This window comes from Pogona vitticeps, chromosome 6 (genome assembly GCF_051106095.1).
Source record: "Pogona vitticeps strain Pit_001003342236 chromosome 6, PviZW2.1, whole genome shotgun sequence".
NCBI classification, from domain to species: Eukaryota; Metazoa; Chordata; class Lepidosauria; order Squamata; family Agamidae; genus Pogona; species Pogona vitticeps.
The window spans coordinates 95,990,111-96,134,289 of NC_135788.1; the positions used below are offsets into that span (position 1 = coordinate 95,990,111).

The window sequence follows — 144,179 nt, forward strand, 5'->3', positions numbered from 1 at the left end:
GAGAGAAGAAGCTTCTGGTGTAGCTGAGGAACCTTCTGGGTCAGATCTTGCTCAAAAGTTACTCATTAATGGTTTATACACCACAGATCTGATGAGCATCTATTCTGCTCTACAACTCTAAGTCATTTATAAAGATTTTGAACAATATTGGGCCTAAGACAGAACTTCGTAAAACACCACAGTTCACCAAAGTGAAGTGAAGATGTCCAACTGAACCTCTTTTAGCTATGGATATCTATATTTCAAGGACAAAGTGCTTTAACAGTGATAATTATGGCTTTGGCTTCCTGTTCTGTTCTGACCTTCACAATAGCTACTTCATTACATATTTGTCAGCCAACTAATTTCCCATAATATTGTGCATGGAATGAGTCTAAATCAGATTATCATTTACACAGTAAACAATTGTAAATAGAAGGGACACCGCTGCACCTCCTAATGCAGGTGTAAAACAAATGCACATGTTGTAATAAAATTCATATATAAATAGAAAGAGAAGCTCTTTGCAAGTACTTGTGTTCAACAATACATTGTTATATTCAATAATGTGAAGATGGCTGGATAGCTCAGTGGTTTAGGTAGTTGGCTGCAGAACCAGAGGCTAGGACTTTGAGGAGCCAGCCTGTGCAGCCTTGGGCCAGCAGGATAGTCTCAAGATACCTCCAGAAGAAAGGAATGGTAAACTTCTGTGTATTCTCTACCTTAGAAAACTCTGGAAAGGGTTGCCATAAGTCAGAATGTACTTGATAATATGAAATTATTATTATTAATGTGAAGATACAAGAGTTGGAGGCAGGACAGCTAATTTGATGGTCTCTAGATGTTTTGGACTACAAGTTCTATAATTCCTGACCCTTGGCCATCCTTGTGGGCCCATATGGGAGTTATATTCAGACTATCCGGAGGGCACTCAATTGTCTATCTCAGACTTTGAGAATTAAGTTGACATCTCACTACTGGAATAGTACAAGGAGACTACTATGGAATAGGATTGGAACACATAATCACAACTGCAGTTGGTGCTGCATTTCAAATAATTTTTTAAACAGTTGTCTCTTGCACAAGTGTGGCTACCTCTTTTTTTGTGAGAGCAACAATAACAACAGCCCAAATAAAAGTGTTGTGGCTGGGTCTCACGTTTATTTATGTGTGCGTTTTCTTTTTTGGTATTTGTATCTTGCTTTTTACATGTTCTTCCACATGTAATATTTCTAGGTGGACACAAGAGATAATTTTAACCTGACTGCTGGTAAGATGCTGGATTTTAATTTCAAGGCAGGGATATGTTCAGGAGATGCAGCAACAATGCTAAGAATTGGATTGTCTTGCAGCCAGATGTTTGTATGCTGATTAGTGTGTACCACCTGGACCTCCAGATCATCTTTCCTTGAACGTAGCACATGTTGCCTTTGCTAAATAATGATTGCCTAGTGTGATCTATGCTTTTGATGTGAGCACACAAATTTATAGATGCACTGAGTAACAACGACTGCATAGAGTATCACTGAGAAGGGGGTATGGATGCTCAATACTGTATCTACAATTTTTAAAGGAGTTTTGCTTTCTAAAAATCTTCCAGTAGGGCTTATTTTCATTGGAGGATGAAGGAGACAAGCCGAGAACTATACTGTGTCACAATCTATCCATACACAGAAAATTAAGGAGTTTTTAAATTATTCTGAAAGCCTTACAGCAGTGACATGTGACACAGAGCTCAGAAAAAATAACTTCTTTTTGACTACAACTCTTTGAACCCTATAGATAGCTGTGCTATCTGGGAGATTCTTGGAGTTGTAGTCTAAAAAAGTAACTTTCTTGAACTCTATGTGTATGAGAAAGACATTTTTCCCAGCTTGCAAAGCTGCCGTTTAGGTTTACTGTAATTTGATTCTTCTGGTCACAGCATCAGGGGGAACATAAAATCTCTATCTATGTAGGTGGCTGAAGCTTGTTCTTACCTGGTTTCAACCATCTCACAAGCATGAAAGACCAGTCTTTCAGGTCAGCCACTTTATGGTTTCCCTGCAAGGTTTGAACTGAAATATCTGAAGGTGGTTTGGTTGTGAATGGCAGCTAAGAGTCATTAACTTTACAAAAGACCAGCTTCTCTCATTTGTTGAAAAGTCTAACTCCAGCTGTCTTTGGCCTCTCCTTGGTGGGGAGAGACTGGCTGTGAGGACTATCAGCATGCATTCCTGTACTTCAAATGTCTACTACATCACTTTTCAGTAAGAGGAACGTGATAGTATAGGACATTTTAGAGATAAATTAATTTATAAAGTTGTCATAGGTTGTAGACTCCCTGGAAAAGACCCTGATGTTAGGAAAGTGTGAAGGCAAGAGGAGAAGGGGACGACAGAGGATGAGATGGTTGGACAGTGTCATCGAAGCTGCCAACATGAATTTGATCCAACTCCAGGAGGCAGTAGAAGACAGGAGGGCCTGGTGTGCTCTGGACCATGGGGTCACGAAGAGTCGGACACGACTTAAGTGACTCAAGGGTTTATAACAACAAGAACATGGATAAGGCTTGCCTTTAATATGGTGTTTATCTCTTCCCTATCCTTTGTAAGTGACACTGGTATGGAGGAATATCTTCTGCATAAGAATACCTATATCACCTAGCTAGCATCTGTAGAATTAAGCTGTTAGTCCCTATTTCTTTTTGAGAGGGATAAATAATTTCAGTGGGTGCAGCAGAGCAAAACAGTTCTGCTTTACAGTGGCCAAACCCCACTGCTACCTCACTGCTGACATTTGGTGACAAACCACAATATAAAAAAAGCATGATGCTTATTTCACTTGGGTTTTTTTATAGTTTGTTGTTGAAGTTTGGTAGTTGATGCGGAGGAATTTAAGAGATGCAAGATGTTTTCCTAAGATTATCCATCCCATCAGAAAATTCAATATTTTACTGTGGTTAAGGTATCTGGCTATGGAGCCAGAGGCTGGGACTTCGATTGCCCACTGTACCTCCCTGACAGGGACTGGATTCGATGAGCCATAGGATCCCTTCCAGCTCTGCCATTTTAAGAATATTATTTAATTTGTACAACAAAGCAATGTTGTGGGGAGGGGGGGGGGAGAGACCAACTTTTTTTTCCTAGCAGATGAAAGAATTGTTCCAATTGACTTTTTGAAAAAAAAAATCATATTAGGAACTGGAATTCTACCTTCCTGATCCATTAGCTATTATCAAGTAATTGGTCACATCACTTTTTAAAATATGCACTTAAAAAAACAAACCCAGATATACATTGCTGCTTCCAGATTCTCTTGACTTCTGTTCTGTCCTGAACACATTACAACATCACAGTTACTTTTTAGTTTATTTATTTATTAAATCATGCTTGACATGCTGATTGCGTAGGTTACTCCTCAGAGAATATGAATGAATTGGTATTTCACATCCTGTGAGGTGCATAATCATACGTCATACAGAAGTTATTCCCAGTTTGGACAATCTCTGTAGTGCATCTAATTCCACCTTGCTTCAATCATGGAGTGGGTGGATTTCGTCAAACCCCTTTCTTTGCAGGTTTTCAGGAAAGCTCTGAAAATCTGCCCGGTTTTGCTAGCCTTTCCTTGGAGGCTGATTTATGTTGAAATAAGTGGCTTTTCCTGCAGTTTATTTTTTTTATTGTTTTGTACTGTTTCCTTTATATCCTACTCCACCTTGGGAGGGCTCCAGGCAACATGAAAATAATAAAAAAGGGAGATTATAAAAAATCCATTCTGTTGTCTGATCTAGTTATTCAACTTTTAAAACAAGGATTTCAACAGAAAAATTTGAGCAGTAACTTTACATTGGGCCTCTGTGCTTTTCAGCAGTTTAATGTGTGATAAATCAACAAGGCTTCACCTAGTACAGATTGATAGTCACAATTTGTGACCCAAAAGGTGCACCAGAACATTGACCTTTGAATTCATTTAAATTTTACATGGCGATACCCAAGGGTGCCAAAGCAGATGTAATCTCAGAGCTTCAGACTGAATTGTTTAAGGACACATGAAGAGAAAATTAGGTTCTTAAATCCTGTTGTTACCATTTTCAGAAAGAAGAAAGAGGATCCATGCAACTACCTCCTAGGCATTTTGACATCAATAGCATTAAACAGTTGATCTGTGAGCACCTAGAAAAGAATGCAGTGATTCCCAGAACCTAGCAAAGGTTTATCTAAAACAAATAATGGCAGAACTGATCTCTCTTTCTCACCCACACCCAACATTACAAATTTGTTAGATCAGAAAAATGCTGTGGATATTGTGTATCTTGATTTTAGGAAGACTTTATTGTGATTTTGTGGATAAAATGTGAACTAGATTATGCTACTGTTAGGTGAATCTGTAGTTGGTTGATGGACCATAGATAGAGTACTCGCCAATGGTTTCTTGTTATTCTGGAGAAAGGTGAACCGTGAGGTGTTACAAAGTTCTGTCTTCAGCCCAAAGTTGTTCAGCATATTTGTAAATGACTTAGATGGAAGAGTAGAGGGAGTGGATGCTCATCAAGTGGATTGCACAAATCTGAGAAGATCTCCTTCCTTTCTTTGGAACAATTGTTAAAGAAGCTGGGTATCTCTAGCCTGGAGAAGAAAAGACTGAAAGTTGATATGAGATGACATAGAAAGAGCTGCCATGTAGAAAATGTAGCAAGATTTTTTTTTGGTGGCTTCAGAGGATAAGACCCAAACCAAATAATCCAAATCACAGGAAGGAGATTTTGACTAACATTAAGAATAAATTTCTGATCATAAGAGGTTTTTAACAAGAATGTAAGATGGTGGAACCATCCTTTACTTGAGGTTTTAAGCCGACATTAGATAGCCCAGGAGTCTCCAAACTATAGCCCCCGGGCCATATCTGGCCTACTTTGCCTTTTAATCCGGCCTGGACATAGGGAGAGGAGGGAAGGGGGACACAAGAGATCCCCCCACCCCCACTTTGCAAGGTAGCGGGCATGGGGGATCACTTGGATCCCCCTTCCCTCCTGCAGCCCTCAAAAATGTGTAAAATATATGATGTGGCCCTTATACTGAAAAGTTTGGAGTCCTCTGGCATAGCCATTCTGTCAGGAATGCTTCAGCAATGGATTTCCTACAGACGGTAGAGAGATGAATTAAATCAAACAAGATGTCTTCCAGCTCTACAATTCCATGGTCAAAACCTTGTTGCTTATCATATTAAATCACACTAGAGTAGGCCCATTCAACCAATGGGGATTTGGTGAGTCAATTCCTCCGTTAGCTTCCATTTATTCAAATGGGCCTACATAGTGAATCACAGTTAAAGTAGGTCCACTTGAATCAATGGGATTTATGGAGGAGCTGACTCACAAAATCCCTGTTGATTAACGTGCCTATTCAAGTGCAATTTACTATACTAAGCAATAGGATTTCAGTGTATGATAGAAATTTGTCCAGGAAAGGATTGACTGCAACTCTTCTTTCCCAAATGCTGGCCTTCTGTAGACTACTTTTTTTTCTCTCTCTTCACATGGATTAAAATTCAAATGCCATTTCCCTAACCTGCATTCTGAAGTGGTCCTGCCCGGATGCAGCTTTGTCATCTCTGTGAAAAGTAGACCCAAGGAAAGTAGGATGACTTCCTTTGCTGCCTGCAAAAGAGAAAGTTGATTTCCTCATAACTCCAAGTGTTATATTTTACCTCTGAGTCACTTGTCTATTCTTGCACAATAAAGCCAGATAGACTGAAGAGCTGCAGGGTGTGTGTGTGTGTGTGTGAGAGAGAGAGAGAGAGAGAGAGAGAGATCTGTTCATTTTATTTATTTATTCTCCCCCCCCCCCCATCAACTCTAACATCAGAGCGGATGGCAAGACCTAATTTGTATTTCAAAGTACTCTACTGCAAATCGGAAGAGCAAAAAGAGAAAATAAAACAAATCCAGGAAAGAATGCCTTCCTCTCTTCTCCTTGTTCCTTTCAACTTCTATAGACCCATTTGCAGGCAAGGGATTTTATTTTTAAATCCAGGGTGCAAAAAGGATTCCTCCCTGTCCGTCCTCCTCCTCCTCCTCCATTATACTTGTAACATTATACTGTATTAAAGTTGTTAATTTATTTTAAAAAAATAACAGCACCTAGTATATATATAGTAAGATGGCCATCTGTCCTAATTTACAGAGAAGAGTATTCTATTTCAAGAGCTGTCCACTTTACAGGTGACTAAACCTATGAAGGGAGAGCGGGGCAGGGACTTTGAAGCACCTTAAGTCCTGTTAGTACTTTGGGGGTACTGCTGTGCTATCTCCAAGCTGCTTATGACTCATGGAGACACTATGTGCAATGTGCACAAATATGTGCACTGTGCAACGTTCAAGGAGCGTTTTATCTTTGCCCCCCCTCCTCCAGTGAGTTTCCTGGCGAAGATTTGAACCCAAATCTCCTGGGTCCCAAACCGAAACTCTGTCCACTACGACACAATGGCCGTTAGACAGAAGATTATAGATCCCAGCTCCAGAAAAGGACACCCCTCTTATGCGCCAATCACTGTGTTAGGAGTTGGCCTCCGAACCAAAAGACCCCAGCTCCCGAAATGAGGCAGGCGGGCCGGCCGGTCACCTCCCCCCACCCCTTTCCCGGTCATCTATCTGCTCACAGCCATGCACATTTCTAGAGAAGACTGTACTACTATGCACCTTTTTCTAATTACTTCTTAATTTTTATACATGCATACAAATGAGCCTATGAAAAATTTAACGCAGATTTGTATCCTTCTTTGTCTCCTTTTCTGGAGATGTTTTACAGACTGTCCTAATACACGGGGGCCATGCCAAGGAGCCGGGCTCCTCCTTCCAGAATGCAAGCCAATTAAAACTCTGTTGCTGTTATATGCTGTCAAGCCAAAATTGACTTATAGCAACTCTAACAGGGATTTTAAGGTAAATGAGATATTTAAAGAGTGATTTACCAAGTGAGCTTCCATGGTTGAACAGGGATTTGAACCCAGGACTCCTGAGTCCTAGTCTATCCATTAACACTGGCTATTTACCAATTAAAACTCTCCAGTTGAGAAATCTTAACTCTGCAGGTCTGGGTTGTGGCCCAAGAGCTGTTTTTGTCATTGGTATTGCAAAACACTGTTCTTTTTATCTCCAAGATTTCTGCTGCTATGGTAAGACCTATTATAACTCACTCTCTCTGTGTATAATGTTGAGCTGCTCCTCACTTTATAGTTATTCTCTGCATCTACATAAGGCATAGATGCAGAGAATAACTATATGTTAGATAAATAAATAAATAAATAAATACATAATAAAACAAATAAATGCTGAGTTCCTTTTGTAATTGTTCCTTGCATCCACATATAATGTGGGATATGAGATGCAGCCCAAAGTGTTATGTGTATAGAATCTGGTTTTGTTTTTTTGTTTTGCTAATGTTTGTCTGTGGTTTGTTAGGAAGTTTTCTTTGAATAGCAAGGTCTATTAATATTGTTTTGTCTTTTAATCTCTACAGCATATGGCTTGTCTTGCTTGCATGAACTATCTCAAGTGATTTGCTTATCAGGCCACAGAGTTGAAGTGTGTTACGTTTTAAAGACTACAGTCCTAGAATCCCCTAGCCAACATGAACTATGGCCAGGTTGTCTGGGGGATTCTGGGAGTTGTAGCCCACAGAAGTAAATGTTTCTAGCTCTATAAGCAGGGCAACAGACGATGGGAGCACATTGCAGAGATACCAGTAACCAGTTCATCTTCCATCTGGAAAATTCTGAACACATGGAAGGCAGGAACATTATGTTTTCTTCTGGACCCAGTTCCAACATGACAGATTGGCTTGTTCCCATTTCTACCCATTATACAAACAAACTATCTCATTAGGCTGATAAGCTTAGACATCTGAAGTCTATATGTTAGATAACTCAGGAATCCAAACTGGAATAGGCACCTTGAGACACTTCAAATGTTGCTGGACTATGACTTCAGTCTGCTCAAACAACATAAGAAATGGGCAGAGGTGATGTAAGAGCCAATAACATCTGTAAAACCATACATTCCTCATCCTTCAAAAAGTTAATTTTGGATATCAAGTCCCAGAATACTCCAGATACAACTGGCTCTGATTGGTAAGTTTGTCAAGAGATAAGATGGAGTGCCTGTCGTTCTTGGGGCCGAGTGGTGTGAAGAATTGAGTGTGGCTTTAAAATAAATTAAACTTTCCTCTAATTATGCAATGGATAAAAAGGTTCTGACAGGAACCTGCAGAGCAAATTGAGCTACAAGTCTCCCTCAATAGACCCATCCCTTATTCGTTAGTTTACCTCAAATGGCACTTAGTGTCTCAATTCATTCACTCAGTGACTCTGGGTATGAAAAAGAATAAAATGTTTCTGTATACTTATGACAGTTCTACATAGATAAAAACAAACATCATAAAATGCTAACTTGTTACATTACTGAGCTTAACTGGTTAACTAGCTTCACTATTAACTTCGCTATTAACTCTCACTGTCCATTTCTGACAGACTCCATTGCTAACACCAACAGAACCTGATTAAGTGTAAAAAGATGGGGAAAAAATCTGAGGTAGAGAGGGAAATAATTGGCTGCTACTGATTTGCTTAAGTCACTGAATTGAGTGATGTCACTGAATTGAGTGACATTCAGCCCCAGTCCAGAAAAGTCCCTTCAACAGCTAAAACCTGTTGAAGGCATCATGAGCACGCTGCAATATTTCCAACAGTTTTACCATTAGACAGTGAGGCAGCTGCTCAGATAGCAGGTTTTGGATGTCACAAAGCGACAAGGAATACTTTATTGTTTAAGTCTCTGTAAAGATACCCAAGTAACCTTATTCGCTGCTCTGCCTTAGGCAGCAAAATGTCTAAGTATCACATAGTCAAGGTGTTATTATTAGCAGCAGTGCTACTCAAGCTAATTTTACTTTTTTGATGCTCTTTAGTCTAAATCATAACCAGTAAGATGCCATATAATGGTTGTTTGTGGCTTATTCCTCTCCCCCAGCATCATCCATTATTATGTTCTTCCCCTTCATAGGGTTAGTTTGGACATGTTATACATAACATGTATAGCCCTAATTATAATTCTAAACCTATTAACTAGAAACATATATGAATGTGCATCTTGAAAATGTGTAATAGAATTTAAAACAAATATACATTCTGCATTAATTTCAAATGCAGTAACTTGCAATTGGATTTGAAATGTGAATACTTCGCAATTTAAAAACACATGCACCTTAGTAAATATTTTTAAGTATCGCCTTCGAAAAGTGACTTCCATGGATCCTTTTATAACTGAGGTCTTGCTGATGAGTTGAAATTGAGTTGCCAAATTCATAATTTCCACATTTGTTTTCCTATCCCAAGGAATCCAAATGTAGGGATATGCAACTGAGGTGGCTGAAGTGGATTTCCCTTCCTAGTTTTCCTTCTTCTGTCAGTTCAGCGCACCCCTTAAAGTATTATAAGAGTAAAAAAAAAAAAAAATGCAGAACCCTGAAGAAAGTAGCTGTTGCATTGAAACCAAGGACATGTGTTTTTTGCCTAAAATTGAGGGTGGGAATTAATGTATTAATTTCTTCACCACAGCTAATTTATAGAATGTGGGAGGAGCTTCCTGAATCCTCCTAGAGAAGTTGTTCCAATAGCAGAAATTAAAGATGTTGCTAAGAAATCACAGAAAAATGAAGTTGGAAGGGGCCTACAAGGCCATCAAGTCCAATGCCCTGCTTAGTGCAGGAATACAATCAAAGCATATCTACCAGGTGATTATCTAAGTTTTTATTTAATGCCTCCAGTTTTGGAGGACTCTCCAAGTCCTGAGGTAACTGGTTTCACTCTTGTACTGCTCTAACAGTTAGGTTGTATATTCCTGATATACAACCAAAATTTGTCTTCCTTTAATTTGAGCCCATTGTTGCATGTCCTGCACTCTGGGATGATTGAGAACAGATCTCACCCCTCCTCTGTATGACAGCCTTTCAAATATTTGAAAAGTGCTATCATATCACCTCTTAGTCTTTTTTCTCAATGCTAAACATGCCCAATTCTTTCAGCCTTTCCTCATAAAGCTTGGTTTCCAACCCCCTGATCATCCCTGTCTCCCTCCTCTGAACTTTTTCCAATTTGTTAGCATCCTTCTTGAAGTGTGGTGTCCAGGACACAATACTCAAGGTGAGGCCTAACCAGTGCTGAATAGAGGGGTACTAACACCTTGTGGGATTTGGAAACTATACTTCTATTAATGCAGCCTAGAATAGCATTAGACTATTTTGTAGCCACATCACACTGTTGGCTCATATTTAGTTTGTGATCTACGACAATTCCAAGATCCTTCTTGCTCATAGTTTTGCTGAGCCAGGTATCCCCCACCTTGTAACTGTGCAATTGGTTTCTATTTCCGAGGTGCGGTACTTTGCACTTATCCCTGTTGAATTTCATTATGTTGCTTTCGGCCCAGTGCTCCATCCTATCAAGGTCATTTTGAATGTTGTTTCTGTCTTCTAGGGTATGAGCTATTCCGCCCAATTTGGTATAATCTGCAAATCTGACAAGCACTCCCTGCATTCCCTCATCCAAGTCATTAATAAAAAGAGTTTACTGTTTGTCTAACACTGTCTTCCTGTAAATTATAACATGCTGTTTTCTACTGACTTTATCTTATTCTCTTTTGACACTCTAGTAATAACTTCAGACACTCAATGATTGTCCTTCATTCCCTGTTTCAGCTACCCACCAACTTTCTGTCAACAATAAAAGCAAAAATAGAATGTCTCTAAACATAAAGGTTTTTCCTGGAAAAACTAGTTTTTTTGCCCCACGGTGGGACACCTATGGTGTCCTCATGGTGCGGACATTAGGCACACAAAGACTGAGAACTACTGTGCCACCAACCTAATCTGAGGGTATACAACCATCCAATCAATCTTTTTTGTGTCCCTCTTTCCTCCACTCCTTACCCTGACAAAGCAAAAAAGATGCTGCCTTTGTACCTTCTGCAGGTCTCAAAAAGTCTGCATGCTGCTTAACCTGACAAAGTAATTAGCCCCAACAATGCATTTAATTACACAAAAAGGACACCCTGCCTCCTGCAATAATCCTCTCTTTAATGGAACAACTTTTTGGTTTCTGTTCGTTAATTAAAACAAAAAGATGGCCATGTTGGTCCCAGGAGTAAAAACCCAGTTCCACAGTTTATCAGTCCTTTTATGACTTAGGAGGACCGATCAAAAGAGAACACAAGTGTGTGCTTTTGTTGCTGGATTTGTTGTGATGCGCTCCGTTGACTGTGGAGGCAGATGGTTATTGTTGTTATTGCAGGTTCTCTTTAAGACGACGAATAAGGGACTTTTTTTTCCTGTGACTGTTTCCTGCTTCAGCCGTATGTGTGGATGTGTGTTATGAGGAGCAGGAAACGGGAGCTGGCGGAGCAAGTGGATGAGAGACGGAGGAAGAGTAGAGGCTACACCAGGCCGGTCAGACCCGAAGGCGGAGGAAGAAGAGGAACCTTTCCAAGCATTTCCTCCTCGAAGAAGATTGCGATCGCTTCCCCTGCTTTTTCTTTTGGGGAGGTGTGGCAGAGCCGCCTTAGGCCACAAAAGGTGAAGCCACCACGTGGGACACGTTGTGGTTTTGTCAGCCTGGTGATGGCACTCTTGGTGGTGTGAGCCTGAGGAGGGGGGGCAAAGAGTCGTTGGAGATCGAGGAGGGATAGGGGGCTGAAGAAGGGGGGAGAAAAGGGGGAGAACCGCTGCAAACAGCGCCCCCCCATCCTCAAGAAGCACCTCCCCAAAGCATCTACTTCTTCACAGTCTACAGCTGCTCTCAGGATGGATTATTGTTCTCTGCCGAGCTGGGAGGTGATGTAAGTGCAACCTTAAATCCCCCCCCCCGTTTTCCTTTTCTCTTTCCCCCCCCCCCTTTAAGAATCAGCCTGGCGAAGAAAACGGAGAAAGACAGGAGGGAGAGGAAGAGTAGAAGGTTGCCTGAGGGAAGAAGGAAACATTAGTGACGGGGGGGGGGGGAGGGAGAGAAGCGAGCGATGCCTCCCCAGGAATGCGCCCTAGTGAAGAGGATGGGGCTACTCGCAGGAGAGGGACGGTCCACCCCCATGCGCCCACCCCAACCCCTGTGGGATCACGGGGCAGCCAGATGTGCGCTCCGTGGCTTCGGCCCAGCGCCTCGCCGGGGAAACTGGGGGGGGGGAGGGGGACGAGTGCTTTTGGAGCACCCAGGCTTTCCATCCTGTTTATTTGTGCCTCCCTCTGAGCTAATTGCATGTTCACCCCCCCCCCCCATGCTTCCCTCGCTCTGTTGTTACTAGCACCTTGTCCCTCTCCCCGCCGTCAGTTTCGTTTTCTGCCTCCCCTATTGTACCTCCCCACCACCAGGACGAGCTATGAAGCCTTCTGCCCCTCCCTATGCACAGTTCATGCTGACCCCCTCCTTCTATAAGTCCCTCTTCAGGTCTGCTCACCTCTCTTCCCAGATTCCACAAAGCAGTAGGAAAACAACCCCCCACCCATGTTTTCTTCAGGTTCTCTGTCCATTTTATTTTGAATCAGTTGGCCCTCAGATCAACCCTCCCCCCTCACACACACCACCCATCATCTCTGGACTTTCCTACCCAGCCAGATCCCCTGCCCTTCCCCGGCCCATCACCCCCTTTAAATTTTAATTTTATTCCCCACATTGCTGTTTTTTTTTCTTTCTCCCTTCCCCCACTCCTACCCCTTCTAATTGCATTGTGCTGCCCCCCCCAACCTGTGCCCCCCTTCCTGGTTTATTGTTTTATCAACTCAGTTACTTCTATTTTTCCCAGAGTTCCCGTCCTATTTCTGCTTGTCCCCATCTAGTTAAAATACAAGTTGGGCCAGTCTCTCTATGACTTTCCCCCTTCTCTTACCACAGCTGACTCCTAGGAACTCTGCACCCACGTTCCTGCTGTTTTGTTGGCCTTTCCATCTGCATTCACTTCCTCTCCACGCCTGCCCACCCCTCCAGTCTCACACCATTTTGATTATGCCTCTTCCAGGAACCCTTCTCACCTCCTCCTGCGCTTTTCATAGGGTGCCCTCCCGCCTCCCATCGAACTCCTTTCTTTGGGCTGCCCTACATTTTTTATATGCTGATAGCCTTCCCACTCTGTCTTTGAAACTGCCTCACTCTGTGTTGCTCAGTGCTTCCCCACCCACTCCGTTGTTTGGGATTTACTCTTTGTCCCATAGATAGTTGATTATCCCAGAAATCCTAGGTATGCTTCCCTGAATTCTAGGATAGAGAGAAGGCAGTCTGTAAATATATTTAACAGGGGATTAATTAGAAACACACAATTGCACCCTAACCATTTTATCCCACAATCCCTCCCCCGAGCATAATTTCAGTCCTGTTGGATTCTAGGACTTCCTCCCACCCATTCCATCACTACCCAACCTGTAATCGCAGGATGTAGCCCTGTCTGATTTTTCCCCCCATCGTCCTAACCTATAATACTTTCCCCACCCTCAGCAACTTACATTAATCTTGCTTCGTTTGATTTTTCACGTTCCCTGTAAACGTCCGCTGTTGTGTTGTGTGCCACCAAGTCAATTCCGACTTATGGCAACCCCTTTCAGGGTTTTCTTGGTAGAAAATACACAGAAGTGGTTCACCATTCCCTTCTTCTGGGGGCATCCTGGGACTGTGCAGCGTGCCCAAGGCCACACAGGCTGGCTCGAGGCACAGCAGGCACAGTGAGGAAGTGAATTCCCGACCTCTGACTCTGCAGCCAGATACCTAAACCAATGAGCAATCCAGTCCCCAACCCTGCCATTTAGTTCTTTAATCAAATTATCCAAATCTGAATGAGAGTATTCACCCGTCAGCGTGATTTGTGAAACAGTTGTGGAGAAGAAGATCTCTGAGTATATGCAGAGTGCATTTCCCTGTGTCTGCTTGAAGCCACTGGATGTCCCCGTGCAACTGGGATTATGCAACGTGTGTCTCCCTTTCTACTTTGTTGGCCTGCTAGGAAGGAATATGATGCAGAGACTGACAGTTCCATTGCCTTTACAGATGTTCCTTTCCTTTATGTACTGATTCTTGGTTGTATACCTTGCATTTATATGTCTTGCAACAGACCATAGGAGCTGACACTGTGAAAGAAGCTTGGGTATTTTGAGTTTGAATCTTTGTTCACCATTTTCTTCTCTCTCTTCTACTTCTCTCTCTCTCTCTTTTTTGGGAGAAAAACAGGGTTGAAATAGAAGAGAATGAAATAAAGATATTGCCTCCTGTACTGGAAGCAGGATGTCTCCAAATACCAGATGCTAGGGTCTGTGAGTGTGCTGTTTCTGGGCTTCCCAGGGGCAATTGATTGACCGCTGTTGCACCAGAATACTGGTTTAGATACGCCTTTGGTTTGATCCAGCAGGTTTTGTTCTGATACTTTTTTTTCACGCTTGTCTAAACAGCTGCCGCCAGAGGCAAATTCTGAGTGCTTTCAGGGCATCTGACATGTCTGACCTTTTCTGCCCAATCCACAGGGAAACTTCTCGGAGAAAGCCCCATTGGACTGAATGGGAGCAATACAAGTACAGTACCAGAATTAGGAAAGGTTAATGGGGTGGGGCAAGAACCATTAGAATCCCCCACCCAGCATGGCCACTGGAGCTCTGGAACAAAAAAAAAGTAACTTTTCTAACTTCTGGCAAAATCATCCCGCAAGAATTTGTTTCCAGTTCTGTGTCTCTGGAACATTGTTGTTGTTGTTCTTATGTGCCGTCAAGTTGCCTCCAACTTGTGGCAACCCTATGAATGAATGCTCTCCAGAATGTCCTGGCCTCTGCTGCCCTGCTGAGCTCCTATCAACTCAAGCCTGTAGTTTCCTTTAGGAATAAGCTCATCTCAGATTGAGTTTTTCTCCTGCTGCCTTCCAACTTTCCCAGTGTTATTATTTTTTTCTAGAGAATCCTCCCTTCTCATGATGTGCCTGTAGGACAGCCTCAGTTTCAACACTTTTGACTCCAGAGGAAGTTCAGGGTTGATTTGATCTGCAAACATGCAGATTAATTAATGAGGATGCATCTGCACAGGTGCAGAGTACCTAAGGAGGTCTTACCATCAAAGGTAAAGGTTCCTCTTGACATTTAGTCCAGTCGTGTCCTACTCTAGGGGGCGGTGCTCATCCCCATCTCCAAGCCGTACAGCCAGTGTTTATTCGTAGACAGTTTCCATGGTCACGTGGCCAGCGCGACTAGACACAGAACGCTGTTACCTTCCCACCATAGTGGTACAGTACCTGTTTATCTACTCGCATTTACATGCTTGCAAACTGCTAGGTTGGCAGGAGCTGGGACAAGCGATGGTAGCTCATTCCGTCCTGTGGATTCGATCTTCTGACCTAGCAGCACAGAGGCTTCTGCAGTTTAACCTGCAGCGCCACCACGTCCCTTACACTCTTACCATCAAACAGAGGAATATATGTCTTGTACCTGCAGCTAGAGTACAGCAGTTTTAGATCTCTGTACCAAATGTCCTCTTTTTGTTTTCTTCTTATGTGCAAATGACTTCTTAGTTAGTTTGTGGTTCTCAGGCTGCGGTTTCTGGGGTCACTGGGGTCCTTGCAGACCATGATCAGTTGGCCCCTGAGACTGTGATCAAAACAGGAGAGGACCCTACTTAAGAATGAAAACTGTTAAATGTATTTACATTTTAACATGCTTGAAGAGGTAAGCTACTTTTCAATTTAACTGTGGTGATTTTAAGCTCGCATCTCTTGGCAGCACAGCAGGTTGTGCTAGAATTGTAAACAACAACAATGGCAATAATCCCTTAGCTTGTTGCATTGTTCTTTCTCATGCACATGACCTTCGTCATGCACATGACTTGCTGATCCCGGACACACAAGAAGAGTGGAATAGTGCCAATGTAATGGAGAACCCTTTCCCCTCAGTGGCTGTACGTGTGATGTGCAACGAAATACTGTGTATAGTAGACTCCTGCTTCTGGATTCCAGTCAGCCACTTCTGCTCTTACCTGAATGAGGTTTAAGCTAGCCACGTCCCTGTCCTCATAATCCTTTTCATGTTTATTTTCCAACTCCATGACCCCTGGAGGCCACAGAGCATGCCCCCCATTTTTGAGGGGATGATGAGGATGATGTGTGTGGGAGTACCTCTTTGAAATGTGCAAGTCTGCCAAATTTGGGGTTCCCTTTTGTGTACTGATTTTTTTGCTGTTACGTGCCATCAAGTTAAGTCTGACTTACGGTGACCGTAATAGGGTTTTGGAGATATGAGAGATGTTCAAGCAGTAGCTTACCACTTCCAGCCTCAGTGAGTGTCCCTGGTCAAGCGGCAATTTGAACACAAGCCTTCTGTGTCCTCGTCCAACCCTCTTTCCACGACATCACTCTGGTCCTCACTTCAGGGCTGATGTCTCCATCATACAATCAATAGTCTCACATTGTTGATCCACTCCTATTGGCACCAGTATTTTGGATTTGCTGTTACAGGGAGGGGCAGGAATCACAGAATTATGCAATTTGAAGGCATCCCCAAGACCTACCTAGTCCAACTCCCTGCTGGTGCAGGAAACCCTGAGCTAAGGAAGAAGCCAAGCCAAATGGTGGTTCTGAGTCCAGCAAAAATGAGCCTCAAGGCTAGTTTTTGCAAAGAGGCAGCTGTGCGGTGCCCTTCTGCCTTGACATTTTGCCTGCACCATCTGTATGCAGAGTCTGTAGAATAGTACGCAAAACAGGAATTCATATATATCTGGAATATGCGGCCAGCACATCTTGAGTGTTGGGTAACCCTCATCCTATCTGGCTTCCTGAGCATATGTATTTATGCATACTGGGTGGGCTTTCAAACACATATTTCTTCCATCCATCCATTGGATGAAATTCTCTTGCAAAATTACAGAGATTGTGTAACTTTTGGAAGCAAGTTGCCATTACATTATCTGTGGAATTCTGAGTTGTGTGACTCAGTGTGCAACAGATGAGTTCTATGGAGATTTCTTAAGTTATGGCATTTCACATTAAAAATTACGCTGTTTGTGTAAGTGCGCAAGAGGATTTCAGCCACCACAAATGTAATGTGTACACAAAGTGCATATACTTTGTACATAATGCTTGGAGCATGGTTGAGTACAAAGATAAATCTGTGTGGATGCTTCCATCACTTTGTACAAGCTCTAAGTTTGATATTGTCAACTAAAGTTGCAATTTGCTTTCCTTCTTACTCTCACTTACTTTTCAGTGACAAAATAAAATTTCCAGCTCTTATGAGTATAAAGATAAACTTGAATGAGCCTGCAATTAGAACTGTAGGCAGAACGCAGGGAGGATCACAAGAAGGAAGGAGGTTGTTGACAGTGACCACTATGGTTCTCTTTTTCTCTTTGTGACCTGTGGAGTAAATTGCGTTTGGGAGAGGGAGTGTAAAAATATGCATATGCATATTGGATTCTTTAGGATTGTTTTTCTTGGTGGAGAATGTTGCTGTGCCAAATTCCAAGGTACAGGAAATACTATCTAACCCTTCAGGGCCACAGGGTGAGTCTAAATGGCCCCATGGGATCCTTCCCAAATTGATGACTTTGTGCACCAGCTGCTGTCTAGAAAACAGCATCCTTTCAAGCTTTCTTTTCTTTCTAAAAGGACCACAGACAGCTTCTCTCTTCTGTTGTCAGTTAACTTGGCTGTGGCAAGAAGGAAGGTCTTTGCTTAATTGCTTTCAATTCCTTGGCCTCTTCCCCCCCCCCCCTTTGTCTTTGACTATATGATTGAAACAGTATTGGGCGGAAGGAGTGGTTTGGGTTCCATGGGGTGTGGAAGGCAACAGGGAAAGATTTCTCAACCTGTAGGTGCCTCTTTTAAATTTTTTTATGGACCAGCTTAGGAGAATTGAAAGACCAGCCAACAACCAAAGGATGCACTTGCCTTACAGTAGATAGAATGATGTCTCCATTTTGGGGCAGTGGCTAGCAGCAGATCTCCAGGGCTTCAGGCAGGTCCCTCACTATGTTGTCCTTCAAATTAGATGTGTGGGAGACTGTGCCTGGGCCCTTCTGTTCTGCCCTAGAGCTATGGTGTTTCTCTGACATTAAAATTGGGAATGGACTGGTCATCTTCCATGTCTGTTCCAGTTTTCGGCCCTGGGGTCACTGCTGCCCAGGACTATTTGCCTGACTAAGTATTAGGCACATGTTCTTTGGGTTAGGAGTGTTTCACCTTTGAAGATAGGGCCCTTGTTTACTTTTCAAAGCTGCTAATTCTTGTACAAAGAGGGTTCCATACGTAGGAGGCTGTTGAAGTCAAACAGACTTGAATTAGCCAAGATATACATCCCATTGATTTTTCAGTTAGTCCACTCTTAAGGATTACTAAATCTGGAACCCATCCATTGGGATACCAATGTACATATTAATCACACAACACTGAAGTGCTAATGCATATAGATTTGCATCTGCCTGTTGTTCTAGGCTTTAACTTATGGAAACTGAGAGCAATGATCTGAATCCTATATATCAGTAATATGGATGCACGTAATTAAAACATTTTTTTAAAAAGCATTCCCAGAAAAGCAGAATCAGGACAATGAGAACCAGAAGTTTTGGACTGTCTCTGGAAAAGAGTGATTATTGGAAAACAGGAAACAGTCTTATGCCAGACCAGTGTATCTACTGCGATATATTATCTACTTTTTTTTTTTTTGCTAGAATTTCAAGATCCACCAATCATAGCCTCCAGAACAGGAATGCAGAAAGGTAGAATGTAGCACATGCTAAGGGCTGGAAATTATGTTAACTACAACTGGAGTTCACAGCATAATCTACTCTTGTTTTCCACTACCCACCGCCAAATTTTCTTAATTTCAGCATGCTAATTTCAGAGGGAGAAAAGGCCTTTTGTTGTCACTATTGTCAAACCACTGGGAAACGGAAATCCTTGCTGATTTACTGCCAATTGCTTGGAGGTTTGCAGAACTGCAGAGTTTTCAATATTTTTATATCTTCTAGATTCCAACTGATTGATTGTTAGCTCCTAAATTATAGTTGGAGGCACTGAATATGATTTAAAAATGTGTATATGTTTTGAAAATTCTACTTTGTATCTTCACTGGAATACTTCTTTTGACTGCAGATGAACAAATCATAACTCATTGGGAGATTATGCTGAAACTCCCCTCCCCATTTAGTTGATTTTGCACAAATAGGAATGTTTTTCAGAATTGTGATACCCCTTTCCATCTCTGAAATTTGTTGCTTGTAGTTTGGACTCTGTTTTTGCTTCTCCAGTTAAACAGACTAGGGATAGTTTGAGAGACAGGAAATTTGGAATACTGAACAATTTCCAAACAAGCCAATTTTATTTCATTGATTTGATTTGATTTGTATCCTTTCTCCCCAGAATTTGGACCTGAAATTGCTTAACAGGATAATTAAAAGAACAAGTATAAAGAAAAACCCATTATGTTATAAGTATTAAAATATAATTAAAACAGTTGAAATATTAAGGTACAGTTGAGTTAAAGACAATTTGAAACATAATTAAAGTACTATTTCTTAAAAATAAACTTTTTGAAGTCTAGCACATCCATTAAAACTGATTTTAGCAATCTCTCAATTGCTGAATACCTTCAGTCTATCTAGTCTAGCACAGGCTGGAGGGATGACATTGTTAGACTTCTATCCCTAGAAGTCCCAGCCAGCATGGTCAGCGGTAAGGGATTTTGGAAGTTATAGCCCAAAAGATGCGGAGGGCCAAATATTTCTTTCTCTTAATCTGCTGCACCTGGTAGGCAGAGAATTATCCTTTAACTGCAACATCAAGATAAAAGCATATTTAAAATATTTTAATACAGTATATGCACATTAAAATGAATTACAATCAGTAGTACTAAGAATTGGAAATGATGATAAAGTTGCAAGCATATGAAATCAGCAACTTGTTGGGAAGCAGTTATTTTCCTCAGATCATTGCAGAGAGCTATTCTGACAACTTGGAAATGGTAAATAACAGCTCAGATTGCTGAACACATTTCACCCTTGTGTTTTAGATATAGAGAATTGTATTCCAGCTGCTCTCACTTTCAGTGAAACACTTCTGACTGTATTTATCTACAATTCAGCATTGGGGTGAGTTTCTTTTGTTGCTCTACATCAGGCTGATGCTAATAGTTGATGCAATGAATATCCAAGAAGAAGGGAGTGGTGAACCAGTTCTGAATACAGTATGGTACTTTAAGAATCCCTAAAAGGAATAACTTAATAGCATGTGCCTTTTATTCAAACTGACAGTGTAGAGTGATGATTATGGGAGGAAAAATATGGTTTTCTGACCCCTATTTGGGCCAGGCTGGCTTTTGGTACTATGTGCGGGTACGCAATACGGTGCTAGACTTGTCTCTTTAAGACGTAGGCTTAAGTAGCAACTTCCTCTGCTTTGTGAGTGGGTGGGGTTTTTGCAAGATCCAGCTAGACGTAGCTGGGAAATGTTGGTCTGCCTTCTAAATTAAAGTGAATTTTAATGTTGCAGTTGACAGTTGACTTTCTTAATTATACAGTGGCTTTTAAATTTTTTTTTCTCCTCTCAAGTTTTTCAGACAAGATAGGTTTTCTTTCTCTGGTCTTTCTTTCTCCTTTTCAAAAAGCAGGGGAATTCCAAAAGGGAAAAAAATGTTTCAGTTTAAAGCAGGAAGTTGGGGTTAAAGCTACACTCCAAAAAGTGAGGACATTCAGAATGCATATTAGCCTCTTCCTTGAAATACAGTGGTGCCTCACACAACGATGTTAATTGGTTCCAAAAAAATCAACGTTGTGTGAAACATCGTTCTGTGAAACACCATTTCTCATAGGAATGCATTGAAAACCAGTTAATCCGTTCCAATTGGAACGGATTGCCATCGTTCAGTGAAAATCCCCATAGGAAACATCGTTGAGTGAAACAATGTTTCCTATATTGGAATGTATTGAAGCCGACTCAATACATTTCAATGCCTTTGCGAAGTCCTTTTTCGCTCCTGTAAAAGTGTCTTACAATGTTTGGAGGCTGTTTTAAATGATTGCAATGGTTAGTCCACCTCCTGAAACCTATGCAAACTGATTTTGGTGTTGTTCTGACACTTCGTTAATTTATGATGATTTTTTGAATTTTCTCCATTGGAAACCATTGGATGGTCTGTCTAATGGTTTCCAATGGAAAAAACAAAAAATCATCATAAATTAACGAAGTGTCAGAACAACACCAAAATCAGTTTGCATAGGTTTCAGGAGGTGGGCTAACCATTGCAATCATTTAAAACAGCTTCCAAACATTGTGAGACACTTTTACAGGAGCGAAAAGGGAGATTGTTGTGTGAAAATCCCCCATAGGAAACATCGCTGTGTGAGGCAGCAAATTTAACAGAAAAAGGCATCGTTGTGTGAATTCATCATTGTGTGAGGCACTCCTTGTGCGAGGCACCACTGTATGGGCAAGATGATGCATCCTTTCTTTACTGTAATGTCCACACCAAGGAGAAACAAGAGGTGAACTCTACTCTTTGGTTCCCTAAAAAGAAACATCTCTGCTTATCTAGGACTAAGCCCACTGAACATAAGCAGATGTCATTCCCCCAAATATGGATCAAAAGCAGTTCACTAATAAAAGATTATGTACAGTGGTGCCTCACATTACGATGTTAATTCATTCCAGCGAAATCGCTGTAGAATGAAAACATCGTAAAGCAATTTTAAAAAGCCCATAGAAATGCATTAAAACCCCATGATCTGCCAAACCTGTACTCTCCTGCTCGAAGTGAACAGATTACAGTACTCCGTTTCTGAGCCAGGTCAATTTTATCCATAATCACTTATAAATCAAGTTTGTAAGTCCATTCTTCTAAGCATTCACCTATATTTTTCTTAACTTTTCGTGAAAATTGCAGTTAAATTTGTACTTAAATGCATATTTATGAAGAAATATTCCTTGAAAATATGCATTCTTAAATTGTGTTTTTCAAAATGCATTATGATACTTTTCTTAGCCAAGAACTGTCCCACAACTTTCAGAGAAGTGGGAAGTCTGACAATTAAATTCATATTCTCACATTAGTCTGGGAGCCACAAAAGCCATCAGTCTGCAGTAGAATTTGCATAAATCAAAATTCTAAAGCATTCCTATCATTGAGTTATGATTCCTTCCTTCCTGTGTAGATACATACTTCTTGTTCGGCTTCATTGCAAGAAATATTTTTAATGACACATTTCTCACAGATTTTGTGGGGGCCTTTATTTGATTGAATTCTTTACAATACTGTAATAATTCCAGTAGAAACCAAAATCCTTTCCCTAACAGAAATATTCTAGCAAAAAGGAATAGTGGAATGTAGAAGGAGACGATAAGTTTGTTATCTGCAGCAACAGATGACATTAGGGCAAGAGACCCCAATAGTTTAGGAAGTGTTTCTCTTGCTCATTGAAATTGCAGATTTCCTTGTCACTGGAAATAAACCAGGAGATGAAGCTCAATATTGCAGCTGAAGCTCAATATTGCAGCAACTACAGGTTGTTGTTAGATGAGAGCAAGCTATCTGACCATGGGCTCACAACTGATTTGTTTCAGTTTTTTTCATGAATTTCTAACAGTTCCCCTCTTCACCCCCAAAATGGAATTTTGCAAGAATATGTATGCAGTATTAAGAGTAAGCAACCTGTTGCTGGCCTGTAGTTCAGGCTGGGACTTAAAGGAAGCTGTGTTCCAAAACTTCTGGACAGCATCAAGTTGTTTGTTAGAGAGTCAGTCTGAGATCTGGGAGATGTATATTCAGGTCTACTGTGTTCCAGTTGGAGAGACTCTGACCTTTGTGGCCTCAATTGTTTCCATCTATAAAATGTTCAGAGAGTGTTTCCAGATAGGTCTTTTACTACGAGTGATACAATGAATTAAAAAAATGACTGTGTTGCAAATTTGGAATTATGCACCCAGGGTCCAAAAGTCATCACCGTGTTCCACCTGCAACCCTTTCATATTTTTCTTCTGCTTTTTCCACCTTTATTTCTAACGTTATGAAAAAAACACCACCAAAAAAAAAAAAAAACCCACCCAACAACATTAGGGATTGAAAGATTGTCTGGCTGCACAATGTCTTTTGATCTGCAGCATTAGGACTGATCTGTCTCTGGATGCATCTGTAACAACCAATCCTGGCAAGTGGTAATAAGAGATGTGGGCCATTAAATCATCCGACTTCAAATGGGTGAATCAATCAATTGGTCAGATTTAAATAAAAGTGCAGATAAAGATGTCTACGTGTAGGTGTCCTTTGAAATATTGGAAGAAGTGTATGATAATTTATGATTTAATAAAAAAAGACTGGCTTGATATTTTTCCTTTGTTCATACTCCATTATAATAATATTGTGGAACAAAGATGTTAAATGCATCTTTGAACCCTGTACTTGGCATTTCTTTATCTAATAGCAGCACAGAGGAAGATGGTCTTTCCTTTCTCTTGAGCTATTCCACCCCCACCCCCCAAATCCCCCTGAACCTTCTGTTTGCTCCCAAGAAGCTATTAGCAACATAGAAAACATGTGATTCTAATGCACAATCCCTGAAGAGGTGGAAAGAGAATTTGGGAATAGCTGGCTACCAATAAGTAGTTAGTTGTTATGTGCTGGCAGCTTAATTCTGACTCATGCCAGCTTTCATAGGGTATTCAAGATATATGAGAAGTTAGAGACGTTTAACAGTGCCACCCCTGGTGAATTCCTCCTAATCATAGTCTGGCACTCTATCCACTTGCACCACTGGCTCTAGTTATATACTGCTCTCTTCAGCAATGCTGGGGTTAGGGGCACCAGGCTCACGTGTAGTACCAAATCTGTTTATAACTCTTATGCCCTCCAAAAACATAACTACAAAGCACCAACAATTGATTAACACTGTCATATCCCCCCATCCCGCGCCCAACATTTCTCTCTACTGGGGTTCTTTTCCATAGCATTGGTAATCCTTTCCATACAGTACTGTGTGTAATGAGCCTTAAAGGTCCTTATGACCCCCTGATCTAGAGACTGAATTAAAGATGTTATTTTTAGGGACAAGTAGATCACTATGAAGACTTCAGTATTGAACTCATGGGGTTCTGGGTGGTGAGGAACCATAAATATTTATTTATTTTTTTAAAATCTCGGTGTAACTAAAAAAAGTGTGCTGATTATATAACACCCCATAATACTTAAAGCAGTCCCTGGGTACTCAAATTTACCAACTTGGAACCTCAACCTAGCTATCTGAGATTGAACTAAAACTGTGTTCTTCAGACCCATGCAATTCAACGAAGAAGTCTATTTTAATTATTGGGAAAAGGAATTCATTGCTGGCAATAAATAGTTTCCAGTAATTAATTTCTTGTATTACATAGTAGATTAGGCATCCTTCAGTCTCAAGAGAGTATGGTAACGTGCTCTGTGTGGAGGACTTGGAACAGCGTCTAGTGTGGCTGAGAAGGCCAGTTTGAGAGTGACAATCCCTTCCACACTGAAGACAAATACAATCTGTCCCCGGTCCAGCTCCCTGATTTTGCTGCTTCCATGACTGCCTCTTTGCCTCAGCCTGTTGGACAAGTGTTTCTTCAAATTGGGAGAGGCCGTGATGCACCACCTGCCTCCAGGCTGAATGCTCAGATGTCAAGGTTTCCCATCTGTTGAGGTCCATTCCTAAGGCCTTCAGATCCTGCTTGCAGTTGTCCTTGTATCGCAGCTATGGTCTCCCTTTGGGGCGATTTCCCTGCACTAATTCTCTATACAGGAGAATCCGACCATCAGCCATTCTCACGACATGCCCAAGCCAACGTGGACGTCGCTGTTTCAGTAAAGTATACATGCTAAAAATTCCAGCTCGATCTAGGACTACTCTATTTGAAACTTTGTCCTGTCAGGTGATCCCAAAAATGTGTCGGAGGCAACGCCTATGGAAGGTGTTCAGCTTCCTCTCCTGCCGTGCACAGAGGGTCCAGGACTCACTGCAGTACAGGAGTGTGCTCAGGACACAGGCTCTATAGACCTGGATCTTGGTATATGCCGTCAGCTTCTTATTAAGCCGTACTCTCTTTGTGAGTCTCGAGAACATGGTAGCTGCTTTCGTTTATCCAGCTCGGCATCTAGGCAGAGAGTGTCAGAGATTGTTGAGCCAAGGTACACAAAGTCATGAACAACCTCCAATTCTCATGTGGAGATAATAATAGAGGGAGGTGATGCCCTGGCCCATGACTTGTGTTTTCTTCAGGCTGATTGTTAGTTCAAAGTCTTGGCAGGCCTTGCTAAAACGATTCATGAGCTGTTGGAGGTCTTCAGCAGAGTGGGCAACAATGGCTGCATTATTGACGAAGAGAAAGTCCTGCATGCATTTCAGTTGGACTTTGGTCCTTGCTCTCAATCTAGAGAGATTAAAGAGTTTTCTGTCTGATCTAGTCTGGAGATAGACACCTTCTGTTGCAGTTCCAAAGGTGTGCTTCAGCATGACAGCAAAAAAGATCCCAAGAAGGGTTGGTGCAAGGACAAGCATAAACAACACATGGTGTGATTTTCACGTAAGGATAGCATCACTTTCTTTGTGGTGTAACTGTAATTTTAGTTATATTTGTAGTTAAAGGACAAAGGGCCTCTCTGAGTTGTAGTGCAGGAATGTCACATGATTCAAGTTGTGGGTGGGGCTGCTACTTTATGGTCTGTTATAGATGTTGTAGTGAGGACAGAGTCAGTGATATGTGTTTTGAACAGACTAACTATTGGTTTGTAATGTTCAGGAGTTTCTTTTACAGTACTTTAGTTGCACTTCAAATAACAACACCATCAGAGGAAAGGCATACAGTACATACTGCAGCAATATTTTAACAGATACTTAAGTTTTTTGTGAAAACATGTATCTGTTTTATAATGCCAGTCAGTATCTTTATAATCTTGATTGACTGTGCCTGGTATTTTTTTTAAATAATAATAATAAAAAAATGATGATGTAGATGTAATCCTAGAACTCGCATCCTTTGTCAAGGAGGAACAGTGAGGAATAGAGATGGAGGTGTTCGTATATGAATATCCCCGCACAGGAAATAACGAGGGTAACGAATAACCCTTGTTATTTCCACTCACTGTCCACTCACAATTCCGTGGTACCTTCCTGTTGCGCCATTGTCCGCAATCAGCTACCCAGTCCTAGCAGGAGGTGGGATGACAAGCCTCTCTGTTAGGTCAGAGAGTGGCTAATCCATTGTGGAGAATGGCGTGATAGGAAGCCGCCACAGAGCTGGCGGCAGCGGCGAAGTCGTGAGTGGAAATAACCCTCGTTATTTCCACCTGTGCAGGGATATTCGTATTCATATACGAATACCCCCATCTCTAGTGTGGAACCAAACTCCCAGCCTTTTGCTCCGCAGCGAGATGCCTAAACCAGGGAGCTATCCAGCAGTTCCTATAGGAAAGTAATGAATTGTTTTCAGTTTGAACAAATTTAAAAAGACATTGATTGCTTGGAAACATGTTGCTGTTGAAACTATGCCTGTAACTAACTGGGTAATTTTCTGTGCTTTGGTGGTAACCTGGAAACCGTGTACTTATCTTTAATCACACTGCCATAAAGTGGGGCAAGGGAGCTATTCTAGCCTGTTCCTCCTCTGGCCCTTTTGTCAGTGTCCTCCTCCTTTCTTATAGCAATGAGCAGGACCCCTTATTTGCCCTAGAACAAGTGAGATTGGGGAAAGTGGGCATAATGTCTGGGAAGGGGGTGAACAGAGCAGTTCTGCCTTTCTTACTTCCCACTTGATGGACACTGGAAGGGTTAGGGTGCAGGGTTCCTAGCGTGCAACCTGTCCACTCTAATCCAAAGATGTGAAAGATCATTTTTGCTAGACTATAACTGCCTGTTATCCACTCTGTCCACTGGACTATAATCACCTCTTATACTTCAGTGGGAGAGTGAACTGTAATTGCCTGTTAGGACCCAGTATGGTGTAGTGCAGTGGTCCCCAACCTTGGGCATCCAGATGGTCTTGGACTACAACTCCCAGAAGCCTTCACCACCACTTTTGCTGGCCAGGATTTCTGGGAGTTGAAGTCCAAGAACATCTGGAGGCCCAAAGTTGGGGACCACTGGTGTAGTGGATATAGTGATGGGCTAGACCAGCGATGGTGAACCTGTGGCACATGTGCCACCGCTGGCACGCACAGCCCTCTCTGTGGGCACGTGAGCCGTAAGTCGCCATCAAGAAATACTTACCCATCCTCTGATCCTGGGTTTTGGCACTCCCCTCGGCTGGTGCAGTGGTCCAGCGGAGGGGTGCAATGGCGGCCATTATCGGTCTAGCCTGACAGGGGATTGGAGGACCTGTAAGTATTTATCTGTTAATACTGCTCATAGAAAAAAAAAACATTTAACCCTTACAGTGCAGGAGCAGTTGTTTTTTTCTAAAACCCCAGTTTTGGGGTTTTAATTGCAGTGCTGGCACTTTGAAATAAATAAGTTGGTTTTGTGTTGCAGCTTGGGCACTCGGGCTCAAAAAGGTTCACCATCACTGGACTAGACTCTGGAGACCAGGGTTCAAATCCCCACTTGGCCATGGAAACTCACTGATTTAGTGGAACTGGTAATGCCACTCCTTAAATATCTCACCTTGAACATCCTATTAGGGTCACTGTAAGTGAATTCCAACTTGATGGCATTGAACAACAAAAACAATAATATAACTGCCTGTTACTCCCCCCCCCCCCCCCCGCTTACCTGTTGTTTGGGATATTCTGTGAGTTGTAGTCCAAAAAATGGTTTCCTGTCTCTTCTCTAAACCTTGCTGATTAATTTGTCTTCATTAATTTATACAAATGGACTCTTATCACTGAAGCAAGCAATGTTTTGAAATATGTTTATAGCAGTCATAGCAGCCTGTTATCAGCTGTGATGTGGCATTTCTGTTGTCCCATGAGACAAACAGAATTATATAAAATTGCAATGCTGGAATCCTATAGCCAGGCTATCATGTAAAAAATTGGGCTCACCAGGTGAAAATATACTAAGAGTTAAATGCATGGAGACTTTGACAACAGGCTTAGGCCAGGACAAATATCTCCCCTTATTTTTCTCCAAAGCTTTGTTTTAAAAGCCCGATTTCAAGTTTTGAAAACTTTTCATTGTTTCACTGTTGCCTTTAATTCAGGTTTTTGTTGTTGCTATTGGAGGATTGTAGATGGCAGAAAATTAGACAGTTTTGTCAAATCTGCTACAAAATACCCAAAAATCTAGCAACAGATCCTAGATCTACTCTCATTAGACCAGTTTTTCTCAACCTTTGGCCTGATAGATGTGTTGGATGTCAGCTTCCAGAATTCCTAACCATTAGCCATGCTGGTCGGGCATCCTGATAGCCAGAAGTCCAAAACTTCTGGTGATGCCAAAGGTTGACAACTGCTGCTGTGGGCAATAGATATATGAGCCAACAGTCTGATCAGGTTAAAGGCGACTTCCTTGTTGCTTCCTGTATTGATAATTGTTCATACCTGATAGTTACTCCAGATCTGGGTCTTTTAAATTGCAAATTACAAACACTGTTTCAGCGTTATCTTTTCACATTTTTGGAATGGTGTCTACAGTTTCATTTTGCAACAAATACACCCGCATCAACTACATTTTAAAAAAAACAACTGCAGTGTCCAAGTTGCAGCGACATAGTTTGGACTTCCACCTTTTCCTGTGTTTGATGCTTTTCCTTAAGACCAGATTTCCTCCTGTTTGCTGTCGAGGGTTTTTTTTTTCTTTTTCTGTCTCTCCTGGTTCCATTTTGTTTTAAATGTCTCCACCATTATGTTTTCATATTCTGTAGCCATAAGGGTTAAGTTCTACTGTTCCCTGAGCTTACCATCTGTGTGTTCGGTTGATTGATCTCTCAGCGACTGAGAACCGAGAATTCTCCCTCAGCAATGAAGCTCCAGATTTCCCTTTGGTTTTAGCATGGAGGCGTTTGAGACAGACGGTGAAGGGATGTGTGTGTGTGTACACAAGGAAGTATGCAGAGGCAGTTCCGTCAGGAAACAAGGCAGTGTAGCCATCTCAGGTGCCAGATTTGCGATACCATTAAGGAGAGTATACTAGGCACTATCCTCCAAGACATTGTCCTGCACAGGCCCCACTGAAATGAGGAAGGATGTGCAAGGGCATCCATATGGGAGTGTTGACAGCCCCCTTGCAGACTGAAATCAAGTCTGAGGGGGACACAAATATGTGCTACCTAATTCTGCTCTTAATTGTATGTAATGTAATAAAAATGTGCTATAAAGACAATTCTTATAACAACCCCTGTCAGAGCTTTCCAGGTACAGTAGAGAATACTTAGAAGTGGTTTTCAAGTCCCTTCTTCTGGGGCTACCCTAGGACTGTGCAGCTTGCCCAAGGCCACATAGGTTGGTTCAGCACACAGGAGGCGCAGTGAAGACTTGAACCCCCAACCTCTGGCTCTGCAATAGTAGTGCCTCGACTTACGACCATAATCCGTTCCAGATGATGAGTGTAACTCGAAATGTCCGTAAGTCGAAGCACCATTTCCCATAGGAATGCATTGAAACCTCATTCATCCCTTCTGCCTGGGGCGGGGGGGACACACAAACAAACCAAAACCAGTGCAAGCCCCATAGCAACGCACTGGGGCCGAAAAACAAACACGCCAAAGCAAAAAGAAAACACAGCCAGCCCCAGCAGAACACTATGGGGCTGAGAAAAAAATACTCAAAAAATCACACCACCCCACACAGCCAGCCCCAGTGTAATGTCATGGGGTTGGGAAAAAAGACACAACCCCCCCCCACAGAGTCCCAGTGGAACACCGTGGGGCTGGGGGGGGAAAGACAACCCCCCACCAGCCCGAGCAAGATGGGGCTGGGGGAAAAAAACCAAAACACACAAAACATCACAGCACAGAAACATAACCCCCCCCCCAAAAAAAACCTCAAACCCACCCTGCAAAACAAATGTACTTACTCAGGAGTAGAAAGCAGCACCAAACAGTCAGAAACCTTCTCCCATAGCACTCATTCTAACTGCTGGGGCAAAAGAACTACAAAGAAGCAGCCTCTTCACCTACCAACGGTTAGCAAATTTGAATTCCCCGCCTTTTCCCCCTGCCTTTTTCCTGTCGCAACTCGAAGCTCCGGCCGCAAGTCGAAGCAAAATTTTGCGACCGGAGCTGGTCACAGCTCAAAATGGTCGCTAGTCGGGACGTTCGTAAGTCGAGGCACCACTGTACCTGCACCACTGAGCTGTCGAGCCAGCCCTTAATTGTAAAAGAGTCTTCTATTTTTTTAATTTATATATTGAAATGGGCACAAAGGCATTATCTGCACAATTTTCTGATTAGCCCCTTCACATGGATGCCAAATATGAAGCAAGTGGGGTTTCTGACAGGCACAGGCTATGGGGAGCCAGCTGGCACAACCTCATATGTACTTTCAGTCCTGAAGGAGCAGCTTATGCGACACCCACCCTTCCATCTGTAGTAGCAACACAGCCCTACTGTTTACAGGGTGTGAGACAACCGCTTCATATGGCAGATTCTGGAGTGAAGTAGCAATGGCCGTCTCATAACTATTCCCTTCTGTTGAAAGGCTGAGCTTTTATTTTTAAAAATTCATTTTCATTATGCAAATCAAAAGAAGAAGAAAACTAAAGCATACCTCCAGACGAAAAACTGAGGCATAGAGTTAAAGCTAACAGAGGATAGATGGCCTAGCCTTCACCTTCTAACCTTGCCATCAAGTGCAGTAGAGGACACTGTCTTATTGTCAGTGTGAAAGTAAAATTCAGTTGGATTAATTCTGTATTGGAATGGGATATGTGTACTATTCTGTCATTTGACCCAGACAGCAAAATATTTTAGGTCAGCCTTCTGGAGAAGTGGAGGATTAGAAACCTGCAGTGTGCCCTGTAATGAGATTAAAGCCACAGGATCATGATTTCGACACAGTATGCCAGAAATTTTTATTGTATGCCATTCTTGATAGAGCTGCAGAAAATTCTCTTGTCTACTCATGATAATTTCTGTAGAGACCTGCTGGGCTAAACAGTATTTAATTTATATTTACTCTAATTTTAAAAGCAAACTCCGATTAATCCCAGTACATCCATTTGGTTTTAAATTAATTTTCATTTCTGTTCCATTAAAAAAATGGTTAGATGTTGTTATATTCAATGGAAATCAATAAAAAGTAATTAAAAAGGAAGTGTGCTCATAAACATAACAGTAGCTGAAATTCTTTTGCTTAGCATATAGATTTGTTCTAGAGTAGGCCCATTGAATCAGTGGGGATTTGGTGGGTCAACTGCTTCATGGGTTCCACTGATTCAGTGGGTCTATGCTAGTTGTGACTTACTGACAGATTTCACCTAATGTCTGTTTATGTGAGTAATTAAAAGGAAAGGTGATGTCACTATAGAAATGAATGACACAGGTGAATTTGTCAGTGAGGGGAAGGGACCAGATTTTGATGACTATTTTCAGAACGGTAACTATGCTTAGGCTGTAGTGGGAAAAAGAAGCAAAGAATTTATCAGCTTCTAAGATGCCACATGCATGAAACTTCTTTTTATATTTAAAATAATAATAATGACATGCCATCAAGTCAATGCTGACTTCTGGTAACCCTTGTCAGGATTTTCTAGGTACAGAGTACTCAGAAATGATTTACTGTTTGTTCTGGGGTGCCCAGGGATATGTATCTTGCCCAAAACTACACAGATTGGTTCTTCTCTCATAAGACTAAGTAGGGAATTGAACTCTCAACCTCTGGGCTCTGCAGCCAGGTGCTTAGCTCCCTCAGCTTTTACCAGATACGAATTACACCGCCTGCTTGTTTTCTTTGTTTTTATATATTACATTTTTTTTCCTGAATTCCAGATGCAAACTGTCTCTGAGGATGGCTCAGAGCAATTAAAAATCAGGTTCCCTTTCCACTGGCAGATGTTATTCTTTGATGACAATGAGGTCTTTCCTTTAGGCCCCCACCGTTCAAGTGAGGGGGGAGACACTGAAAAGAAGAAGGGGCAGGCGGGGTGTAGAAGAAGAAACAAAACTATTTCACTCATCACACCTGTTTCTTGTCATCTCCTACAGTCCAAGTTTGCCATGCCCTGGTGTTTCCTGCTAAATGCTCCCCTGTTCTGGATTGTGCCATGGACTCCATGTTTGAGGATGACATCAGCATCCTTGCCCAAGATGGCCTGGTCCAAGATGACGAATGGCTGGACAGCCCTAACACCGACCTCTCGAGTGACATGTGCTCAGCCTCTCATTTTGCTCTCATCACGGCCTATGACGACATCAAGAACCGCTTAACGGGACTGGAGAGGGAGAATGCCATACTCAAGCGGAAACTTAAGATGTATGAGATCAAAGTGAGTAATAGTGCTATACAGTGATTGATATATATGCTGTGGTCTGATGGTTCTCATCTTTCTGGTTTGCCGGTGTTTTGCCTACAGCTCCCTGAAGCTCCAGCCATTCTGAGGGTTGTAGCCCATAAATATTCTGCCTTTTGTGGATGTTCACCAGGATTGGTCTGGATTTTAAAAAAACTAAACAAAACTTGGGGTTTTGTATATGCCCAAGCCTGCATAGCGAATGTTAGAAACAGTGCAAGCTATAGTCCAACAGCCATTGGTTCACCATTCCTATTCTAACTCATCTGTGTTAAGGGCTGATTGACCCCAATACGTAGCACCAGTGATTATCTGGGTTGCTAGAATTCAAAATGTATTAGATTGCTGAATGTCATTGGAGGGGAATCTTACTAGTTGTGTCACATCCCAGAAGATGATAGTGGTGGGGCAGTGTAGAAATGTGTTTTTCCTGTGACATAACTTACCATCTGGGAGAGAGTCTCCTGATGTTTGGGAATGCCCTGGCAGTGCTGTCTGCTAGAGCAGTGGTCCTCAACCTTGGGCCTCCAGATGTTCATGAACTACAACTCTCAGAAACCTTCATCACCATCTCTGCTGGCCAGGATTTCTGGGAGCTGAAGTCCAAGAACATCTGGAGGCCCAAGGTTGGGGACCATTGTGCTAGAGTTTTAGCCCGATTCTTGTGTTTTATTAATTTGAGTATATTAATTTATGCTGCTCCTGTTTGGTTTTCATGGTTAATGTGATGTGTGTGTATATAATATTGTTTTTATTTATCGCTTACCATTGCCATTTTTTAAAAATTATGGAGTAATGTGCATGCAGTAAATAGATAAATACAGGGTGGGGTTTTATCCACTGGTGGCTTTCCATTAGCACAAGGGTGGATAAGTAGTGGCCCTCTAGGTTTTGTTGGACTGTTAGAACCAGAAAAGCTAATGGCGAATTTTCATGGGAACTGAAATTCCAGCAGTACCTGGAGAGCTGCATGTTCCCCATTCCTGCACTAAAAGAAAATTTAGACTCTTGTTTATCACCAGTTTCCACTACATACTGCTGTTCTCTGCATCACACTCCATACGAGTCTCCCAGTCCTCCAAAACACATTTTTAAGAGGCTGGGGAGGAGTTGCAGGAGCTCAGCCAAGAGTGGTTGCCCTGCAGTGTGGAATTGAAAGTGCCTTTCACTAATGCACAGCCCCATTGGATGTAAAACTCTTTGACAAAAATAAAACAGAAGAGGAAACCATAAAGCCGCACACAGTAATGTATATTTATTTACAGAGGCAGAATTGGAAAGCATTACACCTCACCATAGTGACCAGCTGACCTATGTGTCTGCTCAGGCTGGTGTCCAGGCGTTAGGCACCACTTCAAGGCACGGCTTTGTGTTCCCTTCTCAGGGAAGGGTCTGTTTCCTTAAACGAAGAATGGGCAAAATACAGGCCATGGACCGTATGTGGCCTCTCTGCGCCATTTTGTAGCACCCAGGCTGCCACCTGAGTCCCACACCAGTTCAAAACACCCGCAAAAATGTCTGTTCACCAAAAACTGTCTATTTTGGGGAGGAGGGAAGGCCTCTAGGAGCAAAAGGCGACTTTTTTCTGCCCTTAGGCCGTGGGGGCATCACCCTAAAGCCCCTAGCCCTCCAAAATGGATTTTTAAGAAATACCTGTTTTTGGCCATTTGTCTCTGTAGTGGAGACAGGGAGACTGAATTTGGCTCTCAGACTTTGGCCACCCTTATTTTTAGCACAACATGTACTGGGTAGTCCTTTTATTAGAGGGGTTGTAGCAGAAGAGGCATTCCCCTGCCCCAATCACATATGTTCAGGTACTCATACCACATCAGTTGTTGGATCAGGGGTGTACTTCAAGAGGTGCATATGACCCTCAAACCTCCCACCCACGCCTTCTAGGTTTAAAAATCCCAAGTCCTCTTTTTAAAAATTCTTCTCAAAAGTTGCCTATTTTAGAGCAGTGGTGTACACTTTGGGATCTGGGGAGGGCTGAGAATGCCCAGCCCCAATACCTGAAAAGAGAAACTAGAAGTGCCTGTTCAGTTTTCTTTTTCAATGGCAGTTTTTGATCTAAGCTCCTTTTTTTCTGACAGTTTTCAGCATTTCCAAAGCTGCTGAGGCCTGTGGGGGAGGATCTTGGGACATGAATTTGATCCCCAAGACTACTGAGATTACCCACCGTTGCTTTAGACTTGTCATAAATCTCGTTTTGGTGTCTGTAGCAAGAGACTAACAGAACTATCCCACTGATATTTAAGGCTTGTAGTTTTAACTTTTGCATACTCATTTCTTAATGCTTTCCCTTTGCACAAATATTTGGAGAAGAAAGCTATCCATAATTAAATACGCACAGAAAAATCAATGTTTACTCAGTTTTCTTCGTTGTGCTCCTGGCCCACAGTTCCCCCTGATCAGTGAATTTGGAGAGGAGCGCATCTTCCCTGCTTATGACTCCAAGGAGACCTCCCTTTTGAAGAGTGAGAAGGCGAACCTCCAGCAGCAACTGAATCAGTTCCAGCGGGAGGTGAGTGTGACTTTGCCTGATGTGCTTGGCTTGTATCTTCTTGCCGGTTGCAAGAGGCACTGTGCTCAGGAGGAAGGCATCTTGAGTTTGCTAGATGATTGCAGCCCACTCACCACAGGTGTCATGTCAAGTGATGTTGTCAGACTTGCTGAGGATTAACTTCAATCATGGAGACATTCTCCAGTTCCTTTACTACTTAGAGCCGATCCAAGACATTGAGTTGCCTAAAGGGAAGAACAGCATGGTTTCCTTCCTATTCCATCTGCAGAATCTGACTGGACTTGTGGTTGAATCTTATGTCAACCTTGTTATCCATCTGTCCTGCTCAGAAGACAGCAGGCTAGCTTAGGGGGCAAAAAGGTAGTGTGAAACACCCAGTTCTGTCCTTCAGCAGAGGAAAAAGGCCAAAGGCTGACATGGCCATCCCCTTCACATCACCCAGCACTTGCTGCTACCTGCATCAACCACCTTAACTCTGCCTTAAGGTAGAGAGATGTGGTTGCCTTAGGATGCAAATGCTGGATAGCCTGGGCAAGACAGTGGAGGAAATCATCCAACTGGTCCTTTCTGGCTCATGATAGGACCAGTCTTGCTGCTTCTGCTAGGGGGATTTAATCTGCCCCTTTCTTTTCTCCATTGTCCTCCTGCTGCTCTAGCACGAAGAATAGGAGTTTACTAGAGCTTGTGAGTGCATACAGTGCTGCAGCAGTGCGGGATACCTCCTACCTTTTTGAAGGTGACATTAACAAAGCTTTTCCAGCTACACCTCTATAGTTTTGCTACAGCTCTGAAGCAAAAAGCCAGGAGGAGAAGGACTCTAATCACTTTCGGTTCCAGAAATTCCATAGTACAATGCCCAGATGGCATTGTAGAACAGGTAATGGGAGTCAAGGCCAGGATTGGGTTACACATATTTCAAATTGCACCTTCAAACTAGGTGAGCCTAGTACAGTGCTGCTTTAGATCTGTTACTGCATTTGCATCCTGTTACTGCATTTGCATCTTAAATTCCAGGGTTGCTTTCATTAGAGAAGAACCAGATCTTTCTTTCTCTCTCATACATATCCGCAAATGCACAGATACACTCACAATAAATGCTGTTGGTTTAGTTAAAATCTGACTGAGATCTATGGGATCCATCTCCTGGTTCCCAGCGAGCTATGAAACTCATCTGGCAGCTTTGGGCTGGATTCTCTCTCTCTCTCTGTATCTTAGGAAATGTGCAGTTATTTTTTGTGATCTCTTTGTGTGTGTGGGCTTGGCCCAGACTTTGAAGTTGGCCTGACAGTGAATTCCCACATAATAATATATATTGCTCTTTGCAGATTTAGACACTGCTTAACAAGAAATGTCTTCCAGCGGTAACGATCACAAACACATGAAGATGAAACATGGTTCAGATATAATTAAAAAGTGCCTGCATTCATTCATTTGTTCATTCTCTCTGTCTGCTGCCTCTCATTCTCTCTCCCAGCCTCCTGGCATGATTTATCTACCTGACAGGGTTGTTGTGAATCATAGAAAAATTGAGTTGGAAGGGGAGCCATATGTTGTTATCCTATTCCCCCTGGTCCTTCAAAGTAAGCTTCAGCCATTTGTGATGATGAAATGCTTCATGTGGATCATGTCTGCTAAAGTCAGAGACTAGCCGGTAACTCAGTGCTTTCTGTTTTTGAACTAACGTTTTTACTTCCTTTGCTTTTCTCTCCTCTTGCCTTCTTTTAGTTGCAGAAAAGCAAGGAGAGGGAAGAACAGCTGGCTGAGATGATCCAAGCCTATGAGAAGCTGTGTGTGGAGAAGACCGACCTTGAATCAGAGCTGGAGCAGATGGTAGGTTTTGCCAGCATTGCAAAGCCCAAGTGCTCCTCTTTACATGCACCAGTTTGTCTATCAAGTGAGGTGGTGGATTGGCCTTTTTTGCAGCTACCCTGGCTGCAGCCAAGTGATCCTCATGAAGGGCGAGGAAAAAAGCCAACCTAAAACCCTGCAGACTCAGTACTCCCAGTCAGAATTGACAATACTGGGCTAGAGGGAGCAATGGCCTGATTCAGTATAAGGCTACATGTTATGTTCTTGGAAATGAACATGTGTAGAAAATTCATGCCATAGACAGAACATGCCAAAAGCCCCACCCACAAGGTCTTTCTGAATCAGATATATTTTTTTCCTTGGGTTGGTAAGATTAATACTTCATGTGGAAGTGAAGTGAAGTGCCTACATCACATGCTTTAATCTGTGTGTCATTCCACCCCAAAAGAACATTTCTGCCATAATGACCCCTAGGGTAGAATGACAGAAGCCAAAATTAACTATACAGCTGGGGCATAGGTCATATTAGCCAAATCCTGTTTTCACACAGTCAAGAAGATTTGTAGCTGAGTTTGGAACTGGAACTTGGAAGGGTCTAGTTCATTCCCCCCCCCCCAGTAATTAAGGTATAATGACATTATTTTATAGCAATAATTTTCACTCTTTTGAAAGTGTCATTGTATCTTTAAATAGTTAACATGGTTGGCTTCACACTGTCCTGTAATCTCTTCTGGATATTGAAATGAAAATGAGGTGGGAGTAATAAAAGTATTTTTACAGAACTAGAAGTCCAGTTCAATCTTGCCTTTCCTAAGTGAAGTACTTTCTAGCAAGTGGAGATTTGTAACTCTGATTTTGAAGAAATGGTGAATAGGTTTTAATTCAAACTTTGTCAGAACTAAGGTTCAGAACTTTATTCTCAAAACAAATTGAGCACTTTGAACAGCTCCTTTAAACTTTTTAAGACTAAAATCTGGAATGGATTCACTGTCCCACTGAAATGTTGGCCAATCTCCATTATCCTCCAGATGTGTTGGAGTACAATGTAGGGAGTCCACATGCCTTGCTTTACAGAGAACTGTGCTGTTTCAAGACATCCTGTGATTTAAAGGCTGTCCAATCCCAATGTGGTTTAAGAAAAAAATGAAGATGAGGAAAAATGGCAAGCGCTTAAAACAGAATACAGTGGTGCCTCGACTTATGACCATAATCCGTTCCAGAAGATGGATGTTAGTTGAAATGGTTGTAAGTTGAAGCATGCATTCCCATAGGAATGCATGGGAACACAATTAATCCGTTGAGGCACCCCCCCCCCCAAAATAAAATAGAAATAAAACACTGCAAGCCCCATAGGAACACTCTAGGGCTGGCCAAATATATATATATTTGGCCCCACACTGGGACTGAAAAAAAATCACCAAAAACCAAACAACAACACAGCATAGAAACATACCGGCCCCCAGCCTAAAACCATTCTGCAAAACCCACCTTGCCTTACCAGGCAGTCCCAAGCCACCTCTGATGGCCTCCATGGACCAATACCATTGCCACCGCTGCTGCCTGACGCACAGGCGGCTGCTTGCCAGGGTGACTGTGTCAGGCCTTGGCACTCCTCACCACCCTCCGTGGGCCGATGCCGCTGCTGCTGCTGGTGCCCGACTCTGGCTCCGGCACCAGTGGCTGCTCGCTGGGCCTGCCGCATCGGGCCTTGGCACTCCTCGCCACACTCCGTGGGCCGATGGTGGGAAATTCAAATGTACTGATGGCCCATGTAGGGCGGGGAGGAGCGTTGAGGGACGCCCCCACTGCCGCCTCCCCCCGCCACTGCATCCCTTTCTCTAACTGTTGGGGCGAAAGAGCTACAAGGAAGCAGCCTCTTCGCCACCAACTGTTAGAATTTCCCGCCCCTTTTCCCTGCCTATTTTTTGGTTGTAACTCGAAGCTCTGGCCACGAGTCAAAGCAAAATTTTGCAGCCTGAGCTGGTCATAAGTTGAAATGGTCGTAAATAGGGGCATTGGTAAGTCGAGGCACCACTGTATCCACAATGAGAAGGCACATGGTTTTCTTTTGTTGCAGTCTTCCTCACTATTGTGAGATGGGCTTTTTTCTGTTCAAATTACAGAACTTTTTCTAAATATGCAACTGTACATATGAACAAACATGGAGCTTTGTATCTCCTTTTATACTCTTTTCTGGTGAGGCATGCTGTCTTTCTTGGCGATGCGTATGTGACCACCTTACTTCATCTACAGCTAATGTAGCCTTGCCATGCTTGTTGGGGACGATGGGAATCACAATCCCAGCACATCTGGAGGGCACCAATTTAGGCAAGGTTGCTCTAGACCAAGAAATGGCTGATACCCATGAATGCAACTCTTTTTTCTAAATTTCCAGACTGCACAGCGTTACAATAAATACAATACAAAACCAAACCACCAGTGACTAGGATGGAGTAGAAACAAAACCAACAAATATTATTAAAGCCGTTGTTTCAAGTTTTATTTGCATCTCCAATAAGTCTTCTGTAATTTTTTAATGTTTGTAATCTATGCATCTATTCTGAGGAAGTCATTAAAGGCTACAGTTAAGTTCTGTGAAGTGGTATGAATCAAGAAGAACCTCCTGACTGTGTGTATGCCATTGAATGGGGCAGAAAAGAAGAGGAAAACGGTAGAGATCAGGAAAACTGAATCTCTCTCTCTCTATGTGTGTGTGTCTTAGAAGTAGATAAGAAGTAAAGGAGATTTGAAAGCAAGAATTGAAAAAAGAGAATCTGGTTAAACTGAATGAGTGCCAAGGAGAGAGATCCAGGAAAAAGAGAGTGTGAGAATGTGATGTGAAAGCAAGAGAAAAGATTTGGATGTTTGCTTTGATCTTGTTAGCAAAGCTCTTGGGATATCAATGACATTATTCAGGAAACCAAAATAAAGGAAGAAGCTGATCAGGATCAAAGGATCAAAGCAGGATGGAAAGTGGAAATTTCAGCAATGGGGAACAGAGGATTGGCATGAAAATTAGGGGCTTCCAATCCAGGCAAAGCTTTAAATGTTGTTTAGCATATTTGACTGTTAGGAAATATTTTGAAAAGTTACTTGATAATTTATGAGTAATGTATTGCCATTACTTTTTAAAAATGATACTAATGACTCTCCAAATCTCTTCCTGGTCATTGACTGTAACAACAACAACAACAACAACAACAACAACAACAACAACAACAACAACAACAACAACAACAACAACAACAACAACAACTCTCTAAATCAGCATTTAGGAAATAATAAATACATGTTACACATTACACTAAGAAGTGTTACCAATGGTTATGTTACTTCATATAAAGAATGCTGCTCTGCCCTTGATAACCTAGAAAATAATACAGTATAGGTAATGGCGTTACTTTTAACATCCAGCTTTCATGTTCTGGATTTAAGGGCCTTTCTTGCTAACAGTATTAATGGAAGCCAGTTGTCAAAAATAATGCACTGCAGTGAATTTAAATGTCTCTTCTCACTCAGCTCCCACTCTCATCTCTCTCTCCATCCACTCTGGACCTGTTCCCACTGCAGAGAGCACTGGTTGAGACGCATCTGAATCGGATCCGAAGTCTAGAGCAGCAGCTGAGACAGAGAGATGGCAACTCATTCCAGAACCTCAATTCTCAACTTCAAAACCAGGAAGTCCAGTACTTGTCGCTTCATGGTGGCCATGGTGAATCTTCTGAATACTGATCTGGGGAAAGTGTGGGTCCTCTGCCCCCCCCCCAAAAAAAACACTTGTTACTATAGTTGAAATTCATTAGACAAGGAATAAGTCTCACTGAGTACAGTGGGAGTGAACTTTGCACTATCATGCATGTGATTATCATGTGGGATAGTGGGTTAAATCCAGTTAGTCCCAGCAACAGCAGACCCACTGAATCAATGGGATATATAATTTTTGACTTTTAAAGCATCATTTATTTAGTGGGTTTAATCTGATGGAGAGTTACTACTGGATTTAAACTAATATATGCATGTGGTTTGAACCCTTGAAGTAGATTTAGATTTCCTAGCAGTACTCAGTCTTAAACCCCACTCCCATGCCAGTATGGGCAATCATGTGTACATAGAAGCTGGCTACCATTCAGGTATTGTAGATAATATGGGCAAATGGATGCTATGCATTTGTTTCTCCTCCTGGATTCAGGTGTTGGCACAGCCTAGTTTATACATTCAAGAAATAAGACAACATATCCACTGATTAGCAGCAAAGACAGTCCCTAATCAGGGGCATGGGCAGATGAAATATAGATTGTACTCACCATTTCCAGGTTATCAGGTGTATTTCAAGGGCCTGGAAAAGCAGTTGGTGCAGTCACATGGACAGGCAAGAGCCTAATTAATTAAATTGCACAATCTAGTTTGTTGATTTTCTGTGTGATAGGGGATAGTTTGAACTGACGCACAGTTTTTTCCAGCCAGTAGATGGCACCGTGGTCCCTTGCTATATAATTTTTGGTGCATGCAGTCAGGTTCTTTTAAAGATTGAAGACAAAAATGCTTCATGATTGCTAACAGAGAACATCTAAAAGAAATTGACACCCTAAAAGAGAGAGAGAGAGAAATGTGTTGGAGCAGGGAGGAAAATTGCCATGATGGGCCAATTCTCCTGCCTGATGCTTACACAGTTATTATGTACTGAAGGGACTTTGGATTGACTACTTTCATAAAGACAAATAGTTTTTCCTAAGGTATCATTTTACTAGTATCTGGAAAGTTTGAATTAATTCATGAGATATGGAGTCATGGACATGGCAGGGGCATGCTTAGCGTGTTACATGAAAGTGACAGGAGTGATCAAACATTTAGGTCCAAAGGCCCTACCCTGTAACCCAGGTCTAGGCAAAGAGTGGCCTGCAGTCCTTCAATGTTGTTGATGGCAGATCTTGCCAACCCTAGCCATCGTGGCTAAAGGGGGGGAAATTCCGTGAACAATGATGTTCAACAACATCTGGACTTTCTCCACCCCTTACTCCAGTCTCATGATGAGTGATTATCTTATGGCTGTACAAGGTCTGTGAATATTTTGTGGCTGTACTGCTGGGAAGAGTGAGGTAGATGCCTCAAGCGTAGATGCAGGGAGACAGAAGTGTCAATCAACAGGCTTTCTCTTCTGGGTCCTCATTCTTCTCTCTTAAAAGAGAGGCTTGCATGTGCCAAAAAGTTTATCCTGATCCCTTAAACTGACTTGCTGCTGACAGAGCTAATAGAGGATGGTATCCTATCATAGAATTGTTGTAAGATTTAATGACTAGTCCAAGCAACTTCACATTGTATGATGAGGTGGTGAGGCAGTCTTTTATTTAAGGCAGCAAAATGTCTTGGTCTTTTGGGAGACATAGGATGCTGGATGCCTTATAGAATCCATCTTCCATCTTCCATAATGCTACCAATCATTTCCACATGTAGGCTGCTCAGCACCTAGCATTCCTAAGTAACTGACCAGGGGTCCAGTACACTGTTATGACTCACTGATGGTGTGTAACCTGGCTCCCCTCCCCTCCCCCCTTTTTTCTGGGCAATTTATAATTTACAATTTCCCACAAAAACCCTGAACTAGCAGCTTTCTGATGCACTTTCAGAAATTTAAAAAAGTAGCTTCCTAGTGCTGTTTGGACAATCTGATATGCCTGTTGGGGCCTACTGACAGAGGGGAAAACCCACTAGAGAAGGCTTTACCCAGGGTCTCCTCAAATCTTGAAATGACCCTGTTCACACATTTCTTTATGTGACAGCACACTGTGTAAGTTACACATGTGAATTATACCAACCCCCATCATCTCACGATATATTAGCAGGTGTATGTCTATTATGATAGCTCGTGCTTGTAACTATTCCTAACCATACCACACCACCACTATTTCCAATTTCTTCTCCTCTTAATTCTGACAGCAGGCCTTGTCTAAACATCTGCTTAGTTCTTTAAAATTCTGGCCAGGTGGCAACCCTGTCTCTGTGAGTTTATTGTTTGACCGAGAATGCTGTATCACTCACTCACTCACTTACTTTCATGGAAAGTATTTCCAAATAGGATACCACACAGAGCATTTTAGCTTGTGGTGGTGGTTTTTAAATGCAGCGGAAAATACTGCTTGTAGCTTCACCTGTCAACAAAATGGCTGCCTCATTGTTTCCAAAATAGTAGCCAAGTTCTGCCATATGTTCTTCCATAACTGGAGTCACAGGTCACCCTACAGAGACTCTGATAAACCTTATACCCGTGATGATGGGCCCACAGCTAATGTTAAGACCTTCATGGCCTCTTGTTGTTACTCGTCTTCTCTTCCTTCTGTTCCTCTGTGCCATTACTACCATGCACCAGCCCTCTCTGAGTATATGCGAGAAGTAACACGAGACCTCTTTTGGACTACAGCTCCCACAATCTCTGTCAAGCTGGCTGGGGGATTCTGGGATTTATAATGCAGAAACCATTTCTCCAGTCTTTACAAGGAACTGCCTTCTTTTTTCTTGCACCTTTAATCTGGTTGTCCAAATCTGGTGAAGATTTGGCCCTGAGGAAGAGGGCATGTGAATATCAAGTGAGGGGAGGGAGCACCTGCTCAGGAAAGGGGCCAATTGAGGCCATCATATCCTACCCTCTGCATCCAGAACTGACACGGTATTTTGCATTTGCCTGTCAACCTCCTCCTCCTCTCTATTTTTTCCTTGTTTCTCTGTTGCTAGTCCTGGATCGCTCCATGAGCTGGCAGAGCCCCAGGGGCCTGGATCAAGTGGAAGGCTTGGAAGTGCAGAGACTGGAAGCAGAATTAGAAGAATCAAGGCAGGAAGCCCAGAGTTCTCAACACCGGGAAGAACAGCTGAAGGTCGAATGTGAAAGACTGCAAGCTGAATTGAAGCAGCTGCAGGAGACACGGGCTCAGGTAACTTCAAGCCAGTACAGTGGTGCCTTGCATAACGAGTGCACCGTTTAAAGACGAATCCACATAGCGACCCATTTTTTGTGATCGCTAATGCAAGCGCATTGCAGTGTTTAGATAGGCTGATTGGCGGTTCCAAAATGACCGCCGCATCAACAAAATGGCCGCCCGCAGTGTTTTCGCGCCCTGCCCTCACTTACCGGGCAGTGAAAATGGCGGCCGGATGGGGGAATCTTCGCTTACCGGTGAGTTTTTCCCCAATAGGAACGCATTAAACTCCGTTTATGGGTCCCCCCCCCACATAGCGACGAATTCGGATAGCGACGTTAATCCTGGAACGGATTAATGTCGCTATGCGGGGCACCACTGTATTATAGGGAGGCCCCAAAGCAATGGGTCAATGTTAGATGTTTTGTCTCACTTCCCAGAAAATCAGCCAAGGTGTTGTGTAGAAAAACAAATACAGATAGGGATCACTCTGTGATAAAATGTGATCCCTATTTTCCTAGTCAGTTGCTCAAAGCATGAGCAAGCATAGCAAAGTATGCAGCTGTAAATAATTTTGGAATGTATTCCTTGGTATTCCTTTGCTTCTGAGTTTGAAAAGTGTAGAATCTTGGGCTACATCTAGAGGTCTAGATGTAGACCTATTTTGGATTTACATATAACCGTAGAGAATCCTAGGGATTGTAAGTGAAAACAAAAGAAAACAACAACAACAACAAAAGAAATTTTAAAAAAGACAAAAACGTGGTGGCATGTTAAAGATTAACTTTTGTCTTTTTTTAATGTGAGTTTTTGTGGACAAGTCCACTTCACCAGACATAAAGAAAAGGAGATATCAAAAATGTTCTAGCCTGATAGAAGTATAAATCCCATCAGCCAAGGAATCCAATAGCATTAACAACTTGTGCTTGAGTTTTCTTTTTCCATTCTCACTCCATTTTATTTTGGAGTTGTTTCTTTTTTACAGCACATCCCTGTGGGCAAAGGCTTCTTGGTTGTCTTTCTTTTTATGTAGGTGGCTCAGAGAGTCTTTCCAGCTGTAGAGTGAGGTGTAAATGATTTTTTTTTAAAGGTAAAATGCATGAAAAACAAGGCCAACAATGTGGTTTAAGTTTTTAGTGTCAGTGTGGTTTTAGAGTGGACTGTGGGATCAGTAAAACTGAGAAGTGACTTTTGTATCTTTCAGTTACTGTATACTGTATATATATTGTTAGCCAGTTTATAGCTAGAAGGCTTAGTATATTGTACGTTGTATTTGTTGCATTTATACTTGAGTATATATTATTAAGAATCCAAGGTAATCAGTTATGTTTGCTGGAATGAACAGAGGAAAAAAAATTTAAACAAAACAGGAGCTCTGTGTTAATTAATAGATAGACTTTCATTTATAAATGTGAGAATTATTGTTGGGTTATATGGTCATGACAGAGATGTGTGAGTGTCAAGCTAAAAGTGGAAATTGGTAATTATGTGCAAATATTAATGCTTTGATTAATTTTGGATTAATTACACAATATTCAGGCAAACCAGTAAATCCGTAGGAATAAAGTTGTGTTTACTAGGTATGCGAGTCCACATTTAGTGAGGACAAATGGGCAACTCCATTTTGCATTTCGGAGTAAGACTCCATTTTGTGGAAGCAATACATATTATGTCTAATTCAAGACATCACTTGCCCCTGGCATCCAGATTTCAACAATGCATAACTAGCAAGAAGTTTTATCCTTGGATGCATCCTTCCAAAAATGTGGAAAATTTATGGAAGCAGCACTACACTAGGTTCCTGCTTATTCGACAGTGTAGTCTGGTTTCTGAGACTCGGTCATTCTAGTCCTGATATGGAGAAGTGCTGACTGAGGCCTTGAAGTTTGTTCTTGTGTAGAGAGGTAACCTGTGCCTGAGTTTTAGCAGGCAGATGTGAATGAATTGCATGAGATTGTCTTATATACCAGTGACATTTTTGTAACACTTCCATTGTGATAATCAGTCAAGGCCTTTCTTTGTGGGCCAGTTTGATCAGCTGGAACTGGAACCTTTTGGCAGCTACACCCAGCTCTTTACCTAAAGAGGCATAGTGGCCCTCCTCTCTGTTAGTTGTAGGCAGATTGGGGAAACTACTTTATTTTGCTAATCTGATTGCTTTCCTTCTCTGCTGTTGGACTAATTTTATTTGTGTTCTTTTCAGATTGCAGGTTTACTCTTACGTATGGTGGTTTTGTACTCTTAATTACTGTTGCACATAGGCTTATTAGAGACCCTGTAGCCCCCAAATCAGGGATAAATGGTTTTTAAATCAATTAATTTAATAAAATATTCAATGTACAAAAGAAACAACAGCTGCCAATAAAAGTGTTCCTACAGGATTCTGGGTTGTGCATGAAGCCACTTGACTTACATGCAACAAGGAATCACTTGAGGTATTGCAGTGAGGGCTCTAATTAGTGATTATCTGCCCCTGCAGTGATATCAGTTCCCTTGTGCTGGTGTAAATTGCACAAGGGATTTTGACCAACATTTGTCAAATACATTCTCGTTGTGGAAGAGATATTCCTTTTTATTGTTTGGCTCCCCCCCTCTTTCAAAATCGTGGGTTGTGGCAAGATATAATTAGCCCCTGCTTCTTTTTCTTACTGTTTTCTAGGATCTAGCAACCAGCCAGTCGGAGAGAGACATGGCATGGGTAAAGAAAGTTGGAGATGACCAGTAAGTGCCCAGTCTTATTAGTAGATGTTTATATTTGTTGCTGTTTAATACCTCATGGATGTGTGTGTGCAGAATCCATCCTATGAAATGAAATGGAGTGACGTTTTGTGGAAGTGTAGTTTATACCTAAGGGGAACAATTTCTCAGAAAGCAGGGTTGTTGAGTGTGTTCTCATCTGAGTTATAATTAATGAGAATGTGGCGACTTGGAACAACATATCCCAACAGGCCCTGGTGCAGCTCCTGTCTTTTAGAGTGAAGGAGAGGGGGAAAGAAGCGTAGAGTCTAAGAAAGATAGACTGAGAGAAAGGAATGCGGTCAGGATGGGGAACATGTGGGCTTCAATGCCCATTGTCTTGCACTATTGGGTGTCCTGGCTAATGCTGACAGGAGGTGAAACCAAATGACATTTGGAGGACCATATTTCTCCACCCCTGAACTACAGTTTGGAAGTAGTCTATAATGAACTGGTAAAGCACCAGCAGGGCTTCAGAGTCTCACCTGACAGCCCTGGGACATGAAGTCCTAACCCTCTGCTGAAGTTGTAAAGTACTACTGCTAAATGGCTAATCTGGGAGGCCTGAACTATTGCAGATTGCATCCGGTTCTTCTGCTGTGACAAAATGTCTGGAAAATCTTCTCTTCTTTCCCTGTCCCATATAAATCACATATTTGTTTACCATATGTTACCCACCTGAAGTGGGTAGCCTGGAAGTGTGTATCTTCAGCTCTTTCCTTTGGTGCTAGTTATACAGATATACTAGTGGTTTATATATGTGTTACAGTAAGCATGGAATGAGATTACCTATGTGCTGGGGGTGGGGAAGATAGAGTACTATGCTATGATAACTTGTCATGTAAATATGAGGTATATCTGAAGGATTTGTTTGCTTATTTCATTTTATACTGCTCATCTGGCTGAGGGCAATTCTAGGTGGTTTACAACAAACACAACAACAACATAAATAAAATGTCAATTTGACAGATATAAAAATAATTGCATTAGGGGGGTTGTATAATATAAAATAAGAATACATGGGCAGAATGGAATATGGTAAGAGCACATTTTGATGAAGTAAAGCTGCGTTGGATGGATGAACTATGAAGAGACCTGTGGTACCTTAAATGTCGACAGATGTAATGTTGCATGAGCTTCCATGGTCTAACCCACTCCACCAGATGCACGAAATGTTATCCAGAATTTCTGGTGTATATATACAGTATACATGGTTGGGACAGGAACTGTAGATTGAGCAGTAAGAGAGAAATTAGAGTACAGGAAGCTGCTTTATATTGAATCAAACTGTTGATCCACCTGATCCATTACTGTTGAATGTTGACACTGGCACTTGTTCTCTGGGGTTTAAGGCATTTTTCTCTTTCCAGCCCTATCTGAAAATGTTGAGAATTTGATCTGGGACTGTCTGCCTATAAAGCATGTACTCCACCACTGAGCTGTGGGAAAGTACTAACAGTGACAATTATGACTATCCCTTTGGAAATGGTTGCTTTGGGATGGTGGAATACGGCGGAAGGATGCCTCACTGATCAAACATCAAGTAATGTGCAACTTAAGGGATGTTTAGAAAAGCTGAATTTCTACGAGCAAGAGATAATTTAGGGCAAGAAATATTCTTTGGTAGCCATGGACACTCTTGAGACATGCACATAACAGTGTCATGCACTGTGATAATGGCTTAGCTTGGCTTCTCTTAAAGAGCTGCTTTTGCAGTGTCTGCCCTCCATGTGCTTTCTCATTGAACTGAAAATAAAGCAAAGTACCAGGGATGTTTGTATTTTGCCACCAAAGTCTTATATGGTCAGCCAGCAATTTTTGTGTATATCTAGAGTGTTTATATCCCACATCTTTCTGCCTGACCACATAGTTCTGAGGTGGCTTACAATACGCAAAAATGAATACTGTAGACAGTAATTTTTAAAAATGCAGTTGAAGGCTTTAGAGGCTGGGGCAGGCTTCGAAAACTTTCACTTTCTAGGCCTTTACTAGCGTTGTTGCTGTGTAGAAGTTCCAGGAACCACAGAATAGCTTTTCTCCAGGACTTGCTATGTAGCACCATTCCTGGATAACTCAAAATAAGTGGAAGAGATCTCTCCATGTAGATGGATAGTTTTTGTTTTTTTGTTTTCATCAGTCACTGGTGATAGTAAAACCCACTCCTGTACCATTATTTCATCAATTTTTTTCTTGTTTTCCCCCAATTGGAGAGTGGAAGCAAGTTTGGATCAGTTATGCAAAAAGCAAAAAAGGTCTCAGTTCACAGGGAGCAGAATGTACATGTGGTTATGCCTTTTTAAAGCTCCCACAAGGAGACATCTGATATTCACTGTATAAGTGGCTTTCTGGACGGTGCAACAGACCAGCTTGTGTGATGGTTGGGCAGACAGGCACAACTCTGCCTCCCATGAGCCAAGATGTCCACTGGTTGGCCCATTGGGTGGGTGGATGCCAGAAGCTTCCAGCCAGCTTTGCAAATACTGGAACAGTCTACCACCATATTGGACGCACTTCCTTCCTTCTCTGGGAGGCAAGACTTCCTATATACTGTACTGGGTGGTGTGGGTTTACTTGTTATTATTGTCAGAACTACTTCTCCCTAAAGAGATAGTGTCTTGGGCGAGGAGTCACTGTAGGCATAAGCGACCACCACTTTCTTACCTGAGACAGGTCCTTTAGCCTCAGAAGTGTGTAGTCCTTGCCCTATGCACAAGCTCGACCTCTTGCCTGCTTATGAGGCAACAAACCATTGACTGTGTGCTTCTTTAGACAGCACAACAGACTGACTAGGTAGACCTCTCTCTTCTAGTAGCAATTAGTGACCTTTCCGTTCCACACTGGATTTAGGTCCAGTCCTGCTGTTCAAGAGATAAGTCCTATGTTAGAATTCTAATTATTTTATTAGGAAAATAAGATAGTTCCATTAGAATACAGTTGTAATTTTAAAAGCTCAAAACATAATCATATCCAAACAGTTACTATGATGCAAATACGCTTACTAATTTGGGGTTAAAATAATAACAGCTAAAACTATGCTAAGTAATCATCATGACAAGCATTCTACCTAACAGCTCACTAGAGAGGCTGGGCAAATCTCTCTTCCCTTTTTTCTAGAAAAACAAAGACCTCTCTTACATGAAACAACCAGTTTTCTACTTGTCTCCAGACCTCTCTCTTTCTTACACTTCCAAGTTGTTAACCAATTAGGATTATGACGGCGTAACAAAGTTCACCGCCCCTGTTTCACATGAGATCGGCAGGTGTTTATCTGATTCCCAATTAGGAGGAATGTGGTGTTTGGTCCCCCTCTGTTCTTCTCTTGATCTTCTCAAACTCTGTTCGTAATCTTGGTGCAAGTCCAAAATAAACTCCAGAACAACAATCCCATGAGAACATTCAGTGGCTTAAATCCAAACTATACAGAAAACTTAACAGACTCCATCTTTGTATGGCTACAAGTCCCATATGCTTTCTAATTCCTCACAGTTATGTGCTGTCAAATCAGAATTGGCTTAACTCTAATAGTGTTTTCAAAGTAAGTGAGCTATTTAAGGAGTGGATTATCTGTTACACACACATACTCAGGGAATTTCCATGGCAGAGCCCAGGAATCAGACCCCGGTTTATTGAATCCTAGACGATGTGCCCTCTAATTTTCAGCCCTGCTAGGCAGGGCTCTGTGTCTCTTGTGCACGACTTCACCCTTGTGTGCGCAGGCGACTCCAAACCCCCCCCCCCCATGTGCAGAGTTCTATCGTGACTGAAACCAAAGGGGCTGAAAACAGTTGCTGCACAGAAGAGGAGGAAAGTGGTGGGGAGGGAGGCAGAGTCACACGCGCACCTTAGAAGGGAACCTTGGTTCTAGACCATCACTTTATCCACTACACCACACTGGTTACCCTGAGTTTACTTAGCCAGTGTTAAATTGGGTCTCAGCTACATGGTGTTAGGAAAAGGAGCATATGTTTTTGATGACTGAAGCAAATTCTAGTCCTCATACTTTTTTTGGTGTTTTTTTTTCTTCTTGAACGGATTAATTGCGATCCAGTGCATTCCTATGGGAAATGGTGCTTTGACTTACGACCATTTCGAGTTATGCCCATCTTCTGGAATGGATTATGGTCGTAAGTCAAGGCACCACTGTATTCAGAATTCTCTGCTGGAGAACTCCATTCAACTCTTAGCATCTAAAGAGTACCTCATGTGCAAGTACCTCATCAAAATACAAATTCTAGTATTCTGTAGCCGTAATGGTTAAGATGGTGTGAAACTGATATAACTGTGTAGTATAGGCACACTAGCCGTTTATATGATGAACCCTAGCACAGGAATTTCAGGGAAGGGAGGCTTGGAGTTTTAATTATTATTATTTTTCTAAATCTGGCATCTCAGTTTGCATGTTTTTTTTAATTAATTGAGTTTTGAAGAGTGAAAGGGAAGAGGGATTACAGAAAGGGGGTGTGAAGTGTGAATTTAAAATGTGTCAAAGGGAGCTGATGTGACACCTACCTCGCTCTTTAGTTGGGCTGAGTGAGAAACAAGGTCTCTGAGCTATAGAATCTTTGAATTCTGCGTGGAGACATGAAAGGAGAAAGAGGATCATGCTTTTGAATGAACAGTAAGTATATTGCTTACACTGATTGCCTGCTCTGTAAAATACAACCACTTAGTCATCACCCTGACTCAGCCAAAAATCCAGCTAAGAACTGAGTGTGCGGATGCAATACCAATTTGGTGCTGTCTTTTCCCCCTCATGTTTCCCTCCACTGGAGTGTTGTTCATTGTGTATGGTTCCCTTGGAGCATTCGAATATGTGACCTCTGGGTTGTTAAAAAGTGCATTAATGAGTTTTTTGGTTGATGGTGCTTCATTTGCAGTGTTATGAGCTTCTTGTGTCAGCTTTATAGCTCTGCCTTGATGCCTCACAATTAATGTAGCAGTTAAACGGTGTGTTCGAGTAATCTCTCCCAGTTGCTGGCAAAACCTGTGGTGTGAGGTTACTCCATGTTTTTCCAATTGTCCTCTTACTGCTATAGTTTCCTGTTTCTCTCAAAACAAAGCAGTAGAGATGTGGCAGGGTAGCCAGGATGGCAGCTTTTTTCACTTGAATATGGCATCATTTTGACACTGAGGGGAATTGCAAGGGGTAACTAATGACAGGAGAGAGCAAGATCATGTGAGTGAGGGAAAGGGGGGGGATAAGAAGAGTCATAAGTGTCTAGTGGAAAAGGCTAAAAAGTAGAAAGTTATATAAGGAAGGAAGGCATGAGGGAAAGATCCAGGCTGCTTACTATGTAATTAAGTAACAAGTACAATAAAAAAATCAGTACATTATAAATATTAAAACATGTTTAAATCAGTTATCGTATTAAAACAGAATGGCATTAGAAACACCAGTGTTAAAAATAACAGTTGCATCACCAGCAGACAAGGCCAATACTTCTTTTGAACCCCTGTCCTTAGTACTCAATCATTTATCAAAGATTGGCCTAAACAGGAAGGTTTTTGTGTGCTGGCAGAAGGAAATTACAATGGCTTCCATTGGTGGGGAGTCCTGTAGTTCGGAAGTGGCTGCTGAAAATACCATCTCTCATGACCTTATTGAATGTGCCTCTGGAGGTGCGGGGGGCTGAGAAGCACCAGTAGTTGTCATAGCTTGGACAGGCTTGTATTCTTTTGATAGTCTGAAACCAAATCTTATACAGTATTATAGGTCAAAACAAGCACTTTGCAATGTGCCCAGAACTGGACCAGTAACAGTGAAGTTGTTTTGACAGGGGAGTTGCACCTGATGGAAGTGTATATTCACAAGATGGAAAAAGTGAAGTGGCACTGAGCTGGTAGTTTTTGCAAGTTTCATTCTAGTATGTGAGTCAGGATTTAAGTAAATGAAATCATTTGTAAAAGATAATCTGCTTTTTTCTTTTTCTCTCTTTTCAGAATTTATTTTAGTCACTTTAAAAATAAATAGTTTTGATTCTCCATTTTCCAGTGCTTTGTTGAAATAATTTTGAGCAACTACTGCACATTCTTCAAAACCTATGAAACCTTTTAGATTCTAACCTCTAATCTAAGCCTGTTTAAAAATAGTAATGGTGTAGGGGTTCTTTCAAACATTACTCTGTTGCAATCAAATTGCTGTTCTGATTTGCTTGTTCTTTCAAGCTCCTTTTCTTTTCATTTATCTTAATGCAAGGCTTTTTTGTATGGCATCTGAATAACACCTCGATTATTTCCACAGTATGGTGCTGGTGTACCAAACTTGTTGGAGAAAGGAAAATGAAGGCCTTGCAAGGCAATGTGAAGATGTGAATATGTTCATGTACTCTCTGTATCATTGAAAATGGAGAAATATGTTGCTTTCCAGGAAGGGAGTCCTTTGAATGATAGACCTTTCAGTGACATGTCAAGTACACAGACCAAACAAAATTACTTCCCTTTTTCCATGTGCATTTAGTACAGCTGCAATAGAATAAAGAATCAGATGGAGAATGGGTTTTTTTTATGACCTTGGACCATTTAAAACCACAGTGCAGATCAGTGGCATTTATTTAATTACATTATTAGTTATGGGAGTTTATGGGCCGAGGCAAAGAGGCAGTCCCAAAACCAGCAAAATCAGGGAGATGGACAGGGGACAGATTGTGTTTGTTGTCTTCAATGTAGAAGGAATTGTCACTCTTGAATTGGCCTTCTCAGCCACACTAGATGCTGCTCCAAGTCCTCTATTCAGAGCACATTATCATAGTCTGTCGAGACTGAAGGATGACTAAAATTAGTTATGGGAGTTTATATCCTTGAAATTTGCAGGATACCATACAAAAATTGAAAATACAAATAAAATCATTTTAAAAATATTAAATAGCCATATTACATTGGATGAGGAGCAGCAGGATATAATATCTCCAAAGAACCATGCCATGAAGACTCACACAAAGTCAAAATGAAGTCAGGTAAAAGGGCTTGGGAAAATTAAACAAAAAACAAAGTCTGCAGTCCTGAAATAACATCACAGTGCCATCTGAACCTCAGAAGAAGATTCCACAGTATGAATTTTATGGAAGAATTGGCAAGAGCTACTCTAAATGATTTTAGCAAAGAATTGGGCATCTGAGAATCCACTGCCTATTTTTAATTTTTTTAAATAACTATTAGATTTTTTTCCTAATAACCAATCATTCTTTTGCACATCTGATGGCAGGGGAGATTGGAAACAGGCCTCTTATCCTATGGATCACAGCTAAAGTGTCACAGAGAACAACACATTTTTAAAGCTGATTTCTAGCAGTGATAAAGAATACATATCAGTTTCAATTCTGCATAACATGTAACAGGAGAATTGGATGCTGTGTATATGTTGTCTCTACCCCACTTTCGACTTGAAAACGTAGAGTCCTGCTGGGCCTAACTCAAGCAAAGTTATGTTCCACATCTTGTATCTTTATTTTTGTTTGTTCCTGGGATGTCGTGTTCAGCCTTGTCCAGATTACCCACGCCTCATGAGGTGTGAGAGGGACAATGTTGAGTTATTCAAAGAGAACACAATGACTTTTTCTTAACCTGGATAAAATGTGCCACTCTGTGTAGCCAAACAAAAATGAAGGAGACAAAGCTATCTCTTAACCTGTGGACAGATAGAGAATGACAGTGCGGAGGGGCTAATGCAGAAGTGTTGGCATGCAGATGGCGGAGAGGTGCTAGAGGGCTTAAGCGGGGGGGGGGGGGGAGTGGCCTCCCTTTGTTTTTGTTTTCACAATAAAAGAAAGAGCAATCTGTTTGAGGTTCCTTGGTTTAATGGAAGTTTGCAAAAGGAAGGTCGCTATATGGTTGTGTACATGTAAGTCTGAGTTAATTTGAACTTCAGAACTTAAAGAAAACAAGGCCAGTTACTGAATTTTGTATCGTTACGAGATAACCTTCCCTAACTGATGATCCTCAGGTATGCTGGACTATAGTTTCCATCATCCTGAGCCAGCATGATCATTGGTTGCTAACCCTTTTGAAAAAGCTAGTTAAGTTACTGCACATCTTGAGGCAGTGGATTTTGTAATTAAGAGATATTTTGGGCTGTCAATTACAGTTTTTCTCTTGTAGTCTTATATATGTCTAGTCAGAAGTAAGTCCCACTGACTTGCACAGGAAGAGTGTGTAGGGGTGTAGACCTAATCTGTTAATTGACAGAATATAAATAAATGAGAAGACTCCTGTTGTTTTTTTATGCACAGTTCTGAATGAAATGTGAAAATCATTTTTAATTAGTAAACAAAATAAAGAAATAATCCAGGGATATCTGCATTTTCTTTTCTATTCCTTAAGATCATACTGAAACTAAAAAACCAGAATGTAAAGAAAAAAAGAAAAAAAAAGATAATCATCTTGTAGCACTTGTGTAGCAGAGAGAGTTGTATTTCTCCAGATGTTGAACTGCAACTCTTGACAGCTCTAGTAGCTACCAAAACCAAAGGTATGGGGTCATGGCAGTCCAAAAATACATATAGGGCAACCTCTTGAAAATGACTTGCCAGTGAAGAAATACTGAGTTTGAATCTTGTCTCTGCTACAAATCCATGTATAGCCTTGGGCAAGCCATTCTTTCTTAGCTTCTATTTGCCATCTATAAAATGGGGGTAATAATACTGATCTAGAATTCTTGTAGGGATTTAACACGGTGTATTTTGAACACTTGCAACTTCAGCTTAAATGCTAAGTATTTCTATGATTAACTAAACCTCACTAATTAAAATAGTCTCCTCCTGATTGCCTATCTCCCTTAAATCCCAGCTGAAAATTTACATTTACTAATCTGAGTCCTGAATTAATGTACACTTGAAACAACAGAGATCTTTTTTGGCTGTTAGGTTCTACCAATAAAGGAGCCAGAGTGGATCATCCAGGGTAGATTTTAAGTGAAGGATTAAACCCCCCCCCATCTTTTTGCATCCACCATTACTCAAGTTATTCCTAAAATCATATCAACACTCAGAGTCTCATCCGAATGATTCCAGACCCTCTTCTCCCATTCTTTTCCAAGACATCAGGCAGATACTGTTAGTTCAATATCAAGACAGTTGCCCCTTCACCAGCATCTCATCTACCTCCTGATTTGAAAAGCTTCCAGATGTTTTTGTGCCTTTTGGGGTGACCTAATAAAATATTGTATACTCAGTGTGGTACAGTATACACTGGGCATACAGTCTACTGGATAGAGCGACAGACTACAACTCAGGAAACGTGGGCTTGGTTGTCTGCTTGGCCTTGGAAACATACAGGTGTATGTGTGTTTCTAGTAAAACCAGTTCTTAAATATCTCACTTACCTTGAAAGTCCTGCTAGAGTCACGTAGTTCCAACTTGACAGCACAAAAAGCACATACAATAAAGGTATTATACTACTGGATTTTGGAATTTTTCTTGTGGCCAATAAAGTTTCCTTTTTTTAAAGCCTAGCTTTGACATTTGTTTTTATTTTCGTTGTTCTCACTGTTTAGTTTGGATGAAGGCTTATGAGGCCTATTGGATTTCACAGTTTTTGAGGGCAGGGGTGTACTACAGTCTTTGATAACTGTTCACCATGACCAATGGAAGGCTACTGATCAAATGCCTCATTGAAAAGCAGATTTAAGCAGATAATTGGTACAGTAGGTTGCAGTACTTTCTTTCATGACTGTCATTGTATTTTCCATCTGTCTGTATTCTGAAGTTCTGCAGGTCAGCCAGAATACATCTTGGAAAAGTTACTTTTATAGGACCCCAAGTCCCAGAAACTCCTAGTTTACTTGCCTATTGACCATGCTGGCTGGGAGCTTCTGGGAGTTAAGCTCTGAAAGAATAATATTTTGAAACTCTCAGGGTCTTGTCATTATATGAAGTAGGTTCTGACTTAAGAGATCACAAAGTGTAGTGAAATTTCTGTGATGACATTGAATCACAGAATTTGAGGGGGTTTTTTTAACCTCTGTGCTTTATGCAGGTAATTCAGAGCTGTAGCAGCCCCCAAGAGATGTTCATCCTTTGCTAGAATACTTTCAAGCTCACATGCACACAGACAGAACTTGGAAAGTTACTTTTAAGACAAATTAATATAATGATATATTAAACCATTTGCAACTGAGCAATGGTAGAATGGTGTTGTAGGTCATCTTATGGGTAGAGGCTACATACCTTTATTTGGCTGTTATCCTATGTCACTTACATACAATGATCCTAGTCCAGTTCTGATACAATATACTTATTTATGTTTTTCATTGCTCAATTGGTTTAAGTAAATGTGCATGAATATTTCCAAAACTGTTAAGGGACGTGGTGGCGCTGTGGGCTAAACCGCAGAAGCCTGTGCTGCAGGGTCAGAAGACCAGCAGTCGTAAGATCGAATCCACGCGACGGAGTGAGCGCCCGTCGCTTGTCCCAGCTCCCGCCAACCTAGCGGTTCGAAAGCATGCAAATGCAAGTAGATACATAGGGACCACCTAGGTGGGAAGGTAACAGCGTTCCGTGTCCAAGTCGCACTGGCCATGTGACCACGGAAGATTGTCTTCGGACAAAACACTGGCTCTATGGCTTGGAAACGGGGATGAGCACCGCCCCTAGAGTCGAACACGACTGGACAAAAATTGTCAAGGGGAACCTTTACCTTTACCTTTATTTCCAAACCTGGCTACCAGTAGAGGGTATAAGCTGGTTCACATCACATTTGTTACCTGTTGCTTGATTCCTTCAAATGAGATGGCTGGGAATTGAACTGGCTTCCCACAAAAAATGATTGCATTTGTGGTTATTATTGGGTGCTATAAAAATTATAATTCTATGGTTTCTCTACAATGGGTCATTACCACTTGAAAGTCATTAGTTGATACAGTAATCATTAAGAAAAAAATTACTTTATGCTGATATTTTACTCTGCACTTTTATGAAAGTAAATTTAGGGCAAAAAAAATCAGCTTCAGTTCTGAAGAAAGGTTATTTTGGGAGAAGAAAGCTGGGCAAGAACAAGAACAAAAATGCCCAGTGTAAGCCATCAGCAGTTATGCCAGTCCTTGATATTAAAAAAAACCCTCAACACTTCTAACTTTTTTATAATTAGTTTTCTTGTAACAGCAGTTCTGTTTTTTGTAAACACTGCTTTTCCATTGCTTGGCAGTACCGATTGTGTGGTATATATACATATATACACATAAAGATGAATTTTCTTTCCTTTTGGTCTTAAACTTCCTGAACTAGTCACTTCTCCCCCAAACCTTACCCACAAAAAGGCGGAGGGAATTGTAGGTTTTAATCATATTCACCTCAATCGTTACTCCGACCCTTCATTTTTCTTTTATTGGAAAATGAAAGCAGAACATGAAGAGGGAGGGAGGTGGCTGATGCATACTTTTAAACAGATTGGTACGCTAACTATGTCATCCTTGAGCCAAAGCACAATAACTTCCTCCCATCTTGCTAGTGGAAGATGTTTGCAGACAATATTTGTTTTTAATTTTATTTGCTTTTATAGTATAAATCATAAAAGGCTTTTGTTAATATGGCGGAATACATATGCTCAGTCCTTTTCAGCCTGAGACTTAAATGGCATAGAGAGCAACAAAGCTGAAATGGCATAGAACAAAAACCAAATAAACTACTAAATACAACCATAGCTAATTAATAAATTTCTTTTTTTTTTAATTAACAAGGCATGGCTAAGCTCATAAGTTAGCTCTTTTTGAGAGGTAATGCTTTTCAACTGAGACATGTTTTCATCTCTTAGTGGAATGGTACCGAACAGAAAGCCAGACATGAGGAAATGTATTGCATAAACTTGTTTGTGGGGAATCCTCCAAGCATCATCTCCTAGTACCTGTCCAGCTCAGACGTAGAGAAGTTAATGGTCCTGTCTGTCATTTAAACCAGAGGTCGTCAACCCCCTGTCTGCGGCCCGGTGCTGGTCTGTGGCCTGAGCTGGACCGGGCCGCAAAGACAGAGCTCCCGCCCCTCCGCACACACTCCCCCTGAGCACCTGCATGAAGGGGTGGGGGGCGGGCACTCTGCCGCATGTGCGAAGGGGTGGGGGAGCGATCATGGGCGCTCCCCACCACTTTGCACGCGTGCCCGCGAGAAAGTTTGTGTGCTCCTTCATGCGTATGCATGAGGGCGGTAGGTGCCCTGCCTTCCTCAGCCAGTCTGTAGTCCCGAAAAGGTTGGGGACCGCTGATTTAAACTCTTTGACTTCAGCTTCCTCTTGAATCTTTCCTTAGACTGATATTCTCAGGGTCTGTCAGTATCACTTCATTTCTCTCCCCCCACCCCCCACTATGGAACAGAAGTGCTGTTATTTTTCTCCCATGAACCTTCTAAGGCATGTGTGCACCTGATTAGAATTAGGGTTTTGACTTTTCTATCTTGAATGTAGCTTTATTAATAAAGGTTATTTGTTTTAACTCCTTATGCCTGCTTATAACTGCTTTATTGTGGGACTATTAGTCCACATGTCTACTGGTGTAAATCTGAAAGCTTTTGAAGGTGGGACAAAAATCCCATCTTCTTTCTCTCGGTTGCAAAGAAGTGTGGTGTTTACTGGAGTTCACATCCAAACTGTATGAATCATGTTTCTAAAAATCACTTATTTTTCAGGAAAATGTTGGTTCTTTGAAATCATTTGGGCATGGGGAAAGATAGAAATAAGCTTTCTTGCCAAAGCATCTTTTCCTCATATACATGTGTATATGCATGTATTTGTTTATTAACTAAAAACTCAAAGCCAGGAGGTGCTTCATGGGAAATGTCATAGCTCTAAACTCCACCCCAACAAACTCTTGAATAAAAGAAAGTTAAAGCATGTGTTCAGGATGGACAAACAAACATGGAAAGGCATGAAAAATGACATTCAGTATTGTGGAACAAGCTTTATATTGTGTGGATAGTGGGAAAAATACCAAAACATCAATGTAGAATCTACTACTTTTACTAGAACAAATGCTCCATCTGGATATGTCCTGAGTGTGTCAAGGTTTGAAATGGCAAGAGTCAGCAGCAGCAACAGGATCATACCCAACTGATTTATTAAACTAACATACTGCTCCTTTAAACAAATGGTCTATAATAAAATAAAATACAACTTAATAAAAATACAACTAAAAGGAGCTCAAATTTTAAAAAGCAAGAATAAGCAACAGCAACTGGTTGCAAGGAAATCCAAAACATAAGCATGAACCCTCCAAAAAGCAGACTAAAACAAAAGTACTTTTACCTATTTGGGGAAGATTAGAAGTGCTGGATGTAGGTAATGTGTACTGAGTAATATCAGTGGGTCTCTTCACACCAGAAATTAACAGTAATATGTTAAAAGTAATGGTGTTAATTGTCAAGCATTTCCAGTGCTACCTATGTACCGTAGCTACTTTAAAAAAGCATAAATTGTTCGTGGCGTTAGTTTGAGGGGTCAGGATATAAAGGAACTTCTTCACTGTAATTTTAATTAATAATTTAAATCAAGTAATTAACCAAGTGTCATACTGGTATTGATTAATGTACTAAAATATTATTTTAATAATAAGCATTAGGAACATGTTCCTTTTTAAAGGTAGCAAATAATGCCCCCAGAACAGTAGCTCCCAAACTTGGGTCCCTAAGATGTTCTTAGTCTACAGTTCCCAGAAATCCTGGACACCACAGCTAGTGGTGAACGCTTTGGGGAGTGTTAGTCCAAGAACACCTGGAGACCCAAAGTTGGGAACCACTGTCCTAGAAGAAGAAAATGGTAAACTACTTCTGAGAATACTCTACATGGAAAACTTTTAAAAGGGTCTCCGTAAGTCAGAACTGACTTGATGGCATATGATTATTATTAATTAGTGTGGGTCAGAGGACCTGCTTTTACTCTTTTACTGGTCTTCATCTGCAAACCCATGAAGCAAGTAGGTTTGCCCTAAAGTATGACTGGCAAAATAATGGGATTGCTCCTGTGAGTAAAAACAGTGTGAACGTTTTACAGTATATAATGGAAGCCAATAATGTAAAGTGCAGTTTATAGAAAGTTAACAATCGTAATCATAAATTTTATTTTTGTATTTAATAATTCTGAAATTCCTAGCTTTCCATTTTTTTTTTTAAATTGCAAATTAAGTTGGACCTTCAGATTAACCCTTACTGAATCACTGGCTTAAACAAGTATACAGCTCAACAGAAGGGGCTTGTCCCACATTGGGAAGATGTTCTGAGCAAACTTGCACATTGATGAGAACCATGAGTGCATCATAATGTTGATTGATGATTTTATTTTACTTCATGTTGTTTCCTTCTATATTAGGGATTAATGTCACATGATGACTTTTTTCTGATTGTTCTGTTTTTCTTTTTTTTCTTTTCTTTTCTTTTTAATATTGTAAGCTGCCTCTCGAGTGAGGGCTTGCCGAAAAAGGAAGGGTAGGAAGAGATGAAGGAATAATGGTCAAAGTATAGAATGCAAATCTCTGGGAACATTCAAAGATACCGTACCTCAACTCAGAATCCAAATGACATCTCCACCAATTACATTGATGCTTCACCAGCTTGGTAAAAGACCCTCAGGGGACTGTATGAGAGACATCCGTGGGGGTTTTGCAAAAAAAATTTCCAGGTGGTTTACACATCATAAGTCTAAATGTAGCCTACTTTCTGAGTCTTGTGACAGTTTTCTCTGAAAATGTATATATTCCCACCCCCACCCAACATTACTGCAGAAATGCCCAAAAAAGAAGGCATGACTCATGTGTGCTTCCTCTGTTAATGCCTTCCTCTGTCTTGGGTTTTGAGTCCAAAAAGGCAATAATGGTCAGCAGTTGAAAGCCAACCACCAAAACGTCAAGGGGTGTACGTTTGGTTGTGATTCTTGTAGGTAGAACGGTCCCCTCAGGAGATGGAGTGGTGTGATAAAAGAGAGAGCTGTGTGGCGTGCAGCTTGCCCAGTGCTTCTTAAACTTAGCTCCTGCCACCTCAGGAGTGGTAGAGGCGGTGTGCACCCATTGCCAATGATGAAGGAAGACTTGGTTGCCCATCCAGCAAGTTTTTGAGCAGGGAATAGGAAGGGGGTGCCAATCTGCTCTTTGCCTCTGGGCAGGAAAATATCTTGGGAAGGCCTGAGCTTATGGTAGAACTAAGGAATGAAGATTTGAGCCCTCAGGGATGCACAGCAAGCTCAAAGATAGATAAGTGTATTGCTTAAAATTCTGCCCTGCTTCAGCCTGTGCTGTTTAAGGTTAAATTCTTGCACTGAAAGCAGCACCAGCTTATTTTACGGAATAGAACAAATTTGTTTTCTGACACGTTTAATGAGCAGCATTTACTGTAGCATAAACGTTTGTGGACTAGAGTCGTTTTTACTGGATGCATTAAGTGTTACACTCCAGTGGGCAAACACTGAAACTTAAGAAGGGATAGATGGTAAACTCTGTGGCCAGAAAGCCATGACATCTGGGTCTAGTCTAAGGAAGCTTGTGGCACAAGAAATCTATTAGTCATTAAGATGCTGTGGTGCTTTTCTGTGTGTGTATTGTTTCCTGTAGCAAACAAATACATCTACTCCTGTGGGATTTTTTTTTTTCATAGAATCATGTGTGAATTTTGCAAATGTGTTTTGTTGCTCAGCATGCTCACTGGTGCAGGCCTGTTTCTTGAAAAAAAAAACACATAGCAACTGCTGTTGGTATTTCTTGCTTGCCTTCATTTGCATTTAGGAGACACATCATATTTTGGTTAAAATTCCAGATGAGTTTGGTGGCTGAGATAAAATAAGAATAACACCTTGATAGAAGACAGACCTGGGCAAAGTGCGGCCCGCGGGCCAGCTACAGCCCGCGAGCCGCTCCTGTCTGGCCCACTGGTTGTTGCTCCAGTCCTAAAAAAGTTTGGGGAGTTAACTATGTCAGCCTTGTAGTTCATTCACTGCAGGGCCTCACCCAATGGGGGCCTATTACTACCCACAAATTGGGGGCCTATTTTTAAGTAAATTTGGTTCGGCCCCCGAACACAGTTCAGATTTTTCATGTGGCCCCCTATAGAAATTAATTGCCCACCCCTGATATAAGAGAAGGCTCACCAAATCTTCTTTCTGGTTTTAAGAGTTCAATCCTCTACCACGTAGAGTAATAATAAATAACAGTATGGTCCTGAGCATGGGTAGTGGGATGGATTCTTACCTACTTATAACTCAAGCAACCAGAGTCAGATTTCACATGTGTCAGCTTAGGAAAAAGATCAGTGATACACCGTAGTGGAGGCAGGGCTTGGAAGGATGAGGACTTGTAGTTTTGCAGGGATGAAAGCATCATCTGCCAGTCCTTCAGCTTTCTGTGTTTTCTCTGAACTTAGCTATATTGCTCACAGTAGCTGGGTGGGGTGAGGGGAGTGAATTTTCCCAGCAACAATATATTTATGAGATATTATGCAAAATATCTTGGCAACGCTTTTATCTTCAGGTGAAAGTTAAGACCCATTAGCTGCACAAAATATTTTCCCCTCCTAGAGTAGTTGCTTGTACTTTTTGGTCTTTCTTTGGAGTTGTGTATCTGCAGGGATTGTCTTCCTGTTAGCACCTTTCCTGCCGGAGCAATTCACTAGTTGACATTGCTTGCCTAGTATGGATGAATCGGTAAGAAAAGACTTTCTACCCCTGTGTAGGGGCATTCTCTTATTTTATTAGATATATATATGTTTCAGCACAGAGCCTTTGTTTTGGAAAAAGCTTCGGCTGAGCCCTCGTATTCAGATGTGTATTTCTTTTTTAAATTTACAACACATGGTGTGTTAGTTCTGCTTGGCCATTTCCTCTCCACAGACAACTCTGCTTTTCTGCCCACCCAGCCACACCAAGGTGGGAGATAAGGGCTGTGGTTTTCTGCTCTATTGTTTGCTTGTGTACCATCCTGTTGATAAAGCATGCTGTTCACCCCTTCCCCCTGCAGTTGGCTGTAGATTCAGACTTCCCTGAGCCACAAAGAAACCACATAGAGAAGCCTATGTTCCATTACTCAGCTGTGGAGCATAAAGGGGTGTTAGGAAGGAGGACGTTGTCATGGGGCCATGCTGGCTGCAGGGTTCTTAGAGTTGTTGCCCCCCCAAATAAATAAATAAATAATCCCAAGGATCAAAAATAAACCCCACTGAATTAAATAGAAGGTCCTTCTAAGTAGGCATTACAGAATTGGTCTATTTTTACTCCAAAGGGCCATTTAAAACATTTATTTCTAAACAAAGACGCTGTGCATGAAAGACCACTAATAACTTGTCAGCACCACAGGAAAGTGAAAGAGACAGAGGGTAAAAAGGCGAAGAGCAAGTGTATATAACATATTTTAAAAAATCTGTTAAAACTAGAGATGTGCATGAATTAAAAAATAAATTACCAAATCACTAATGCTTCAATTCATATTTGTACAGTCAATGCCCCTGACAAATATGAACCAATGAATTTTTAACGATTTTTTATTTGTCAGTTTGTTTCACATCTAGAGACATCAAAACTGCAGGGAAGCTTCCTCTGACTCTCCTCTACAATACTTCCAGGTTTGGTAAAGATTGGATTTCCCCAAGCCAGCTACTAAAGGACACCCTCCTGGGGGGACCCACTTTGTGGCTGTATAACCTAGATGTCTGAAACCCAATCTGTGGGGGTGGGGGTGAGGTATATAACTCAGATATATGAAACTCAGACTTCACCATACTTGCAGGCTTGTAAAGGAGGGTCAGGGGAAACTTCCCTTTGAATTTGTTGTCTCTAGATGCTGCAGAGGTGGGCGTTTCATAGCTTTTTAAAGTAAGAAATGTACTGACAAATCAATTTGTTGATTCATCAGAAAAAAAATGTAAGTTCATAATTCAAGATTTGCCAACCTTGACAAATCATGAATCAAAACAAATCACAATTGTTCTGATTTGTGCCCATCTCTAGTTAAAACCGGGACGTGGTGGCGCTGTGGGCTAAACCGCAGAAGCCTGTGCTGCAGGGTCAGAAGATCCGGCAGTCGTAAGATCGAATCCACGCAACGGAATGAGCACCCGTCGCTTGTCCCAGCTCCCACCAACCTAGCGGTTCGAAAGCATGCAAATGCGAGTAGATAAATAGGGACCACCTCGGTGGGAAGGTAAACAGCATTCTGTGTCTAAATCACACTGGCCATGTGACCACGGAAAGATTGTCTTCGGACAAAACGCTGGCTCTATGGCTTGAAGAGCGGGATGAGCGCCGCCCCCTAGAGTCGGACACGACTGGACAAAAATTGTCAAGGGGAACCTTTACCTTTACCTTACCTAGTTAAAACCACATACAAAGGGTTAATTACAATCGAATGGTGGTGGGCAACCTGTGGCCTTCCAAATATAATTGGATGACAGTTTCCATCCCCTCTAGACAGCACAGGCAAGGATGAGGGATGCTGGCTGTTCCAGTCCAATATCATCGGGGTGTGTGTGTCCAAATGACCTATCCCTGTAACAGAGTGTAGGAATTAGGGGATGTTGACAAAAGTTTACCATAAAGTTAAAGAACCCTAAGAAGGGAGAGGTGAAGAGAAGTTGAGCTAACAGTTAAAAGTTAGCACTTCTGCAGCAAACTATCCAGGCACACAGGTCCCTTGATTATAATCTCGCATTCTGTGGTAAGGTACCGTGTGTTACTGTCTATTTCAATCACAGCAATTATTTCTAAATTTGTTTCTGTGTGCAAATCTGTATCCTCTTTTATCCTTTTGGGAGGAGATATTTCCTCTTTTTTGTGAAGTGTAAGTAGTTGCCCTACATGGCAGGTGTTCTGTGATACTATTCTGAACATGGGGTGTGTGTGCAGCAGAAGGGAAGGAGTCTGCTATCTGAAGAGCTGGACATCTTGAATTAGAATTATTTCTTGCATCATGCATTGTGTTGCAGTGTGTTGTAACTGTGGATGCTTTTGTTTTGCTTAGTGGGTTACTCAGAAAAAAATGGCCTTGAGTAATTGGTCAGTGATAGATGGATTTTAAACTTTCTCCTAATCAATAATAACCTATTAGCATCTAAAATAAAGCATAATACAATAATATAGTTACAGATTTTTTTCTATTAACATAACTTAAGCTCAATTAAGTGTAAGAATAGTATAATAAATGCATTGCCCTATATTAATTTTGTTTTGGATATATTAAATTTTAAAATTAATTTTAAACAATATCATGGATATTTGTTTAATTTGGGATAGTGTGTTCACTTTGTCCTGAGGCAAGATATTGTGGAAATTGTCATAAAAATCTAATTTGCCTCATCCAAGGTTGATTCTTCCATTAAGGAATGTGGCAAATTCAGGTGACACATACTGGGAGTTGCCAGCAAGGTACTGGAGGTGATAGATAGTTACCAGATAGTCTGTGTTGTGCCCTTTAAGATAGCTTGTTACTTTTAGCAGTGGTCCCCAACCTTAGGCCTCCAGATGTTCTTGGACTACAACTCCCAGAAGCTTTCCCCATCACCTCTGCTGGCCAGGATTTCTGGGAGTTGAAGTCCAAGAACATCTGGAGGACCAAGGTTGGGGACCAATGAGTTAAAGTGTAGGATGCTTCCAGTCCAATCCAGTCAGCTTTACTACATAGAGAGGGGCACCATCTTGTTCTTTGTTTCACACAGCAAAATGTCTTGGGCCTGCCCAGAATTCCCTCCTTCTGATATTTCACAGGTATTACATAAACAGTGAAACCTCTTTTAGTGGATTTGAACAGACTAGCAAACAGTGTTTGTACATTGGGATTGGTAGGGCTAAGGTGCCAATGAACAAAAGTCAAAGACAGATCAGTGAGCATAACTAATTCTGGCTTTGTTCCCATCTTTCTCACTTTCAGTGACATCACTGTACAACTCCTTAACGTTTAACGTGTGACTGAATGGGAGGATAGTATTTTATGCTGATTGGCAAGACTTTCACATTGCCTACTTGATTCTCTGCTTGAGGAAAACTTAACTGTCTCTTCCATCTTTTCTAGTCACCAAATGGGCAGGCAGTGTCCTACTTGCCGTAATAGACCAGCCTAATTTGTTAGCCAAATCCCACTTTTTGAATTTTCATCTTCAAGTTCTCTTTTGAAACTTATAGAGAGTTGTAATAGTAGTATGCCATGCTTTCCAAAGCCATGGAGATTTGCAATGAAACTCTATTGTAAAAGGAAAGAAAAAGAAAAGTAAAGTTGGCTGAATAAATTCTGAAGTTACATAAGTTACATAATACAGTATGTGAGAATAGTTGCCTTTTGTTGGTTGTGCTGGTTCTGCTGTTTATATATGTTATTTCCTCTTGAGATTCAAATTCAAATAATTTATTGTCATTGTAAGTCTATACATAGTATATACATACAACGGAATTGTGCATAGTTTATATAACAGGTTAATGAAAATACTGGTACATAAGCAAAAAGATACTGCTTTGTGGAGTATTTGAAACAAAGCACTAAAAACAATCAGATGTTCTTTCTTTTGGTTAAAGAGAAAGAGGTCTACCTAAACTGTGGGAGCTTTTAGTTATAAAAAACATTGTACCATAATTTGTATTTTTATAAATTTTATAAATACAGTGCAGATAGTGAAGTGGAAGGAATTTGAGTAGATATTAATAGGTGCACAGTATTGAAAGTTCACTGACATACTGCAGTAAAAAGTAAGTGTATGTTGATTCAATGACCCAACCAGAGTGAGCTTGTTTCCTCAGGCAGCAGAAGCTAGGGAGTGTCTTCCTCAGCCCCCTAGCCATTACCTTTGCCAGAAGCAGAACCATGTACGCCATGTGAGCATCAGTCCTTTGACACACAACCCCCTTCAAGCTAGCATGCTGGATTCAGGTGGCATATATAGTTCTGTCCAGAATTGAATATATACTTGCCAGTTCTGTTGTGTTTTCTTTATGACAGGATTGTGGTGGGTGTCATGTTATACTTCCCCTCTGGCTTTGAGTATATTCAATAGAAGAAGGGTGTGGGTGTGTTTATGTTTGTAATTACTGCCATCAACACCCCACAACAATGTTTGGAGATGCTATTTTTGAACTACAGCTGCCAGAGTTTTAACAGCCATGGAAAGCAGGCTCATTGCCTTGTGAGAAGTAAACTTTCGAAGCTCTGATTTTCTAAATGCATTGTGCTCAGCTGTATGGCGTTTCCTTTTTTAAAAAAGAGGGAGAAATATACATACATAAGAATTGTCTTGTGGAAGGAGAATATATGAGCTGAAAAAGATTAAAACAAAAGAGAGAAAAGAGCTGTATAAGACATAGTACTCGTTAGGAGCATTACTCAATAATTAGAGGAAGCCTGAAAGAATACATTGGAAGATTGATCTAAAACAAAGTTGTGTAACTAATAACAGTAATGGAAAATGACAGTCTTAAAATTTTAAAATGCCTGTCAGTCTCACAAACAGTGCAGTTGTATCCATGTACTCAGAAATGCATCACATGGAATTCAGAGGGATTTAAGAAGTAATTGTAGATAGGACTGAAATCTTTTTTTTAAAAAGGATGAGATATTGCTGCAGCTGTAGGTGATTAAACATTCTCAAGGTCTGATTAACTCTGTAGCATGAGAGTCCTTCGGTTTCAGGAGTGCTTTGCCCACATGCATGTTCTCCATCAGTTGATAACTGCAGGGTCCAGAGATGAATAACATGTTTGAATGAGCCATAAGAGAGAGAACTTGCACATCACACAAGTTCCAGAGGCATCAGTTCATACATACACTTATGAGTCAATGAATGAAAATATATGTTTGATTTTGTCCCCAATCTGATCCTTACCCCCAGAGCAACACTGCCTCTGTCAGGTCTCATATCAGCTAAAATAAGGCCTTTGAAAATAACCACTGTTTGGTCATACATCAAGGCCAAAATCCTGTTGTATTTTTCCACGTGTTTAAGCTGTAAAATCTTCTGTTTCTCAGGCTGTATGTTGCTTGACTTGGGTGCATGATTAGTTGGACAATCAAAGAAGTACTGGGTGCATGTCAGACAGCCTTGGAATCAGGTCAGATTGTATACATATGAATGGTTGCCCTTACTCAGTCTTGTACAGTGGTGCCTTGCTAGATGTTAATTCGTTCCAGCAAAATCACTCTAGAGTGAAAACATCGTCAAACGAAGTAAAAAAACCCATTGAAACACATTGAAAACCATTCAATGCGTTCCAGTGGGCTGAATACCTGCTCGTCCAGTGAAGATCCTCCATACGACGGCCATTTTCGGTGCCTGTAAAGCGAGGAATCCGTCCTAGAAAACAGCGGAGGTCATTTTCTTCAGTTGGCAGCCATTTTGAAAACCAACGATCAGCTGTTTGCTGATTGTCGTAAAGCGAAAATCGGTTCCCGAAGCAGGGAACCGATCATCGTTAAACGAAAAAACCCATTTAAACCATTGTTTTACGATCGCAAAAACCTAATTGTATAGCGATTTCCTCGTTAAGCGAGGCAGTCGTTAAGCGAGTCACCACTGTAATACAGTGTGGCTCAGCAGAATTTTCTCTGAAGGAAGTGAAACCTCCCTTAGGCCTAATTCAGCTGTTCCCCTGAAAATTATTAATATCACCACCACCACCACCATCATTTAATTTTCTGCCTTTTAAACCTTTGCCCTACTCTGGAACACAACACCACCCCTTTTATGAAAGGTTCATGTTCTTTTTTAAAAAACGGATTACGAAGAGTTTATTTAGTTTGCTGTGGTTTCCTGCAGAAGTACAAATATGTGGGGTGTGAAAGACACAGTCTTCTGTCCTATCTGCCCATTTCAGGACTTGTCTACGTCAGATTCCTCTCCTGTTTTTGTTATCTAGCTTTCTATCACAACCCTATACTAATATGCAACTGTAATCATAAATCAATGAATCTTATCCAACTACTATATGTTTAGGAAAGGGAGTTCTACCTTAAGATGAATGGAAGCAATTGAATAATCTGAGTAGTCTTTACTTGCATCACATTTCATATATGAATTTCTGAGTGAACTTAAGCAAGTCTCAAGTTTTTATTTTAGAGCTATAGCAGCCTACCTTATAGGGCTGTATGGAAGGATTACTAACATTATGTGATATATGCAAACTGCTCTGGGTATTTGAACAGTGTGCACACAGTGTATCCAGATCTCTGGATTGGAGCCGTAAAATGCAAAGTTTGTGGTTTCATCTGTTTCTAGGTAAAATTAGCTTAACCAAGCATATAGCTAGAACATGCTGCTGTGTATTCAGTGCTGATTTGCTGATGGTTATTGTTGGAGGTATGAAACTACAGCTGCAGCAGTTCCACTCTCTTAAGTTCAGGAGAGCTTTGAAGCTCCCCCCCCCCCCAATTACCATGAGATCTAGAAACTTGCTCATTTCTTTCTCTCAAGATAAATAGATGAAAAGTGATATGTCCATATCTTTAAAATCAAGCAGCTATTACAGATGAATGTGTGTGAGAGAGAAGGGGAATCTGTCACTTCAGTAGATGAGAAGGTAACTTATATGCTGCCGTTACTGTTGTGTTTATTTATTTATTTATTTAATTTATATGTCGCCCACACTACCCGAAGGTCTCTGGGCGGCTTATGGAAAGGTTGCTGGTTCCACCAGTTCTCCATTATACAGAAGAGTTCAAACAAGTGTAGCTGTTCCTATCACTAAAGGTCCAGGATGGGGGGGGGGGAATACACTTATTGAAAATTTCCCCTGTTCTACAGTTGTAAAATTGTCAGGTGTATGGTCTACAAAAATCCTTGTGTCATCATATTAGGATATTTTTAGCATGCCTCCAAAAAAGGAAGACTTTAGTGCGGATTAGATTGGAGAGTGAGGAGTGGGGAGAGAGAACAGTAAATAGAGCCATCCTTGTAAACCTCTTCCTCTATAAAATACGTAAGAAACAAGCTTTTCTAAAACGTAACAGGAAATCTCCCAGATTAAAACAGATAATATGCAACCAATAAACTAAATGTTTGTCAGGGGAAAAAAAAGTTCAAGGCAGTGTTTGAATATTTGTTAAGTGAAGACAGACAAACCTCCTGGAAATAGGAGTATTTCCATATCCGGAGTGTCACCACAAGAAATGGGACCATCAGATCAAGATCTGAGGACAGATGTTTAAGGTCTCATAGTGAAGAGGGAGAGCCCCGAATACTGTTTTATAATGTTTTGCAATAAGGTAACATAAGGACTGACACATCTGACTCCAGGGTCTGCCACTGGAGGCAGCTACCTCCCTCTGTTTAATAGCAGGGCCAGCCTAATTCAGCTGGCATAGGAAGCAGAGACTTTTTGAATATAGCAATGACATTAATCAATCTGTATCAGCCAGAGTATGTGTGCTGATTACCAGGATGCAACACGAAGGGAAGGGACCTTTTACTCTTTTTCTTTCTGAAAAAGAAGGAGCCGACTGTGCAAAAGTTCTTCCTCTAAACCTGCTATTCAAAGTGGGCAGAAAACAGCCTTTGCTACCAGTCTTGTGGCTTTCAATGGGGCTTCCCAAGTTGTTACAATCATATCAACTCATAGAAACCAATGGGGATTCTCAATTCAAGTGTCCCTAAGGTTAAGGTGGTGTTACTCCTCACTATATTGTAGGGTTAGAAAAAAGGTGCTGGTTCTCCCTGATGGAAGAAAGTTAAATTTTTGGACAGCAACTTCAAGACTGTCCCAGCCAACTATGAGCAACAACTGAAAAAAGTAAACGTTTGCAAACTCTGATTATCAAAAAAATGTGCTTATCAGTGGTGCATGTAATGTTATTCATGAGCATGTAATGTTTTATTTTTTTAAAAAAATGTGATTGGTGTTTTATTTAGCTGTCTTGAGCTCCAGATGGGTTGAGTGGGAAGCTGTATTTGTACATTTTATAAAAAGGAAGACGTGAGATCAAGGCTAGAAGAAAAGCGTGATCAGTTTTAAAGTTGGCACTCTTGGCAAACTGCAGTAAAAGCACATCTTCTGTAGTTACAGAGGTGACTCTAGGTGGAACTCACTGTGATCTTAAACGCAGGCATGCCATCTGTGGCAACAGAATACATCCTACTCCCCAACTGGAAGCTGCACAATTTTTGTTTTGTGTTGTGCTGTGTTTGGTATGTGCTGCTACTTGACAGATTATGACAGTCATTCATAATCAGATATTTCAAAACGCTTCAACAAAAAGCTTCCAAATGTTGGGAGAAACAATCACGCCCTCTGAGGGGATTTTGTTGTCCTGTTTAACTCAAGAGTGAAAAAGAATACAATTTAATTTTCTTTTGGCATATGGAGTTATTCCGTTCCCCCCCTTAGGAACATTGAAGAGACAATTGGTGACATATCCATGGAAAAGGAATAGCTGTCTGGTAAAGTTAGGTACACCCCATCTCCTGTGTCTGTCTCCCCCCACTTGTCACAGCCATTCAGTTTAACTCGATGGCTTCCTTAGTGTAAGACATCCTCCTGGTGATATGCGTTTGGTAACCTCATCAGACAGGTTCTCCATTCTTATAAACGTACCCAATATGCTATTTGAAGGTGACGTGGGGGTTCAGGGCAAGGCTTGTGCAAGAGTTGATGATTTTGTCAGGCTGTTGATGGGCAGTGGGTCAGCCCCTCAAGGAAGAGTTTCCACATCATATATTTGCACTGATGTTAATGTGTTCATAAGGCCGGACTTCTATATCCTTCTCTTAGCAACTCTGTACCTGAACATGAGCAAGAAGCTCTGATTTATGGCCTCATTTTTGCTTACAATATAAATCAGGATTGGTGGTTGAGAGTTCTTTGAGAAGAGCACTGACCAGTTGGAAAATTTTAGGCAGCGTGCTGAAAATTTGAAAAAGGAACTTTTTTAATTTTTGGGCAGAGCTGAACAAAAAAGTCATTTGTTCAGCCAAGTGCAAGAGAAGGAAACCTACCAAATCTTGTCCTCTGTCCTTCTTGGTTGCAAGTTCATAGTTCTTTTCCTAAGAGATTTACTGTGATTTGGCTTTGCTTTACACCATGGCCTGCTGCAGATCATTCTTATAGTAGATTATTTTCAAGTTTCTGCCACTGATGGGTTTGGAGATGAAAGATCGTGAACTCTGGAAAGCTAGGATATTACTTTTTATAGTTGAGAAGTAGAAATGATTTTTGGAGTTGTAGCTATATTAGTCTGTGCAAGCATATCAACAAGAAACAGAAATGCAAGACCAAAGCAAGGGGGAAAAGACATTGTGGAATTTTAAAGACTACCTGCTATATTTTAATATAAGCTTCCATGGAACATTATCCACTTTTTCAGATGTACAAATTAGAATGACATGGACATTCCTCGAAGGCTTGCATTAAAATATAGCAGTTAGTCTTTAAAGTACTGCAGTGTCATTTTTTGCTTTTATTTTGTTTTGTGTTTCAAGTAGAAATGAGTTTGGCTTGCTTTACCTTGTGCTCTAGAAAAAGAGTGAACAGAAGATAAATCTTGTAATCTAATGAGAAATTTCTGGGAAATTTGCAGTAGATCAGCAAGAAACTCCTGTTTGTAATGGTTTTAAATGTTGACACCTAAATTAAGACAGAGTAGCTGTTATAGTCGGATCTATACATAGCTTTCTCCGATATGGTGCTACTAATATATCTCCAATGTCCCTTGCCTGCATATAGACTATGCTGCTTGATGATGGTGGGAGTTGTAGTCCAAAAAGCTGGAGGACATTAGGTTTAAGAAGAAGACTTGTTCATGGGATCAGGTCTCTGGACCATCACTGTATGTCTGCTTCTACTTGGTGGACTTCAGGCTTCTAGAAGAAAACCCAAAATAATCTACTGTACTACCTTGAACACACTTGATCTTGGGTGATTTTTAGCAAGATTGGGCATAGCTAGTTCTTGAATGGAAGACTGCCATGGAATATCAGGATTTCAAGATAGGACTACGAAAGAGACCTGCGAGAAACTCGTGTGTGAGAGAGAGAGAGGGAGAGAGACTGTGTTGCTTGGCAGGAACGTGAAATGAAATCAAAATAGGTTCTCCTAGTGCAAGCTGTTCTGGAAGCAAAAGCATGAGGACAGCATAAAACACTGCTATGTTCCTTTAAGTATATGATTCTCTGATTTGGATCCAAGAATTAGTAGGATTAACTATCCTATCAATGATGACCAAGATTCCTATGTTCAGATTAACCCGGTGAATACTGTGGTGGTGGGAATTTTGCACCACCTCCTTAGAATTCTTGCTAACCTAAATTGTGTAGAATGGTGTGCAGTGTCACTGCAGCAGTGTGGGAGCTGCTTCCTTTAAGCTTCTACCCTCAGTGATCCAGTGATAAATTGGTGGGAACCAAGTAGATGGGCCAAAACTCTATGGTTCTTTCCCCATAAAAGTTACCAGGTAATGCTTGTGTTGAAAGCAATAACAGAAGAATGTGCTTTACCCTTAAGAGCAAATGTGGTGCTTTGTCCTGGACTTTACACCATTGGTCCATTGAACTGCAATAACTAGCAGGAGAGTTTATAATCTCCATTGTCTTTCACTGACATAACTGGAGGGCTTCAGATTGAGGAAGGCTGTTCTAAGATCTCCATGCAAAAATGTTCCCCAATACCTGAGACTGTCTAAAATGGAGATATTGGTGATTGAACCCTGGAGCCTAGCTGAGGATTTCTGGGAGTTATATTTCAAAGAAGGAACTTTTCTCAATGCCAAGCAACCCTCCATCTAAAAAATACTTGAAGATTCAGCCATACCATTAGGAGATACTTTGCCATCATTTAGTTATGGTGTGTGTTAAAATTTTGGGGTACCATGAAAGAGTGAGTATAGCACTGACATTTGTGTGATTCAGAATGTTCTCGTGGCATGTTGCTTCATTTACAAGAAAGCCTATTTCACATGGTTTCTGCCCCTCCATTTCCCGGTGTTTCAGACATGTGAACTGGGTAGTTTGCCATTTCATGATGGTGCCCTTTCCCTCCAAAAAGTGCCATCCGTTGGACATGGTAGCTAGTGATAATGAAATCTGTAGTCCAGTACACTTGGAGGAGCAAGTTGAGCAAGGCTGCGTTATGGACATTACCATAAAGCATACCTGTTCCACAGGAGTGCATGTATTGCAGTTGCCTGGGGAAATGTCTGTGCCATGATGCGTCCTGATGGGACATCAGGTAGTGACATAGTCCATTTTTCTCACCAAACATGAAACACAAAAATAGTGCCAGAGCACAACACCATGAACTCAGATCCCATTTTGATGCATTATTGCAGGATTTTTTAGCATTCTTGTTTGGAAGCTAGTTCTGTATAGGATGGATCAGAATTATGGATTTCCCACTTAATTTTTACCACCAGTGACCCACAGTAAGCCACAAGTGGGAAAGATGCTCCCAAATAGTTGAGTTAAATCTCAGTTTTGCACCTTCAAAATTGGTTTGTCCCTTCTTGCAGAAGCTGCAACTTATATGCCTTTGGGGCTTTCTCCATTTCTCCTTTTCTGATAGGGTAAACCTGGCTCTGGCATACACAGAACTGACTGAGGAATTGTGCCGCCTAAGGAATCTGAGTTCTATCCAAAGCCAGATTCTCCGGACCCTTATGCAAGAACAGGCCATCAATGGTGGTAAGTGGCTGTTGAAGAGGGAGACCGCCAGGAATGCTGAAGATTGTATAGCAGTTCAGAAGAAGACAGAGCTTTAGGTCTTGAACTGTGGCCACAAATAATTGCATTTTTTAAAGTGAGGCTGTGTGTGTGTGTGTGTCCTTGCGTGCATGCAAGAGAACTTGAAATACTTCTGGAAGTTACCAGGGACATTCAGTAAAAGCAGTGTTTTTCATTTATTTTCTAAATTCTTAGTAACTTACTTACACTATAGTGCATTTGTCATTTTGTTGCCCACTCAGTTCAGTGATAGTCTAGAGCTTTCCTAACCTGCTTGTGTTTTCACCATCCTGCAAAGAGGTCTACAGAGCAGATAGCATAGGGCCACCCCTTTGCCTGCAGCTCTATCATACACAACTTTTCCTTCTAATTAGTTTTACTTGATGCTCATTTCTGTCCTGAGCATGAGCAGATCTGAAAATCATAGCATCCCTTCCTGTGCCTTGAAATGGGAATTCCACCATGAAGCTTGCATTCTGGGTATTAATATCAGCAAGCAGGCCCTTAATAGATCATTGATGACACTGTGACTGTGTCTACAAAATGCAGTTATAGCAGTCTGATACCACTTGAACTGCCATAATTCCCTCCTATGGCATCCTGGGATTTGTAGTTTGGTGAAGTACTTGAGATTCTCCGCAGTTGCTCTAGGAGCCTAGAGAATGCATTAGAGCTCCCCAGCAGAGAATTTTAAGTATCTTGCCAAACTTACGGGTCCCAGCATTCTATTAAGAGGGAGCCATCAAAAGCCATCAAATGGCATCAAACGTCCTTCTTTAATTGTGCAGTATTATACACTCTACATCAGTTGGTGTGAGAATGAATCGAACACATAAAATAAGGGTTTTTGTCACTGTGTTAAATATAGGGAACAACCAACCAGGGAATGGGTTTTCAAATCAGATGGCCTCTTACTATTAAGAAATTAGGTGGTGATTTTTGAATTCTTTGGGGTTTTCTTTCTTCTTCTTTTTTACATCAGTGGAGGGTTGCATGTATGTTTCTGAATGTGCGCATACCTACTCTGCATCCTCTTGGAACAGCTTCTCAAAAGCAGAATATGATACTTGTTTTACTTGTCCTTACTCCGTTTCCAGGTCAGCGACACTCTCCCCATTCCCAGCGACATTCTCCTGCCCAGCAGCGCCGCTCTCCAGCCCCTCAGTGCACTTCCCCAGCACAGCAAGGGAGACCTTCCCTTCCTCAATGCCCATCTCCAGCCCTACAAAGACGGTCCCCGGCACCACCGCCATGTCAGTCTCCTGCCCATCAGCGTCGTTCTCCAGCTCCACCTCCTTGCCAGTCTCCTGCTTCACAGCGCCGTTCCCCAGCCCCACCAGCCGGCCAGTCTCCTGCCCAGCAGCGCTGCTCACCAGCCCCCAACTGCTCATCCCCTATCACCATCACCTCACAGCACAGATCTCCCGGCGGTGAAAGAAGTGTGATGGATCTGGGCTATTCCAAACCCTCAAGCCACCACATCAAAGCAAGCTTCCAAGGCCGTCGGAGCTACTCGGAAGCGAGCAACGCAGCTCTGTACCAGCAGCAGAACCGCTCTCTCTGGCTACAGCCAGAAGCTTCTACCTTACCAAAGCACCGTCCTTATGGCGAGGTTTACGCCAGAGACGCCTTTGAGGACCATTTGCGCTTTGAGAAGCAGTCCTCAGATGAAGAAGACTGGGCCCTCCCAAGCCCCCCCAGCCCTGAAGCCGGGGGCATCCGTTGCGCCTCCTTCTGTGCAGGGTTCCCCATCCCCGACACCTCCACTCACCGGACTGATGCCTCATACTGCAGGGCGGAACATGCCCAGTCCTGGCCCTCAATCAATGTAAGCAACAGCTAGTGCTGTATATTTTCTGTGCCCTTCCCTCCTCACTTCAGTTGTACCATTCAGAATTAGTTCAGCATATCAAAAATAAAATTCTCCTGCTCTTATTTAATTGGAATTATTAAAATTCAGTATGAACAAGAAGTACTTCTGATAGTCCTAGAAGACTCTCAGAGTCTGAGAGGATTTCAATTTCCTTTCCCTTTATCTCCTTATGTGTGGATTGATCCAGAACTGTCATATCACCTGGTCGGTAGGTATCAGCTGGGAGGTGGGGAAAGTTTGCCCATAAGGAGTATACCATCAAATTTTAATGGTGACTATGCAGAGGGACATTGCAAGAGATTGAAAGGAAGTCAGTAACATCACACTGATAGATATGGGAACCAACAAGAGTAAAATCTGTGTTATGTCAGTATGGGAGAATACTGTACGACTGTATGATCACTGATGCTCTCATGCAGAAGCATCTTCTGAAACAATGAAACACTACATAACTGAAGTATTTTCATTATTTGTTCCTGATATAACTGCAGATACTCTTACATTCAAAGGTAATGTGTAAAAGTTAAAATTGAGACCTAATTTCACAAATATCTGCTGCTTTTGGAAACACATTAAAATACATGTTCTTTTGTATACCTGTACTGTACCTGTTGACACTATGACCTACTACATCTTTAAATTTTCTCTATGCGTTGCAGAGAACACTAAAAATCACCATTCATAGAACAGTGCATCCCCTGCAGGAGTTTCCCAGCAGCAGTCACATGATTTCACTGTTACTATAATCCCTTTTTGTAAGTCTATACTAATAGGCTTCTGTCATGGACAGGTTGGAGTGGAGTGGGGGGTTATAGCAGGGAAAGCACATTACTGGCTCTTGGAAACTTGTTTTAACAGCCAAGCAGTTTCACTTCCACTTTGTGATTATTATTTTTTGTTGTTGCTGGCCAACCCTTTGCCAAAAGGCAATGCTGATCAGCAGTATGCATGAAGTGTTTACTTTTCAGAACATGTAGAGATCTTAATTAGTAACAAGCTATTTCTCAGCTTTCATCTTTTTTTGTAAACAAATGACACTTTTCTCTAATTTCCATTCTTTCCCCAACCCTATTATCCCTTAGCTGCTGATGGAGACTGTGGACTCCGACATCCGAAGCTGCCCTCTCTGCCAGGTGGCCTTTCCCATTGGTTACCCAGACGATGCTTTGATAAAACATATTGATTCACACCTGGAGAACAGTAAGATCTGAGGTCTGCACCGCTGTCTGTCCTCTTCCAGCTTCCTTAATGAGACCTGTCCACCTCACCCCATCCACCTCACTCTTCTTGGATGCTGCATGAAAAGCGGTGGCGCAACAGGGGCTTCTCTCTAAAATACCTCTAAGTCTCCGGTAGACTGAACCGTGAAGAATTCTGCCTCTCCTTTGCCCTCTTCTCTTCGCCTTGGTTTTTAAAGTGTTTTCCCCCCTCTCCCTCCTGCTCTTTGGGAGTAGGATCTGCAATATTCCCCTAATGCTTGATCCAACTGTAGAGGTTGGAGAGGGAGGGTGAGAAATATACTTGCACCAGGCTCCACAGGGCGCAACAACGCACTCATCCATCTGAAGGCTCAGAACTGAGGTTTTCTTTGGGAGGGGGGACTTTGTTTACAGGGTTCAGCATTGGCGTCTGGAAGATCTCAGGGTAGGATGAGTGAAAAGTTACCCATGGTTGTGTGATTTGGGGTGGAATGGGTGAGTAGACATGGACTTTGGCCTACTGAGGGCACAGTCTGTTGCCCATGTAGTAAGAAATCAAAAGATTTTGTTTTGTGCCCACACGGTGCAGGAATACCCAGGTGGGTCACGTCTCCCCACTTTTTCAGCTATTAAGAAGGGCATATATTGGATTGCTTGTTTATTGGACATAGAAAGCCTTGGCCTCCAATCACTGGTTCAAGTGTCTTTGTCTTGGTCTTTTACATTAAAAGCCCACTTTTAACAATGCTGCTGAGAAATAGAGCCAACATCCAGAATTGTAGCATGGACGTTCTAAAGTTATTGCACTGGACACTGTAACCCACAATGCTTCCCCCCCCCACCAAAGGAGCTCCTCCTCTCCTCCCATGCTAAGTTCTTGTGAGTTGCACTGGAGGAACGGTGCACTGCAGACTTGGGTAGAGCTCCAGGAAGTGTCCCCCATGTGACTGTCTGTGTTCTCTTTGGCGACTGTTTTCCACCTTTCTCCCAACACACTTTCCACCTGGCTTTAGATAGTTCCTGTATAACAAGAATGGTACTTGCTGCATTCTGACTCATACCTAATTCTCCTGTAATGACAGCATGTTGACATTGTTTTTGACAACAGCATAAATGTAAAACATTTTCCATTTCTGACATCCACCCTTTCATTCTCTTTCTCTCTGGCCTTACTAAGCATATATTTTGCTTTACTGATCTAAACAGCAGGCATGTTCCGGTTGATTTCTTGCTTCCGGATTTGTGGTGCCTCCATATTGTGAAAATTGTCTCCTTGAAAACAGCCTGCTCATATATCAGGCTTTGGTGAAAAAGAAAAAAACGGGGGGAAAAGAGCTGCACGAACTTCTCCTTCTTAAGCAACTGTCTTCCTATCAGAAAGTTCTTAGCAATGTGTGTGTTGAGATTTATAGGCTGCCTTATCCCAAGGGCTGAGGAGGCCCAATGGTAAATAGTCTAATTTCTGTGGGCATTAAGGAGAATAGAATCTTAAAAATGAAACAGAATCAAAGGAGCTTTTTAAAAAAACATGTAGTTCAGGGGTAACGTATGGTATAAGCTGCATGCAGTTCCCCAGCCCATTTTTGCAGCCTCCCAGCACCCTTATCTCCCCCTCATTAAAGAAAATGTCTTGGAAAAACTTTATTTGCTCAAGAAGTCTCATTGTGTCCTCTAAGGCAGTGGTCCCCAACCTTGGGCCTCCAGATGTTCTTGGACTTCAACTCCCAGAAATCCTGGCTAGCAGAGGTGGTGGTGAAGGCTTCTGGGAGTTGTAGTCCAAGAATATCTGGAGGCCCAAGGTTGGGGACCACTGCTCTAAGGGGCATGATGAAGAATTCTGGTACATTATGAAGGATCTCTACACCCGTTTTTAGTTTTTTACAAAAAGGTGAGATGGCTTTTTCAGTTTGTTTTCGGTAATCCCATTTTAATAATTAAAAAGTTAAATAATTTTTATTTTAAAAATGTTTTTTATTTTAAAAATTATTTTAAATTAATTTTAAAATTACTGTATTTTTCCATGTATAAGATGATACTTTTGTCTAAAATCTTTAGACTAAAAATTGAGGGTCGTCTTATACACGAAACTAAGCTGAGGAGAGGACAAAAACGAGTGGAGGGGGGAAGGGATCAAAGCAATCCTGCCGTGCTTTGACCCCTGCTTTCCCCCTCCACTTGCTAAGCCCCGCTTAGCAAAAGGAGAGGGAAAGCAGAGATCAAAGGGCTGCAGGATCGCTTTGATTGCTGCTTTCCCCGCCACTTTGTAAGTCCCACGGAGCTTAGCAACTAGAAGGGGAAAGCAGTGATCAAAGTGATCCTGCAGCCCTTTGGTCCCTGCTTTCCCCCTCCACTTGCTAAGTCCTGGGCTTAGGAAGTGGCGCAGAAAGCAGCAATCAAATTTTCTAATTTGGGGTTAGAAAAGTGGGGGTCGTCTTATACATCAGGGCGTCTTATACACAGAAAAATACGGTAAAATTTTAAAAACCCAAAGAAGCATATATACAAATTACCTTCTTTGGCCATGGCCCTCCCCTTCAACTCACTCATCTGAGGCTGCTGGAAAATGAGTAAGGTCACCCACCCTTGTGTAGTTCCTTTATCCTCATTCTATAATGCCACAAAAACCAATAGTAGTCCAACTCAAGCTGTGTATTTGAAGACTTCAACCCATGTATTAATACATTCCTCTTCCCCATCTTTACTGTGATCGTTCTCCTGTAAAGGTTAGGAAATGGGTCATTTCTGCCCATCGCTCTCACTATTATGTGTATTATCATTATCTCATGGGTTTCAAAAAATTGAGTTGTTCCGATCCTAAGGGTAGAACTGGAGATATTAGCAGCCTGCCCTTTCCTTCAAATATGAATTGCTGCTAGACCATCACAAATTGAGTGATGGACACGTGATTCCAAATATGGAAGTCACTACTTCCAAATTCAACCCTTTTCAGATTACAGCTCCCCAAATCCTCAGTGGCCATGTGGAAAAGCAACTGTTCCAAGTTACTGCCTGTCAGCTGCCTGCAGCTTCTCTCCATAAGTTTAACAGTCTTCTCCCTGGCTTTTTCTTTTAGCTAAATTTATATTCAGTCTATGTGACCTTAGTAAAAAGATGGGAAATGTGCGATCTTCTCCAGATGTAATTGGATTCTAGCTCTCATTGCTCATCAAAATGCTGGCTTGAACTGAGAGAAGTTATCTGGAGATTGGAAATGCCATGCAGGGTGTAGGATTCTGCAAGTTGTCAAAAAAAAAAAAAGAGTTAACTTCCAAGCTCTGGTGAAGTTTTTAAGAACTTCACTAGGTTCAAATTAATTTGTACAGCCAATTTCAGAGTGAAACATTTGGAGTAAAATTCTCCAACCCCATAATGATTGGATAGTTGCTGTGGCCCCTGCTTGTTATGACAGGCTCTTCCAACTTGGATCCCAACAGTTGTGTTTCAGTACAGTTCCCACTGTCCCAACAACATGGTGGTTGGATGGAAGTTTTAGATTTCTTGGACTACAAACCCTACAATTTTCTATTCTCTGGGAGTGCTACCTCTCAGACACCCTACAGACACTTATATTTGGCTCAGCTGAGAGAAGAGCCTCAACTGGAAATACCTTGAGGTTGTGGCTAGACCTGACTCTGCCCCAGCTTCTTGTTTCTGCCCCAGTGTTAGGTGGGAGCTTTCTTTCTGAACAGGTAGTCAGGTGGAGCCAGGTCTAACTCAGCCTCAAAGTATTCCAGTTGAAGTCTTTCTCCCAGCCGAGCCACATTTAGGCACCTGTCTGTCAGGTAGAGAAAAAAAAAATCTCTAAGCAGGACTTGTAATTAATCCCCTTGCGTACAAGCTGCTTCTACTTTCCAAGAGCCTAAAATTACTCTTAATTTGTTCTTAGACCTCCAATTTGGCCACAGTGAAGCGAAGACACATTCAGTTTGTCTTAATGCACTGGGTATTCTAGGATATTATTTCAGATGATATAACTAATATCCCTGAGCTGTCCCATTTCTGCCTTCCCTTCTCAGGACAGTTGTGGATTCTCTTAGGCCAAACTGAGTGTGGGCCCTCAAAATTTGAGGACAGCCTTATGAACAGAAAGCTTGGATTAGTTTAGCGTCCATGGATATCCACTTTGCCTTGCAAGCCCAAGTTTTTGATCTGATTCTCAATATGTCTCTGCCTGCCTTCCCATGGGGAAAGTTCACAAGTCAGTGTGTGAAAGAGGAATGACTTGTTTGAAGCAAAGTCCTTGGTCAATTAATCAGAGTGTTTGTCCAGCTCTTTCCTTCAGCTGCCTTAGCATCTGAGTTCATCGCTGAGCACTTCCTCACTTTCATCTCTAGCAGGTAGCTGAAAATGGAATTGGAGGTAGTGAATCTCCCACTCATGAGAATGGTCATAAATTCCTGTTGGGTCAGGCTTGCATGTCTCCTCCTCTGTTTTAATCAGATTTTAATGGTGTCCCATACCAACCTGAGGCAACTCCTTCGCTTTACCTTGTGGCAGGGCTACCTCTGCTGCAACCAGATTAATATCTTTCCCCATATATTCTCCCATATTTTTGGAGTGACTGGATGTTACACGTCTTAGTTGCTACACAAAGTTGGCCACTGTAAATCTCACCTAACGAATTGTCAACAGAGTGTGGATTATTTGTGCATGGCAACTTGTTGGAAAGCTTGAGCGTTTCCCTTGACATCTCAGCAAATGGTCCCAAATCAGAAATATACGGGGCAAAGCTGTCGTGAATGCAGAGTCTCCGCACATACATGAAGGGAGCTATTTAGAGGAGCCTCCTCATGTGAATCTTCCCTCACATTGGCCCTGAAAATTAGCCAAGTAAACTTAAACCTGCAATCATCATATTTCTGTGATTATTAGGGAATTGTTTTTTAAGTGGGGAGAGCCATTGTTCTATGCTGAAAATGCATCTCTTCCAACTTGTCACCTTTCTTCTGTTTATCTATTGTGAAATCTACCTCAGAACTGATGAGAAGCAAGCATGATAACAAGCAAAAAATGAGGGGTGGGTGGGTGTTGAATGATGGGAAAGGGTTTTTTTTTAAAAAAAATCCATACCCTAATTTATCATAAGGGCTTGATTATTATGCAGATTTTCCCTTTTGCCCTGAATCCCCTCCCCCCCCCCCAAAAGCTGAAGGCTATGATGAGGAAGAAACAAGGGTCATGAAGAGGTACAGGTAATACTTTTCAAAGGTCCTTTGTATCTGTTTGAGCTAATATTGGATAGTGGCTAAACAACTGAATATATAACAAATATGTATCACATGGGAATTATGAAACCACCAGTAATTTGGAGTGTTTCCCACTGAGGCACTTGTTGTGTCATCACCTGCCTCATTCGGAAAAATTAACAAGGAGGTCCAGATACAAAACATGCTGAACTATTTGGCCTGGCTGAATTTCAGGGGACAGAAACATCCCTGAAGGGTAGGGCTAATCTTTTGTGAGAAAATTTAAAGAATTTTTGAGGGACTAACAGAAAGAATCTGGCAGAAAAGGGAGAAATCAAATTTTACCACTGCTTGTAGCAGTGGTAAAATAGTGGTGGTGAGGAGAGTTGCGTTACTTTGTTTTGTTTAAGAAGTTGTCCTTTTTAAAAGGCAAAATCCTTCCCTCCAAAATTCTTAAAATTCACTCACTCTCCTTAAAGTAATAGAATATCCTGACATTTTAGGAGAGAATGTATGGTTCCATATAAAAAGGAAGGGATATCTGTCACACTTTGAAAATGACATTTGTTGCATTATTTATTAGAAAATCAGCATGTCTGCTCTAACCCGCTTGCTTCTCTCTAGCTTGCTTGTCCCAAAAGTGAAAAAGCAAGGAAGGCCATTTTAGCTGTCTGGCTGAGGAAAACCCTTGGGAGAGAGACCAGTCTGTCTGTATTGTCTTGATTTTTTTTTCCTTTGGTGTATGTTTTTCTTCTGAAGAGATTCTGTGCTCTGTGAAAGAGAATAACTCTAATAAAAGTTGCCAATTGATGGATGTTTTCATTTATGGGTTTGTCTCCTGCATCAGCAGCGGTTTGCTTTGCGTTACAGTTCGAGCTTGGGAAAGTTACTTTTTTGGTCATACTGGCTGGCGGCGGGGGGTTTCCTTGGAGACACAGTCCATAATGTTTTCTAACTACTGGTTGTAGTTAGCAATGTTCTGAAGAACTGTGACACATTTCATTGAGGAAAAGCAGACGAGATGGCAGCACCGTCCTAGAGTCTTTGCGCAACTGCTGTGGCTCAGTTGCCACTGAACAGCGATAGTGGAGAGACTGCTTGGAAACCAAGAGTTTGGAATGCCCTTGGAGTGGTAGGCAGGGCATTGGGAAACAATTATATTGGCCGATGGCATGACAAGGGGAATGTCTAGCTGGAGCAGACCCTGAGGGTTTTGTTTTTGTTTTTGCATGCTGGCCACCCAACGTTACTGTCTTGGATTGCCTATCCCGCTGGCAGTTGTTGAGGCAGTACCATCTCTGGTCCAGAGGAATTGTATAAATACTTTCAGAAGATAGAATTGCTTTCTCAACTTTTGATCTCCTGAGGTAACCATGTCTGAAAACAAAATAGGACTCCACTAACAAGCAGTTAACTCTGAGGTTTAGGAGGTTAATATTCAGCATACCCACAAAACCTCCTTGTTAGTTTCAAGCTTTGTTTCTAAAAGTTCAGAAGAAGAGTGGAGGAAATTAGAAGAATGATGTGGAGAGTTGAAGTTAAGAGTAACCATAGTTCAGGGTCATGTAATGAAAGTTAATTGGCACCGGTTTCAAAACAAAAGGGAGGAGGAATTTCTTTACATGTTGTCAGATTAATTTATGGAATTACTTGCAGTTAAATACCTTTTAATATATTCTTTCTTTTCTTGGTCATGAATGGTGGTCTCTAAGCATGGAAAGACCACCTCTGGCCTGTAGAAATTGCACAAATAAAAGGGAAGGATCATTAGCCTCAGTGGTTGATATAAAAGGTAGTAAATGAAAATAAGAGAAATTTAGTTTCACAGCTCTACCTGATTGTATTTATATAGTGTCCTTTCTCCCAATTAATCTGAGATCCATTTTATATATGTTGATTGACTGATTATTCAGGAGTTATTCCCCCCCCCCGGTTGGGTGATTAGCTTAGGAGGGCAGATGACAAATGCACTCATGCTAACAAAAAGAAACCAACTTCAAACAGATATCACATTACAATATAAACCTAAGAACCCAAATTAATAAAAGCCTGTTTTCAGTGAAAAATGTCTTACAGACTGTTACGTGGTTGTCCACTTTTATTTTTCCTGGCATCAGTGGCTCTTCCTATGTACTGTACAGTGGGGTCTTGACTTGAGAACTTAATCCGTATTGGAAGGCGGTTCTCAAGTCAAAAAGTCTGTAAGTCAAGTCTCCATTGACCTACAGTGCATTGAAAGCCAATTAATCCCGTAACAGGCCATTTTTGTTCCATTTTGTTTTTTTTTCTGGTCTGTAAGTCAATTCTCAGGCTGCAAGTCAAACCTAAATTTTGCGGCCAGAGAAGTCTGTAACTCAAAAAGTCTGTAAGTCAAGCTGTCTGTAAATCAAGGGTCCACTGTATTGTAATTCCAGATTTAGACTTTCTTGATAAAAGGAACTGCCACCTCTACTCATAAAGGCATTCCATTATTCCTCTCTGTGATTTTAATGGAAACACGAAGTATCGGTTTTATCAAGCAATTAATTAATAATGTATTATCACATGATATTCCTATAATTTATTAAGCATTTCATTAATAGGTTGATTTATCTTGCCCTAAATTATAAATCCAATTCAGTTTGTAGTCTCCTAGATCACTACTTATCTAAACACCAATAATAAGACATTGCTGTCGTAAGCCTCCATTCATGTATTTCATGCATAGTTCTGCAAACGTCTTAACGATCTGTAAAATATAAAAATCAAGCCCATTTCCTACCTTCTTTACAGTTAGGATTTTTAAAACTGTACTGAAATATTTTTGGTTTCCCATTTTTACTGTCCTATTTTTATATTCAACCCCCATCATCCCCTACTAAAACTTTGTGTTCTAAGATTACTAGCGAGTGAAAATCACCACAGTAAACCTGAAACAAAGCTAGGATGAAAATGATTCATGGGTTTCCGGCTGCCAGGTTACTAGGTCGCTCTGAACACAGAAGGCTGACACGTCTGCAGGTCCACAATATCTGTCACTTCCCAAACGATACAGCCTTGAAGAAGAGCAACCCAAGGCATGTTGCTGCCTGAGGCAAAGTAGAAGAGATAGACCCATTCCCCCATCCCAGTACAGACTGCATTTACCTGTCAGTTATTTCGGATAACTCATGAATTAATTTTGCATGAAACTGCTTCTACAGAAACAAAAATGTAACCTCCATGCATAACACTTTACAGTTATTCAGCAGTTATACTGTATGAGTTGTTATTACAGCTTTTGGAGATGTCAGTTTTATTAGGACCATATTCCCACTGTATGGGCACACCCAAAAAATATCACAGGAGTAGTCTTGACACAACCGCCATCTCTTAATCTAAATATATTGCAGGACTGTTGGTTGCCTCTGCTATATAGGTGGAGATCCTCCTCTGCCATGGTTTCCAAACAGTCAAGACTTTCAGCATCTCTGGGACTGGACTTTTATTAAAGTAGGGATATGGGGTGCAGGTTAGGTGCCTGGCGCACCTTGTCCCTGCAGTTTGCAGGGAAGCTGAGCTAACTTCACTAGCCCCCGGTCAAATCCAGTCTGAGCCCCAGCCAAGGTCTGTCCACTGGCCTAGTGCAGTCTGTAGTCTGTGGCTGGGGTCTGCTCTTCCTGATGGACCCTAGCCAATTAATGCCTTTTGGAGAGGGCTTGTATTGCTGGGCACTCACAGGCTTGCACATACCCTCAAATCCTTCCTGGCTCTGTTACAGGCATGCCTCTTGACTCTCCTCTAGTGCCCTTGCTGGGGTGGGGCGGGGCCCTGGTGCCTTCCTGGTCTCCATAGTCTCCAAGGCGGTCAGTGGTGGTAGTGGGCTGGAAGAGTGCCTTGACTTCACTATGCACTTGTCCTTTATTGACTTTGCCCTAGACCTATGCCCCGGGTCCATGTGTTCTCCATGGTTAGCAAACAATCCTCTGTCATGGCACAAAATATGGAGTCCAGCTCCTTCTCCTCTTCCTTTAAGCCATGCCCTCACCAACTTTACACAACCTCTGCTACCTCCCCCAGTTGTGGTTCATCTCTTTCCAGCACTCTCCCACCTTCTGGGACTTCAGTCTCCCTTTCTGTACTCTCCTGATGCCACCAGGTCCAGCGGGGATGCAGGATGACAGCAGACAACACACCAAGGATGGCCAATGCGTCCACCTCACAATTTCACATACACAACAGTCCTAACAGCAAAGCAAGTCAATATCGTCACACACACCATATGCCAGTTCAGGAGACTAAGGCTGAAATCATGTTCTTAGCAAATCAGAAATAGACCTGTTGAATGAACTAAAATTTATGGAAGAGGTGGCTCACCAAATCCCCACTGAATCAATGGTCTTACCCTAGTTCTGACTTCTAACACTGAGCAGTAGGATTTCAGCTGGTGGTTGCAAGAGGGAATGGCTTGTAGGAGGCTATTTGGCAGGTGAGTTCATGACAGAGGTGCAATTGAAACTAATGACTTACAGATTCATAGCTTAGTCTTAGCTGTCATTGTCCATCCATTAAAACTTTAAAATTACTTACAGGGACATGTTACTCAGTGAACGCAATAGGATTCACTTCTTGCTAAGCACTGTCCAGAATTCTGCTGATTTGTTCCACTCATGAATGGTCATTGCACAAGTGTTTTGTCAATCTATAGTGCTTCTGCTAGGAGCTATCTATTACTTCATTATACAAGCAGAAATCCCTTTAGCATTAACAGGTGCTTTCTTCAATCTCTTCTGGCACCACAGAGATCTATGGGAGCTTCACTGGAGCTGAAGAGGCTTTTGGCACATAGGCCCTTTAAATCTTACAGCCACTGGCCATACTGGCTGTGGGACCTCAGGAGTTGTTGCTTAAAAAAACAAAGACAAAACACCCACTCATTTCCCAACCTCTACACCACCATAATCCAAGCATTACCTATGAGAGTGAACTCATTAGGAGTACTAGTGAGTTTGTCCCTCCACCTGCAGTTTACATGGAGAATGATGAGTCTGAAAAGGAAGAAGTCTGCTCTCTGTGGGAACTCTCCATGTGAGTCAGGACACTGGAAAAACCAAGGTTCTGACACCTGTAGAACCTCGAGAGGCAGTACTTTTCCAGACCATTGTTCTCCCTGCATAGGGAGGCAACAGAAATGATGAAAAGAGGTGGCAAGGTTGGATTGCTCCCCTCCCCTTATGTGAGTTTCCTCTAATAGATGTAGCCTGAATAAGGCTTTTGTTGCACAACATGCCATAAAGATGCATAAACACATAAATATAAACAGGAAGATCTGTTCGTGTCTCAGAGACAGTACATCCTGTTAAGTTCAGCATCAGTTGTGTTTCTGGATTGCCCCTTCTGCAGAATATCACACTCTTTCTCAGGGTTAAGTCAAGCATGTCATTTTCTACTGTTGATCTATACCTCTGGGGAATTTCTGGCCTCTATGGTTGAGAAGCAGAAGCCAGTATTTTGGATAGCCACTAAATTTGCAAGGTTATTTGAGTATCTGTGATTCCAAGATATTAAAAGGCTTTGGTAGATAGGCTGAATCTTCTTGCAAATAAACCAGTTCTTGATGCACTTCATGCCAATCCAGCAGATGATGAACAAAAGCAGTTGGGTGCTTTACGGCCTTTGTGACTGAATTAGTGAGATGATTCCTCTAACTAGAAGATTCCGGAAACAGATGTAGAGTAGTGCTAATGAACTCTTCTTTAGACTTCAGCATCATACACGTGCTTGTAAATCAGATGTGTTAATGGAAATCAACTTGCCTGGGATAATTAGAACTTAATTAGTGGTTGATACTTCGTGTTCTTTGTGGGAGAGAAACATACCACCCTAACCCACACAGTGCAGAGGTCTGTTTCATTATTAAGAATGTGGGGAAGGTGTTAATAAGCTCTTTCTTCTTTGAAGTAGAGGTGACACCTCTTCTTCACTCTTCTTTTTAAAGACATGGCGGTTTGACTTCTTTTATTGTTGCTGAGTGTGGCTGACCCAATTTGACTCAAATAAGAACAGCTTTTCAAGGAGTTGAAGCAGTTCAGGGAGGGTGACGTGAAGCAAGTAAATGACTCATTTGGTACTTAGTCCAGCGGCAATGGATTTCCAGCTGGAACAAGACTGCATGGAGTTACTGCTTGGCCCGCTTCATTTCATGTGCTTTTAAAAAAATTTATTGTTGCTACAGCTTGCGCAAACTACTTGCTCTTTTGGGGCCATGCATTCTAATGATATAGGGTTCTTTAAAACTGTAAGCCTGTTTGTATTTCCTGGAAACTGGATTTCTAACTTCTGCCAGCATTATATCACTTCACTGTCATCCCACTCATAGGAATTGTAAAAAAAAAAACATGCTTGGGTGAGGTGTTGAGAATTCTCTGTTAGAGATCTCCACTCTCGCCTCACAAAACTTCAGTTCCCACAGTTTGTTGGGATGATTGGTGATGAGTGTTAGTGACATATCTGCAGTGTAAATATTCCCATGAAGAGCTTCAGTTTCTGGGGGGGGGGGACTTAGCAAATAAGTTGAATGATAAGAGATTCCGATAAAAGGAAATATTTCTTTACACTGCACAGAGTTAAACTGGTTACTGTCAATATAGTTGATAATCCCATAACTTCTTTTGCCTCTGAAATCAGGTAGACAGTAGTGAGTTGGAAAGATTCCCCTCCCCAACAAATAACACGAGCAGCTAACTAGTTATGGGGAAATTATAAGTCTGCTACAGATTTTAAAAATGAATTTAAAAACTAAGCATTTAGTTTTGCAGATTAAGGGGCCTGAGTGAAAGGGGTGCCCCCAATAACGATCGGCCAGCCCATCGCAGAATTCCAGGACATCGATAAATGCACCACCTTGGGGCCCTCAGGTAGCATGTGAAGGACTATGATAGCATTGGAAAAAGCCAAGACATTGGGAAATTGAATGTAGAGCTTGCCAGTGTGCAGCTGCATGCCAGGATGGAAACCCACATCAGTTGCTACTTCCTTCCTAAGATGTTTTAGTTCTACCAAATCTTTTTTCACCTGTCCCCGCACCCCCAGCAAGCGATTTCTCAAGTAATTGCTCAGCAAGCAACGTCTCAATCTAATCAATAGCAATTGTAACAGAACCAGTGGTAGGAATTCCTTCAGACTATGTCAAACACAGACTAAGCTAGAAAGTGTCACTATTACTCTGCACTTCTGACTCTTTTTTTCTTCTTCAATTCTTTATGGTTTCCACTGAAATTAATGGGCGTTAGGTACAATTTCTGGTGGATACAAGTGTACGGAGGTCTGCTTTAAATTCCCTAAAGTTTCCTCTATCTCCATGAAGCCAATCTGCCCTGGCTGTTGGGGATGAAGGAAGCCCTATATCTCATTCACCTTCTGACAACTATTTCCATTAGATCTTTAACAGAAAAGAATGCTTTTATTTTGGGAAGGGTGGGAACACCCCATGAGCCTGTCCGGGTGCCTTACCTTTTTTGGGACACACATTCTAATGATGTTGAGCTTCTTTAAAACTGCAAGTCTGTTTGTATTGCTTGGAGAAAACATTTACCTTTCCTTCAGATACCCCATTACCCTCTCTCGAAAGAGACAAAAGCAGGCACAGTTCCAGTTATTCTTTGCTCAAGGCATAATTGGACCATATCTTTTCCCTTGCAATATGCCTACTCTACCAATTAACAAGGCTGGAAATTTGATGTATAGGTGGTTTGTTCAGGAGCTCTGTCCAATTTAAAACTTAATTTTTAGATTTCCAGTGGTACCAAACCCTGCTACTATTCTTCCTTCCATTTTGCCAACTAGAAGCAGAAATGAGAAATCTGCTGCTGGCATTTAGGCAGAGATTTATAAAGTAACATCACAAGTTAAAGATGAGGTAAAACATTTAATTTGAAAGTCAAAAAGATATATAAGGGTCAGAATGAACACTAGGCAGATATATGAAGCTAAACTTAAGAAATTGACAAAAACCTGATCGATAGAGGGCAGAAGGCAGAGGAAAAATGAAAAGCTTTGTAATTTTTCAGAGCACAGTCCTGAAGACAAGGTGGAGCTTAGAGTTGAAATTTTACAGTGGATTAATACTGTGGCACTGAGGCTTGGTTGTATGACAGAGCATTTGGAGAGGCTGCACAGATTGGGTTCAAAATGTACTGGAAGAATGGATCCCAGAGATACCACAGGCTGTTTTGCTAATTTTCACAAGAAATAAATGTTCATGAAAGCAAGTCAGAGAGAAATCTGGCCAGTTGTCTTACAATGGAGCACTGGTCCAGGCGTGTGCTGATCTCTGCTATTTAACAGTGGTTTGGCAAAAATATATGAAACTGGAAACTGCCATTCTTGTGAAGCCCAATATGAAATATTTCTGGGGATACCCAATGTTTCTGAGAGTTTTCTTCACGGGGAAAAATGCATAAGATGACAGCAGTTGAGGAAGGTTTAAAAGGTTTCCATGAATGGGGCTCGGTGGACGAACAACAATGGGAATAGGAATGAACCCAACTGGAGGATCAACCACTCAATCCGTCTACTGTGTCAGATGAAGAAATATGAGAAGTTCAATGGAGAGATGAACTAGAAGGAGTATTGCCTGGTCCTTCAGCTGCAGAGGGAGAAACGACTGGATTGTAAAGGTGCTTAGGTAGTTTGAAACCACCTGAAAAAAAGAAAATGGTCTGAGATTTTGGGAAGAAGTGATTTGAATATTGTTATGATGCACTAGCTAAGAAGATTTAATGTGGACATAATCGAGCTTGGTTAACATTTTAATAGATAAACATGGTGGAAGTATAAGAGCGAAGAGCTGATGGATGATAATTAGAGGAACATACAGTAATGTAAATTTGGAAGTATCTCCTAAAGCTAGCTAAGCGGGGAGGGGAAATAGTTAAATAGTTGTAGTAGGTTGAGATAAGCTTGAAAAATAAAGGGTTAGTTAGAGGATACAGTATAGGGTAGGTAACTAAGCTGAAATAGCTGGAGAGTTACCCTTCAAGCTTTATTGTTTTTATATATTTAGTTGACTTAGTAACTAGATTTGGATAGATTGGAAGGGTAAGCAGATTAAGAAGGAGTAGGGATAAGAGGGGACCTCATTTGGATAGGTATGGGGTAGAACAATGTTTCCATGCCTTGAGTAACATATGAGTCTATACAATTCTTGAAAAGGAAGGGGCCCCCATAAGGACAAATGGTTTAAGCAGACTGTTCCCTAATGGTCCCGGTGGAGAGTTGCACTGGGTGGGGTGGTGACTTATTAAACTGCTATGCTTCCCCAGGTGGGATGCAAATCTCAGGGTGAGTGGTGGTGGAAGAGGAGGAGAAAGTTGCATTCCATCCTGCAAGCATTTCCCAGAAGAGAAGTTGCCTACTTAAAGCCCTGTTTATGAAAATATTGATTCATAATAGAAAACAGGCCTGCTCAACAGTAACACATAACCACATATCAGAACCCAACTTTGGAGAGGTAATTTTTGATTACAAAAAGATAGGACAGGATGGGGTGGTGGTAAGGAGGTGATTAAGCAACCAATCCCTATGCTTCATCATCTCAAATGTGTTTTGATTCAAATCATTGGAGTGCTTGCTTTGTGCTCTATGTAAATGTTCAAAAAAGTCCTTATTGCACTACAGCTACCAGAATCTCTGAGCCAGCAAAATTTGAGGGGGAGGGGGAATTGGTTAGGGGATTCTGGATTTTGTAATCCAAAAAGGGAACTTCCCCAATCTGGTAGTGTTGTTTGCCTCTGAAGTTGCCTTCTTGTATGTTCTTATGACCCCTTCGTTATGTTTCTTCTTCCTCCTCTTCACCTTTACTCAACTTGATTCTGAAGAGCTGTTGTGGCTTGGATTGAGAAAAAATGTACCCTCACAAAACCCTGGCTAGATGGTGTGAAAGAGATATGGGAGATCTTTAGAGGTTGTGGCAAAGCAGCCTCGCCAGCAACTAGTATCTGTATTTTGAAAAGAAAGAGAAAACAACCCACAATGAGAAATGGTTCAGAACCATTTGCCTGGGGCTTTGCGTGTTTGGGTTGTGCAGGTGTATATTTCAGCAAGTGAGGCTTCCTGATACAAAGTGTGTGTGAATGAACAAGAGACACAATATGTGTCTTGTAGTGAGTGTGGGAAAAATAGGCATCTGCTCTAGGACTGCGAAGTTGTGATATCAGTATGCCCTTAAGAATTAAAAAAATAAAACATAAGACTGTAAAGGCATCAAGAATGCATTCCTATGGAGGTGGGCTCCAAATTCTGTGATATTTGAACCCAGAACATGCATATTAGAGGAAAATGTTCACAAAAATTAGTACAACCAGGAAAACTGAATTCAAAAAGGCATATACTAAAGCCAAGTGCTTGCAGAAAAGGTACATATGTTAGGAGAAATTACTCACAAAAATGTATGTCATCTTTTGTGCACATATAAATGTTTTCAGTGCATACTTGTAAAGAAATGGCAGATTTGCAGAATAAGCTGAAGGAAGGTTGTTCTTGAAAAAAGGTGTATTTTACATAAAGCAAAACAAAGATTACTACATCCCATTGACAAATCTGTGGGTTCATGCTGAGTGGGACTAAGTCTGGATCCAACTGGGTTCCGTCCTCACACTAATATTCCCGTATGATATTTCACGTTCTGCAATATCTTATGACAACGCTACCCAAGAGTTCCCTCTGTTTAAAGGTGTTTTGTCCCACTTGCAAAGGAGTTGTAAACCAGTCATAATCTTAATGGTGTTGAGGAGTTGCTACCCTTCCTGCAAGTTCATGGTTGACAACAGTTTCCATGAATAAGCCTTCTGTTTTCCCATCCAACCTACGGTCCTCATCTGTATTTCCCGCTCTTTTCCTTCCTCAGGAATCCCTGCTCTGATCTCAGATTAGTGACTGGTGATAAGAGATGGCATTTCCCTGTTCAGCACTGAAGAAACCCTGCTCTCATTTGTGATCAGTCACTAGAGATAAGAAGGAATTTACTACGGTAACAAAATGTGATCTCTTTGCTGGCATACAGTGTAGTTACAGTATTTATGGGTCATGAAAATGGCAGGTGAAAGGCCCCAAGCAAGCCAATGATGGGATATCAACATAGGGGGGAGTCTTTGCCAAGGGACCTCTGAAATGTGGAACCATGTTTGGTCTTTGTCAAGTGCCAGAAGGCCACACAATATGTGGAGTTGACCTCCCTTTGCCTTGGTGGCCAGAAGCTGCATAGCTTTGTTTAATCAGAGCTTGGAAAGGTATTGTTTAAAATTAATTGTAGTTATAGCACCAAGCCAACGAAATACAATTAGCTGAATTATAAATTTAAAAGTAAAGTATACTTTATTTTTTAAAAAATATATATATACTTTATATTTTTTAAAAAAAAATTATTTATTTTAAATGATTTTAAACACACACAAAGCTGAACCCTACAATCCATTGGCTTAGGGTGCAAAATACATTGTCTTGCTGTTTAGCTTGTCAGCACCTCAACACGCACAGGAAAGCGGTAGCTCTTGAAACACATGGTATTTCTTTTCCATCATTCAGTGAGGCCATACACCAATAGCTATATAAAAAAGTAAGATGTTACCATTTCCAAAGGGTCGGCCATTTTAAGGACCTTTCATGTGTGTTACCTTGTTCTACCTCCTTTGTTCCTGATTGATCCTCAAAGGTCACAGGATTTGCCAGGACCCGTGTAGTCACCAGTTTTGCGCACAGAGGCCACAGCAGCTGAGTGACAAATTCCTTCATCAAGTTTCATTATAAAAAGAACTAAAGTGATGCTGCTTCAGAGTTAATGTTTGCCATCTCTACACTAGGTCCGCTCAGTCAGTTAAATGTTTTGCATGCTTTTTTATTTTTGTATTTATTTATTTAAAATATTTTTACCTCACCTTTCTCCTTAAAAAAGAAGCCAAGGCAGTTTACATTGTTAAAAGATAAGATTTAAAGCTAAAAACAGTAATTATACAAATACTAGAAAGGGTCAAATACCACACTACAACACAGTAAACACTACCAAACTGCTTCCCTGCAGAGCGTTAGATGGGGTTTCCTCCACTTACATAGCCTCTAATGGACAGAGAACAGGGAGAAGGGAAACACATTTCCTTCTGAACCAGATCATTTAGATGGCTGAAGTGCTTCAAAGCTCCTTTCTGGAGATACCTGGCCACTGATATCTTTTGCTGGAACAGCAGAGATGCAGCAGAGCAGTAATTTTGGCAAGGGGGATTTATTACAAAGGAGAAGCCACATTAATGCTAATGCGGGGGATGGATCAAAATGCTAAACTCCATCCTTAGTATAAAGTAATACAAAAAATAAACCAGAGGTTGGAGGAGGGCCAAAAAGGAGTGGAAACACACATGAAAAACCCTCTTATTAAGATCATACAGATATGAGGAGAAATTCCATCCAGTATTAATTTAAAGGTTACAAATGCTGCATCAGGAAGAGTCCAGAGTTTGCTATATCTAAAACAATGAAGTCTTTGCGAAGGCTTTCACGGACAGGATCTAATGGTTGTTGTGGAGTAGGAACTACTCCAGTCCTCTGAAGATGCCGGCCACAGAGACTGGCAGAATGTCAGGAAGAACAACCTTCAGAACACGGCCAAAGAGCCCAAAAAACCCACAAGAACCACAATGAAGTCTTGTTGCACTGTTAAGACTACCAGATTTATTACAGCGTGAGGACACAAAGTTAGTTTCACCACCAAGGAAGTGATGCTATTCCTAGTAAAATCCAAGCATAATATGACTTAGTTGTGCCTTAGTTGTTGAGAAAGGAAGTAACTGCAAATAAACAGTTGTTTGCAGCTAGTTGCTTCCAAGTTCTGTGGACTATAGCGCTGGCTTTGTAAACACTTACCCAACTTATGATGAGAAAACCCTTGTATTTTTCTAAATCACATGATAAGACTTCAAAAAGCACCACAAGTGTTATAATTTGACTCACAATTACTCACTCCTTACTTGCCTGGGCCAGGCTGAGGGCAAAGTGTATGAGTCAAAGAAGGTTCTTTTAAGATTGCCCAGGAGGAGTACGACTGAGGTGGAAAAAAGTAGCTATTTTTTTAAAGTTTAACTTGAACTCCAGTCTTTAAAACAAAGCTCCGAAGAGCCCTCTAAGTGAGCTTATCAGAACCCACTGCTTTTTCTGGAGCTAAAATGCCTCACCTGTTGACTTTCTTGGTGTAATGTAACCCTGAAAAGTACAGCCACTAACAATGAAAAATGGTAGGACATTGAAACCATAATTGCTTAAATGGATCAATTAATAAAGACAACAAGGTGAATCATTGAGAAATACCATCTTCTCTAATTAATTTGTGCTGTATATTTCTCCTTGGGGATTCAGCACTGAATCTGCTCAGCTGGAATACCAAAAATTGTAAGCTTTATAAAATTTTATTGGTTTTGTTTTGCAAAATGCCAAGTTTCTACTCCTGATGATGATAAACATTTTTGAAGGTGTATCAGCAATGTACCATCAGAAGTTCCTTCAGTTTCTGTGGGTGGAGTTTCTATATCCTGCACAGTTACCTGGTCATTCCTAATTACCATTGATGGATGAATATTCAGGCACACACATGTATGCATTGCATTTAAAGGACTTGGGAAAGTGATGAGGCTGCATGAATTAAATTCTGTTCCCTGACAATCTGTTTCAACTCTATTTACCACTATTACTATGTGCCATCAACTTACTTCCAACTTCATTTTTTATCATTAGCACCCTTCCTTAGTTTTGCAAAGGCCATAAGTGCATATACCTCATATTGAATCATCTTATTTTCCTGCTCCCTTCATCTTCCCAGAAGGGAAGGGCCTCTTCAATGGGCCTCCCGGCACAGTTGTTAAATTGCTATTCTGCTGCTAAAACTGCTCACAACCTGGGGTTCAATCCCAGGTAGCCAGCTCAAGATTGACTCAGCCTTCTATCCTTCCATGGTCAGTAAAATAAATACCCAGCTTGCTGGGGGGCACAATGTGTAGCCTGCATAATTAAGTTGTAAACCACCGAGAGAGTGCTTTAAGTCCTATGGAGCGGTATGTAAGCAGCATGCTTTGCTTTGTTTTTCCCCCAGTGAGCTTTGTTTTCTTGTTATTTAGTTTATTTATTTTAGCTCCTGGTGAGGCTTGTGCATAAATGCATTGGCAAAGCAGCTACCATGTTCTCTAGACCCACAAAGAGAGTATGGCTTAACAAGAAGTTGACAGTATATACCAGGATCCAGGTCTATAGAGCCTGTGTCCTGAACACACTCTTGTACTGCAGTGAGTCTTGGACCCTGCAGGAGAGGAAATGCGTTGTTTTGGATGCATTTTTGGTATCACCTGGTAGGACAAAGTTCCAAATAGAGTAGTCCTAGAAGGAGCTGGAATTTTTAGCATGTATACATTACAGAAACAGCGACATCTACATTGGCTTGGGCATGTCATGAGAATGGCTGATGGTTGGATTCAAGAAGATCTCCTGTATGGAGAATTAGTGCAGGGAAATTAGTGCGGATTTCTATATTGGCCATGCAATTATGTTCACAAGTACAATAGTATGTTCAGCAGTCTGCAGCATGTCTTTAATTTGCAATAAACATATGATTAGTTTCGCAGTATTCTAAAAATTGCTTTCCTGCTACATTTCTAACTTTTCAAATCAGCAGTCTTAAATGTGTCTTTTGATAGTAGCTTGATGGCATTATTAGCAAATGAGAACAAAATAATACCAGTATATTTAAGGTTGGTTATTAGCTAAGAAAGTTGCAGTGTTGCAGTGGAAGTACTGTACGCCTTTGAGCACTAGCTGTTTACAACATAAGCCAGGGATGGGCAATCACCTTCATACTGTGCTCGTGGGTTTCCCAGAGGTATTTAGCTTACCACTGTTTGGGAGATGACGAGGAATGGATGAGCCTTTGGCTAAAATCTCTCCTGCCAATGCCCTTCAGTGAACGAGAGTGGCCCAGGTTGGTTCGCCTCCGCTACAATTAGCAGCCCTATAAAATAATGAAAGCGGGAAACCAAGAGAATGGATTTTTCCACCTACTCTTCTTTAATTTTGATTTTATTCTGTGAATTAAAACTGAAAGCCACACATCTTTTGACTGATCTTGAGATCAAACCACAATTGAATACTTAAGCTTTTGCCAAGGCCTTTATGAAATAATCACAAAACACAGAATCAAGCCAGTTTTTTTAAAAAAATTGTCCACAGAAACCATAACCTTTATAACCCAAAACACAATGTTACCCCTGACTGCTGTGTGTGTGTGTGCGTGTGTGCGTGTGTGCGTGTGTGCGTGCGTGCGTGTGTGTGTGTGTGTGTGTGTGTGTGTGTGTGAGAGAGAGAGAGAGAGAGAGAGAGAGAGAGAGAGAGGGTGGGGGTGGGGGGGAGAGATGTAAAACAGTATGTACTTGTCCAAGTTACCATGAATCAGGTAATTTCTAACTGCTATGGAGAGTTTAATAATGGTTTACAAGAAAAGTTTCAAACACTCTCCCACTCCCATTTTGAAGGTTTTCTAAGTTACAAAGAGCTGCACACATGGTTTATTTGGGGGGGGCACTAATTTGTAGCTGGTGTTAATTTCTCATCTCGAACTATGCACCCCGGCTTCTAGAAGCAGGGATGTGCCATGGCCTGACCACAGGACACCTATAGGCAGAGAATAAACCATATAAAAATTCTCATGAGGGGAAGAGATGAAATGTCTGTATATTATACAGATTTCTTTGTTTCTGCCCTAGTGAGTTTTAGCATCACAGGAGGCAGCAGAGATGTCTGTAATTTTGTTCCATGTTTGACCACAAGAGGGCTGCCTGGCACCAGATGGAGATTCTTATGCAAAATCGAAAACTACTAAACAAGAATTACAGAGCCTGTTTTATTTGCCCAAATTATATACTGTAAGTGAAATAATGTGCAGGCTTTAGAGTTACACTGCATTCTTGGCTGGGTAGTTTGTTTGTGACTGGTTTTCTGAAAACAAGCAATGTGTGCTCTTTGAAAATTTGTTTCCCACCACTACTTTTAATTTGGTGTTAATTACAATAATTTCCTTTTAAGGAAAGGATGGCAGCATCTGCAATGTCCCAAACAGACACAATGCTGTAACTAGTTTGCATTTTTGATTGTTGATAAAACAAGTAACAAGCCCTCATGACTCCCAAGTGGTCCAACAGCTCAGTGCAAAGGTGTTTGCATGTATGTTGTGCACATGGTAGAGATCTGCCTTCGCTCTCTTATGCAGGCAAACACATGCACACAATTTATTTTGCCATTCTTGCATAAAGATCTGCCTCCTATGACATTGCAGGATCTGTCACTTGGCCCCAGGGAATAGGAAGTTGCTGACCTAGCAAATCTTAGTATTAGTGGCTATGTGCTTCTTTCATGATCAGAAGTGGCTGCTGGGAAGAGTATGATAGTGCTGAAGTTTTTACAACCTCGCATGTTGCCTGTGGTTTGAATGACTAGGAGGGACTTTCGTGGGTTGGGGTGACTGTCAATTTATCCAACACTAACCAATTGTTCACTCTCCTGCCTCTGAATTCAAAGAGAGTCCTACCACTCCATTCAGTGCTTTTTCCCTCTCTAGAGTCTGTTGAGGTCTGTAGCTGAAAGCAATCATATTTGTCATTTTGCTGTTGATCTGTAAGTAAATGAAACATTTTTATTCTTTATACTATTAATGTCTCAGAGGGAGTTATTGGAGACTGTAAGTGCCAGTTAATGAGAAAGGGATGGTCTACTCTGGAGAATTTGAAGCTATTCTGCTCTGTTAATTCCTGGTCTTCTGCTGTGCAGCTACAGGAATTTAACTAAAATTCAAAATTCTGCAACAGATACTTCTCTCACGTTCTGCTGGGCGTTTGCTGCTAGCATTAGATTGGCTGCTATAGAATCAGAATGATGGCCTAAAAGGGCTTTCCTTATATTTCTGTATCCTGTAATCTTATGGAGCAATGCCCTTTCCCCTCTCTCTTTTTTTCTCTGGCACTCTCTGCACAAACAGGCAAACATCTTGTTGTTGGTTTTGTCCTTGCATATCTCTTTTTTCCTCTCCCCAGTCATGCTTGGGAAACCCGGTGGCTTGTGTCATGGGATACCCAGCCCTACGCTTTTCGCTGCCTTTGTTTCAGAGAAGCTTCCTCTTTTATAAGAAATCAGATTCAGAGTTCTGCAAAGAAACTGCACTCACTCACTCTCTCTTTCCTTCCAGTCCACTCGCCTCAGGAGGGAGTTTTAAAAAAAGAAAAGAAAAAGCTTTCTCTCCTCCCACAGTTTCCTGTCCACATGGTGGCAGGCATGACTCAAACCTTAAAAGGTGCAATGTATAAACCGCATTTTTAAGCCTGCTGTGTCATGTGAAATGGAGGAAATAAACTTTTGTTTCATATTAAAGGGTACGTGGAAAAAGTAATCTGATGGACTCACAGAGGGGCATGCCTCCTGCCCTTTAAAGAAAGAGAAGTGGAGAGGGCATGCAACTGTCACACGTGGCAGATTTTATGCAATAGATAATCGAGAGAAAAAGTTGGAGGTGGGCATCTTAAAATACAGTTGTTTCTACAAGCGAAAATTATTTGACTGAGGAAGTCAGAAAAGTGGCACATTTACCCTCAAAAGTACATGCTTACTTTGGGAAGTGTGACTTTGCTGCAGGCAGATGCAGTGCGAGGGACTCAAGGAGCCAGCCTCTCCCGTAGCACAGATAGCTCTCTCACCTGGTAGGTCTCACACCTACCTATCTGTGTGGTTAGGAGGGATGGCTTTTTATTAGGGTAGCCAAGTGCTTTACTTTACAGGGGACAGTCCTCAAATATTAAATAGAGCCTATTTCAAGGGCTGTCCGAGAACTTTTTGACAGTGCATTACGTGTAATGAGTAAGGAAAAAAAAAACCAGCGAGATTACATTTTAAAAGCAATACAAAGTTACTTTTAGGGGGTAACAAGCAATGTTTTCTAGTTACCTTTTAAAGATTTTTTTTTCATTTTTAGATGCATTCAGGACATTTTTATTTATTTATTTATTTGATTTATATCCCGCCCATCTGGTATATTCTATACTGCTATACAGATAGCAGTTCTCAGACTTTATGCTGTTGCAAAATAATAGAATCAAAGCTCTGTAGAGCTGGATGGAGAAGATGCCCAAGGGTTCCTGAGCCCGGCTTCCTACAGAAGCAGACACTGAACCCAACTTAACAGTCAGATGTGCAACCTTTGCTTAAAGACCTGGTGATGTGCAGAACGAGGTGTTACATGTAGGTTAATTTACTCCTTTTGGTTGCCTTCTATTTACATCGATAGGGACTACAAGTGCAATGCAATTTGTAAATGGTGTTTTGCATATATATTTTCCTCCTAGTTTAGCTATATAAGCATAGCAAATTAAACTGTTCCAACATTGATGCAAGTGCTTATCGTGTCATGTCAGTTTGGTGCTATTTCTCTTTTTTAAAAAAAGAAGTAATTTGAATGGCGAAAGGGGTGGGCAAGAGGGTGGTAATAATAATGGCATGAGAAGGGAAGGGGAAAACGTTGTGACATGAGTACACTTGAAATTGCCTTTCCACAAAAATTAATTAATTCTGTATGAATAAGGACAGCAATTTATCTATAAGGTGTGGTATAGAGAACCCTTCCATGTGGTTATGCCTTTAATCTCCTTAAATATTTCTGTTACCCTTATGACTTCTACAAAGCAAGGATGTGTTATCATGCCCAGCAGCCAAAGATGCATACTAACTTCATTGCAGTCCATTTTTGATTTTAAGAACTTTCTAATATTTGAAAGGATTCCTGGTGTGGTGTAATGGATAGAATGATGCACGAGGACTCTGGAGAGCAGGGTTCAAATATACACTCAGGTATGGAAACTGGCCCCGGAAGTGGAACTGGTAAAACCACTCCTTAAATATCTCACTATTAGGTTCACTATAAGTCGGTTCTAACTTGATGGTACAGAGCACAACATATTTAAAAATCTTTTCATACTTGGAAAAGGAAGAAATTGGATTTTAATGTAAGAGAAAGAAAAGGTTTTCCCATCCATACCCACAAACGTTTTCTATCTTTCCCCCCCCATTATTATTACTGGAACAGACATGGTGCTTTGTTAAATTTGAAAGTCTGGTTACACTAGAGTTGATCTTGACTATCCGTGGGCACGTTTCTATCTCCTCCTTGCACAGTTTCAAGACTATGATGATCATTATAATTAATGTTCCCTCAAGTCAGTCTTGTCTGATGGTGAGCCTCCCAGGGTTTTCTAGGCACAAAGTACTCAGAGGTGGTTTACTACTCCATTCTGTTGACGTATCAGTCCAAAAAATAAAATAAAAATAAATAATGAAGAAGACCAAAACACTGTGTCACCTTGAAGACTAACTACTGTATTTTAACATGAGCTTTCATGGACAAGTCTACGGTACTTCCATAGTTCGCTTCCTCCTTTGGTGGTGGTTCTGGATGGTGCAGCTTGTGCAGCCTCTTCAGTCACATACACAACCACCAGATGATGTTGGCTGGCCCATCTCCTGGGAGGTACAGTGGAGAGTCAAACTCTCAGCCATAGCCCAGGTGCTCCATCCATTGGGCTATTCAAGCGATAGACAGCCTACCACAATCCAGCACCTACAGTTCAGGGTCAAAGAAGTAAAATGTATTAATAGTGTAAGCAGCCACATTTAAAAGAATAGTTTCATCCAGAAGCATAATGCGCAATTGTCATTCATTGGCCAAACACCTTTAGAAATAAATATCTTTGTAGGAATGCAATGATAAATATGTATGTCAATGGGAATATTAATGTGATTTTTTTAAAAGGCAAATTTTATTAGGAAGTATTTAGCAAGAGTTATTCCTTAGGATTATATCTATATGTATATATATATATATTGCAAGGCATTTCATGCATGTTCCAAAGTTCCCCTTGATTGTTTATTTGCTTACTTGCTTGCCTATTTCAAGTCCCAAGTTTTATTCTCAGCACATTTACAAAAATCCTTGGCATGACTCTATATTTGAGTATCCCCTAGGATTACAACCCCTGGAGCACAAACATAGGGGAAGAAACTACGTGAATCTCTCCTGTTCTCTCTCTTTTGCAAGATCACAGTTTCTATCCATCACCCTTCCCATTCCTAATGTGAGAAACTGGAACGTGTTTCTCCTATTATCACCTTTGAGGTGATGATGAGCCTGTAGGGATGACAGGGAGGAGGAAGAGCACAGGGCGGGGAAGGAGGCACAGCCGAAATCCACAGCACCACTGCACCCGCCTTGTCACAATATATCACATGGTTCATACTCAACCAGTGCGCTAAAAATCCTTGAAGCGCCACTAGGCCAGAGGGAAGCCAGGCGAAAAGGCCTGGTTCATCTATCAAAAAAAGGCACTAAATTGCTTCACTTTGTATGTGAGATGGGGAGATGGCTGATGAGATGGGAGAAAAGGAGAAGAGAAAACCCAGCTCTGAGGTGTGATGGAGGATAAACTAAGCTAACAAGGAGATATTTAAAGGCAAGGAGGAACACAATCTTGTGGCTAGTGCACTAGAGAAATGTGGACACTGTTGGCTGAAAAATTCTCCTTCACATTTCTCCTCAGGAGCAATCAGCATAAAATTACAGAGTGCAGATCAGATCCAGTGCTGGTAATTGCTGCTAATAAATTAAATAAAAGCTTCCTGTTTGTTTGTTTGTTTGTTTTATTTTTTTACCTCATTTTTCTCCTAAAATGAACCCAAGGAAGCTTCCATCATTAAAAGGCAATATTAAAAGCTTTAAAAATGTTATTCAAATATTAAGGAAGAATTCATAACATATTTAAAATGTTATGTAAAAGCATTATGAAAAACAGACTTACGAGAATAAGTAACAATATGTAAATCCTACCATTCACTGTCTCTCAATCACTGGTTCTCAAACTGGGGTCCCCAGATGTTCTTGGACTGCAAATCCCAGAAGCCTTCACTACTTGCTGTGCTGGCTAGGATTTCTGGGAGTTGCAGTCCAAGAACATCTAGGGACCCCAGTTTGAGAACCACTATCCTAGAGATGTTGGTCATCTCATGAGAAGAGAAGACTCCCTGGAAAAGACCCTGATGTTGGGAAAGTGTGAAGGCAGGAGGAGAAGGGGATGACAGAGGATGAGATGGTTGGACAGTGTCATCGAAGCTACCAACATGAATTTAACCCAACTCCGGGAGGCAGTGAAAGACAGGAGGGCCTGGCGTGCTCTGGTCCATGGGGTCACAAAAAGTAGGACACGACTTAATGACTAAACAACAACAAATCCTAGAGAGTCAGTCACTAAGGAAAACCTACCTGAAGAGAAAGGTCTTTGCTTGCTGAAGAACAGCAAAGATGGAGTTCCAGAGTCTGGGAGCAGCAACAAGGCTGCAGTACTATATGGTCCCCTACTGTGTCCCTACCAAACCAACCTGTGAAGATGGGGGGGGGGACCAAGAGAAAGGCCTCTTCTGATGATCTTAGCTCTGGAGCAGGCTCATAGAGGGAGAAACAGTTTTCCCTCCCTTTTAGGTTCCAAGACTCTTTTTTTGCTTGAGGGAAGCCTTTGAGAGGCTTGAGACAGAGGAGGGGCGAGCCTTGTCAGAAATCACTGCTGGCTGTGGTCCCAGTCCTGGCAGAGGTAATCCAGTGGCAAGTTTTGACTAGTAAAGATGCCCTGTTCCCAATCCTGAGGCTCCCAAAAGCTTCCCAGGGCAAAAGGGAACCTGAGAGGGGAGGGGCTAGGAAGGTGTCAATTGATTTAAATTAAATATTACCAGCACTGGATCTGGTTTGCATGGCAAGACTTTCACATGGTGAGAGAGAAAGAGAGTTGGAATGATACAGTTCTGGACTTTAACTTCAGGCACAGAAATGTTTCAGGGAACCTGCGGTGAGTTTTTGTGATCTCTCCCAGGTGTGTGAACTTGGCCCAGACTGTGAAGTTAGTCTGACAGTGAATTCCCACATCTTTGCAAATTTAGGCACTGCTTAACAAGAAATCTGTTACAGCAGTACCAGCCATGGTGATAGACAATAAAACACAATAGACAAACATGTGAAAATGAAACATGGTTCAGAAATAATTAAAAAATGCCTGCATTCATTTGTTCATTCTCTTTCTGTCTTTGCTATAGCCCTATACATAATAGAAATGTATGTGGAAAGCCCATGGAAAAAGAAGTGTTTTTAGAAGGTGCTTAAAATGGTGTCATACGTCTTAATTCCAGAGGATAGGGATAATTATAACTAAAAAACATTTTCAAGAGGTTTCAGGGTAATTATAAAAAAGGCATGCTGGATGCTCTTTTCTGAAATGAAATGAAAGATTTATATTTGTGGTGCATTAAAGGTTTCCCACAAAAGATCAAAGATACTGGGCATAAAGGATGAAATAGTCCCTCAGCTAACCTGGGCTTAAATTGCTTGGTGCTTTGTACACTATCAGCCACACCTTGAACATGGGCCACCCCAGCAGGATATGCACAGCCTACACAAGTCTTTCAGCACATGTGCAGTGTGTTGACAATATGTTATTCTCAGAGCTGGTAAAAAATATTGGTCAAGACTACAACCCCAAGGACCCACCTACCCCTGCCATGATAGTCACTGGCTGTTGTGATTCATAGGTTCTGGACTTTGTGGCCCAAAAAAGGCCACTTTCCCAAATTCTGATTGCTCTTCACTTCTTCACTTGCTGCACTATTATACCAAAGCAGGGATGGGCTTGATGCAGCCCTCCAGATGTTGTTGGATTGCAGTGCCCATCAGCCCTAGTCAACATATAATCAATTGTGTGGAGTGGTGAGAGTTGTAGCCCAATACGTGGCGGGCTGCACCATGTTCACCCCTGGTTGTCAAGGCTCCTTCCCTGTTTTTCATTATCTCTGCCTGTCCCTCACTTGCTGAACCATATCCCCCACTACAGCATTTGGGAATTCAGAGTGCAGGTTTGAGAACAGAAAAATAAACAAGGCACCAGGCCTCAGCTACAGCAACCACAAAGTTGTTCCCCTTTACTGAATCCTAAAATGGAGCTCTTCTGGGGACTTTTCCCTCTGTCTCTTCCCCCCACCCCTCCACAGCTGGGGTCATGGGGTATGGTGGCTGGCCTTTTGATTTCATGAGCAACCATAGAGAGGGGTGTAGGAATTTAAGAGGCATGCTGCAAAGGCAATTCAAGTCCTCTTTTTCCCAACACGATTGCCAGAGGATTTGTGACAGCCTTTTCATTCCCCTGCCCCCAGCAACAAACACCAGAGTGAGAAGAATTCTCTTTCAGATCACCAAGCTCCCTCAGCCCCAATGGCCAACATGTCGGCTCCTGTACCCTGACTAAATATCAACCTGCACCCGAGATCAAAGGCCTGTGACCACAAATTAAATGTGGAGACAGGATTTGGCATGTGTACACTTTTTTCCCAGATTGCTGGATCTAGAAGAGGGCTAAAAATGACAAGTCACAGCTTTGGGGAGATTGGCATGTTTGAGGTTTTGTTTTTGTTGCAACATGTGTGTGCGCGCGCATGTGTCTGTGTGTGTTTAAACACAGAGACACAGAGCGTGTGGAGGACCTGCAGGGCAAGTGATCACACTGTCAGGAGGCGACAGAAGTGAACTTCCCATGACATTACTATACATGACTCTTCCCCCTTGGACCCCCCTCTTTTTGATATATATAAATATATTTCTCTTCTGTCATGGACAGTGCTTCAGCCAATCCAGCCATGGGGGTAGATCTCAGCTGTCAGAGTTGATCTATGTTGGGGGTAACATTTTCCAAAGCAGTAAGTGGGGTTAAATTGGGGGTCATTGGTATCAAACATCAAAGGGTGTTTGTTTATCAATCCAGCCTCTCCTCCCCTCCCGCAAGCTCCCCTTTTCCAGGTCAGCTGCTGCCATCTCTCTCAGCACCCCCGTTCCTGATATGATCTGAGGTGCTTGTCCCAGTAATCTTCAGTCTGATTGGCTTGCATGTGTATCTCCTCTGCCAGTGGAAGGCCGTTGGCACTAGAGAGAGAGAGAGATGGAGAGGCTACAGAACTAAACTTAACCACAGCAATGGGATTCATGAACAGCGGGTGGCATAGAAATTGCTGTGCCAGCCTCCTTGCTGGCAGGCATCTGTGGGCTGCCCACTGCTCTTGCCCTTTGGCATCCAGATGGACCAGCTGCTTATCTTGTTTTCCTTAACTGCAACATATATATAATTTGATTTTACGTTTTTATCACAAAAGTTCCAAATGGAAGAAAGATCAACTTCCAAGAGATACCAAGGTTCTACCTGGCAATCTTTCTGAGACGGACTCATTTAGTCTATGCAGCTTTCTCCAGTCTGGAGCCCTTGAGATATGTTGATGGGTGAATATTAAAGATCCCTAGAATAGGGAGAGGTCTACAGAGAAACAGTATTGAATAATTCCCGGTCAGCTGAAGACAAGGTCCTTGCTATGAGTTGCCCCTCAGACCACTTCAAATAAGAACTCTGAGTCAGGATCACTGGCCCAGAAAATATCATAGCTCTGGAATCTTCCAGATGCAGAGTCTGAGAAGGAACTCCACAAGGACATGCCTCGCACAGGGTGGTTTATCGAGAAAGAGTACATTCATTACCAGAAGTGGAGAGAATTGCATGGGCTTTGGCCATGCACACTTACAGGGATCAGAAGTATTATATCTGGGAGCCAGGTATTCTAGCTCTGAGAATACCTCAGCCTGGACGGACACAATCTTTTCTAGATAGGTGGGATGTTCTGGAAGTTTTAATTCAGAAAAAGGTAACTTTCATCCATCTTTGCTCATTTATCTGGATAGATGCACATTTAATAATTGTTCTGATGTACATCTGATGCAGTCTAGAAAAAGTTATGCCGGATGAAACTCAATCAGTAAGAGGTACAAGACTCTCTGCTCTTGTGTTGTGACAGAGTAAAATGCAACCTCCATAAAAAATAATAATAATCCTCATATCTAAACAGAAAAAGAGCCTATTGCCTCATGAAGAGGAAAAGAAAACTATGGTCAGTTGTGTACTTCTTCAGAGTTTGGAGCAGTGATAAAACTTTAAAGTGCATTTACTTCCTGAATGCCTATGGGTGTTGGAAATAAGAACGCAGAAGAGTAATAATAATAATCATGTGTCATCAAGTGAATTCCTACTCATGGTGACCCTTTCCAGGATTTTGTACATAGAGAATACTCAGAAGTAGTTTACCATTCCCTTATTCTGGAGGCATCCTGGGGCTGTACAGGTTGCCCAGGGCTGGTTCTACTCACACTGAAGAACTGAACTCCCAACCTCAGGGTCTGCAGCAAAATTTACCTAAACCACTGAGCTATCCCCAGCCAGTTTCAGGTTCAAATCAGTCATAATGTCCACTGGATGATCCTGGGCCAGTCATCATTAGCTTCTACCTCACAGGTAATCCTGTTGTCAGGATTGAATGCAAGGTGGAACTATGTTTCCTGTCTTGAACTTCTCAAAGGAAACATGATATATAACTGAAATTGTTAAATAATTAATTACATTGGTTCCTTTTTTTAAAAGATGATTTGTTTGATATGATAAGCAGGACACAGTTTTAAATAACACTATCAATATCTCTTTCTTTCGCTCCTCCCCCACCCCGCTCCCTTTCTAAAGATAGTCTCTGCCTGGCAGGTTGCAGCAGCCAGATGTGTCAATATAAACTGCTGGTATCTCTATTGGTCTGAACTTTTTATGACCCATCAGAAGCTAGCAGGGTTAGTGACAATCGGATGAGTGCAATGCAATCAGGAGGGTGAGATCTCAGTGCTTAATAGAGGATTTGAAACATACACACACATTAAGCATCTATATTCAGCTGTTCATCTGACAGTGGGTCTTACTCTGAACCTAGACTGCAGTACTATATGGTCTAGATTAGAAGTTAACTCCCTATGAAATGCAATAGTTAGCTCCCTATGAAAATAATGAAACTTACTTCTTAGTAGATGTGCATAGGAGGGCAATGGTAAAATGTGAGCCATGGCAACATTATGACTGGTAATATAGATGGAACCACAACCCCTTCTACTAAAATGAATGATAGCCAGCTAAGGGCTCATCTACAGAATGGTGTTATCATTAGTCTTTCTGGAGTTGTTCTAGTATGTTTATTTTCAATTGATTTTAATACATCATACTGGTACTTGTGTTCTCACATAGGGAGAATATTAGTTATTGGATGTACTTGGATGCACTGGGTTGTCCTGGTACTGCCTATCTACAAACATCTGGAATTTCACCCTGACCTCTCAGTCACAACATAGACTAGCCTTCCCTTTGGTCATCCCCCGCCTTCTTTGCTCTCTCTCCTCCCTTCCTTGCTGTCTTGCTCATCCATGGGACAAGGATGAGTGTCGATCAGCATCAGTAAAAATGGCGATAAGCAAGCATCCTCAGATGGAACCCACCCACAAAATGTGTGGATCAGTATGGAAGCACACAGTACTGGGGGACCCACAGAAGCAGATCCTGCACTGGAGCAAATTAGTGCAAAGTAGAATAAAAATAGGTGACTGGATAGCTCAGTGGGTTAGGTATCTAGTTGTGGAAGCAGAGGCTGGGAGCCTCCAGGGAGGAGAGCCAGCCTGTGTGGCCTTGGGCAAGCTGCACAGTTCCAGGATGCCTCTAGAAGGAGCGAATGGTAGACCACCTCTGAATATTCTCTACCTGTATAACCCTGGAAAGGGTCACTATAGGTCAGAATTGACTTGATGGCACATTTATCATCATCATCATCATCATCATCATCATCATCATCATCATCATCATCATCATCATCATCATCATCATCATCATCATTATTATTATTATTATTATTATTATTATTATTATTATTATTATTATTATTATTATTATATTAGAACACAAAATACATCACTCCACAGCAGTAGAATTAAAATAAAAGTCCATAAAGCAAGGTGTTTTGTTTTTGTTCAACGTTGACTCTATTAGCACATTTTCAGCCCTGTGTTATGAGGACACTGGGATGGAGTATTGGTATCACAGGTGGAAGGAAGATTGAACAAATACGAAATGTGGAAGGGCTCCAGTTAACTTAGGATGAAATCCAGAGAGAAGTTTACCTGCACACATACTGCAGTGAAAAGCAAGTATATTGATTGCATTTTTATCCTCAGGGATTTCCCCATCACCACCAAATTTATCTTCAATATCTATTGTGCTAGATGAAGATGAAGAATTTTGTGGCACCAAAAAGACTAACACATTAATTATGGCATCAGCACCTGCAGATTAACGTCCACTTCCTTGAAAGCTTATCCCATGATAATAGCAAAATACACATTCTCCCAGTGACTCTTAAAGACTACAGCTCTCAGAATCCCCAGCCAGTGTGGCATTTGTACACACACCTGCCAACTGGGGGGGACAAGATATTTAAAGCACACCTTCTCCCCAATTTCCATAATGGTTTCCACTTGACAGGAATCAGGCATATTTGCCTGAAGGGAAAGAATAACAAGAGAATAGGAATCAGCAAATAAAGTTCAGATTCAGAAATGCCAAATTAAGTCCCACTTAATTTCAGTATATTCACTTCCTGGTAGACATTTGCAGAGCTGCCATGAAATGTGCTGATTTTGATCTCTGCTTGATCTCACGCCAGGAATCGATGCCAATTTGAACCATCTGTATCACAGCTTTTGCTTCCTATTGATCTCAGAGTCATTGGAGCCTACCTGAACATGGAAACACATGCAAAGTTTACCCACCATATAGCAATCTGTGTGAAAAAGACATGGCTCTTTAACCTGCCAAGGTATTGAAGGAACATAGGTACCTTTAGATTGGCATACAGTAAAGCCTGGATCACAGGGCAGTTCTCGGCTTCTTTCCTTCTGAGCCTAATAATATGCTGTAATGATTTTCTCTTTTCAACTCTCTTTCATAAAACCAGGCTATAGGATCAGAGTTGGGTTTGTGGATGCAACGCTGAGGAATCACACAATGCAAAGAACGGAGAGGAGCCATGGATGGTAGGGAGAGAGATTTTATTGACCAAGCTGCCGAAATTAGAATGGTTTCTTTCTGACCTATTTCTAACATTTGATTGGATTTGGTTCTTTCCAACTCTCTCTCTCTCTCTCACACACACATACAAACACAGGCATATATTAGTCATCCTCTCCCTTCCCCTCCCCCTGCCGCCTTCTCGCTAAGTTGCGATGTCAGCCCAGCGTCACATCAATTAAAGTGCAGGGGCCTTCATTTGTCACTTTGAATTTTGAGAAGCCCCTTTTTCTCATGAAACTGAACACTGATCCATTCCTCTTCTTGGCTCTCGCTTCCTCCAACTATGTAGTATGGAGTTTGTTTTCTGGTATGTATGAATTGTGCATCCTGCCCTTAACTGCATTTACTTATTTAAGGTCTGGGATGATTTCCCAGTCTCCACTCATTGTCCCTTATCTGTTCTCTGCCCTGCTCAAAGCATGAGGCAAGAGGGAAGCAATTTTATGCTGCTTCCCTTTTAAGATATTATGATGTCATAGTTGCCGTGATTTTTAAAATATAATTTTATTTGTCACATTTGTAGTAACGTTTCTTCCAAGGAGCTCAAAACACTGTATGTGGTCTCCCTCCCTGTTTTATCTTCACTACAACCCTATGAAGTCGGTCAGCTTCATTGTTTATTTGTTAATTACATATATAAACTGCCTTTCTGCTGATGAGCTCAACATTCCTTAAGCTCAACTTAGCTTTTGTCTTCCCCATTTTATCATCCCAACACCCCTGTGAGGCTGGTCAGGCTGAGGGAGTGTGACTGACTCAGAGTCGCCCAATGGTGACATCAACTTGGGTATCCCTTAGTCTAGGGGGGTTCCCCAACTTGGGTCTCCAGATGTCCTTGAAGCCTTCAGCACTAGTTGTGCTGGCCAGGATTTCTGGGAATTGTAGTTTAAGAACATCTGTGGACCCAAGGCTGGGAACCACTGCAGCCCATTCGTGGGCATCTTTCATCTGACCACACAGTTAGAAATCGGGAGAGTATTTCTGCACCAGGAGTATTGTGTTTGGAAAAGTCATGAGAAGATTCTCTCTTCTTCCTGCCACATCTGCTTTCCAGAAAGAAAATCACCTTCTTTTCATAGCAGGAAAATCTACCCTGAGAAAAAATGGAGCGGACACAACTCCAGTCATGTGATTGTGAACAAAAAGCACATCAGATACCGTTCATGGAAAAAAGGCTGAATCATTTTAATTCATCCATGAAAGGAGCCAGGAACCTTTGGCCCTCCAGATGTTTTGAATCTCCCATTCTCATAATCTCTTAACCATTCAGTATATTCTGACTCAGGCTTCTAGGGGATGAAGTTCCAGATACCTGCAGAGCCAAACATTTCCAGTCTATAGGATGCTGTATTATAAGAGGCTTTGCTGATTATTTGTTGTTTTTGATGGTTTGCTCCATTTTAACACTTTGAATGGAGATGTCCAAACAGGAGAGCATCCACAGACACACAGGCTGAAAGCAGGACAGCAGGCAGGCTGGGCATCCAGGTTCTTATTGTTCTTGTGCTTCAGTGGCCAATTTTCAGCATAGGGAATGGTAGAGGAGAAAGTTAAATAGAACATGTGGGCACCTTTGCAATCATTTCTAAGCATAACTTGAAAATGCACACTACCTTCCTTGGTAGTGTGCATTCCTAAATTCCAAAATTCCTAAATAGGTATAACCTCTGGCTAGGCTGGCTAAGGAATTGTGGGATAAGTAGTCCAAGATGGGGAAGTACTGTAGTCAAAACTGTTTCAGAGCAGCAGCAGCAGTGTAAGCATCTGATTTTGGTACTTCGCTAGTTAGGCCTGCAACTACTCCTCATTTATCCAACTGCTACCCAGGAGAGAAAGGATGTAGAATTGGGGAAACTATGTGGGACACTGGAATAAACATTGCAACATGGAGTCAGTCTCAGATCAGAGAGTTTCAGTTTGTTAGAACACCATCCCTTGCTTTATGGCTGTTAGCCTTGGCCACTATAAGAGCTGATTCTGATAGAATCAGAAGTGGAACAGCTACTAAATACAGGAAGGTTGATGGCTTAAGTAAAAGTGAAGCAGCAAGTGTTTTGATGAGTGGAGGCCAAAGTGTGTTCTTCGTTTTTAATTATCCTCTCTTAATCTGCAAACAAAAGGCGATCCATTGGTGCTCTGTTTGCTCATATGGAAAATATAGTCCTTCCAGGCTTGGCTGAGCAATTCTGTGTCTCAGGATTGATCCTTTTGAGATGACATGAAATTCCCCACTACCACATTCCAATTCAGGAGCCCAGGCCATCAGGTCAGCTGGAAACTCTTCTCTTGCAAGCAGCAGTGATGATGAAGGCAAGCAGCAGAAATGATCGCCTCCCCCACTTCTCACCTTTCTGATTCTGAAATACAGTTCTTTGCCGTACTGAAGCTAGAGACCATTTGTTTCCTACCTTGCCCATCTCTCACTGGAGGTTGGTCCATTAGAGCCAGTGGGCTCATGGCTCCATGCCTGGCAGCTAGAAAGGGTGGCAGAGGCCACACTACCCCACCAGCAAAGAATCAAATGTGATAGTGCAGAAACCTACTGAGCCAACATTAGAGATTACCCTTCAGTTGAGTTCAATGCTAAAATTTAAAGAAGCTGTCCTGCTGTGTCGTTGCAAAGATGGAAGAAGGGAACAAAGCCAGAATTAAGTTAAACCCATCCTCTGCTGCCTTTGGCTTTCCTTCCATTTTTGACAGTAAAGTTGCAACATAGGAAAGGAAAACTGAATGTAGAGTGTGACACTTAGCAGGCTGGGCCAATCACGACCACTCATAACCTAGTGATGGAAAAGAATCCAAAGCTATGCAGGGTGGGTGGGTTGGGGAACTCAAATCCTTCAATGAAGATAAATTACTTTTGTTTAAATGTTTTTTTAAAAAAATTACTGTAAATAAAGTTGGTCCAGAGAGGGAATTTGTGAGTGTGAGATCACATAGTATATGGCTTGTATTTTGGCCCACTTGTGATGTGGTCCAGTGCAGGTTATTTCCCTGCAATCACACAACATATGGGGAACAGCTCTCCAGCCCAAGCCCAATCTGTGCCCATGCTGGACCTTTTTGGTGCACCACTAGGGCAAATACTATTTGGAGGGGAGCTGGAACAATTCTCTAATGCAGCGGTCCCCAACCTTTCTCGGTCTGCGGACCGGCTGGGGAAGGTGGGGCACACCCCACGTGCATGCACGTGCGCAAATCCCCCCCTCTCTCACATGGGTGCACACATGCTCATGTGCATGCACAAACAGTGGTATGGTGCCTGTCTGGACGCCTGCACTCGTGTGTGCGCTCATGGACATGCGCAAACAGCTGGCCTATGCTCGCACAGGTGTGCTGGAGTGCATGTGCAGCCGCAAACGGGCTGAGTGTGTGGGAGTGCATGTGGGGGGTCGGGTGGGAGGAGTGTCTCAGCGGCCCAGTCCGGCTCAGGTCACGGACCTGCACCGGGCTGTGGACCGGGGGTTGGGGACCTCTGCTTTAATGGACAGAAGGATTGCTGTAAGAGAGATTGCTCCCATTAAAGTGATCCCTTCTGGTGCGATCAGATGTGCACATTTTTTGCCATCTGATCACACCTGCAGTATTACCTGGGTGGCATCTCTCCCGCCATGGAGCCCTCCGGCCACTCAGTTTTGCTTTCAGGGGGAGGGATCATATGGGGATACCACAAAGTTCTTCTTCGTGGCCTCTGTGAATCACACCCTGGGTGATCTGTGCCTGCCTCCCGTGTGAATCGAAAGTGCAAACGATACTGCTCCTGAGCTGGCATTGGCAAACACTCCCAAGGAGATGCATTCATTGGCCGATGGCCCAAGACCCTCACTTACCTTTTCCCACCGTTCCCACTTTTCCACAAGGTCATGGTTCACCTACAACAAGACAAACCCGATGCCATCGTTATAGCTCCTTGGTGGCCGAGACAACCCTGGTTTCCAGTCCTTCACAATCTCTCATCAGACATTCACCACCTCCCTTGCCTGCCCCACCTCCTCACGCAGAGCAACACCTAAGTACTCTCCCCAGACTTACCTGTTCTGCACCTGGCAAGGCGGAGGATTCCGCCTCGCTAATGAATGTCCTCCATCAATCAAAGAAGCCCTCCGCTATAAAGGCTTACCTGTATAAATGAAACAGATTCAAATCTTTCACTGACGCTTCTTCATTGCCTTCTATCAACCCATCACTTGCAACTGTTCTACATTTTTTGCTTCATCTCTCTTGCTTCAAGTCTAGCAGCCTTTCCCTCTCTTCCTTGAGAGTTTACCACTCCACCATAGATTCTTATAAGCCCCCTAACTTTCCAGCAGCTGATTTCTTCAAGCATCCAACATTGAAATGTTTTCTTAAATGTCTATGTCATATCTACCCAGATAGCCACCCGTCTTCCCCGCAATGGTCACTAACACTAGTACTGCAACAATTTACTAGAGCTCCTTTTGAACCTTTAGCTTCAAATTATTTATGGCTAGTTACCTTTAAAACAGTTTTCCTTGTTGCCATCACATCAGCTCGATGAGCTAGTGATTTAGCAGCCTTATGTCACGACTATCCTTATTTACAGTTTTTTCCGGACAAAGTCAAACTATCCATGGATATTTCTTCCCCAAAGTCATATCTCAATTCCATCTCTCTCAGCCATTTATCCTTCCTTCTTCCCATCACTGTCCACAACTCAAGGAAGAACCCTTCATACTTTAGACGTTAGGTGAGCCCTTGCCTTTTACTTCCAACACACCCAACCTTTCAGGCGTTCACCTCGACTTTTCATAAGTCACCAACCACCTACTAAAGGTCACCAGGTGACGTCTCAGACTATATCTAGGTGGGTCACTTCAACCATTCACCTGACATATCAGCTGGCACGCAAAACAGTTCTGAAGGTGATTCGCCCTCACCCCAACAGAGCAGTGGCGACCTCTACATAATTCCTACAAGGTGTACTTCTTCCAGACATCTGCGCCTCTACCACTTGGGTACAGCCATCCACTTTCATCCACCATTATAGACTTGAACTCTGGCAAAAGTCTGATGCGGCCTTTAGACATACTGTTCTAGCCTCTACCTTGGCATGACACCCTGCCTCCGGGTAAGACCGCTTTTTAGTCATCCAGGGTGTAATTCACAGAGGCCATGAAGAAGAATGACAGGTTGCCCACCTATAATTGTAGTTCTTTGAGTGGACCTCTGTGATTCACACATCTCGCCCATCCCCCACTGTCATGCCATTCTGCTTAATTTAACAGCGGTTGACACAACGGCAGTTGAAAGGGGAGCCTTGGTGCCAAGGTACTTATATGAGGGGGAGGGGCCTTATTCTAATGTGTTTTTTGCCACCGCAGAAGCTCTAGAACTTTCCGACGAGGCCCACACAGGTTTGGATCACCCAGGGCGTGAATCACAGAGGTCCACTCAAAGAACTACAATTAACCTGTCATTTTCCATTGCTCTCCCCACCCTATAGCCATATGGGTTTGAGACTCTTCTAAATGAGAGAATAAAGAAAGAATCTCCTGAACATAGACGCCTAGGAAAGGGTATTAATAAAGCCTCCATGTAATTCTGTTTTTCTATTCATAAAATTTAAATTATTTTAATCTGTATAAAGAATCTAAGAGTCAGATGAGCTCCCCCATAGCACGGGTACAGCCCAGAAATAGATCAATCAATCCCATGGAAAGCAGCAGTCAGAGAATGAGGAAAGGTCTCTAGGCCAGAGCATGAGAAACTCTACTTTTTGGGGATTTCCGCTTGTAATACCTATGCAGAAGTCCCAGTCCCAAAAAGCTACAATTCCAAAAAATACGTTTTCAAAGTTCTGTTGTTAACCATCCTTAATCCACCAAGGAATTGGGCATTCAGTTTATGCCATTCAACATTTTCCATAATCCTTTCTGTTAAGTTATACTGAGAGAGAGAGAGAGAGAGAGAGAGAGAGAGAGAGAGAGAGAGGCCCAAAATAATCTTCATTGTCAAGCAAGGCTTTGCAATTTGGATCTCCTTTCTCCATATGGGACATTTTATATGGCTGGGGCTGATGGGGTTGGAGTCAATGGCTACATATACAAGCAGTTTCCCTAATAGGTGCCCAGTACTACACTGCCTGTGAGATTGGTTGCACCATTCATAGTATGCTTAGTTCTGCAACACAATTTTCTTATGATTTGAACAGAATACTAGCAATGACTTTGCAAAGAGGTTGGAGAATGTGAAGACCACCCAACATCACTGGGCTCCCACAAGCCTCAGAAAGCAAGGTCTGTGGTCAAGGATGATGGAAACTGAAGTGTGCCACCAGGAAGACCACAGTTTCCTGCAATATACTATGCTGACTCTCCAGTACATTACTGCTTTCTTTCCTTTTGCTATTCCTGCATAAACAGAAGTTACATGTATAGCCTTGAGTGATCAATGTGAACTTTGCTTGTTTGGAAAAAAAACAGATAAATCCATTTCTGTTGTCCTGCCAGGTTCCTCTTGTCACTTCTTTGTGCGCTAGTTCCAGAGTTTGGAAGTGCTTCTTTTCGGAATTATAACTCCCAGAATCCCTCAGCCAGCATAGCCAGGGGCAAAGCAACTTTTCCAAGCTCTGCTCTGTTCTTAGAAATAGCCATATAACGTGGGTTCTTGTACTTTACTGGTCTGCTGTATGTACACATAGATCAAGACTGTTATGCAGAAGCGGTCAAGGAAGGAGATGTGTGTTGGGTAAGGCAGACAAATGGCTTCCTGAATGCCTGGTGGGAGCTCTCCAAGGTTCTGATTCTTTTAACAATGCAACCAAAGTTCTTCCCTTTCCTTCAGAAGAACCTGACTGAGAACCTGCGCTCTAAACAACATGGACAACATGGTACCTTCCAGATTTATTTTATTTTTATTTATTTATTTGATTTATATCCCGCCCATCTGGTCTATTCAGCCACTCTGGGCGGCTTCCAATGATGTTTGAAACTACAACTACCATCATTCCTGATCGTAAACCATACTATATCGGGTTTGTGGGACTTATGGTCTAAAATACTAGGAGGACGCTATGCTGCTTTCTCCTTCAAATAAAGATATATATGGGGAAGATTGGGGTTATCTGATGTGAGGAAGATCGGGGTTATCTGAAGGAGATATATATATTCTGCTCTTTAAGTATGGTACCATATCTCATTTCCTTGAAGTGTCTCTTCACACTTCACATGTTCCTGAAAAATCTTTGGGGCAGCCTCCCCACATGCTACTGATACCACATGACACTGATAGGAGCCTTGTGGCACAGTGGTTTAACTGCAGTACTGCAGCTAAGACTCTGTTTGCAGTCTGAGTTCACTCCTGATGGGCTCAGGTAGTTGGCTTGATGTTGATTCAGCCTTCTATCCTTCTGAGGTTGGTAAATTAAGTACCAGCTAGCTGGGGGTGGTGGTGATGTGTAGCCTGAATAGTTAAAAGTTGTAAACCACCCACCTAGTGCTTTATATACAGTGTATATACAGTAGACAGCACACTTTTTTTTGCTTTTGATACTAAGCCAAAACACCTTTCAATTAGAGCTTGAAAATGTTACTTTTAGGAGTATGGTTTCCTGAACCATCCAGTTAGCATTGGCAGTAAGTCAGTGGTCATTCATAGGCAAAAATGATTTAGACAGATACAAAGAGAAGTGAACTATGCAGATCCATCCTTGCCATCAGGCAGAATGTGTTGTCTATGTCAGGCAGCAGATACCAAAGAGAAGGGAGTAGTAGCAGCTTGGTAATGGAAGACAATGTTGCAAGTACCATGTGGTCTCCTCTACATACCCTGTGCTAAATAGCTACTTACAGGTGATGTAGCCAGTGCTACCATCAAGGTTGAGGTAATCAACTCCCAGTCTGCTTGGCTTCTATGTGTGGAGTTTGGAGAAGGGATGCTATATTGCCTTTTGTCTCATGAGAAAAATGTCTGGGAGCAGCCCTGGATCTATGCAGATCTGGAATAGTCAGAAGACATTTCTTGACTGCACCTCATCCTAGACAACGTAGCCACTGGTGAGCAATTATGGGAGTTACAATCCACCGTTATGACCACAGCCACCTGCCTTGATTGGAAATCCTGTAAGTGTAGCACTTGGATCATCAGCTAGTTTTAGTCTGAGTTGCTTCTTGACTTTCATGTGTGGGGAACAGGAGATGGCATCACTCTTATGTATTACAGGTGCTAACCACAGCAAACCACTACTGTCTTCACATAATGAGAGGTGGAGGGCTGGTTTTGCTGTTGGGGGATAAGCCTAACCAAACTGTGAAAGGACAGCTATTTCCCATATTGCCAAGACATGTGCAGGAGTGTCAGATAAAAGAAGCACAAATGCTTACTTATCCTTTTAAATGAAAAAAAAAAACTAGGGGATACTAGGATCCTGGAAGCTTGGACAAGTGGTGTAAGGCTGAGTTTTGGGCTTTATGAATGGGGACTGTGTACATTTAGGCCCTGGGTGTGAAAACCAAAGGAGGGCTGCAGCATGAATTCTTACTGCTGACAAATTCTATGAAGTCTCTGAGTTGGCCATGCACAGAAGAAGTCACGGGTGTGCTAGGTTTAGAGGTGTAGGGCATTCTAAAGCATCTGGCTTGGCTCAAGGAATGGATCTGCCAGAAAGGGATGTGGGTCTGACATGGCCTACAAAGTTTATCCATTTGTCCCACAGTAATTACTCCTGGAAAAAGGCTTCAGCTGACACCCATGGTAGTATTTTCGAAAATTGAATTTGGATGTGTGTATGAGAAAGTGAATGAATGGGTGCATGTTTTGTGCCAATATGTTTGAGTGTGGTTGTGGGTGTGACAGAAAGAGAGACAGGGCAGTTGCCTTACTCACTTTAGGAATAGCTCAATACAGCACTGGCAATGTGCCCCATAGAAGTATCCCGGGAAGGGCATGTGGACATTGGGTCAAGGAAAATGGTCCACTCTGGTGGAACTAGTTGGAACCTTTTCTCCCGAACACAATACTCCTGGTGCAGAATGCTAAAATGCTACCGGTGGATTTTAAGACTAAAAACCAGCAGTGGCCTATTGGACTCCTCCCAACGTGAAGAACTTTTTGTAGGAACTTTACCTAATAAACAATTGTCACTAGAGGGGACAAGAGATCTGCACTCAGAGGTGGGTGCTCAGGATGAATAAGCAGAGTAATAACCTCCCTGTTTATCAAGATCATCTTTCTTTTCAATTTTTGGGGCATTTTCCTATGTTTTTGATATTTTGATTTTTTTAAAAGGAACTGTAATGAATAAAGACTCTCTCAGAGCATGTGAAATGTCTACCAACTTTTTTTTTAATTGTCAGGAGAGGGCAAAACACACACACACACATAAAGTCACGGATTTTGTCACTGAACATACTGAAGCAATCGTTTTGTCAAATGGTCAGTAGGAAAAATACTTTGCACTTTTAATATATTTTTGATTGTGTGCTGGGGATTGTGTGATACAAACATATGTTTGACAACTAGTAGAACAACCTTGATCATACTGGCATCCATGTCATTAGCAACACAACATAATACAATTCTGCCCACAAGGAAGTCCCACAGAATTCACAGGGGCTTATTCTGAAGAGAATGCATTTGGCATTGCAGCTTCTTTCATTGTTGTTTTTGTTGTCGTTTTATTCAAATCATATTGATGAATGGGGAAAAACACAAAAGATTCAGTCAGGGCTTACTGGCCTAGGATACTATGGCATCTTGGGTGCAAATGCACAGATCCTGTATGTTGTTTTATTAATTCTTCTTAAAAGTAGCATTCTTTCCCTTGTGGAAATCTGAACGTCATCTTAATAATGATCATCAGATGCCAACAATTCAGTTCTGACTTTTGGTGATCCTTTCTAAGGTTTTCCAGCTAGAGATTATTTAGAAGGGGTTTACAATTCCCTTCTTCCGTGGGCACCTTGGGTCTGTGCAACTTGCCCAAGGCAACACAGGCTGGCTCAAGTCACAGGAGGCACAGTGAGGAAAACTCTCAACCTCTGGCTTCTCAGCCTGACATCTAAACCACTGAGTTATCCAGTCAGCTAAACACCATTTTACACCATCTTACCTCATGCTAATTAACACTGGCTCATGATTTATTTTAGGGATGTGGTGGCGCTGCGAGTTAAACCACAGAAGCCTCTGTGCTGCGAGGTCAGAAGACCAGCAGTCATAAGATTGAATCCACGTGACGGAGTGAGCTCCCGTCGCTTGTCCCAGCTCCTGCCAAAAAGTTCAAAAGCATGCAGATAAAAATAGGTACCACCATGGTGGGAAGGTAATGGTGTTCCGTGTCTAGTTGCGCTGGTCACATGACCATGGAAACTGTCTATGGGCAAAACGCTGGCTCTACGGCTTGGAGACGGGGATGAGCACTGCACCCTACAGTCAGACACGACTGGACTAAATGTCAAGGGGAACCTTTACCTTTACCTACATGATTTATTAGGAAGCTCTCCTGTGCGTGCTCCATTGAAATGAATATGTGTATAAATAACCTTTGTGCATTTCAGTGGGGTTTCTCCAATAGATGATACCCATAAAATCACTTCTGTTTGTCTCTCTCAGTCTCTCCCTCTCTCTGTGGCTCTTAATATCACCTAAAACTTGTGATGTCAGACACTACCTTTGTTTATTTTATTGTAGAGATGCCTCTACATCTAAAAAGGAACACATGTTAATTACATTTGGATGCAAGCCTGCTTCAGCCTGCCATTTCTAACCTCTCGTGTGGATTCTGTATGCTGCAATTTGTTTCAGAGGAAACCAGATTGCATCTGAAAACAAGCTTTCCCCTTTCGAACTGCTCATGGGGTTACTCCAAACCCTGTCGGCCCAACTTAGTGTAACTCTGGAAAGCAGAGTCTTTGGGGTGGATGGCCAGAGGGGCTGCTCCTTTCATCAGAAGGATTAAAAGGCGAAGAAATGATGGGTACTGACCGCTAAGAAAAACTGGTAAATATTACATGTCTTACAACCTCTGGGGGGAAAAAAGCCACAGATCTTCCCATATCCTGATCCTAATGCCCCCCCCCGCCATCTACATTGCAGAATGTGAGCAGCAGAGAGAATTTGGCGATGTGCTTTTAGAAGCACAAAGGTGATAAAGTGGAGTGATAGGGTGGGGGTGGGGAGGAATGGAAGAGGCAAAAGAAGAAGAGAATCAGACCAGGAAGGTGGACAATATGAAAAGGAAAAGTTCATCTCAGGGATTGTGCTTCGGACTGTAGGTACGCCACCGACATATTGAGCCAATATGGAAATTAGTAGTGGGCAAAGAATTCAGCACCCTGAAAGCCTAATTTTAAAGAATCAAGTTTCTAGTTCTCAAGGGTACCACTTGCAGATCACATTAAAATGGTGGTGGTGGTGGTGGTGGTGGAGGCCACCATATCTTTTGAAATCTTACAAGCCAGATGGGCTGGTGGTCAGATTTTAAGGGATCAGTCTCAGGACTTCAGGACTGTCCCTCTTCAGGAGCAGTCAAAGTGGAACAAAATGAAAAACAGAAATGAGAATTGATAACTGTAATTTGCATAGGCTGAAGTGTGTTGTTTTCATGATTGCATTATTCTGAGTGTGTATGTCTGTGTAAGAGAAAGTACATACAATTCTGCTTCAGTATCGATTTGTCGGTGGCGTACCTACAGTTGAGCTCTAGCTGAAAATGTTTTCAAGATACCAAATATGTCCTGAAACAGGTAAAGTAGTAAAGTTTACCTCTGAGCACACCAGGGAGTGCTTTAATCTCATCAAGTAAAGTTGAAGCTCAGTTAGGACATAAATCTACAGTCAAGGGTGCTGCTGAACAAGAGTTCAGAACATGTTTCCCATGCCACAGAACAGACTGACGAGCTGTATTTGCTGAAATTCCTCTGTAACTACTAAAGCCTTTCCCTGATCGGCCTATTTCCCCCTTCCTCTCCCCTGCACACACAATCCCTTCTGGAAAGAAGGTCAGAACACCACCGCACTTTCTTTGCAGGTGTAGACAGGAAGCTATACAATGGAGGGCACAGAAGAAGTTATCCACAAAAAGGGTGGAGGATACATTGAGAAGACTGGCTTCCCATTTCTCCAGTGCTGGTGTGGGGAACATGTGGCTCTCCAAATGATGTTGGGGTAGAACCCCTCTCAATCCCAGACCATTCTGAAAACCCTGGGAGTTGTAGCCCGACAATATCTGGAGGGTTTCATGTCTCCCCCTTCCTGTTTGAGATGCATTTTTAGGTTTAAGGCTTGCCAACCGACAAACAGGGAAGATTAAGCCGACACATTGCTAGCAGAGTTCTGAAACTGACTAGAGTACATCCGGAAACTAACAAATGGGAGTTGTCTGGTAATGGGGAAACATAGGAAATGCCCTTAGACTGAATCAGACCTTATTTATTTATTCATTTATTTATTTATTTAATTTATATGCCGCCCACTCTACCCAGAGGTCTCTGGGCGGCTTACAATAATTAAAATTCAATACAATAAAATGACTAAAATACAATTAAAATATAATTAAAATTGCCATCATCAGGACCCACAATTGTTATTTCAATTAAAAGCCTTCTGGAACAGGAAGGTTTTGACCTGGCGCCGAAATGACCTTTGGTGCCTTGAACCCAATACTGTCAGCTCTGACTGGTAGACATGGTCCTCCAGGGTATTTGTCCTTAGTCCGGCTTAGAGAGTCTTAGCACTTCATGGCGCTCTCTCATTCAACGTCTAACTAGCCCCAGCCCTGCTGAGCTTCCAAAATCAGGGCCTGGACAAATAAGCATTTCCCCTCCTGTTTCTCCCTTTGGCTTCCGTGATCTCTAGACTTCAGAGAAGCTGTTTTTGGTCAGCTTAAGGAAATACTAGGCGAGATCCTCTGGACAGAAATACTTAAAGAGAAAGGAGTCCAAGGTGGGTGGGAGCTTCTCAAGAGCAGGACGCTAAAGGCACAATCACATACAAGGTCTATGAGGAAACAGGAGACGGCTGAAGAAACCAGGGCGATGCTTACAGAGCTTACAGATGAACCAAGATTATTTATTTTATTTTTTATTTTTTCACAGAAGAAGTTTTTCACAGAAAAAATAAATTTTTTCACAGAAGAAAAGATGGACCAAGGTTTTTAAAGGGTACACATAATAAATGGAAAAAGAAGAATACCATAGAGTACAAATATTCAATATTTGTAGAGGGAAGGTTAGGAAGGCTAAAGAGAGACTGGCCAGAGAGGTTAACAGTAACCAAAAGGGTTTTCTCTCTCTCTCAAGTCTGCTCAAAGCAAAAGGAGGAATAAGAAAACTGTAGGTCCTCTGAATGCAGAGGATGGGGAAATACTAATGAGTGACAGAAAGAAGGCAGAGCTGAACACCTACTTTGCTTCTGTCTTCTCTCAGGAGGAGGGCAGTGCCCAAGCTGGGGAATAAAGAAAACAGTGCCTACAATGAGTACAAGGATGGTATGGGAACACCTAGCTGCTTTAAATGAGTTCAAGTCTCCAGAGCCATGGGAGTGGCACCCAGCAGTAATAAAGGAACTTATGGATGTAACAGCAGAGCCTCCGTCTATAATCTTTGGGAACCATTGGAGAATAAATGAGGTCCCTGAAGACCAGAGGAGGGCAATGTAATCTCCATTTTCCAAAAGAGGGATGAGGGGAAGGAGATCTGGGCAATATCAACTGGTCAGTTTGACATGGATACTATTGCAGAGGTTTGCATTTTTGGTTAAATTTCTTGTGCTGTGCAGCAGAAGTGCAGGGATTTACAGAGCAGAATAGTTTCAAGTTCCCCAGAGTAGACCACCCCTTTCTCAGTAACTTAGTCTCAACTCACTCTGCAATATTAATAGTTAAAAAAAATTAAAAATGTTTAATATGCTTAAGATCAACAGCAACCTGCCAAACACAACTGCTTTCAGCATATCACAGTCATGCAGGAAACAAGACAGTAAACACAGCAGGGCCAGAAGACCTTTGTTGCTGAGGCAAGTTCTGGGAGAGAGAACCACCCCTTAAATAGGCCTTTCCTCCAGGCCTCCAGGTGAGCCTCATGAGTGGCCCAGGAGCTGCTACACCGGCCAGGGCCTGCAAACACCAGACCACTCCTGGCTCAGGTTGGCCCTGATCCTGCAGCTCCCAGGGCAGTATGGGCCAGATCCTGACACAGCAACATACTTCAACAGACCCAAAAGGGGAAAAAGCAGAGAAGTATGGCTTTCTTTGAAATCAGAGGCAGAATGGAACAATTGGTTAGTGTTGGGCAGATTGTCCAGAAAGGTACCTTCTAGCCAAACCTACTAAAGGCAGCATGCAAGGCTGCAAAAAAAATTCAAACAGATACTAGGAAAGGTCTTCCAATGTATTATTAAACAGTCAATCTATGAGCAATTAGAAAAGAACAGCATGATTTCTAAAACCAGGAGACACCAGGCTAATCTTATCTCTTTTTGATAGAAACACAAGCTTGTGTCTCTATCAAAAAGATGAAGGGAATGTTGTAGGTGAAGTATGATTTCACCAAGGCTTTTGACAGTCCCTCACGATATTCCTCTGGCCAAGCTGAGAAAATAATGCTACCATCAAGAGTATTTATAGGTGGCTGACAGATTGTACTGAGAGAATACTTGTCAATCTTCCTCCTCCTCATGGAGAGATGATGCAGTGGGGTGTCATAAGCCCACTGTTATTCAATATTTTCATAAATGATTCGGATAAGGGCCTGAAGGAGATGTTCATTAAATTCACACAGGACACTTAATTGGGAGCAGTGGGTGATACTCCAGAAGACAAAATCAGGAAGATTTTAACAGACTGCCTTAAAAAAGGGCCAAATACGTCTTTTGATGCAATTCACATGATTCTGCCAGTTTTGGTGGCATGGTTCCACTTCCCTTTCATTGGAAGTATTCAAACAATTGTTTACCTTCTGTATCAATTTAGCACTATTCCACTTTAGTGCAGGGCTCCTCATTAATTTATTTTTAAAAACAGGGAGACTTAGTGGCAGTAGATATGCCAAATACATATGTTCAAACGTTTATAACAGGGCAGTTTGGAGTCACGTTTGAACCAGGACAGAAAGTGGGTGGGCACTGGACACGGTGGGAAGGCAGGCAAAAGGGGCAAGAGAGACAAGCTGCTGTTTCCATTCCACTCTGTGTGGACAGAGGAACCACGATGACCAAAACACCACATCCTTGTGGATCCACCCTTTAAGCAGCACCACTGGAATTCACGAGGAAACAGCGTAGGCGGGCATGAAGCAATCAACATGTCTGGCTGGGCCCTCAGAGGCTCATACCTGTCTGTGTTTTTTGAGTCTCACTCTGTAAATAACTAGACCAAAGAACAGATGTTCTCAGGTGAAATTATCTGGATTTAGAACCAGATGGGTAAAAATTTTCATCTGGAAGGCGACTGAACTGCTACCTGTGTCTTCTGTGATGCAAGGAATCTTTTTAAAAAATAATCATTTTATTTTATTTTATTGTCATTTGTGGCTCTTCAAAAACTATAAACATGCATGCATGCTTGCACACAAAATAGGATGCTCGAACAAATAAAACACACAAAGGGCTAGAGCCCTGAGGGGGGGCATGGTCAATTTCAAATCTATTTGTAGCTCATAGAGAAAGTGCTATGATTGGTAGCACTACGAGCTTTCCATCGGGATTCACCCCAGGAGGCAGGATGTCCAGTGTTTCAACTAAGGAGGGGAGAGAGAAAAGAGAGAAATAAATCATTGATAATTAAAATGCAAAGTACTTTGGAAACCTTATCTCACTTAAGTTGCTAGTAACTATCAAATACTGTAAAAGTCAGTATTGTATCTGTTTTAAAGATAGATGCTGAAAGATTGAGTTACAGAAGTGCTACAGACCAGGTTATGATGACTTCATTCAGCTTTCAGGTGTTGATGCTCTCCTTTTAAGAGATGCTGCATCCTCATAAGAAAGAGTTTCTGAATGATTCATGAGCGATAGGTGGAGTCTCTCATATGTACACCATGTTGGGAGATAGGCATGACCTCTTCAGGTACCATAAGACTTTTTGGGAAGGATTCTGTCTGCAGATGTTGAGTGTAATGGTTCCATTGGCGGAATAGTCTATCTTTGCCCCAGTGGTCTCTGCCTTTCAGTAAAGCTCTGCCTTTCCAGTAAATACTGGAGATAGCCCTGTTCAAAACAATGAGGTTTTTCATTTACGCAAGCAGTTCATGAATTCCCCTTTGCCCAAGGGGCCAGAAAAAGGGAACTGAATGTGGAGCAGACCACACGATTCAGAGTGAGGAGGTGTGCCGATTTGTTTTCGTGGGTTTTTTATTTCAGCTCCCAGAATTCTTCAAGCAATGCAGTTTCCTGGGGAATTCTGGGAATTGATGTTCAAATAAGACAAATCTATAAACCATGGTGTACTGACCTTTGTTGTTTGCAGGGGCAAGATTAAAACCTTCTTGTCTCAGAGAGGCATAGCGAGGCTTTTCACTGCATTAAGGAACTGCTAATGACATTTATGATGGCTACATATTTCTTATTTCTGGAAATAAAAATTTGTGAGATTTTTCTGCCTTGGGGCCTGGTGGCTTCTGGTGTTGTTCATTGGGCGTTGGGGTGGAGTGAATGCCATTTGCTGCCCAGCCTCTGCTGGCATAAGGTCTTGGGCCTAGGTCAGCTTACTTTTTTTCCACCAAACACAGGCTCACATCTTCCTAGACCACCTTTCTAGGAAAGCTGATGCTGCTTTGCTCCACTTCTACCTCTTATTCCTATCTTATCTCTAAACATGGATTCAATGTCCTTTTAAAAAGGTGGATTAAATTCTTCTTCATGACCCCCAGTCATTGTGGAAAAATATTTGGATTTCTCTATTGGAAATCTTAGAAGCTGGTGGTAAGCCGGGACCTTGGATGGGCCAGGATCCCCTCAGTGCTGGCAACAACATCCCTCTCCTGCAGTTCCAAGAAAAGTTATATTCCAGTTCTCCCCCAGAGCCAGAATGACCTGGTAACTTGGTCACACATCCTCTTTATGCTATAACTCTCCAGACTGGATGCCTTCCAAGACTGACACTTCCCTCAAATCCCTCTTTTTTTTCTATCCGGTTGCTCACTCTTTTCCCCATACCACTTCTAGTATCCAGTACTGCTTCTCATCTCCCTTAGTTCCCATTGTATTTTGGGCAGTGTCACAACACAGCCAGAAGCTGAGTGACATTACTCCAAGGCCGGCAGAACCTCCTGAAGCTCTTGAGGCATACAAAAGATAGGTAGGTGCTGGTGGCTGACATACCACTTGCCTTCAACAGACTTCACAAGCTGTGGGCACTTGTGGGATGCCAAAGTTATGTAGCTATGAAATCACCAAGTAAGTAAGTGAAAACATTCCCTTGCAGTAAGGGACACATTATTGGGGCATCTGGTTAATTCTTAGCAAAATATCAGATACAAACAACAACTACGCATAGCAAGCAGGAGAGAATAGCTAAAGATTCAGTAGCCCACTCCTTTTCACAATGACTAGCACTTTATCCTGGATCTTATCCTGGAGGAGGATGCAGACCTGGCATGCATAACCGAGACGTGGCTCAACGGGGAGGGTGGCCCTCCCCTGGATCTCATCTGGATACGTTTCCGTATCGAATTCAAAGTTTTAATGCTTACTTATAAGGCCCTAAACGGTTTGGGACCTCGCTACCTGGCGGAACGCCTTCTCCCACCAAGATCTACCCGGATCACCCGCGCGAGCCAGGAGGTGAGGCTGAGGAGCCTCACGCCGAGGGAGGCCCGGAGGGAAAAGACTCGAAACCGGGCCTTCTCGGTGGTGGCTCCTCGCCTCTGGAACAATCTTCCTCCTGAGATTTGCGCGGCCCCTACGCTGGGTACATTCAAAATCCAACTAAAAACATGGCTTTATGTCCAGGCCTTCCCTCCTGCCAGCATTTAAGTTAATTTAATTTATTTAATTTAACTTTTTCTTTTTCTTATCTGTCATTTATTATTTTTAGTATGTCTGTTAATAATGGATGTTTATGGATTAATTTTGTTTTAATTGTATTTGTTCTGTTGTTAGCCGCTCAGAGTGGTATAATTATACCAGATGGGCGGGATATAAATCAAATAAATAAATAAATAAATAAAAATTTATATGTTAAAAAAATTAAGTGAAAAAGGTATCTTTACTTACAGTTGCTATCATTACAGTCAGTAGAAAAATAGGAAAAAATAGAGTATCCACATATGGGAGACACCCCTCCATGCTTCCTGCATGCTTTGAGGTCAGAAAGGGATAGAATGATACTAACAATGGACGCAAACAAACAGGAAGAGGAGAGAGGCAAGCCAGAAGTGGAAGGGAAAAATTTAGCAATAGGTTAGTGGCAGAGGACAATCACCTTAGATTGTAAAGAACCCCTGCCCACAGATATCCAGTGTCAGAAACCATGCAAGGTTGTTATGATCTCAACACATTTCCATTTGGCTGGATGATCCCCATTCCTTCCCTTCAAACTTCCCATTTTGGCACTGGGCACCAAGAGTATGCGGTCACCTGATTTACATGCCTCCCTTGTCAGGAATCACAACTAACATTCTGACTCAAACCGATTGCTTTTTTTGACTATAAATGATTGTCATTGCTGCTTTTCTCGTGTCTTCTTGGCCTGCTCCTGGCCATCCTGCCCAGTGGCAATGGAAGGAAGATCAGCCAGTACTCATTGCAGATCAGAGGGGTAAGGTGGCAGCACTGGGAGCAAGGTTTGGAGAGCAACTGTTTCCTGGTGGTACTAAGGAGACAGGAGAGCTGATGTTCCTGGCAGAAACGGCACAGCTAGAGCCCAGGAGATGTGCGTCTCCAGATCACTTCTGTGCATGTCTCACGACATCTGTGATACGCAATAGCCCCCAAAATATTTGTTTTTAATGGCCTCTCCCCTACCTGAGTTATGGTTTCAATTGGTGACTGTTGCCCTTCCTTTTTTTTTTTTAATCTCAAAGGAAGAAACATAATGGCCAGTGGTGGCAGCCGCTGTAGTACTGGGGCAGCCACAACCACCAGTGGAAGGCCCGTGTTGCTCCGGTTGCAATTGTGGATGTGCATCTAATTTCTGTGGCACTTGCCGTCTGGTTAAGGTGAATGAGAGCAACACCTTAAAACATGCATGAAGTCAAAATACGGGTATGTGGTGGACTCAGCCCTTGAGGGTTGTCTTATGAATTGCTTTATGGCAATTGTTCTGCAGACCCTTTGCCTTTGTCTGGCACTCCACCATTGTTTTTCTAATCTCAGACAAAAGAAAATATAAGGTTGCAATTTTTTGTTGGCAACAGGTGCTGCACCAACTTTCTGTTCTATATCTCCAGCAGGTTAATACATTCTTTGGGCTTTTAGGGGATCCCATGACCGAGGAAGGCACCTTTACCTTCAAATGTAGGTAGCAATTCCGTCTTCCCCAAGGCCTCAAAACAGGCAGAGCTCTACGGAAACTGTCCGGGCAAACAGGTGGGCCAGCATGAGCCAGTGCAAAGAGATCAAGGAAGGACAGATAAATGGGAGAATTTCATGATGAAAATTTACCCAAGAGTAAAAACTGAACCTGATGTTGCTGCCGGTGAGGTGAGGGAACACCAAACAGTGCCCATTTTAATCTGGTGTATCTGCATAGTGGGAGGTGCTGCCATCTGAAACAATATGAGTTACTGCAAGTTGTTAGACAATTAAAAAGGACAGGTAGATCCGGCCTCCCTCTAACTGTCTCTGTCATCCACACAAACAGAGAGTCAATGCTTGCACTTCCACTACACGTGCCAGATCTCATCTATGTGCTGATTTGGGAAAGATGAAAGAAAATACTAATTTACACAAAGCATAATCAACTTGTGCTGTTCACTTGTGTAAATGTTGCCGTGGCTGCTAGCTTGGGCAGCAGTGAAGAAGAGATAGAGTAGAGAAATCCATGAAAGTTAGGACTGATCAACAACTAGTTGTCAGGACAGCTAAATGGAACCTCCACCTCCAGGAGCAGTGCATCTCTCTCTAAGTATTTGTCATTACAGACAATGGACAGCAGAGGGCCTTCTCCCCTTCCACATGTAAGGCTGAAGTAGGAATTGACCTGATCTCTCCTTCCTAGGTTCCTTCCTTCCTTCCTTCCCTGGAGAAGGGATCTGGCTTAAAATGGATTAACCCCTTGGAATCCTCCCCCCCCTGCCCCCACCTCTATTTCAAGCTGTTTTTGGATAGCATTAGCTGAAGCATGCTAATGGCTTTCCTTCCTGTTCCTCTCTATTTACTGCTGACAAGTATCGGGTTGTGCTCAGTGGTAACCAGAGCTCACTTCCTTCCAGAAGATTAAGAAGTCCTCGCTTGTAGCTTTCTCTGCCCAAGGATGTTGACAAGGAGCTCAAACGAGTGATTAATGTTCCAGGACAGGTTCTTAGATCTTCGCTTTCCTTCTCAGCAGGGCTAATATTCCTTCAGTTCCCATATGCCTCACCCTTCCAAATACAAGGTACGGGTGAAACCTTGCCCTATTTGGCTAAAATGTGGCTCCTGATTTTAATTTTTAATTTTTTTTATTTTTTATTTTTTTATTTTTTGAGATGCTGCTTTCAAAGCTGCAGGGATCTGTGAAGGCTTTAGGCCTGGCTGTCTAATAATGCTCTGCTTTTATTGAACAGTCTTTTCTCAGAAGCATCACATTTCTGACCACCTGCACAGCGACACCTCGGAATCTCTGTGATTTAGAGAGGGGCCATTTCTAAACGATAAAGATTACAAATCATGCTGTGAAGGATTTTTTAAAGTGATTTTCTTCACACACATGCAAAAACAGTCCTGTCTGCTTCTACACAAATTAATAGAATTTGTTCTTTCCCATATAATTTATTCATTCATTTATTTAACGTATTTGATTTGATTTGATTTATATACTGCCCATATAGCACGTATCTACTCTGAACGGTTTACATATAACATAAAAATAAACTGAGGTAAAATCCAAATTAGTCACAAAGCCCAAGGTGGGGAAAGGAAAAAAGAAGAAAAAGAAGAAAGAGAGGAAAAAAAAGAAAAGGAAGATAGGTTAGGTAATGGCTGTAGGCGGAATAGAAGTACAAGATTTCTATTCCGCCTTTCCTCCACTAAACTCAAGATGGAGAACATCTTCCTACTAACTTTGTTCTTACAACAGTCCTGTGAGGTAGGTCAGGTTGAAAGAGACTGATGGCCCCAAGTACCATGGCTCACTAGAAATGTGAAGCTGGATCTCCTAAATCCCTCTCTAGCATGCTGACGTTATGACACATTGGCTGTGATGCATTGCAAGGTCTGGATTCTATGGCTGGTAATGCACCACAAGATGGGTTCAGCTGCCACCCCTCCTTCCCACCATACATTCCTTCAGGCATGAGGGCAGTGTGAGAGCTGCCGTCTGCTTAATAGTTTCTGTACAGCAGGGAGCAGGACAAATATTCTGAGCTCTCGCAGTCTATGTTACTGGGATGTTTCATTTTAAGGCTCTGATGGAGGACAACAGCATTTAATTTCCAGAAATAATGATGCTGGATGCTCACGCCTGCCTGAAAACTATCTTTGCAGAGGAAACTGTTTTGCAGAGTGTGAGAAAGTTACCTTTTTGGACTGCAATGCCCTTGAAACCAATTGCTGATCTTCTATTCCTGATCCCCAAAAGTTGCTTTTAACTTTTCTTATAATCCAAAACAGCAATTTCCCCAAGTTCTCAGAAAGGTCACATTCTACTAATAAAAGGGACAAAACCCATTTGCTCTGCAACTAAACTGGGGCTATTATAGTTTGGACACATTCAGAGAAGACAAGGCTCACAGGCCAAAAAAAATTAGGAAAAACTAAAGACAGTAGGAAAAGAAGATGGCCTAAACAAGAGATGGATTGACTCAGTAAAGGGAACCATGGCTCTTAGTCTGCGAGACCTGAGCAGGGCTGGCAATGATAGGTCCTTTGGGATGTTACCAATTTATAAGGTCACTGTAAATTGAAATTGACTTGATGGTGCATAGCAACATATCCACAGACATTTGATGCGAGGGCAACTTCTGTAACATATCAGCTCTTCTTCCAGTCTCTGCTTGCAGCACACTTGCGGTCTGGACTGTGTAGACTGAGGATGGGGGCTGGCAGGCAGTCGATCCTCGAGGAGCATATATGTGTGGATTGAAGTGCCTTTGCTTTACTCCTTCACAGTCTTCCTGTCTAATGCGTCTGGGTGAAATACTCCTTGGCAAGGCCTTCCAACCAGTAAGCCAGGGAGTCCCTCTGAGAGCCTCCCGCCTCTTAAGGAGTGGTCTTTTCTGATGAGAGGTGACAGCTTGCATGGAAAGCAGGAGAAGGGCCAATATCTTGAGGGCAAGCATCTTGCAGGAAATGGCATACACACACACACACACACACACATAAACACACACAGCCAAGGCGAAAGTACTGGGGTTGAGTCAAGACATCAGGCCTGGAACAAAATGAGTTTGTCATTTCCTTAACCTCTTAATTAACAGGCCATTCTTTTGATTAGTAGTTTTGTGTGTATGTGTGTGTGTGTTGCATGCAGGGGGGCCAGGCAGCAGGAGGCATGTGCCGAAAGAGTGTTGTGTGTGTTAATTCTGCTTGCGGTAGAACAGCTGCCTTGCTCAGGGAAAGATTGCACTGCATGTACAATGATTCTTTGCAGGCAGAAATGCGTATCCGCAGGGGACTGTGGTGTGGAAAGTATCTTGAACATGATACTGCTGAGCAGATGGGAGTGGAAGTTTCTTTGTGAGGTGGTAGTAAAGAGTTTCTATAGGTCTACAAACATACTACTCACCTGTACAACAAGCACACATAAATCAAAGAAATTAATGTTTTTTTCTCTCTAAAGCTCCTGTTTATACAAGCAGAGATGGGAAATGTGATTCTTTTTAGAGTCCAACTTCCAGAATACAGTGGACCCTCGACTTACAGAATTAATCCATATTGGAATGGTGGCTGCAGGTCGAAAAGTCTGTAGGTTGAGTCTCCATTGACCTACAATGCATTGAAAACCGATTAATCCCGTAACTGGCTGTTTTTGTTCCATTTTTGTTCCATGTTGGTTTTTTTCTGGTCTGTAGGTCGATTCTCAGGCTGCAAGTCGAACCTAAATTTTGCAGCCAGAGAAGTCTGTAACTCAAAAAGTCTGTAAGTCGAGCCGTCTGTAAGTCGAGGGTCCACTGTATCCTAGAAGTCATTCTGGCAAGGGGAATACTGAGAGTTGCCATCTCCCAAAAAATTACTTTGCCAGTATCGAACCATGTGACAAGAGGTTCACCTCCTTTTCATAACTCAGTTCCTGGAAATCTTCACATCACAGATCACTCCAGCTGATTCATATCACCGAATCAAGGTGAGTCATCAGCCAAGCTGGCTCTACCACTAGGCAGAGTAAAGATGCTACCTCAGACAACAGAGTTTGTGTGTCATGAAAGAGCAAACACTAGGTAGTTATTTACTTTGTGACTACTGTATTTTTACAACCAGGGATTGGCAATGGGCACATCAAATGTCACAATAATTTGGCCAGTTTCGGGTTTGGCTATGCACCATGATGGTGGTAAGGGGGATGTGACATTTGCTGCTCTGCCTTTGCAAGTAAAGTTGGGCCAGCTGTGAACCCCCAAAAAGGTAAACGCCAGCCAAATCTCCTTCATGTGGAACATCTGGGGTGCCAATGTGGGTAGTAACTGGAAGACAGAGCAGATTCTAGAACAAATCCATCTTGTGCTCTTCTGTGGCTCCTGTGCCTTTCAAAGGGGCTTGTGTAGGATATGTCCTAGTGGAACATGCCTTTGAGCTTTGATGAATCCCCAAAAGTTTTCTGAAGCTATATTTTAGCCACAATGACAACCAGCCATTATTTGGCTAGAACTGTAATCCATTGAAGAGTGGGGATTGGGAGATGCTCTGACAAATTCCACAAATTGTTTGTGTGTGTTCACGAAATGTATGTTGCTCTTTTTGCTACTATTGTTCTTCCCATGCTCCTCAGTAATCACAGTCCCATAACTGGACATCTTTCTAAGGAAGCTGTTACAGTGTAATAGAAATAGAAAAAAAATACAACCATGCTATAAAGCAAAACAATTACAATCTAATATTAAACACAGAGGGATCTTAAAACTGTTAGAAGTCAAAACCTCAAAATCCATTTAAAAGTCTCTAAAGTGCTCCTTAAATGTGCAGGAGAATTTCTTAAAATTTTCTTGTGGCACCAAAAAGAATATAAAGTAGGAACCAGATGAGTAAGCTGGCTGTTTATGTGCTACCTGGAAAAAAGAAATTATATGACACACATCCAAGAAGTGGACAAAAGAGGAGATCTTCACAAATTTACATACAATTTATAAATTTAGATATATTCTTCATAATCCTAATAGAAACAAAATACCTTTTACCATTGCGGGGAACACTGTGATCAGGAGATTTAATGTGACCTTGCTAAGTATTGATCAGCAGCCTTATGGTTCCCATGTAGAGGTTGTTTATCTTTAAATCAGTGTTTCTCAACCTTGGGTCCACAGATGTTCTTGAGCGGAAACTCCCAGGAGCCTTCTTCACAAGCTCTGCTGGCCAGGATTTCTGAGTAGCCCAAGAACATCTGGGGACCCAAGGTTTGGAATCACTGTTGATGGCCCCTCAATCAGACTGCTGTCCTCGGCAAAGCAGGACACAAAGCCACCCTATAGGACGGTACCACAGAGAAGGCTCTCTTTCACTGAGCCACTTCTCAGATGTCAGTCTGTAGTGATGCTTGGTAAAGGATCAGGGATTACCTCAATGTCAAAACAGACATAATAATAATTACATTCTGTCAGTTTAGTTCCAGTATATGATGACTCCTTCCCGGGTGTTCTAAGTATCAAGTACTTAGAAGTTACAATTATAATGTGTGGTCAAGTCTCAACTGACTTACAGAAACCCTAACAGGAGTCTCAAGGTATGTGACATATTTAAGGAGATATTTTCTCATAGCCATATGGGAATTCCAACCAAGGGCTTGTGAGTCCTAGTCTGTCACTCTATCCACTTTACTATATTGCATATCACCAGGTATACATGCTTACCAGCAGGGGGAAAAAGTCCATCATTTAGTGTCTGTTCCTTACGATCCTTGTAAAATACCACACCTACAGATGTAATCCCAAGGCTGCCTGGAAAAATCACAGGTCTCACGTCTCCCATTTGGGAAACCAAGCTCTGAGTCTGTAAAACAATAGAACTAGTTTCCAGACATTAAGGACTAGAAACATGGTATGCTGGACTCTTGCAGAGTAGGCTTACACTGTCAGAATGCAGGACCTTGGGCTGGTTATTTCCCATTGGGAGGGCTTGCTAGCTGTTACATTCCCAACAGACTATTTCTGCTCTCATGTACTTAGAAATGAGAAACGTTAGGTGAAGTTTGTTGCAAAGGCCCCCACGCAAGTGTACTAAACACTCCCCTTTCCACTCTGGGGCTCAGTTTAGTCATAGTTTACTTGAAGTTTTTAATCATGAAAACAAAGAAAGAACTGGAAGAGGAGAGAAACACCCACAACTTCCCCCCACTTTCTCTGGTGCACTTCCCCAGCTTATCTTATTATTGTTATTAAAATGTAATTGAAAGATGTTCCAAGACCTATGTCATTTGTTATATTTTTTATTTATGAATAATAATTTTCCAATGCAGCTTGAATTGGAAAAAAAACCATGTGATGATAATAATGCTGCACAATATTAAAAATCGAAGACATATCTGGGATATTGAAGGAAGTGTGGTCTCTAATCTTCTACCCTCATTTCTGTCAGTCACGTTTTATTCTTTGTTTCTGTGCATATTGTTTATATAGTTATACTGCCCCCAAGGAGGTTCCCCCTCCTCAATATGTATCAGGGAATGAATTTAATTTTTAGTACCTGAAAGGATTCTCTCTCTGTCTCTCTTTCACTTTCCAGATTAGTTGCAGAATGCAGTCATTCCAGCTTTTATCAGAAGTGTTCCATCTAGCTGGTCAGTATAAGAACTGAACATGGGTTCAAATTTCCACTCAGCCATGGAAACTGAGGGGGGGGGCTCTGATAAAACATACTGTATCCTTAAATATCTCAGATCAACTCAAAACCCCTGTTAGGTCGGATTCAATGGCACGTAACAGCAATGATAACAATGAGGCAGTTAGTTCTTGATAATACCTACAAAGAGGGCCGGCCCAATTCTGTTGCTTGAGGAGGACAGGCTGGTACTACTTTTTCCACATACAAAAGTCGAGTGGACTGACAGCTGTCTGGGACTTGAAGCTGGAAATGAGTTAGTATCATCAACAACACCTGAGGCAGCAGGCTATGTTTTTAGGGGCCAGGACTGATCACTGTGTTTTCTGCACTGCACTGTTCTCCACTAGTGAGAAATACCTGGGAGTTCAGAAAGAACAGCCCAAGAGGCAGTCACCACTGCACCCCTGCATCTGCCAACTGAAGTGGTTACTTACTGTCCCTAATGGCAGTACAGAATCTTTTCTTATGTAACTACATCCAGACTGTATTACCTTATGCTAAGTGAAACAATGCCTAACTCTCAGATTGTCATGGCTGACTTTCTTCCCTTCCTGCCCGGGAAGTTTGGTTGCAGAAGGTATTAATTGCATGTATTTTTGTTTTCCTTTGCAGATGATAAATTCAAGCTAGGATGAATTAACACACCAAGCAGCTTCCGGCTGTAACACCTTCTCCCTCTTCCTAATGAGTTCTCACGAACAAATTCTCATTGTCTAGGGCGGGAAATTATAGAGAGAACATTCTCTCCTCACACACAACAGAAGGTAAATGAGAAAGATTGTTTATCAGACCCACCTGTCTTCAAAATACCAAAAGCAAGCTTTTGAGTTGTATAGGACTGTTTTGCAGACTTTGTTGCTGAGATCAAACATCTGATCCTGCCTGTGCAGCAAAGTACTGAAAGACTCAGGTTCCTTCATCCATCATGTACCTCAGTGGTTACCCCTTGGCCAGTCGCTATTTGATAGCCTCATTTACCTCACAGCATTGTTGTTTGGAATATGAAGAAGGAGGGGCAGTGACTATAGTATTCTGAGCTCCTTGGAAAAAGGATGACATATAAATGAAGCAAAGCAAAAAAGGTAAAATATAGCCTCTCCTGAATTTGAGTCACCAAATTATAATCTCCTTATCCCCAGCCAAAGAAGCCAGTGGGAGTTGAATTTAGGAACTGTAGCTCAATGATATCTGGGGATACAAGCTTGGAGAAAGAAATAAAACTGTCAGTGCAGCCAAAAAGATTCAATTTTTTTACCCTGTCTGGCTTTCCACAACAAGTCAGAAAGCTAAGAGAAAATTGAACCACCTATTTAACGTCCAAGTAGGAGGCCTGGGGATCTGTGGCTGAATAACCATGTATGGGTGTGAAAGCTGGACAATTAGGAAAGTTGACAAGGAAAAAAAATGATTCATTTGAAATGTAGTGCTGGAGGAGAGCTTTGTGAATATCCTGGACTGCCAGAAAGACAAATAAGTGGGTCCTAGATCAAATTAAGCCTGAACTATCTCTGGAGGCAAAAAAGATGTAACTGATGCTGACCTACTTTGGGCACATCATGAGATGGCTGGAAAAGACAATAATGCTGGCAAAGGTGGAAGGCAGAGAAAAAGAAGAAGAACCAAATATGAGATGTGCTATCCCCCTAAGGGAAGCCACAGGCTTCAGCTTTTAAGAGTGGAGCTTGGCTGTTGAGGACAGGTCATTTTAGAGATTGCTCATTCATAAGGTCACAATAAATCAGAAACACCTTGACGGCACATAACAACAACAAACAAGAAGATCCATCATTTAGGCAGAGTTAACTCAAGCCTTTCTGCTGCCTGAGGCAAAGCAGGAAATGGCTTCCCTCACCCATCCAATTCAAGGTACCGAAAGTTAGCCAGATTATGTTGACATATGAGGCAAGAAATTCCAAATGTGCCTGTCCCGATATCTGTCATTTAATTAATTTATTAATTATGTCCTATCAAGTTGGTTCTTACTTATGCTGACCCCAGGTTTTCTAGGTACAAATACCCAGAAGTGATTTTTCAATTCCCTTCTTTCAGGGGTGCTTTGGAACTGGGCAGCTTGCCCGTTGCCACACAGGCTGGCTTTTCTCCTGTGATGCACAATGGGGAATTGAACCCCTGAATCTTGGTTCTTTAGCCAAGTGCTCCACCCCAATGAGCTATCCAGCCAGCTCATTTATTTATCTAGTAACAAATATTAAATATTACTATTGTAATTTTAGTAAAAATGTATTGACAATTCATGAAACACCAAACCTGTTTCGCCCTGAAACGGTCACCTTACTCCACCTAGCATAGGGTCAGTGTGGATCCGTGCAAATTCTTCTTCCACATATACATTATTGCACTGCTTTAGATGTCACCTGAGAGGTCCCTCCAGTTTTTGAAGCCACAGGAAATATTGCACAAGGAAGCAACAGAACAGGTGGCAAAGTTTCCTATAGCGCTTTTATATCCTGGTCATTTTTCCAAGTCACAGGCCTTTTAAAGACAACAGAAAATAATACCCATGAAAAACTTCAAGCTAGATTGGTGTTTCCCAGACATTTGACAGTTTCTGCAGCACGCTGGCTTCTCCCCTGCTCTCACTTGTAATATTACTCAGCTAGGCAGATTTTAACTGGGTTCCTATGTACTTGGATGGCCCTCTGTCTAGCTGCACTGCCTCTCCAGCATCATAAATGTCCACCTTCTGGACTCAGGCTTTGGCCTTGAAATCTCAAGGGAATGGGATGCTGGCCTAACAACACTACTAGCATTGTGGCCAAAATCCAGTCGTACATCAAAGCTAGTGGAGGCTCATTGAATACATGGAATTTACCGAAAAGTTGATCTCCACTGATTCAATGGGCTTATACTCTAGTTGTGTCTTACTAGGGGATTTCAGCCAGTGTGTCAGAAAGCGGAAGCATAAACCTCTTTAAGTCAAACAGCTAAAATGTAAAGCATACTTTTAGGCTGTACAAAAAGTAAGAGTCTTGACTCTCTGATGAGCCTATCTTCTCCCTCTCTCTGCATGAGTCCCTGGGCTTAGTTCCTTTTCTTTTGGAAGAAGTTCACATTGAGGGATGTAATGAGCAGCCTCCTTTAAAAAGGGAATAGTTTGTTGTTTGTTCTTAGCTTGGATGTGGTGGCACAGCAGGTTTAACTGCAGAAGCCTCTGTGCTGCAAGGTCAGAAGACCAGCCGTCGTAAGATCAAATCCACAGGACAGAATGAGCTCCCATCGCTTATCCCAGCTCCTGCCAACCTAGCAGTTTGAAAGCATGTAAATGCGAGTAGCTAAATAGGTACCACCATGGTGGGAAGGTAACAGCGTTCTGTGTCTAGTCACGCTGGCCATATGACCATGGAAACTGTCTTCGGACAAACGCTGGCTCTGTGGCTTGGAAACGGGGATGAGCACTGCCCCCTAGAGTCGGACATGACTGGACTAAATGTCAAGGGAAACCTTTACCTTTACACCTTTGTTGTTTGTTGCCATTGTGCCACGTTAAGAGGAACAGGATGGTCCAAAGGCACCGGATACAGAGATACTGATCTGCCCCCAGGAGAACGTGGAGGGAGCCAATGGCAGAAGAAAGAGGCATTCAGGGGTGCAATGTCCACTCTGGCCCTGCGTGAACTACGCTGGGAGCAATGCCATATCTTTCTCCCATACGATGACTCTGAGCACAGGCAGCCAAAATGTCTTCAAAACAAAACAACCCAACACATTCCAGGCACATCCATCTTGCAGAAGATCCATTTTTATTCTTTGGAGGGGAAAATGCACATTGACATTGATTTCAAGTGAGCACTGTCACCTTCAGTTGCAGTGGCTCTTGTTAGAGGGGAAGACAATGCAGTTTCCTTTTAGATGGAACGGTACCTGCCTGTTTTAGGAATAAAACTGGAGATGTAACTTATACCTCCCCTCCCAGTATGTTTTAAGTTTTAAAAGATTCTTTTTTTTCTACACATCTGCACAGCAATCTAGGAAGCTTTGTAAGGAGAAAAAGTCTCTATAAACAGTTCTTGAATTATTGAAGCAAGTTGTCAAGGGAGCAGCAAAGCTTGGACAATAACCAGTGGTGTAGTGGAGCTGGGACTGACAGGGTCAAAGGCCTGGGATTTTCTGAGTAGCAGGGCCTGTGTCCACAGCCTTCTTCAGGTTCTCCACTGAGCTTAGCTGTAATTGCTGTATTAGCTGACTGAAGGCCGGATTTGGAACAGTGTGTTCTTGCAAGCCATATTTTGTACTCTTCTTGCAGAAGGGGCTGGCTATGGGCACTGTCAGGATCCTTTGGGATGTCACAGCAGTCACTGTCCAATAGGAAGTAACAAGGCCTGTACAAGGAACGAGTAATAGCAATGGATATACAGAAAAACAAGGGCTTTTGTGAGACCCCCTACAGGCTAATATACTTATGTAAACTCAAGTCTGCTGCTTCAACAGATGGATGAAGTGTTATTCTCATTCTGCAGGTATCCAACTGAGGAATAAAAGGAGGAATGCAATTACCGGGGGTCGTTTTGCAAGGAGAAACAAAAGGTACAGTCTTTGACCATCCAATTAAAGCTTAAATGTATGCAGCATAAACACAGTGATTTACGGCAGATGCAGTTAGAAATGTTAAAAATGTAGCATTAAAAAGAATGAGGATGCAAGGATCCCAGAAGAACTAGGCACAATCTATTAGGACCTTTTCCTGCTTATTCTTAAATGAAAGGAAGGGCATATGAGAATGGTAGTCTCTCCGACCACAGCTTGGAATGACATATTTTAAAAATAAGCTCTCTTGCTCCCTTCCCCTCATTAAGTTATTTCGTTGTCCTTGCCAGTATGCCAAGAAAATATAGGGGAATACTCTTTGATTCTCTCTAGTGGCCGATCCTGATATCACATCTTGAAAACATTAACATAACACGGTAAAATCACAAAACAATATTTCTCTGGTTGCTTAGGCGAGATGAAAGAATGGGAGAGGACTTGAAAAATTCTTCTCAAAATGCCTGCAAAAATGGCTTTAAATGCCATTCAGAAAACAAATAGAAAATGTTCTTCTACCAAAAAGGTATCTTTGTAACTACTTGTTACATTGCTTTTGAAATGGAATGTAATTACACTGTAATTACCCCAAAATAACTAGTTACTTCCATGCATTGTGGGTGGCGTCAGAATTTTGTCCCAAAACAACAAGTCCACATTTACAAGCAAAGAGTGTGAAGAGGTCATTTTCCTGGTTCTGTACACACAGGGTTAATATCTATCTATCTATCTATCTATCTATCTAGATATGGTGTTGGAGGAGGCTCTTGAGAGTCCCCTGGACTGCAAGGAGAACAAACCTATCAATTCCAAAGGAAATCAACCCTGAGTGCTCACTGGAAGGACAGATCCTGAAGCTGAGGCTCCAATACTTTGGCCATCTCATGAGAAGAGAAAACTCCCTGGAAAAGACCTTGATGTTACGAAAGTGTGAAGGCAAGAGGGGAAGGGGACGACAGAGAATGAGATGCATATATTGCAGTTCCTGGTCAATTTGAAAAAAAAAGAAAACATGCAGCTTTCAACACACATGGAAGCCCAAGCTTTTATTGCTCAAATATTTGTCCGGGGATCCCAAAAGCACAGAGGCTTTAGTGACATAGCAGTGAGACAAAAGCACCCTTCACTGTGTTGTGTTGCTCCATCACAGCTATAAATGTTAGAAAGTGATGGCACTTAACAACACCACTAAGCCTGGGCATGGATTGTACATTTATTGTGACTGAAATAAATGATAAGGGGGAAATCCCCAAGATCCAGCCAGTTGGAGACTGAAGGAGAACATGACTTTTAGAACTGAAGGTGATACAAATTATTCCAGGCCATTGTCCTTCCTGATAAACAGGTCGTGCCAGTTTGTATTGTGCTCCAAAATACTACACTACTTGTTTTATCAGAGATGAAAACAGGGCAAGAGCAAACAAATGTATATACAATCAACATAGGCACCAGCGCTGGTTTCATAACACCTTCAGTTCCTTTCTCTAAAGCATTGTTTGCCTTCGGTTTCTTAGTTCTGTTTTTGCTGCCCCCTCTGTTTTTGGCTAATTTTTTCACATCCTCTCACAAAATCTCAGAATGAAAAGGCTATTTTATTATTTCCTATCTTTTTTTCTTTTTCTTTTTTGATCTCTGCACCCCCCCCCCCAAAGATCCTGGAACCTTATAGAGGAACTTGCAGGAAGCCGGAAAGGGGTTTTGCATACCTGAGGGGAAAAAAGAGAAAGATACGCCTCCAAACAATCTAGGTTGTGAATGGTCTCAGACGGGCTGCTTAACACTGTCTGATGGCACAATACACAATCCCTCGGGGCAGCGGGTGGTAGCGGTAGCAAGGAGGGCCACCAGGCCCATCAAGTAAGCCATCCCTACACACCACCTCACAGGGGGCATCCATGGCTTACACAGACCCAGACGGCCCTTCCTGTTGGCAATTTGGATGTCTGCAAGAGCTTCCTGGCCTAGCCTTACAAGATAAAACAGGTGATTGTGAAACTTTTCAAAGTCAAAGCCTTAAAAGTGCTTTTGGCTGATAGACCTGGCTGACATTCCTTCTCTTCACCTCAGCCCCCACCACTTTGTCCCTGAGTAGTGACAAGCAGAAAGGCAAGAGGTACCTTGTTAATCCTTGCTTTGTATGCGTCACCCGCTAGTTTCTCTAGCATAGAGTAGTAATAGTGTGGGGGGGGGGGGGAAACCCTGTTTGCTTAAATCCTGGTCAGCCTTGATGGTAAATCAAACTGGGGAGAGCTTGAGAAAGTTACTGTTTTGGACTAGATCCC

At 41.9% G+C, this 144,179-nt stretch overlaps 1 protein-coding gene and 2 long non-coding RNA genes across 3 annotated transcripts; 2 read left to right on the top strand and 1 right to left on the bottom strand.

Moving 5' to 3' along the window:
- Positions 1 to 4,273: 4,273 nt before the first annotated feature.
- On the bottom strand, positions 4,274 to 13,022 carry LOC110074885 (uncharacterized). The gene is made up of 3 exons (XR_002299863.3): positions 12,890 to 13,022; positions 5,529 to 5,617; positions 4,274 to 4,586 (listed from the first exon to the last, which is right to left on the bottom strand). It is a non-coding gene; the product is annotated as an uncharacterized LOC110074885 (long non-coding RNA).
- Positions 11,334 to 79,662, top strand: TBKBP1 (TBK1 binding protein 1). The gene is made up of 10 exons (XM_020785594.3): positions 11,334 to 11,848; positions 32,099 to 32,379; positions 34,805 to 34,927; positions 36,653 to 36,757; positions 40,307 to 40,448; positions 43,463 to 43,659; positions 46,304 to 46,365; positions 74,794 to 74,912; positions 76,049 to 76,779; positions 77,907 to 79,662. The coding sequence occupies exons 2-10, from the start codon at positions 32,158 to 32,160 to the stop codon at positions 78,033 to 78,035; spliced, it is 1,830 nt and encodes a 609-aa protein (XP_020641253.2). The 5' UTR covers positions 11,334 to 11,848; positions 32,099 to 32,157; the 3' UTR covers positions 78,036 to 79,662.
- A 51,005-nt stretch (positions 79,663 to 130,667) lies between these two features.
- Positions 130,668 to 142,908, top strand: LOC140708444 (uncharacterized). Its single transcript, XR_013537568.1, has 4 exons — positions 130,668 to 137,311; positions 137,968 to 138,119; positions 141,834 to 141,900; positions 142,644 to 142,908. It is a non-coding gene; the product is annotated as an uncharacterized LOC140708444 (long non-coding RNA).
- The last annotated feature ends 1,271 nt before the right edge of the window (positions 142,909 to 144,179 follow it).

What these genes read in the sequence shown, in the direction of transcription:
- TBKBP1 (XM_020785594.3), top strand. Translation starts at nt 32,158, where the DNA reads ATGGACTCCATGTTTGAGGATGACATCAGCATCCTTGCCCAAGATGGC. An exon ending in TGCAGGAGACACGGGCTCAG is followed by an intron (nt 43,660 to 46,303) that starts GTAACTTCAAGC and finishes ACTGTTTTCTAG; the next exon opens with GATCTAGCAACCAGCCAGTC. An exon ending in AGTCCTGGCCCTCAATCAAT is followed by an intron (nt 76,780 to 77,906) that starts GTAAGCAACAGC and finishes ATTATCCCTTAG; the next exon opens with CTGCTGATGGAGACTGTGGA.